The sequence below is a fragment of the Ammospiza nelsoni genome, chromosome 6 (genome assembly GCF_027579445.1).
Source record: "Ammospiza nelsoni isolate bAmmNel1 chromosome 6, bAmmNel1.pri, whole genome shotgun sequence".
In the NCBI taxonomy this organism is placed as follows: Eukaryota; Metazoa; Chordata; class Aves; order Passeriformes; family Passerellidae; genus Ammospiza; species Ammospiza nelsoni.
In genome coordinates, this window is record NC_080638.1 from 7,747,100 (window position 1) to 7,891,278 (window position 144,179).

General features: G+C 37.8%; 2 protein-coding genes across 4 annotated transcripts; one reads left to right on the forward strand and one right to left on the reverse strand.

Annotated features, from left to right (window-relative positions):
- Nucleotides 1–396: 396 nt before the first annotated feature.
- On the reverse strand, nt 397–74,591 carry GAS2 (growth arrest specific 2). 3 transcript variants are annotated; one of them, XM_059474360.1, is made up of 8 exons: nt 74,567–74,591; nt 63,693–63,851; nt 55,627–55,751; nt 43,772–43,913; nt 33,992–34,055; nt 28,578–28,722; nt 25,249–25,356; nt 397–1,671 (listed from the first exon to the last, which is right to left on the reverse strand). In XM_059474360.1, exons 2-8 carry the CDS (start codon nt 63,832–63,834, stop codon nt 1,453–1,455), a joined length of 945 nt encoding a protein of 314 aa, XP_059330343.1. In that variant the 5' UTR covers nt 63,835–63,851; nt 74,567–74,591; the 3' UTR covers nt 397–1,452. The 3 variants fall into 3 exon arrangements, with proteins under 3 accessions (XP_059330343.1, XP_059330344.1, XP_059330345.1); XM_059474361.1 differs by lacking the exon at nt 397–1,671 and adding an exon at nt 14,675–14,964; XM_059474362.1 differs by lacking the exon at nt 397–1,671 and adding an exon at nt 18,101–18,372.
- Nucleotides 74,592–91,742: 17,151 nt separating this feature from the next.
- On the forward strand, nt 91,743–93,155 carry FANCF (FA complementation group F). Its single transcript, XM_059474866.1, has one exon. It carries the CDS (start codon nt 91,743–91,745, stop codon nt 92,919–92,921), a length of 1,179 nt encoding a protein of 392 aa, XP_059330849.1. The 3' UTR covers nt 92,922–93,155.
- Nucleotides 93,156–144,179: the final 51,024 nt, after the last annotated feature.

Consider the following 144,179-nt stretch of genomic DNA (forward strand, 5'->3'; position numbering starts at 1 on the left):
GAGATTCACATTCTCTGAACCTCAGAGAAAGGAAAACACAATTCTCATCACTTGCTGTGCCTGTGTTTGTGCCAAATCGAATGCAATATGGAGATTGTTCACCCACAGGGATGGTGTTCTGTTCCCTTGGCCTGTCAGGGCCAGGTGTGTGTGTGTGTGTGGGGACTGTGGGTGACAGCCACGGGATTCTGGGCACTGTGAGCAGGTGAGCATTGGCAGATTCAGCTTAGATGAAATGTATATAGTACAGTATAATAAAATTATTAATCAGCCTTCTGATAACCATGGAATCCTCCTCATCATTCTCTTCCCTTCATCGAAGTTGCCTTTGATTTACAATAGCAAAGTAGAGACGAGTGATCACAAATAATAAGAGATTCAAAATGTGTGGGTATTTTAAAAATTTTATTTCGTTTAAAAATTTATACAGTCAGTGAAACAATCCTATAAAATGATTTTTCTAGGATGTTACAAGGCACATAAATTACCAAATATAAACATAGAAAAGTAGCCAAAATAATGAACTAAGCCCACATACACCTTTAGCTATATTAGAGGTGTGTGAATGATTTTTGAGAATGTGAATCGCTCTATTTACAGGGTAATGAATATTTCACATTTAACAATAACCAACAACATTAAAAAGAAGGGGGGGGAAAAAGTTCATATCCAAGAGGAGAGCCATGTTTTGTGACTCCAGAGGGACTCCTTGGGTCTGAGGCTGTGCAGCTGTCACTGCTCCCCTCATGGCTGCAGAACATCCCTGCTATGACCAACCAATGACAATGCTTCCACATTGGGCAGCTTTGTCAAAACCAGAAAGGATCTACACATAGATCAAACACTCAGCACTGTCTCCAGCTTTAAATAGTAAAATGGTGTGAAGGGGTTTCTTGGCTTTTTCTTTTAAGTAATGGCTTTGAGAAGTTGTTTGGCATGCAATAAGCCATTATATTCTGCTAATTAAGAAAAGATTGCAAAACATACAAATAGTCAATTTTTATTTCATTTCAAGAGACATTACCAAATAATTTCTCCAAGTACCCAATTTCCACCTGCATTATATATTTCAACTAGACTAACAGTCAGGGATTCAAAGTAATAAGATTTGGTACAAATATATTTCATTGTGTATTTTCTTCTATTAACAGGATCCACTCCTTTATGTAGCTCTAAGTATACATTCACATAATAAAGAGTAATAATTTGGCTAAAAAGATATGTCTATTTATTATCCGATTGTAGTAATTTGCCTATCAAGGGTAATTTGCTATAGAAGATACAGTACTAGAAATAAATAGTTCTAAATTCAAAGATCTTCAAAATGGGGTGTCATTTCCAGTCTGTGTTAAATTTTCCAAAGTCCTTTTAAAGCATAAACTAAATTCACTACACTTAGGAGAATAATTTGGACTTACATACATGAAGTCCCACTCACATGAGAAGCTTATTTCACTTAATTTCCTTCTTGGTTTTGTAATGGGCAGAAACAACCAGATAATTGTCTGGATTCATGTCCCTGATGTTTGGAGACTTGCTCTGGACTGGGGATGTTTTCCCATCCACTCTGGAGATCTGAAGCATTCTGCATGGGTCGTGCTTCAGCAGGTAACCTGCAAACGTCTCCCAGCCTCCTCCCACACGAACCATCACGTGTTTGTTGTGCAGCATCTGCAATTACACAGCAGGGAAAGCACAAACACTCTTCAGAGGCAGCCATTCACAAAGAAATCACACTTCTACTGCTGTAACAACCTGCTTACTTTAATTGAAAGCCAAAAACATATGACGGGAGTACATAAAAGGAAAGGAAATAGTAGAGTGGGTTTTATTTGCATTTTTGTTGGGAAGGATGAAAGTTTGACAAGGAAGTCTCACAGATGCTTGGCAGGGAGACTTTTAACTGTAGAGTCTGATGAAGGAATAGAGATGGAAGCAAGTTTTGATACAGAAGAACAGAATTGCTGAGCCAGTCTTATTGGATAACCAAGGAGGCAAAGGGTGTGTTAGTTAGAAGGGTATTTATGGCTTATAGCAAAGGATAAACCCACCCCAAACAAGAAAATGTTTTTACCAAGCAGGAAGACAGCACAGACAAACAAGTCAGCAAATGTGGCAAGTAGAAAAAAGGTCTCAGAATTTTCCACTGCAAGAAAACTGAAAAACAACTTCTGGCTTAAACTGTAATGTACTGGCTTTTAGTGACTGGAGAGCAGTGACATGAATATGGTAATTACAGCAGTTATGATGGGCTAGAGCTAAAAGTTAAGGTGTAGATTGGTTCTACTGTGTTAAGATGCTCAGCAAAGGGAAGTCTATAATGCAATGTAACCAAAAGATGCGATGTAACCAAAAGAAAAGTATAGAATGCATCTGTAACCTAAACCAAGGGTGCAGCTGGAGCTGACAGCTGTGGGCACAGCTCTGTCACCCACCACCCTGGACTGCTGTAACATATAATAAATTACATTTTGGAGATACAATAAACTGCATTTTGGAGAGCTGCTGGAGTCCCACATCTCTCATTCAGGCTCTTACACATTTTAAAAGTAAATTAAAAAAAAAAGTAAGAAAATGAGATGTTATTTCAAACTAAAGATTTTCATATTTTATGTAAATAAATGCCACATGTTCTTCTAGTCCTATAGCATAGAGTCTTTCTGTTCTTCATGGGTTTAGTAGAAATATGTCAGGGAACATTAATACTTAAAGAATATTTTTTTAAAATATATTAGTAAAGACACTGTTTTATATTGAATTGAAACTGGCTTTTCCTTACAGGAGTAGCGAAGGGCAAACAACCAAAACAATTTCCTCTATCTCTGAAAAATTTAAGAAAAAAAAATTAAGAAAATGAAGTTACATTTATTTTAACAATTAAGTCTTGCTGACAGTACATTCCAATACATAATCCAATGAGGTACATCAGAAGTATTTTATTTGGGTTTGGAAGCACCTGAGTTTTCTGTCTATTTTATTTAATTAAAATAAAATGTTAATTAATTTATTTAAATTAAATATTAATAAAGTTATTAAAATGTTATTGATAATATTAAAATAATATTAAATAATAATAATTATAAATTTATTAAAATTTATTTAATTAAAATAAAATTTTTCTCCAAATACCAGTATATCTTTTCCCTTGCCTACCCTTGAATTCAGTTGGTGATTTTACTAATTTCTCCCTGTTGTTTCTCCATGCAGAACAGAAAAATAAATTCCAGTGAGGTATAATAAAACAGCACATTCTATATTTTATTGGTTTATTTTATAACCAACGTGAATGCCAAAATTAGAAGATTTCTAAATTCATTCAAACGGGGATGCAAATTTTCAGAAATTTATAGGTAGCTGTTTATTGCTACATGAAGTTTTTCTGCTTCTCTGAGAATTCAGTGACCTGAAAGCACCAGAGTCTGTGACAGGCTCCTGATTATTTGCTTGCAAGCCAAATGTAGACATTAAAAATATCTCATTAGCAAAGATTATGCAACTCCATCACTAGAATTCCTCATAAAACTTATAGCAAAATCCTGAAGTATGATCTGATTTAATCACCAGCCAGGTTCTATTTAGATACAGTCCTATATTAAAAAGTTTATAGACACTGTAACATACGATTATAAAAGGCAGTAGTGCTGTTACACACAGGGGACTCCCTTACACACAAGGAATAATTCCCAGCAGAATATGGAAGAAAATCAGCTTCCAGTGGGAAAGCTGGAAAGCTTCCCTCCAACTACACTCTCTGGGCTTTCATTCCCCTTTTGTCACAGAATTTGTGTCTTCTTAGAGAAATGTTTTAGTCCAATAAAACAATAAAGCTTATTTTAGACTTTAAAGGAGTCACTTATGTGCCTGAGTGCACGTCCAAGAGATTAAAACTAAACCTCACCTCTACAAATCTGAAAAAGTGCAAATTATGTAGCCAATTCCAGGTACTAATTATTCATCCCTACTGAAGTGATCTATTTGCAGTCTATTAATGTATATTTTGGCAGATGATAATTTATTAGCCCCTTCCAACTTATATTACCCTAAAAATAAGTAAAAATAAGTAAAAATAAGTCTTTTTCCACCTGAAAACCAGGAAATATGCACTCCTCATTTTCCCTTATCATCCCTCATTAAGTCACATTTTGCCCAGCTCCCCCCTTTATATAGGATTATACAAAAATGTTTTGGATAAAAATGTCTTCTAGTTTTAAAAGTTCCAGCAGATGCAACCTCAGCCATCACATATGGATTTGTTTAAGGAGCAGCTCTGATTTTCTGTGTTGTCATTCTAAAGCCCCAATAAAATAGCCTGCACTTCCTCTCTCTTCAGACACCATGATAATGACTCGGAAAATCGATGGCACTCTGGATTAACATCTCCCTCTCATTTTTGGGGAGTTATACGTTGTAAATCACACAAAACAAATCTCACTTAGTTGGAAAAAACGTCATAAAAAAGCTCAGACTGAAAAAAATATGTCAAGAACATATGTTAATTGCTTGTCACAGTATTTCTAGCTATGCTACAGTTTGGTTTAAAAGTTAACATACTTTCTGAATTGTAAAGAATTTTATTTTAATGTTATATCTGCATCAAACACATCAACAGGTACCCACTTAATTCATTGAAACAACCTCTGTTTCAGATCAAAAGGACAAACAGACTTTGTTTACACAAACACATAGCAGACAGCTTTGGAATAGGAAGTGAATTGCTTCCACCCAACTCATCTTTACTTAATTGATTAGTCACTTTGCTTGTGTGTTGATTTCTTCTTTTTCTAGACTGGTATTACTGTCCATTTGGCAACTGACTCCATTTCCAAAGCCACTCCTTTCTGTGAAAAACTTAAGCAAACAAGGGTAAGCAAAGTGGAGTTAAAATGAGACTGCCTTTGTCCTTTGGGATTCAGTTTCTTTTCAGGCCTTTTACATTACATTTGTTAGTGCCTTAGAGATTAGGACCTCCTTTGAGATTTCTACCTCATGACTTCCAATTTATTTTTGCAATAATTTCCCAAGTTGTTAAACTACCTTATCAGTCAAAAATCTTGTTTTTTACAGTGCTTATGGAATATATATATATATATAATGCTACTATAAGATGCCATGTTTTCGGCGCAGCACTGGTAACACAACTGGGAATAGAAAACGTGAAAACATCTGTGCTGAAGACAGGCAGAAAAGTTAGTGGCTAGTAATTCCAGTGAAATCACTGCTGGAGCTCAAAAACAAACACTTCATATATTACTATACCTTCTTGGTATGACCTATATTATGTTAAAACACTGCTTAAGCAACTTATAATTCATACACGATTGCAAATTACTCCTAGCAGGAAGGCAAGTGGAACCTGTGAAATGGTTTAAAATCTGGGAACAGGGCTCCCAAGTATCTCAACCCTGTGCCTTTCACCATTACACAGAGCTAAATCCTGCTCCACTCTTTTGGTTTGTGCAGAAAGCAGATCTCCACCAAGCCCCACAGCAATATGAAATGAAAACAAAAATTGACTTATATTTAGTCACAGCTCAGGAAACTAGCCTGTAATCAGGTCAGAAACCCAATACCACGGGGAAAAAGTTTGTAAATTGTTCCTAGAGAGTTCCCCTAGAAGAGGTACAGATGTGGAAAAGGTGATGGCTTACTTACATCTGGGTTTATAAAGGTCTGAAAGAAGCAAGGAAACACATACTTGATCATGAAGACACAGCGTGTCTAAAAATGAATAGAATGCTAAATTATTAAAGCCCTGTGTGATCTAAGAGAAATAAGTAGTTTCACAAGCCCCCATTTATAGCAGAGAGCAGGTAAACGGCATGTTTGCAGGGTATCAGGAACAATGCACCAGAAAAATCATTCTGCTGATACAGGACAGCACCACAGCAATTGCTGAAAACAGCGCTCTGATAAATCTAACAGAGTATCACTGAAGATCAGCCAGTTGTGGGTTGTGAGAAGTACATCAACAGCAGGCTGGTGACAGAATAAGGAAGCAGAAAACAAGATGTGGGGATGAGCAAAATGATAACAGACAGGTGTCCTGGGCTGATTCATACTGGTGTTGTACTCCATATCTGGGCCAAAAACTCTTTCTTGAGAAGGCTGACATAGAACAGAGTCTAGACAGAGTCAAAGTGTAAAGTAGGGATTTATTAAAAGGCCTTAATGGATCCACCTGGGGCAGCACAAGAGCCCAGCCAGGGTTACACCCAAAAGGAACCAGAATGGTCACAAAATGCGCGACAAGTCACAAGGTCTGTCACTTTTATAAGTTCTGCTCCATTTGCATATTGGAGATAATTGTCCAATTATAGCTTTAGGTTATGAAGTCCCATCCTTCTTCTTTTCTCTCTTCCCATGCTCTTGGGCCTGGAACTTGTAACAGCTGTCCTTGGTCCCAAGCTAGAAAATGAACCTTGTATGGCACAGATAGCTATTGACCTCTGGAACTAACATTGTGTTAAACATTTCTACAAAGGGAAGACATTGGGACTGACGGTAGCAAAGATATTGCACTTAATGAAGCTGCTTATTTCTGCTTCCAGACAATAGCAGGCTCATTGAAATAATTATTCCAAGTCTTCCTGCCTAACTAACTGAAATTGAAATACATTTTTGTACTGATAAAAATAATATGACAGTTTGGACATTTGAAATTCTTATTCTTGATTTCGTTTTCCCTCAAACCTTACATTTGGCTTCTGTCTGAAACTATTTTATAGAATTTGGAAACAGCATGTGTTTAATGTCTAACACTAGATCTTGCTTTACTGTTTGAAAACAGCATCCAGCATAGGTGAGCACTGTGTTCAAGAAATAACACAGAGGCAGAAGTAATCACAATTCCTGTTCATTAAAAACAAGTGTATTTCTGACAAGTGAAGGCATTTATGCCTTGGACAAAGATTAATCATGTCAAGGAAAATTATTTCTATGGGATTCATGTTCAGAATGGCATTTGCAAGTAAAGGGACTGTGCATTTCCAAGCACTTTGGGTGACATCTGGCGCATTGAGCTCTGAGGGCAATTAAGGTGACACTTTTTTGTTTCTCACTCTCAGGACACATTTGTCTGGGCCAGCCACAAGGAGGACCTCGTCCCTATCAACTGAAATGTGTGATATTGAGCAGAAATCTAGTTGCTCTTAGCTGCAACACTGACTCATAAGAAATATTTTATGCAACACTCAGCAGAAGAGATGATATGGCAAACAGATGAAATACATAAAAAGAAATCAGACAGAGTTTATGAGAGCAAGTGAAAGTGTCAACTTGCAAATGGTATGTCTGGATGAAGTTATGGAAAACCATATGTACTAAAATCAAATAATAGAGGTAGGGGAAGACTGTATTTAAGAAAAAAAATTAAAAAACATTAGCATGAGGCTGCTAAAATAAATTTATGAGAGATTTCTTAAAAACAAGAAAAAGACTTTACTCTTACCTTTGAATAAAAACCCAAACAAACAACTAATTTTCTTAATTGCAATGATTAATCTTTCTATTAGCATTTGGGGCCCTGAAAAGTTTCTCTTAAAGAAACCCAAATAGCTTGAGGCAATTCTCTCTCACTTTCTAAAGTCAACTAAGTTTTTACCCCCCAAGAAATACCTCTAAAATAACGTATTAGAGCAATGAGGTACTATTCAGAATAAGTTAGAGGCAGAACTTAACAAGAAGTAAAAACATGAGTTCCATCTATAAATTGTGCACAAATGTAAAGCAGAAACACCACTGAATACAAAAAGGAATTAATTTTACCCAGACTATCAAGATTCTCCTAAGTTACACTCCTTTAAGGATGTTGAGTCACTTACAGAGTGTATCCATGCAGACTGATCATCTGTTCAGATTTTGCCACAGAATTCAGCTGATCTAGGGTTTCATCATGCCAATGTGAGTGGGCTGCATGTGAACATGCTCGTGTTACAGGATTGCAGAATACATGAAAATGTTCTTATGAATCCTGAAGTGCCATCTGTTCTCCAGCTATTCTATCAAGACTCATTCTGCCTCTTCGAATTTTCTGCCTCAAAACAGCCAAATAAAAGAAAGTACCTCCTGCAACTAAACAAAAACCTGCACATCTTCCTCTACAGATTTATTCCCACTGCCTGCCTCTGGAAGCAATGTCTCCATGTGGTGACAGATGTTTTAGGTCCAGCACAGACTGATTTCAGTTACCACATACACCCAACTGCAGCAATCTGTGTGTTTCCCTGTCTGGATATTTTTTTTTATTTTTTTTTAACCTTCCAAATTGCTTCAAACAGCTACTTTCAAGTGTATGCAAGATTAATGCAGAAGCTGGAGTTAAAATGCTTACTTGTTTCTTTTATTATGCATCCCCATCCTCTGGGATACCAGTACAGTAAACCCAACAATTCCTTCCCTGTAGTCGTGATCTTTGTAATATTTGTCACAAAAGTGATTGTTGGCCATTTTCCCCACATCACTGACTTTTGCCCCCTGTTGAAATAAAGATGCTGCCAGTCCTTTAGTGGTTAAAATCATGACACATAAACTTTAAAATTATTTTTAAGGTATATTCAAAATTAAGTTTAGTTGAGAGACATCCTCAAATTGACCAAAGCGTTTCAGTTTAACATGTGAAGCCTAAAACAAACAAACAAACAATCAATCAATCAATCAAACCAACAAACAAATAGCATGTCTAGTACCATCACAATTCAATTCAGTAGCTGAGTATAGCCTATCAAAAAACCCAACCCCTAACTAAACCAACCAACCAATAAAAAAAATCAAAAAACCCCCACAAAGCCAAAACCATTGAAGATGTCAAGTCAGGACTGCAGTAATAAGGAAAATCACAAGGAGGCAGGCAAACATCACTATCAATTGAAAGCATGAGAAATAGGAAAAAAAAGTATACTCCAGTGAAATTAAGATCTCAAAAAGGATAGGCAGCACTTTTTCATTTCCTCATGCAATAAAAATGAATAAAATTGAAACATTTCTGGATACCTTAACAAGGAACTGAATGCCATGTATTTTATGCCTGCAGATTTATCTTTGGGAAGAACTAAAAAATATATCAGACTGTAGAGGTCTTCTGCACTACTAGTCAGGGTGACAAATACTTTGAATTTTGGATGGTTTTCTGCCTTCTCTGAATTTATTCAGGATTAGCAGCTGCCTCATTTGGTCTGGCACCATCAAGTAAGCAAACGGAAATACAGTAGTTTTAAAGTGAGGGTCCCAACAAAAAGAATACCAGGAAGATCTGAATTTTTCTGGACATTCTCAGAATTGTTTTTACACTTTCAGAAGCAGAAACTACCTGCATATTTTTCCATGAAAAGTTCAATAATGCCTTTGCTATTCAGGCTTTTTACTCCTTCATGGTATCACTTTTCAGGAGTGGCAAGTGCTGAAGTGTCTGATCCAACCCATAAGAGAAAATAATATGTAACAGCTAGAATACTATTTCATTTCCTCAAATTTATGAGATGTAGGTTTAATTATAAGCTCTACAGACATATTTTTCACACGTCCTTCAGCAAGTAAATATATTGTAATTCTATACTTCAAGTCTCTAGGCTTGGCATAACAGGATTTACTTGTTCCAGTGCATCTGTGTAAAGGCTTGCTGGCTAGTCAAAGGTAGGAACTGTGAATATGTGTGGGTAAAATATCAACATTAAAAAGTACAATTTCTGCTGACTGAGATGAAATCAGTCAGAGGGTAGATATAGTTGAAATTAGGAGTTTTTAAGATTTAACATATGCATAACATAACTCCTCACTGAATGCTTGCAAATGAAATTGGTCTGTGGTCAAAATTATTGAGCTGTCTGTATGTTCCTGAGGATGAAGAACCTATAGTGCACAACTTCAATATGCACTAACCCCTGCCTTACTGTGACTGCAACTTATTAAAATAAACACATAAAAATAAAGAAACAAACAAGAAAGAATGCCACCAACATGATGCATGGCGATGATGGCAGTTATGAAGTTTAATTAAAGTGAGATATGTAAAACTGCGGAAGTTTCATTCCTATGACTACACTGGCCTGCGGAGATCATGTACTAAAATCCAGAAATTATCCAAGAGAAGCTATAATCAGGCTTACAATCAATTTATCCCTGTGCCAAAGAATGAATGTCCTTTAAAAAAGCTTTTTAAATCAATACAATATACTAGCCACACATAAAGCCATTTGTCCTTGGTTGCTTAGCAATCCTAGAATAGAGATGCAAATAAATTCATCCAGCCTTTATTTCTGACTAATTCAAAATTACATTCTATTGTCTAATCATCTTAAATATATTTAACAATATGGTCCTTTAGAAGGAAACTATTATTTATACTATCCTCTACAAAAAGACTCATTAAAATGTGGCTATATTGAGGATATTGCTTACAAGAATCTTTTTTAATAGTATCACCAATTAAATAAATAAAATGAGATCCATCTATTGTTTTCAAGCATGGGTTATACTTCAGTCATTTAAGCCACCTACTTGTCCTCCATCTTTCCTCTACAGGATGTTTATTTCCTGTACTTTCCATAACCTAACCCACAAGCTCCACTGAAGTCTGGATTACATGTGAGAGAAAATGAAAACCTCCTAGGGAATGGAAGCACAAAGGAATGAGCATTGGAACAGAGAGGAGTGCAAACCTTACGTTTACAAGTGCCCCACAGCAATCCAGCACCCCAGAATGGCAAGGAGAAACCAGGGAGCTGCTGTTCTTCCAACCTCCTAGCTGTATTCTGAGGCCAGAATATTCCTCAAAGAGCTGCAGTACAATTTTAGTGGCAGTCCAGTAGGAGCTACTGCTGAACATTTACATTAAGGTGAAACACTGCATATGGACATTTGTTGTGGAGCAGTAGTAGCTGCTAACTCACATTCCTAAAATCAATTTGGTTAATTTGCCCGAAAACCTAGGTTACAGTCTAGTTCTAAAGAAATGTAAATTAATTCCCAATATACTGGAAGAGATTTTCTAGCCTGACTCTCTTCCAGAAAGTTCTGGAGCACGGTGTGAAGGCTTGGCCTTCAGTTGCTTCTCCACCTCCTGCCCTCGATGAGCTGCACCTACCACCCTTCCACTTGTAACAAGCAGTGAGGAACTCTGGATGCTGGACCAATGCCACTCTTTCTTTATCCTGGATTGTATCATGTATACTTTTAAAGAAGGAAGAGTACATGGATGGAAGAACAAAAAAGGGGCAGAAGACTTCAGAAAAGAAAAATAATTCCCCCCTGCCTCATATTTATACAATTACACTTCTACAGCTTCATTCAACTTGATGTCCTTTTCTTCTTTTGAAAAATGCTCTCCTAGATTTGTAACCCTGTACTTTCATAAGCCTGTAGGTGGACCATGGTAAGGTTAAAAACATGAGCTGACCAACATTTAAGATTAAAGGTAATAAAGTGTGTAAGTCTGTATTTGCTCCGTTATTTGTTGTATGTCTTGTGAACAGACAGTAATTAACAATTATTTTTTTACTTTTAGAGCAGTTATCTTCGAAAAATGCATCACTTGTATATTATATTTCACTCTTTTTCCCATTATCTCCTCATCATAGTCCTGAGCACCAGCAAGTCTCTGCTAACATTGTCCTTTGGCCTCACTCTAATGTCAATTTACAAAAAAAACCCCAAAAACCCAAACCAATCAACCAAACAAAAAAACAACAAAAAAAACCCCCTATATCTTTTAACAACACTATGTTCTCATTATGGCAAATTTCCAGCTCAATTTGCCTTTACATAGAGGACACATTATAAACAGGAGAAATCTTTATAGTTTCATGTAAATTGAAGGAAATATCTGAGAAACCCAAGGTCCCAGGAAGTGAGGACACTGCCAGCCAACTCTGCCCTGCAGTGTCACTGCTTCCATTGACCCATTACTGGAAGAGGAGAAGCTTTCATGGGAAGATTTTTCAGAGAAAAATATCAGTGAAAATATTCAATTACCTGGCAATATTCAGATAATGTTCCTTCACCCAATACCAATTATATTCATAAGAAGTGTCAGGACTCTGTAAGATACTTCAGAAAACCTATGCAAAGCCCAGATAACCCATGATTCTGGTTGGCTGCCTACAGAGTGCCTCAGATTCCTTCTGTTTTATGATTCCTAGTTATGCTGGAAACTCTAGTCCATGTGCTTTTAGATAAAATATAACAGGCAAAGAACAAAGTCTCAAGGTATGTTTTCCAGCCTTATATATGAACAGTTAAAGGCAACACCAAAATGATGAAAACAGTTACACTGAAATCTGGAAACTGTCTCCTACCTCCATGCCCTGGTTTTTAAATCAACAGAGCTACATGCAAAAGCAAGAAAATTACATTTGGAAAGTATCTAGAGGCAGATTGTTTCATTAGATCTTGCTTGAATTTAGACTAGAAGTTATTCTTTTAAATGAACAGGCCTGCAATAAATTTATTTAACTCCATGGGTTTCATTAAACACCTTCTAATTGACACTGGGTTATGAGGGGAGAACAGGGGTGGCATAATTTCAATAATGTTTATCCTTAGGCTTAATTTTCTTTAAATAGTACAAAGCATTCTCTCAAAGTTTTCAAAATGATGTCAGTGTGAGTCTGTGGGGCATGATGTTACAAAGTTGGAATGAAATTATGTCACTGCAAATCCATGAAACCAGCATTGTCAGAAATGAACCAAAGCTACACTAATGTGCTTTTAAAAAGTGAAAATCATCTGAATGGAATGAAAAACTTTAAATAAAATTAAGATTTTGCAGATTGCAAACTATTTATCCAAGAGTGCAGTCATTGGTTTTGACTATGGATCCAAATACACATAAATATTTGGCTAGAGAGTCACATCTAGTCCAATGCCATCTGTGGTATTTTACATATTTCAACTCTACCAGATCTCAAGTGACTTGACTAGCATGGAAGTCTTTGGGCCAAATTGACCAGAGTGTAAGTAATACTGGGAATTACGTACCAAGTACATCAACAGGAGAAGAGTGAAAATGGCTGGAAAGTTTAAACTAGCATACCAAGTGGACAAAATTTACTCTTGCTGCAGTGTGAAAGCAGCAAATCCACACCTGTCACTCTCCCAGCTTCTAAAAACAGCCATCCCAATGCAAGTCAGAGGTGAATCAGTGCATTTATGAGGAGAGCATGAGCAGAAGTTAACATATGACAACGTGGCTGCAGGCTGTTTCACTGACACCACCTTTTCTTGCTACACCTCTTTCTTCTCTTTCTGGGCCCAGATTAGCACTTGCCATCATCTTGAAGCACATTTCTAACAGATTTGAACTTAAAATGGGTTTGCTCTGCAATTGTATTGCCATAGAGAAATTAAGGATTGGCATTTCAGCTTTAAAAATGTATGACTCTCAGGTATGGAAGTTAACTATTTCATTTCATACACATCACTACTTCCCCACAGTCATTACACCCATTTTTTGAATCTCCTTGCCACATCTACATGTATATCCTTACACTATTACTCCATTAATACTGAATATAACTAAACATACAAATTAGAAGTATTTTATTTCTCAGCCACATTAATCTTCCTATTGTCGTAAACTGTGCACATATAAATCACTTCTTCAGATGGTGAAGTGATTCAGGCTTTTTTTTTAATTCAGGCTTTTATTCTAAACAGCTTAGCACAAAATAAATTTCAGCTGAAATCAGTCTCATCTAGTTTGGTGTGTTAATGCTGAATTTTTAAGTGCTTTGACCCAAGACAAGATATTTTACATGGACATGAAACTGCCAGAATTCACCAGTTTGGTAAATTTGGGCAATAAAAGACAAAATACTGATTTTCTTGTTCTCCACAGCCCTACTTTGACAGCACATCTGATACTAACTTTGTTCATAATCCTCACTTTTCCATGAGACAGATCCAGGAAAAATCATGGTAATACTATCACTTTTGTTCTGTGGAATTCCAAGTTTATCTTTGGAATGCTTTCCAGGAGTTTACTGTACTTTCATGACACTTGTGAGTGGCTGACCAGGTGCCAAGCCCTGAAATCCATTTGAAGTGCAGTAAATGTTACCAAAAAAACACACTTCCTTGGCATGAAATTTTAAAGATAAAAAATTGATGAGGTTAAAAGGAGAAGCAATCAGGCTTAAAAAAATGCACAGATTTTTCATATTGGGCTATTTTTCTGTGGGCTATTTAATAATTTTAGGACTCTGGTAACTCTCTTGACACAGGAATGAATTATTTCAAGTTAGTATTAGTAATTCAGTTTAGTTTTGATAGCTGCTAGCTGTAACCTGACAGCACTTCAATTCAGTCCCATGGAAATTCCCTGCTGTATATATTCTAGCAGGCTGGATCTCTTTGCACTCATCAGTTTTATATCTTTCTGCAAATACCAGAAGAAACATCGTTCTAGGTTCTGGCAGAGATCTTGGAAAGGGAGAAGGTGCTAGCTGCCAAAAAGACACTGATTACTCTAACAGAGTAGCCCAGAGTGTCCGTCCTTTCCCTTTTAATATGCAAACTTGTTTCTGATTTAGAACGGATTCCTGGCAAAGGTGTTTTCCTCAGAGCTCATTTGTGGATAGCTGGGCTCTATGTCGACTCTCATCTCAGAGAACACAAACCACTTTTCACTTACTCAGAAGCATGAATAAATTTTATAACATTTAGTCCTGCATTTCAGGGCAGGAAGGCAGTGAGCACACATAATAGGAACAGAAGCAGTGCTTCTATTGCATGTATGCTTTTAAATCATGATTGCAATAGCAAGAATTATGTAAAACTAATTTTAAAAAATGTAACCAAAAGAAGAGCTGTGTTTAGACAAATCCAGTGTGTACACATGAAGTATGCAAGTATCCTTGCATCCTTCAATACTTCATCCTTAGTTTTAACTTCTTTCAGAGATGTACTTTTTCATTACTGCCAGAATAATATATTTTCCTTTGATAAGGTGGTCAGGTGATGCTTTGGTAAAGCCTGGAAAAGCAATGGAAACATTCTTGAGCGAAATGCCTTCTCAAATACTGTCTGTTGTTCATTGCTGCTACACCTGAACTGTGCAGCAGACAGTGCTTCCTGTGTTCCACACCTGGATGGTGTGCCCTGGCCATATCCTAATCCATGAGAAGGCAAGATTTTTTTTAACCTTACCTCTCCTCCTATTTTCAGGTTATCACAGAAGAGGCTCCATGCTCCATCTGAACATTTAAGAACCCCTGTGTGTCCAAAATTATATCTACTTCATATTCTAAACACAGACCTGACTAGGATCAACTGTTGCAGTTTCTAAAAATTTCACTTGTCTGTCTACAGGTCTGTTAAATCTTTAAAGCTTTATTCAATTTTTATTGAGGAACCAGTTTCCCAACTGGCACTGAGGAAAGTAATTTCTACAGAATCTTTGTGCACTGATGTCTTCACAGTGTCTCTCCCTATATGCAGTTTAATAGATACTTTTTATTATAGTGCATTTCTTCTGCAAAACAGTTTGACTAGATTCAAAATTAGCAGACATGAATATTTCAAACTCAGGGCCAAAACAGAGACGGTTAAATCAACATTTTCTTCTTGCATTTGCCATACTTAAAGGGTAACAGTTCTCACTTTTAATTCACCTGGATGTCTAAAAATTTACCCAGTTAACATATCAATCCTCCTTGATGTATTTTGAGTTGACATCACCTAAATTTTTAATTTTTAGTCAAAGGACTATGGTTTCACAGATAGTAGTGTGGCACATGTGCACTTGTATGCACCCATGAATAACTGTGTTCACACATAAACACACTCATAAAATACATGAAGTACCCTGTGCACAGGTAAGATGGGGTATAAAGCACACAAGAGTTCCTAAATGCAAACATATGTGTTAAGTTGGTAGATCATAATAGATCTTCATAACATTTTTCCACTTCTATAATATGAATAAAGCAAAATGAATGTGTGATGTAAAACAAACTTTCTTCAGACTGGAGAATCGATTAAGTTAGTATTAGCTTTTGTTCTAAAATTACTTTGCTTTTTAAAGTTTTTGTTATTATGTTAATCTTGAAAGTAAAAACTAATTGTTAGTTAACTAATTATTAACTTTTAGCTCTATTTGCATCATGGATAGCCCCAAGCAGTAGCTCTAAACAGAGATAAAACTCCAGAGATCTTTCCCTTAGACAAGCTTTGCTAATGCTAAGCACCAGTGCTGAGAAATTCTTTCCATGTTACTTTCCTCTCAAAGTGTCTCCTAAGCAGTTATTATGAATTTTGAACAGTTAAAGAAACATGAATGTGAAGATCACAGAGTAAAATGTAATTATGTCTATTTTCATATCAATATAATCTTTCTTCATCAAGATACTTAGTTTTTGGATTGGACTCTTTACTTCAGTATTAACAAAAAGGGAATATTACATAAAAATTCCTGAAGTATTAAATGTCAATATATTCATATTCACTAGAATCTGCAAAAAATTACTTGATGGCTTGAAGTCAAATACAGCCAGAGTCTTGGCTTCAAGAACTCCTCACTGCTGACCCTTTTAGATATACATTTATACACAGTGCCAGACCTGAATCAAACACCTGATCTCCATATTTCCTACAGCAAAGATTTCATGACACCATGGTACACAGCATAAAGCTTTGAGCTGTAAGGCATCTCCTCTGGCTCAAACCTCAGGCCAGTTTTGGGACTAAATGGAAAGAACAGAGGAGAGCAGACAGAGATAGAGAAGCACCATCAGCAGCCTGGTCAGTGTGTCACAGACACATTGCTGTTCTGAAACAAGGGATGGGGATGCCTTGCACATTTAACAAAAAGCCTCTGCCCCACTATTCCATATATACTGGGATACTCCAAAAGCACTGTTTGCTTACTTGTCCTCAACACATTTTTGTACTGATGGAATTTCCTGAAGCACTGAGAAGCAGCTTTACTTCTCAGAGATTTGATTTTTTTTTGGTGCTGTTTGCAAGGGACTCAGGGCTAGGTCAAGACTGAATACTAAAATGATAATAGCTGATAAAAAAACCTGAACAAACCCCCATCCCCTTTGCTATTACTTTTCCCAAGTTGGAAATGTGTTCTAAAAATTAGTGTAAAATTACTGTAACCCTTAGTAAGTTAGCTACATTATGCCTGAATCTGCGACAAAATTATACACAATTATCAATACAGGCAGACCAGGTTGTCATGGCCTCCTTCAAAATCTGATTTACGTCCAGAATTGCTACAAATTGTTAAGTAGGAGTTTCTATAGTATCTTTTGCAAACACTATATTAAATTTAAAAACAAAACAGAAAAAAAAATCCCACCACTCTAGCAAAGACTAAAGAGAAGGAGAGAGATAAGAACAATGTACACTTTCAGCATGAAATCGCCATGATATCATTCTTTGGCTTGCCAATACTTGGAGAAACTGGGGTGGAGAGGAGAGAATGAAACAGAAACACAGTTCTTTGTACCCTTATGAAATGCTAAATTTTCCTTCTCCTTCTTGCCTGTCAGTAAATCATGAGGAAGTTGTTACATAAAAGAAATTTGCATGAGCACTACTGAAATATCTGAAAAACTGAGTTTTTTGCAGCCTACCATTTTACTTGATTTACATGAGCTGGGTTTGAAAGTTCTACATTGAGTTCTGAATACTACTATAGTTCTACACCTTAGATGCAGGAGAAATACATTTAAAAAGAAAAATTAAAAATATCTAAAATACACTTAAAATACATACATTTTGACTGAGAAACATTTTAGGTTAGGAATTTTTAAACCTTATCATATAAAGAATTCAATTTATTGTTCAAAACAATATTTAAGTATTCTCTTCAACTACAGTGTCTGAAAACAAGTGAGCTATATTAGTTTAACTGAGTTTATAATAGGCTAGCTAATGGTAACAGGTTTCTCAGGTCTGATATGGGAAGCAAAACCTGAGCTATAAAAGCAATAACTGCTTCAACAATTTTTTATGTGTTCCTTTGATGGAAAGCAGGAGGTATGTTGGATCCTAAAGCAATACCAGTTTAGTCGAGCTCAAACATCTTCTAGGGAAAGCAACATGCTGAATGTTATCAAAAGGTTAAATAAATATCTGTGCCAGTTAAAAAGAAATAAATTCTAATAGAAAGTCATTTTGTGACTTAGCTGGGCTACCTTTAAGTGGCCTGTTGATATGCTCCATGTAAAATCACACCAGCAGAACAGGCCAGGAAGCCATCAGTTGGTTGCCAAGCCCAAAGGCCCTGGCTACACCTGTCTTTGGATCTCCCTGCCACACCAGAACCTCCTGCACAGCCCAGATCCATCGTTATTCTCTTGGAAAGAGCCAAAATTGTGTCTGGACTCCAGATCGAAATTCAGCGTGGAGAGATCAAATATTCCTTGATATCTTCATTCAAAAGGAAAAATAAAAATTAAAAATTCAGGAAAAGGAAGGATTTAAGATGGGGGGTTGCAGGGGCAGAACAAAGATGAGGTAGAAATCAGTTCCTGTACAGGTAGTCTAACATATGAAAAACTTTGACACAGAAGCAGGAACCCATTTCCCTCATATTTAAAAAATCTTTGAGATTATTAAAACTTACTTAAAATGAGACAGAAAGTTATCATGGTTATGCATTTGCCATAGAGATGTTATAAACATCTCCCCACATAAATAAATAATTACTCTCAAATACACTAAAGTTCATGTTAAACTAACATGGTGTTATGTTAAAGGCTGAGAAAAGCAAGACTGTCAAAGGCAGTAACCACAGCAGAGGAAGCAGCAATTTTCCTTCTGCTGTGACATAAAAACTCCTTATGTGACAAGACAGGGCAAGGGGTAATGGTTTTAAACTGATGGGAGAGTTGATTTAGATTAGATATAAGGAAGAAGTGTTTTACAACAAGGGTGGTGAGGTCATGGCACAGGTTTCCCAGAGAGATTGTGGATGTACCGTCACATTCATATTTTCTGAAAATTTTTCTCCTGGGAAGCTGAGAAGCCTCAAAGAAAAAGGAAAACAATAATTATCTCATTTGCTTCTCCTGTGTTTTGCTCATGTGGAATGTGTTTGGAGATTGTTTACCCACAGGTGATTGTTTCATTGGATTCTGCTGTGAGTTGTTTTCACTCTTTGGCCAATATGGGCCAAGCTTTGTCAGGACCCTGGAAAGAGTCACAAGCTTTCATTATTATCTTTTTAGCCTTCTGTAAGTATCCTTTCTGTACTCTTTAGTATAGTTTAGTATAGTATTCTTTAATATAATATAGTATATTATTATTATTTTTTTTAAATTATAAAATAATAAATTAGCCTTCTGAGGACATGGAGTCAGATTCATCACTCCTGCCTTCATCTGAGGGCAACCCAAATACAATAATGTCCCATCCCTGGAAACATCCAAGGCCAGGCTGGATGGGTGAGCAACCTGGTCTAGTTGAAGATAACCCTGTTGGACTGGATGACCTCTAAGGGTCCCTTCCAAACCAAACCATTCTATGATTCCATGGATGATAAAACCTTAATGCAAATATAAAAATTACTTAACATCATTTCAGTATTATTTACAAAAGCTAAGGAAATCAGATTAATTTTAGGGTGATACTTCTAGACACAAAGCTTCAGAATACTCTGTCCTAGCCTCCTCCTGAGAAGAATTCTCTTTCTACTAATTTTAGGTAATGTAATATTGTTATAACTTCAGTTCTAAAAGCCTAAATTATAAATACTATGGCAGAAAATGACCACAGGTGTATGAGTAATTTCAAGAACTAGAATGTTACTCTTCTTGAAGATGCATCACACCCTAAAAAAGCACAATATGATTTGCTGAAAATGTTTCTTATCTCCAAATGGAGTTTTCACTGTGCAATAACGCATAGAGGGAGACACTTGGAATTAAAGAAGACACAGTATTTGATCATCCACAGAAGGAGATCACTGAGGCAAACCAATCTAAACTGGTGAGGAAAACTGCAGAGCTATTGCACAGCCTGTCAGTTCCACTGAATCTGAATATTGCATCAAAGATATATTCTATGAAAAAATTCCACCAAGTCTAACAAGAACTTCATTGGGGGAAAGTAAAAAGGAGGAATTTCAACAGTCTACCATTAAATTAGGACCTAATAATTTGATTTACAAAGAGTTTTTTGTAAAGAAGTTTCTGATGAACCCTTTCAAAGTTCTAGACACTAAATTAACACGAATGGCTGCAAAAATGCACCATGTCAGTGGAAAAAGGTAGAAAATTAAATCAAGAGGAGCAAAAAAACCAAGAAGTATTTAATTTCTCATATTTTATGGGTTTGGATAACTCTCAGTGAGAATCAGTCAACTATTTAACTAAAGATGTCAGTTCTCCAAGGGACCAGATAGTGGAGCTGTAGCTGCTTTTTATTGAGTGCAAAACCAGCACCATCAGGTACAAAGTGAAAAGTCCATGGGCTTCTGGCTCCATGGAGGCATCCAGGCCTAAACAAGAAAAGCTGCAGGCAGGAAGGGGAAAAAATAAAGAATAAAGGGAGAGGCAGGAGAGAAAGGGTAACTAAAAGAACAAGCAAGCTGCAACTTAAGCAGGGGCAGGGCAGAGGTCTGCCTAATCTCAATAGATTAATGATAGACTACAGAACAAAATGGATTTCCTGACAGTTCTACAGGCAGCACTCAATGGCAGCCACCCCACTGACACTCCAGGATCACTGTTTGTTCAAGAGCTTCTGAGTCTTGTGGAGTGAATTTTACTGGCCCTTTAAGGACTTTTTTTTCCTTTTTGTTAACAATAAATGAAACGTGAGAAGGCTGAGAAGAATTCCACCTTCAGTAGCACAAGTGAGACTGAAATGTCATCTTTTCTGTGACTGTAAAGCTGTTGGAGAGGAATTGGCACAGAGTGAAGAAGTGTCCAGCTGAAAGGCCCCCAAAACCACCTTGTATCTGGGCATGCACTGGGGCTGCACTTCAGACATGCCTTTCCCCAGCTCTCTTGCAGTCTCCAGTTGGGAATTACTGCAGCTGGCTACAAACACAAAGACTGAGATGAGAAGCCCAGAGACCAATGATTGTTGCTGTCCTGAGGCGCAAGAGGTGTTTCCAGAATTCACTCACAAGACCCCAGGCATCCCACTGTATCTCCTTTGGAGTTAGGGTAATTAAAACTCCTGATGTGCCCATGATTGTGACATTTTAAACACCCTGGAAAGTTATTTCTTATGGATAAAGCTCAGGAAAGGATTTTCACTACTAAAAACATAAACTCTTTCACAGGTTGGAAATGAATAGGCCTGGGAAAGGCAGAACAACTGTGAAAATCTTTGGAATAAGGAAGACAAAAAAGCTAGGAGAATTATGCTGAAGGAAAAACAAAAGACAGAAACACAAAAGCTATGAGTACAACTGATGCATTTGAACTGGAAAGGCAGAGCAAAGCATCTGAGTCTTGAGATCTGTATAATCAATCTGCTTTCTATTTCTTCTTCTTTCCAGTTCCTCTATGGTATATGATACATCATCCCTACCTGGATGGTTTTGAGTAAAATGCACTTCTATATTTATACAAAAATACATTTTTCTCACCAGGAAGAGGCAATAGTGCATACTAGACTGACTGATACATATATATATATATATATATATATATATACACATATATATATATACACATATATATATACACAAAAACATATATATTATACATATATTAGTGAATCTGAAAATAAAGTTTCTACATAGATGCTGTAGCAGGTAAATAACACCTCCCCTTTCCTGGGATTTAGAAGAAGAAAGTATTAAATAAACATTTTATTATTACTACAGCAAAACAATGTTACATGATATTAATTATTAAGGATACAAGGTCAAATATTTAAGAGCAATCACATTCTTATCAACTGGTCTGCAAGATAAAGAACATCTAAATGTCACAGGAAAAATCAGAAGCTTTAAAACCAGGAGCCATTACATCATCTAGTGGGACTCCAGCTGCACTAGAGACAATTTCCCAACAATCTGAATGTCACAGAGGTATGGACCAAAATACAGATCTTTCTGAGAGGAGCTGGTCAGCTTGTGGGAATTTTCATACTAATGCATATCCAATGCAGCATGAGAGCACTGAAACCAGATTTCTTGTCACTGAACCTGTATAAGAAGTCCCTTTTGTAAAGGTGTGACTGACATTTCTGACTACAAAAATCTCTACTTTGCTGCCTTCTGCAAGAAGCAAGCACTTCAAGTCTGTGACTCTCTTTCCCAATTTATAAACCAAATATTTGTAGAAGTTTTCATGACTTGTTATTCCTTATTTTTAAAAACAGGTTTATTCATTCAGTTCCATTCTGAAAGATTAAGGCAGAATGGTAGGATGGTAGGAGAGTGGAAAAGCAAATGATTAATTGTATTTTGCACACATACAGAGATCCTGCTAACTCTAAACCAATGGTTCAATTTTAAATTGAAAATTAAAAATTTTCAATTTAACATTGAAACTGGTTGCATTTTAAGCTGGTAATTTATTTCAACTTATTAAATATAATCCATTAATTTAAAACATATCTTTCATATTTTGTGTGGAAGTGGAACTTAGAATTGTTCCTACTTGGAAGGAAGGAAAAAGAATCTACAAGCAGGTAAATTTTTATTGAAAATAAATTTTTAACATCTAAGCCATCACAGCATTATTTTAATCGCATTCAGTTTATGCATTATGGAAATACTTCATGCATAAAAAAACTGCAATGTTATCAGGAGATTTAAGTATCTTCATGTTTTTATGAAGTTTTGTAATTTCCCTTAATTAATGGATTTAAAACTTCTATTAGGAATTTAAATATTTTCCCATGTTAAAAGAAAAAAAATACTCTAATTTTAATGGGACCATTTTTTGCTACATATTCCAAAGGATTTCCTTTCCTCAGAATTACTTTAAATTGACACATGTACATTGTTTCTGTGAGTTTTTTGCATGAAATCTATGCTCTGCCACGTTTATTTTGCTTTGCTTGTTCACTTATGTGATATATAGATATGAATTAATAAAAAGAACAACTTGGGATACTTTCTCTTCTGGTTGGAATGCTGGTTTTGTTTTTTTTCGTAACAGGACTTGCAGAATTAGAAAAAAAAATTACAGATGTTATTAAATAATTTCTGAAAAATTAATCTTGGCCATCAATTAATACGAGTTAACCCCTATCACATGGCATTACTGAAATGACAGAGGTTTTAAATTCTATAGAGGTTACTGGATAAAGCTAATAGGCTAATGCAGCAGTGGATGTACTAAGCCATCTTAAAACAATGAAAGTGTTGACCTCAATCCAACTAGAGCCCATTGGGCTGGAAACAAATGGCATTTATTTGGTTTATTTATTTGTGTCATGCTGTGTAAAGAACATACAGCCCAGGAGGAGCTACCTCATGGCATCAAATAGGGAGGATGCCAAATACCATCAAAATTAAAAATCAGCTCCCCACCCTCAATGTGCTTTTTCACAACTGCCCAAAGGATTCCAAAGAAAGGCTAACACATCTAGTTATGTGCTCAAGAACATGTAGAGTGAAGAGCAAAAACTTACTGTGATCCAGTGAAGTGTTCCAAAATGAACCAAACCAACCAGAACCAAAAGACAACTGCCTTTTAAAACCTAGGAAAATGAACTTGTTCCCACTGAAATGCATGGCAAGTTTCCATTGATGTAAGTTTTGTAGGAATGATCTTTAACACTGCTGTTTAATACCTAATCTATATTACTGTTATTTTTTTGCACAATTCAACTTGGAATGCAGCAGTGTGATATGAAAAGGGATTTTTGTTTGCAAACTTGGAATGAAATCTGGCTTGGACTAGATTGCATAATAAAGAAGCCAGCAAAAGGGAATTTGACACTCACCATTCTGGCAGAACTCAAGTTTCTCAAAACAAAAATATTAAAAATACTTTGATAATGTTTTTAAAATGAAAACCAAAAGGAAGAAAATGTAAATGTTAAACTATGCCAGATACTTAGGTCTTTGGTTAACAATCATTACCTTCTTCAATGTGGTATGAAAATAGTAATAAAGCTATTACCTAAATATACTGCAGAATTAAAAAAAGTCTCTTACTGGCTAAAAACCAGAAAAGCTATTAATCCTTTATACTGGCATGTTGAATCTCAAACTATCTGAGATTTAATAAATCCATTATTTCTTCTTCTTTATGACCTATTACTGAATTAATCAGGAGTTCTCAGTACTTATTCAGCACAATACTTTACATGTTCCCAACTTCACACTCCTGAGAAAACCCAAACCCTTATCTGGCTTCACTGACTTCATTGTAAGCTATGTTAAGCAGAAGTTTCTGCCTGAATAATAGCTCTGGTATTTTGTTGAACCAGGAACTTGACTTCTGCAGATAAGAAGGGATCCCTCTGACTTCTTCTGTTTACAAGTGCTCAGTTTTATCAGGTCACAGTTATGTGCCTTTAGCACAACAGGGATAACAGTTATTGGAGAGCAAGACCTATCATTTTGTCATGACTCAAGAATAGTGCATGTGGAGAGGAAGATGGGAAGAAGTGTAGTAGGAATCAGATTAACATACAACTACAGAATAACAAGATTAGCATATTTTCAATTATTATTACCATAGACATATATAGAGAAGATTAAGTGGATCAGAAGAATTAATCTTTGAAAGTATAGATGTGCTAAATTCAGCCATATAATAATGCTGGCAAATATTGATACTGATTAACTTTGTGCTGTGAAAGTTAATAATCTGCATACAAAGTCTAAAATACAGCTCTGGGTTTGGAAATACCTGTTAATCAAATGACATCTATGGATTTTAATGGTTTGCTCGTGCTGCTTCAGCAATGTATCTTAGTCAGGCAATTCAATGATCATGAAGCCTTTGATCTGTTTCCTGGACTGTTAAACAGTATCAGTCAAAACAGACTGGGAGAAAGGCTGTTTTAAGGCAGTGGATATTCTTTCAAGCCAAACTGAGAAGTCACCAGGTCTATTTCTGAAGACTTTTCATTTGGCTGCAACTGATTAAAGAGAGAGCAAATTCAATGACCTAAAGTCAGAAGGATATTTATCACATTAATAATCCCTTGGGCCAGTTAACACCCTGTAGGTTATTTATTCTACAACAGTGTCATAAAAATGAGCCAGTGCTGGTTAACCAGAAAATATTTTTTCCTGTTAATCAGTGATGTAATTTTCAAAGTGGAAGGTAGCAGTAAAGTCAAAGCAAATTAAAAATAAAGAAGTGAAAATAAAATCTTTACCCTTATAAAAAGGATCTTCTCTCCAACTCTGTATCTTCCCTGTGAAAGACGCTCCACACAGAACTTAGTAGGGCATTTACAAGGTGGATCTTCAGAAATGTGTTTCACCTATAAAACAAGAAGTCATTAATAGGAACTGTTTAAAATAGCCTGGATAGCAAAATATTCAATAAGACACTTGTCATAATATATCATTTTATGTAGTCTTAATTGATGATATTTTTCTTGGTTTTGCTTAACATTTCTGTAACCCCAGAAAGCACCCTGTGGTGTTTCCAATAGCAATGATTTAGTAGCTGAGCTAAAAAAGTTACACAGGCCAGCATCAAATTTGCACTCTTTATCTGAAGTCAAGCAGTTTGTTTCATGGAGTTTAGCACAAACTTTTGTAAGTGTATTCTCAGTATTTTTTGACGAATCAGCTCAAAGTGCTAATACAGCTAACAGGCAAAATGAAGATGTCATAAGATGCATCCTGCCTCCTAAATATATAAAAAACTGAGAAATCTTCCTTACCATTAAGAGGCTCTGCCTCTTTAAAATTGTGCTCAAACACCTTAGGGAAAAAGCATACAGAAAACCCCGTGACATGATTAAAAATTAATGCCAAGACACTCCCCAGTAGTTCCAAGTGCCATTTGATGATCTCCTTGTTAGGGCTGGTTCAATCAAAGTTAATTTAAAGGGCCCTCAAGAACACATTGCCAAACTTAACTCCATAACCCCAAAAAATAAGGGCTGAGAAAAACAGATGAAAACCTCCTTCCTGCATGTTATTAGCTGCATCAGCTTGACTTTGGCCTCCTTGCTCTGGCACGTGCTACCAAAGACAGTGACATTCAGTAAAAGCACATTTTGTACCCTTCAATGATGGCAAAGCAGCAAAGGCATCAATACCAAAAGAGCAGGTCTGGCTGTGGAACTCTTCCTTGACATTCAAATTGCATTTGTGCATAGGAACAGCAGGAATTAGTGCTGCATTTCCATATTCTGTGACAAAATACACACCTAGAATGTCAGCATGAAACAATGCAAAATGCCAGAGGAACTTGTAGATGTCTGTCCATTTCAAACAATATTCCAAAGACATTTTCATATCCAGTTTGTAAACCAAGGCCTGTAAAATGGTCTGTGGCCCAGGAAAGGATATTTTCAGAATAGCTAACAAATTAAAGGCTTAAATTGTTTAATGAAAAGAAAAAAATGCTTGGCCAAAGCTGTAGCACTCTAATGAGTGTTTTGTTTATCATGAATAGATAAGGCTTCTGAAGTACAAATGTTTTTCAGATTTGTTTTAAGAATTAAATTATAATATGTTAAATAAGCCAAAAAGAACTTAAAAGGCAACCAATTATTGTTTCTATACTTTTGAAACTAACCCTGTTGAGTGATTTAAATACTTTCCAATTATTTTTTAAATGGTTCAATGCCTTTATCTGAATAATTTTATTACCCTGTGGAGGCTAAGCGTAAGTACTTTATATAAGTATTCTTAAGACTTATTTATCTTTAATCAGGGCATAATATTTTTATGAAGAAAAATAACTAAAATAACACTTAACAGTGGAATTCTACATGTATTTTACACACAAGAAGTATTTCTCAAGTATCAGATGAGTTGTCCTCAGTTTGAATGAATCAAGTTTTGAATTTTAAGATCAGTTACTCAAATTATTTTTTTCAACATGGATGAGACTTAGCCTCCATTTCTGGAGAATTAGAAACTATTAGAAACTATTTACATAGTTAATGTACAATAGGAATAATTTACATGAAATCAGTGGCTGATGACTTAAATCCAAGTGCAGCTTGCTGGGGATGAAAAAGGTGTATTCCTGTATTTCTAGGAAGGTGGAACCAAGACTGGAATCATGCTTAGGGAGCTTTTTGGCCATGGCCCTCTGAATGCTGTTCAATAATGAGGGATTCCTGACACAATAAATATCCTTTGGCATTACCACCCTAACACCTGAAAATGGGCAGCAGGAATTTAATGCTTCATCCACCAGAGCTCATATAAGGAATAAAAAACCCAGAGTCACTGGGCCCAAACAAGATCAAGGTTGTTTTGTACAATATAAGACCAAAACAGACCCATCTTCTGCCTGTGGAGAGTGAAAGCCACAAACCTACTCTGGTGTAAAACAGAGGATAATAAGATCTTCACTGCTGATCCTGCTGTTGCAGGTTCCATTGCCTTACTGTCCCAAAGGACACAGAAGTATTGAGTGGAATTTGGAAATCAAATAAGGAAGCAGAGGGAGGAATTATATTCTATTTTATTTTAAGTCTGGACTATATGAGAAACTGCTGCTATTTTATGGTGTGAGTGTCTGGGGCAGTGCAGGTCAGGACTCTAGCTGGATGAATTCCATTCTGTTTCTATCCATACTGCTTTCTAAATTAAAGGAGGTGGTTAGAGAAAACCTACATTCTCTCTGTTCAATTTCTACATGATATGCAGTCACCAGCCTCCTTCTACACATAACTGTTCTTTCTCAATTCTGCTGAAACACAAGTGCTTTTGCAAAGTTAAGGAAGAAATACAAACCAGAGAATTTTAAATGTAATTATAGTCATCAAATTTTAAAAAAAGTGTTTCAATAAAATGAAGGAACATTATATTCCATCTGCTCTTTGTAACAGGAAAGTGGCACATGGATTTTTCAAGAAGTGCTTTGTAACTCCCAGGTGGCACATCTACCTTGCAATGTAGTAGTTACTATGGTAACTGCTTCTTTTTACAGGCTAGGTTTTACTTTTCCAGTTTAACCTCTTCATGGGCTCAAAATGTGTCCTTTTCATCTGATTCCAGCTATTTCAAATGAACCCCTTGGGTTTGCACCAGAAACATGAACACACAATATGCTGCGACAATTTAATGAAATTCAAAGCAAGATTCTAACAATGAGGAAAACAATGCTTGTGTTTTACTATGTGAGAATCATGCAGAACAGCATAAAAATTAGGCTGAAATATCTCAGAAGTGTTTGTTAACATTCAGTACAAGTCAGTATGAGCCAAATCTTGTCCTGACTCAGTCCTTGCTCAGACAAAGCACCAAGTGGGAGTTGGTGAATAAGGAGTAAAGCAGTAATAAGAAGGGAATGTGGCCCTAAGCACAAAGCTAAGCTAAGCTGCAGGGCTCCTGCACAGTGTGACTTTTTCTTCTAAGCTTCAGACATAAATAATTGTGGTCAAAAAGCAAATAACTCTGTAAGTCTACAAATGTTTAAAATAGAGTGAGATGATAAGCTCAGGCTTGTGTTTTGCAAGTGAGCGCACATCAGAACCAATAAGGCAGGAAGAAGATTCCCCCCACAACTTACAGCATCATCCAACAGCTTCCCTGTGCTCTTTTTCCCAGGAGACTTTGTGGGTGATGGTGAAGGAGATGGAAGGGGAGCTGAAAGTGTTTCCTCTTGTTCAATCTCTTTTTCCAATTTTATTAATCCAGGAGGTTCCACCCCACACCTTTTGGAAAGATGCAAATAATAAATTACTAGTCCATATAAAGTATTACATATTTTAAAACAAAACAGTGGAAAGAATTTCTACTTTGTATACAATAACTAGTAGACATGTTTGAAATACACCAACCCATACTGCCATAATTTCAAATTAACAGAAAAAAAATTTAGATGCAGTCTCTCAGTTAATCAAATTTACAGGAAATAAAGGTACTTTTTCAGCTTCTTTCTCTGTCTGATATATGTTGGTGAATAATTTATGAACAAAACAAGACCTCAAAAATTGCAATACCATGCAATGTATGGTCAAGTTCAGTACATTTGCACTTTTTTTCTATCTTATTTTTTTCTTTCCAAACAGCATCTTTTCAAATTACTTAACAACTTACATTTTGTGTTAGTATTTTCTGAAGAACCACAAATGCAAAGGGATTAAGGGCTTTCCTGGTTTCAGCTATTGCACTGAATTTACAGATAAGTAAACTGAGACATGGCCACTACTCTTCAGAAGTGGTGAGTGTTTCTACTAATTGATTTTTGACAGACAGCCTTCAGATCTCTGGTTGCAGTGGCAACACACTTGTAGCTCCAGCTAGAACAAAATACAAACCAGAGCACTTGAAGAGCGAGGTTCCTTTTGAAAGATCTTCTGAAAGCTTCATGGCAAGTGACTGAGTCAGTATCTCACAGCAAGCAGCAGAGCTTGGACAGAAGTCAAAAGTCTAAAAATGCATCCCATTTTTCTAATTACCAATAATCCCCTTCTGGTTTTGGGGGTTTTTTAATCTGCCAACACTGAACAAACCCCAGAAAAACACCCAGAGTGTCACTGTCGTATTTTCTGAAAAATCCCTTTGCCAGGATTTCTTCTCCTGGGACGCTGAGAAGCCTCAGAGAAAAATGAAAACAATAATTTTCTGATTCGCTTCTCCCTGTTTTGCTGCTTTGGAAGGTGGTTGGAGATTGTTTATCCAACAGGTGAATGTTTGATTGGTTTCATGTGAATTGTTTTTACTTAATGACCAACCACAGTCGTGGTGCGTTGAGACTCTGATGAGTCAGTCATGAGTTTTAATTAGTATCTCATTAAGCTTTCTGTATCCTTTCTCTATTCTTTGGTAGAGTTTTAGTACAGCATTCTTTAATGTAAGTACATAAAATAATAAATTAACCTTCTAAAAACATAGAGTCAAATTCTCAATTCCTCCTTCATCCTGGAGACCCAGCAAATACCACACCAGAGTTCCTTTTTCAGAGAATGACTTCAGCTTGGAAAAGTTATCACACCAGGTGGACTTCTCATAGCAAACTACTTGTACAAATGAAATTCTGTTTTTATCTGCAGCAGAAAAGTCCACAGTCCAAATGCGGAACTACACTGACTAATCTAGATAAAGACCTGGACACTAAAATATTGAGCATTAACAAATACATACCATGAAAATTAAAGCTAAATGCCATAATGATCTTAGAAGTGTACAGAGAAAAGATATAAGCACACATACTAGCTTTTGCATTTTTCTGATAGTTTAATTTAGTCATACTAATGCCTAGTAAATTAATAGAAAGCAAAGCAAGAACCAAATCTGTGCTTGTATTGGTTTCTGACTGGTGCAGTGTGTGTAATGAAAAGTCAGCCAACATTGAGGCAAGCACTTATATACAATCTATTTACTTCCTGTCTGTCTGCAGATGCTGACAGGCTGTAAATCATGGAATTCCCACTGGGCTCTAAGCCTACTTCTGCACACAGCCTTACTCATCAAATAAAACTCTTCCACTGTAAGAAATGTTCCCTCTTTGCTTCTACTACTTTTCATAGTTTCTAGATTTTGTCTTAGTGACAGATTTTTAAAGTTTCCTGTACTTCCAATATTCTGAATTCCTCTGATGAACAGTTGAAAAATAAAATCAATGATCAAACAAACACACACACACTTTTTCCCCCCACATGCTGTATGAACCTGAAGCAAAGTTGCTGGAAAGCTGAAATTGTAAAAAGCCACATCTTTTCTGAGAGGGGTAGAGGTGCAAATGCCAGGAAGGTATGCTGAGCATTTCCTTTTCTGCTCCTTTCTGGCCTGGCTTCTCACAACTCCACATGAAGCAGCAGTGCACTGTAACATGATCTCTGTTAGGCTTCTTAGAGCACCACTTCCCATTTTTATCAAGGAAAAATTGTATACAATAGCAGAAAGACCTTGAAATTGCTCAACAGTAATTCCAAAAGACCTGTGAGGGTTGTTTAACCCTGCAGAGTTTAACAGTAACCAAAGAACTTCATCCTTTGTGCAGAAAAAATAATTTAGCTCTTTTCCAGTGTATGACCTCTGCCTTTCAAATACTTAGGAGAATGTTGGACCTGTGCAACCCACTGCAATAGTCTGTGGATTTTCAGAGGTCAAATCCACCCTGTAGGACACTTCCCTCCCTCATAAATCTCACTATATCCACATAACATCTGCCAGCGACACAAGACCTCATTTTATCTATTGAAGCTTTGCAGACGATCTCGGAACTTTGTTTTCATAACAAGCTGAAATTCAGGATAATTTATCAGGCAACTGTATCTTTATTAATATCTTTGAACTGCCACTCTTTGAGCCAAGTGGTCACACCAGTTTCCCACTCACTGTGCAGTCCATCCATCAAGACCATCTGTCCCTGATCTGTCTAAGGGGACACTATGGGATAACGTGGCATTGCTAAAGCAAAGGTAAATTATCACCTGGCTCCCCTCCTCCAGAGACTATCTTTTGAATACAAGTTCAAGCTCAGCAGAACAGAGCTCAATGTAACTCCTCCTCACGCAATCCTCATTCTTCCCCACTTGTGCCTCAATCACAAGTCCTTTTGCATTAAATAAAAAAGCTTAGGCTGACTTTGGGGAGTTACACACCTGAGGACTAACAGTGATCTAGCTGGGCAAAGCATGCCAAAAAAGCTGAGTCTTTGTGATGAGTAAGGCACTTTGAACACATCTCTCTGCTTCTAAAATTACTCAGTGTCTCTGACACTTTTTGTTCTTTAAAAACAGACTGAGGCACTTTTTTCAAAGATTTCCGGAGCTCCTGTTCTGGAAAGCAGATCCCTAAGACTGCCAACGGTCACAGATATATTTTATGAAAAATCTTTTTGCTAGGATTTTTCTCCTGAGAAGCTGAGAGGCCTCAGAAAAGAAATGTAAACAATAATTATCTGTTGCTGTGGAATGCAACAGGTGCATCTTTGATTAGCTTCATGTGGTTGTTTCTAATTAATGGCCAATCACAGTCCAGCCACCTCAGACTTTCTGAGCAGTCACAAGATTTTATCATGCCATTCTTTTCTATTATTTTCAAGCCTTCTGATGAAATCTTTTCTTCTATTCTTTAGTATAGTTCTAATATATCATTTTCTTTTAATATAATACATATTATAAAATAATAAATCACCCTTCTGAAACATGGAGGGAAGATTCTCATCTCTTCCCTTATCCTGGGACCCCTGTGAACACCACCACAGCCAAAAGACCCAGCTTGCTCTACAAAGCATCCATCTGACTTCTGTCTTGTTTAAAGCAGCACAGAAACCTCCCTTTAATGTGCTCTTTCCTACACTTTAAGAAGGCAATTATCAATTCTTCTTTCCCACACAGTTCTAGTTTACCACAGCTCAGGCAAAACAGGCCTCATATATTTGGTTTTAAATTGTATTAATCTGACATTCCAGTTCAGTTTCTGTGTACCTTGGAAGTGTAAAAGATTATAAATGGGGATTAGTTTGGTTTTGAAGAGATAGTAGAAGAGGGAAAAGTAGACAGACACGTTATTTGACACCTAAGCTATAAATTAAATGAAAATAAAGAAACACAAATACAGAAATGGAAACACAATATATAAAATAATAATTAATGATATATGGCAATATTCTTGCATTATAAATAAAAAATACAATACAAATATTTTAAAGGTAAAGGGATATATATGCATAATAAATGAAAGCATGGCTTATTTTTTTTCAGTACTTCTTTCCATGTCTGGAACAGAAAGCATCCAAGACATGGAAGCTTAAGACAAATATAAAGGATAAGATTCTATTTTCATTCCCTTGTAGATCTATTGAGACATCAAATCTCACTGCAAAAGGAGATTAACTCAAGCAAGTTTAGCAGAATCCAACACTGCCCATCTGAGTAAGGTGGGTACTATGAAGTAACCAGCAGGGGCAGAGAGCCCTGACAGCTCTGCCCCAGGCACAGGGGCTTTGGGTGCTGCCAGGTCTATCTCCAAGCTGGTCTTGAAAGCACAGTTTGTTTGCTCAGGTAAATTAAGATTCACTAATTTTCATTTCATTATGCACCTGCATACTTTCTTCTTTTTGGGTAGTTAAAAAAATTTGCCATTTGAACACAAGTTCTGGATATAACAAAATAACTGAAAACCTGAAATCACTATTTTTTTGATCCTTGCTGTTCCTATGCAAGCTTCCACTGACAGCAAGGGTTTTTCTGAAACTGGACCATGAGACAAATTTCTAGTTTTCCATGTGAGTTCCTTCACAAAATATGAATACACATGATGCAATTTTAATACAGCCAATACTAGTTCTTAAACTAGGAATAAACAGGTGTCTCCCTCACTTTGATTGTTACCACAAGGAATTCTTTCAAAATTTATGAAAGTATCTGAATAGCAAGGTACTGCAACTTTACACACATCAGTGAATGCAACTTCAATTTACATGCAAGCATGGGCAGCAGTGCTGCTGCTCATGGATTTTTCAGTAAATCTTATGCACTATGCTGGTTAAATCTACATCTGCAAAAAGGGGGAAAAATCACATTCTAGTTACTGTAATTTTGATTGCTTAGCAAAAGTCTTTGTTTTGATGTCAAAGATGACAATACAATGTACTGAAGGTCCAGCACAGCTAAAATCATCTTGGTCAGATTTAGATCTAGTAAAGATCACCTTATTACCAGTAAACCTCATTAAATTGCAGTTGTTTATAGAGAGATCTGACTTTATAAGGAGAAATGGCTCAAAGCTTTATAGAAAAAAAATCCCTTCCTCTCCTAATAGAAGGGTAGCCTACAAACATCTTAATTGAGGTACAGATATTTTGAAATATTTGCTAACAACTGCCCTCAAGAGTGACATCAAGACAAACATTCTGTTTGAACCTAATGAGCACAAAAGTCATCTTGAGATGTGCTGATTTAATATGTCTGTCAATAGCCCCTGCTGTCAAGAATGCAAATATTTCAACAGTCTCTGAATATTTTCACCTACCTTGCTGCAATTCTTCCAAGTTCCAGCAAACAAAGGCACACTTCTCTTGGCTGCTTGTGGAGAACTAGAAAAGCAAAATGAACATGGAAGACATTGATGAATAAAAGCTATTTTAAAGATCTTAGTGATGGAATGGAACCTAATCATCAGCATCTGTTACTCTTGACTCTGATAAACGTTTGTTTTCTTTGGCTTGCAGTAGAGTTTTATTGGAATAAAAAGGATGGGATTCATGAGTGGCTCTCAGAGTTCAGAAGCTCCATTTAATTATCTAAATCACTGAATAATTATTTGGGATAATAGGTAATCTGCAAGCAGTTCATTACTATTTAAAAATAATCAAGAGATCTGGCATATTGAAAACACTTTAATTAGTAGAAAGTCAAAAATAATAAAATTAGAGTGATACTTTTCTTTTGACAAACTAAGAGAATTCATATCCTTCAGTTCACTATTTTTCTTAGCCTATTTAATTTTAAAAAATAACAAAGTTGCATTAACAAAGACATACCTCACTATAAATTTGGTCCTGAATTTTTTTTTTCACATCTACTCTTACAGTAAATATGAAACTAGAATGCTTTAGGAATCAGTTCTTCACAGTATAAAAATCCCAAACAGACAAAAAAAGAGTTTCTTCTTTATGCATACATACATATAATGTAAGTCTGCATGCTGGATTCCACACAGAATAGTTTTTTATGACTCAGAAGTAGCTATGACACAGCATGATCTCATTTTTGTGGGAGATGGACATGTTAGGGGTTAATGTCCCAACCAGCCATTTGCAAGAGCAGCAGGTGCTGTGCTGAGGCCAGGTTTGCACTCCTGACTGGAAAGAGAGGGGGAGAGTTTCTGGGTGTGTGGGGGTGAAATATCTCAGCTGTGTAAGAGCAGTCCAGGCACAGAGGAGCTGTGCACCCACCACGACAAACCAACTTCCTTTAGCAACAAGCTGGGTTTTGAGCTAAATTAGGGAAAAGCCTCACAAGAAGCAGATTCTGCCAAGTGGAACAGTGCTTTTTATCATGGCAATGTCCTCCCTCACAGAACTGGCTCAGGTGGAAATCTCCCCTCCGTGGAAGGTACGGGGACACTCCCATGGGCCTGCAGGCGTCCATCCCTTCTGATGGGGCACAGCTGGGGCACAGCTGGCTCAGCCACGCTGGTGTGACGGGCACCTGCCCTGCTTCAGCTGTCACAAACCACCACAGTCCCCCAGAGAGTGCCCAGAATAATTCCTGGGGCTTTCCACCACAGTGCTGGACCACCCTCACCCCAGGAGTGGCACCCTGGGTGCTGTCACATGAACCTGACTCTGTTTTATCCCAATGAACCTGGTGTTCCATGGCCTTATCCACCCTCAACATCACTTTAAACAAGAGACACTGAAATTGCAACAATTAAGTCTCACTTCACTCTCTGCTCTTATCCTTTCTCTCTTTTCCCTCTACACTTTGTTAAGTGGTATCTTCATACTTTGCTGCATTTCTATAGATGATAACAGCCAAAATGGCTTCAGGCCTCCTTTCCATTGCAACCAAATTGATCTAAAATAAACCTGCCATATACATACATACATACATGTGTATATATATATATATATATCAATATCAACGCTAGTCACTCAGTGTGGTTTCACTCTCACCTGCCCAAAGGAATCTCTTAGCAAGAACCTCAGTCACCCTTGCCTTCAGGGGCAAGTTATAACAATTATGAAATATCCCCATAAACCAATACATTTTTTTCCCTCCACGATTCAGAACAGGTAATGCTCTGTAAAGAAGTTCAGCAAAGCATATAAGCAAAATCCAAAATCAATAAACCAAGAAAAGTCTGTGGCTGTTTGTATAATCAACTCCCCAAAACTTCAAGAAGAAAATAAAATCAGAAGAAAAGAGAAGATAGTAATTATGAGAACATTGTAATGTACTCTTTAGAAATACCTACTAGAGTAAAGCACTTATGTTGTTGTGAGTAAAAAATCAGGTTTTAAAAATTTCCACAATATTTAAAAAAATTGCACCTTACACTTCAGATTGCATTGAGACCAAAAAGTAATTGTGTGACTCTTTGTATAAATCAGGAAAAACCTGAACAGCATCAAAATAAACTTGTTTTTAATGAGTTACGGTCAAGACAACAGCTATATAAACTTTTGGTAATCTACAGACTCACCTAACTCAAATGCATGAAGAAAAAATACCATACCTGAAAAAGATATTTAATGTCTAGTTAAAGCTCTGAAAGCAATCACTTTGCTCTGTGCATGCATGAGAGCCAAAAGGGGACTCCAGAGCCTTGAACACCTCTGGGTAACCCCTGGGCAGACCTCCAGCCTCTGGGACTCCAGCTTGAGCTCCACTGACAGGATAATGTAAGTGGGGTGAGCTGAATGCTCATCCCAACATCTTCTCCTGGTGCCTGTGCAGCCCTTTGAGAGGAATGCATTTATCCTCTAATCTCATCCAAATGTATTTCCAGAAGTGAAACTAAAAAGCAGGAAAACTAAACAGGCACTGCACTAGGAAAAATAGATTTATTCTTCAGCCATCTGTTACTAAGAATATAAATGATGAACAGTTGGACATTCAGCTATTTTCAATATTCTTCATTCCCACAGCATAGTAATTACATTAAATATTTACCTTTACTAGTAATCAGTATTTTTAAAGTGTTACATTCATGACCCTTGGAAGTCTGTTCTGCTATTTTGGTTTTAAACTGGTTGCGACAGCCCCAAAATAAAGCTTGATTTTAAAAAGTAAGGCATACCCCAAAATATAAATAGAATAAACTGGGTTTGGAATAGTCAAACCAAGTAAAATGCAATATGTATGTACATCTGAATGACTTTGGAATGGAAGAAAAAGAGAGGTTCAACCACCACTATTTGCAAAAAGATCCATAAATATAGCTAGAAGAAAATTTGATTTAAAAAGTTTAAAAATTATGTACCCAAACAAAATTCACAGTCCTTTAGCAAGTCTGAATCGACATAATCTAGACACATTTCATGCATTTCACACTGAATAATGTGGCACAGTGACATCATTGTTAGAGGATGAAGACGTGTGCAGGCAATAACCAACCACAAAAACAAACATCAGGGCATCTCATAAGACAGTGCTTCTAAGGAGAAAATAACACATTCCTGAGGACTATACAGCATACATATTTGGGGACTTCAAACACCAATAAATGTCATTTTTTGCAGATCCCCTGCATAAAGTGAATGGAAATATCCATCTTGCTAGAGAATCTCACTGATGGCATTTGCTTGACAAGAACGCAATGGGAAGATAGAGAAATAGTGCAAACAATCTGGCTTATTTTAGGTGTCCTGCCTTTTTGCTTTTCATCTCATCTCTTTAAAGGCTTCTTATTTGCTGTCCTCATTGCCTCCATCTTTACATGCTACCTCCAGCCACTCTTTGCTAACAATAATTCCTTTTCAGTTCCTGGAAGTTTTTATCCTTGCTTCCCTCTGGCAATAACATTTCTTCACACTGCTCCCATCTTGTTGCTGTCCCATTTTCCTTTTACAGGTATTCCTCTTTTGTTCACTCAACCTTTGTGCTTCCCCAGAGGTCCTTACCTTCTCAGGTTTCTTTTCCTGAAATGGCTCCCAAGGTATTAAAAACTCTCTTTTTTTCCCAGCCCCATGACCGAAGAAGTCAGGATTCCTCAGCTCTGTTTTTCAAGGTTGTTTATTTTTCTCTTATCTATCCCATTCCTTCTCTGACCTGCTGAGGTCTGTCCAGTAGGTTGGGTTGTGGCACAGTCTGTGCCCTTGGGGTGGTGTTGGCTTTTTATACTAAGAACTACCTGTACTTTATTTACAATAATTTTCCAATACCCATCACCTATGTCAGACAGTCTGTCTCTACCCTAAACCAACCCAGAAGTGTCACCGTCACAGCAGAAGATGGAGGACAAGAAGAAGGAGAAGAAGGACAGGACATGCCCAGATTCTTCCATCCTGCCTCTTGAATCCCCATTCTAAAACCCCAAAATTCTACTTTTTCACCCTGTGACAAATTCACTATCATTCTACTCAAACCCTTGTGCCTTGTAACTCCTCACACAAAGTTGGTAATTGTTTCCATGGGCTAAAATCAAAGGCACAGGTGTTTGTGACTCTGTGCCAAGGTCTCTGAGCCCCTGCCAGGGTCTGGAATCTCCCAGGGTACCCACAGGAATGTCCTGGGCTCTGACAGAGCCTGGATGCCACCAGGAGAGGCAGAGGAGGAGCAGCCTCTGCTTCCAGCATTCTCAGAACCTGTGACTGTGAGGAGACAGAACACACAAAGCACATGGAGTCCATGTCTTTACTGAGCAGGTTTAAACTCAAAGTTTGCAATAACATTCAGGGGTTTTGTTTTGTTTGTGGTTTTGTGTTTGTTTTAAATTAGTAGAATATCCAATCACAGAAATAAATACAGAATATCCAATACAGAAATAAACTTCTCACAACTTCCAGCCAAGTTTCAAATCTTGGCTCCTAACACTTTTAAAAACCATTTTTAATGAAGTCAGTCTTTCTTCTAACATAAAATTTCTTTTGTTTTAGAGATTAAGATATCAGGCATAGCTGAATCATAAAAAGTAAATATGATTTGTGTTTCTAATGCATTCCTTTTCCCACTAGAAGCAAAGAGCTTTACCAAATGCCTTGGTATTTATTATCACAGGATTCCAATTGCCATCAGAACTCACACAAGTTCAGGGAAAGTTTTCCAAAAGGATGGTCCTTTGGTCCTTCTTCCTATTGTCTCTCACATTTTCCTTTAATTTTTACTCTGATCCTACAGAAGGCTTTTTGTTTTTTTTTTAAAAAAAACCTCCAATACTGTTTTGTCACACTCTGTTAAATTATAACAAACTAACCCTTGCTTCTGCAGAGTTATGCTCTGACACACTTGTGCTTCCCCTACACTCCCTGCCCCTTTCAGCTCAATCACTCATGGAAATCTCAAAACAATTCAGGTGTCAAACACACTAGAGCTAAGGACAGTAAAGAATTAATGTAGAAGGGATATACAGATCATCTGAACACTGATGATTTACTGAAATTCATTAGTTTAACATGCAAATCCAGTGGTAACAACAAAGAGTCTAGGATGCTCCTATAGTCCTCAAAATGAGACAAATTCAGTAATATTACGAGTAGTTTAGTAAAGAGTTGTGAAAGATGGGACAAAATCTTATTCTGATGCAACTTCAAGTAAATTTTAACATGGTGTTACAATATGTAGATGTTTCAGTATAAAAGAACAGAAAAAACTTCCATCTTGAAATCAGATAAATTACATTAATAATTTAAAAAATAATCTTCCTCATGTATAAAATAATTTTAAGCTAGCAATATTTGAGTATTTTTAAAAATAATCTTTAAAGCATCAATGTTAGAAGAGAGATCAGAGGTGTTTGTGCTTCAGTTTACTATTTCCACTAAAATACTAAATACATTTATTAAGGAAACCTGTCCATGAAACTCAAACCAATCAGTTGCATCAAAAGAAGTCCATGTCACATCCTGTGTGTACATATGCATAGAATATACAAGCACAAAACATTAACATCAACAGCATCCAACACCCCCCAAAACAGATGACACATCAGCATGCTGGCACACTCAGTGGCAAACCCTTTTCTTGCTGGGTATTCTTTATCATGGAAGAGATGCAGAATATTCACTGGTTCCAAATCCTACAATCATCCAACAACACTCCATTACCACAAAGAGTTCAGAACTTAAAGCAATCATAGAAAACCTTACCATTCTTATTTGTCCAAGAGGAGTTTTCTTTGAGTATTATACTCTTCAGGCGTGAGCAAAATTACCAATATCTCCACCTAGTATGCTTCCATAAAGAAAATTACCAGAGCTGTGGGGATCTGCTGCCCTAAAGCCTACAGGAGCTGAGCTATTCCCTACAGAGGAATTTACGAAGAGTATTTATGGGAACAGAGGAATTAAAGGCAGTATTAATATCCTTACACTGCATGAGAGAGTCACCACATCATATTCAGAGTCCCACATAGTCTGATACATCTAAGAAGACCATTCAAGGACACTGTACCTCAAGATTTGCACAGATGATCAAAATTTGGATTTTGGATCATAATTTCTGGTATCAACAAAGCTAATTCCTTCTCTTTTAAATACACTAACTTTAAAAGTAAAAAATATGACACGCATGCTAAATTTGGCAATGAGTGCAGGGAGCACACATGGTGTCCCTCTATTTTGCAGCACTCCAGATTATCCCTATGTACACTGTTGCTATTTTTAGCAATTTTTAAATTTTTTTTTTTATTATCCCTACATACAGTGTTGCTATTTTTAGCAATTTTTAAAAATTTATTTACTTTTATTATCCCTACGTACAGTGTTACTATTTTTACCAATTTTCGAAATTTATTTATTTTTATTATCCCTACATACTGTGCTGCTATTTTTAGCAATTTTAAAAATTTATTTAATTTTATTATCCCTACCTACTGTGTTGCTATAATTTTTACAGATGTGTGAGCTGCAGCTCATACATCAGCTACCCCAGCTGCCTTTTTTTTGCAAAGGCATTAACTTGGAGACTTTCCTGCCATGTCTCTGCACTTAGGGATAAATTGCTACCAGTCAGCTCTGGCTGTGTTACAAATCTTAACAGGAAACTGTTTCCAATTTGTTTGCATTTTAACCTGTGTTAAAGCATGATAACATTCAGCAAGACAAACTACATCATATTATAGATTACTAACAAATTAGCAGTACAAGTCTTCAAACTTTTGAGCTTTCTTCTGTTCTCTTCCAATGACATTTAAAGTAACTAGTGATTAGACAGCATAACCATATCTACTAGCATATCAAGCACCTCTGCTTTTCATTCTATTTACTTTTCCTTCTATTTATTTTCAAGACTTCAATCTTGTTTCCTTGTTTAGCTCAGTTGAACAGCCCAAATCGAACAAAGCATTTGAAAATGTGCTTAACTTTAAATAATTACATAAATTGCTAAATTAGCCCACAAGTGAAGGAGAGGAGTAACATGACACCAATAGGTCTGCTCAGCTGCTTGTGTGGATCAGCCCTGCAATTAACCCTTTGCAGATCAGCCTCTAGGAACACTCAAGATTCCCACTAACATCACTTACCTGCAGGCTCATTGGGACTGCCCCTATCTGCTCTGGTCTCTGTCTGAGACAGCTCCATCCCAGTGAGAAATGCCTTTGTGCCACTCCAGCCTCAGCGCTAAAAAGTCAGGAGTGATGGCTGCATTTGTGTGCAGTTATACTGGCATGATTTCAGAGACTTCTTCAGAATTTATAACATTGACATATAGAATTTTTAAGTAATGAGAAATAATAGCAATTAACAATTTCTTCGTTCGTTTTGCCGATCTCTAACACACTTGGTACTTTATTTTTTTAAGTCAGTGCCATAAATCCATCATTCAAGTATTTCAGTGCACTAGATCTTCAAAATCACTCTTGTAATTCTAGAATACATATTTGCCAGAAAAAAACCTCAGGAATGTTTTGCATGATACAGTAGCATGATGAAAATATTACTATGTGCCTTTAATTAAATAACACAGTATTTGCATACCATAAAGCACACAGAATAAGAGTAAAAAATGAGGATAAAAATCCACTCAATTGAGAAAATTGATACAATAAGGTTCTCCAATAGAGACAGAAAAAAGCTGGATTATCACTATCAATTTACACACCAGTTTACTGAGCTTATTAGGTATGGGAGAAAAATATACAAAACCAGTTACCTCTGTAACCATAATTTCACCACAATTAATAGCAAAATAATGCAGAATTCAATGAGGCAGTGCAAAGATAGATGTCATTCACACACATTTCTCACTACTTTGAAAAGAACCTTTGATATTACTTACCTTTGCTGAATTTTTGCTTCCTATGCATTGGTGAAGTGATTTGTGGGAGAGAGAGGAACATAAAAGCTTTAGATTGGCAACTGTTAAGATTTATCATTATTTCTAATGCATTAGGAAAATCTCAAAAAAGCAAAACTTTGAATTAAGGACTAACTGAAGGAGAATAATAGCTACTGGTTTTATCTTTTTTTTTCTTTAAAGGCATGATTACCACCTCCTTCTCAAGTTCAGAAAAAAGGGTCAAAATTGTTATCAGGGCCTAATCCTATTTCAAGCAACATAAATCTTTTCTAGCAGTACATTATTCAATAAGGGAATAAACCTCAGAACCTAGTTTTTAATCAGTGAAGAAAATCAGTCAATAATCAAGCAAAATAGAGCACAGGTTTGTGCACTCAGCTGTATTTCACTTCTGTTTTCTGAGAGAGGATGTCCTCTGGAACACACCTGGAAAACACCTCTGCAGGTGGACTGGCACTCTGTTTTACTATGGCAGGCAAGACACTGTGCATGTGTAAAAATTAATTATCAGGAAATATTTGCATTCCAGCTATGACATCTCTGAACAAGATCTTGTTTCTTAAAAACGCACAACAGATTTGTGGAACAATGGCAAATGGCTGTGCTTGCCATAGCAACACAAACTTCAAATACCTTGAAGTATTCATTAACCAGAGGTTCCTCTGCCTGCCTCAGGCATTGGAGGGCTGCATCTCCTGGTGCTTCTTGGTCCTAGGTAAATGTCCAACTTCTCCACCATTTCAAATCATTGAAACTACAATTATTGTTCATCTCCCACATGATTTACCATATCAAATAAGAATTTCATCTTAATGATTTAATTAACAAAACAGAGTCAATACATATATTCAACATACTATTTGTCACCTTTGAGATACTAACCTGTCCTCTGCCAAGCATTTTCTCCCAGACATATAAAATAATGTAATTAAAAGAACTTCCCAGGATAAAAGAAATGACAAATGAAAAACTCTCAGAAATATCTGTGCTAGACTACAGAAAGGGAACAAGGCTGTGAAAGAATGGGATCAGATCAGTCACAACACATGTAAGAGCTTCAACAGGGCAAAGGCTTTTTGAGCAACAGAACAAAGAAGCTTCAGCACAGTGTGTTCATTTGTCTTCCAGAGAAATTGATCTGTCACCATGACTGTTTTACACTTTTATCTGATTTCAGATAACAAACATTGGACTCTCTTCATTTCATGAGATTTGGCTGAAAAGCTGTGAAGTCAAGATTCATAAGATTTCCTTTGAAGAGGAAGAGTTAAACCAATGAAGACTATGTAGTATTAGAGCAGTGATTTCCTGAGCAGTACAATTCTTTTCATGAAGCAGTAGTACTGGATAATTTTTGTCCAGAACTGCAAAAGGGAGCCAGCTGGGGAAAATGGTCAGCATGGGAAACGGAAAAGTTTTGTATCTTCTCGCCTCCTGTGCAATTCATTAAATCTCCACAACCAGCCAAATGTCTGCAGACAGAACTGAACATGCACTTGTATCCTGCTCTACCAAAACAGAAAAGCACCATCTTATACACAGAACTAAGGAACAGCTTTCCATGCTCACAAAAGTATGTGTGGGGTGAAAAATCATTTGTGTGCAAGAAAACATGGCAAGAGTTTCTTCTCATTTAAGTTCCTCTTAAAATTGACTTAAATGAGCAGCATGTGATGTGTACTTCATTTGTTCATTCTACAGACACGCAGCAGAATTAACACATTCAAACAAAGGTCAGATTTAGAGTCAGGACCTATTAAAAGCCTTTCTGTCTTTCAAGGCTAAACACAAAGGAAAAGTTATTTTAAATTACCAACTACTACATAAAGAATAAAGAAATACATACCCAAACCTTCTGACTCAAACAGGCAGGTATCATCCACGCCTACATCTCTGCACCAAGATAAGAAATTTGCTGTGTTGTCCCGTGCAAAGAAAGACCCTGAAGGAGCATTGGCTTTGCATGGAATTTTCCGAACTGGTAAGGTCTGAAAAACAGGAATTCTTTATTTAGCTAAATGATACATGCTATCATAACACTTAAGTATTATGGAATCACTATGCAAATTTTACATAGATGGGTAACTCCCACCAACTAATTTCCTTGGCCATTAAAGAATTCCAAGCAGAGAGGCATGAGAAGTGAATTTAACAGCATGAAGTTCTCAACCAAAAAGTCTTTCCAAAAGTCCACACAATGAAGTTGAACTAACATTAGCTACTTCTTAGGAATATTAGTAACTACAGGCTTTGGATTTAGTGTCTGGTCCAGTTCACTGAATTAAAAAAAAAATAAAATATATATTATAAAGACAGATTTTAAACTAGGAGCTGAACTTTCTCACAGTTAAGGGTGAATTACTTTCAGTTCTATGTTAGGAGGTAATCATAGTGTGAAGGAATGGGTCTTGAGGCCCAAAGACTACAAACACTTCAGAAAGGTCACTGTCTCCTGTTTAACAGCACCCAGCAGTGCCCAGGGCACAACACAGGGCTGTAAATCCAGCAGGTACAAAGTCAAGGTCTGTAGAGACAGGCCCTCACTGCACCAGAGCAGTTCCATTCACATGATTTCAGTATCAGAAAGGATGCCGCTGATAGAGCATCAGTATCTGCACCAAACAGATTTACTGACCCAGCCATGAAACCAGGCTGGGTTCCACTGACCCAGCCACGAAACCAGGCTGGGTTCCACTGACCCAGCCACGAAACCAGGCTGGGTTCCACTGACCCAGCCACGAAACCAGGCTGGGTTCCACTGACCCAGCCCTGAAACCAGGCTGGGTTCCACTGACCCAGCCCTGAAACCAGGCTGGGTTCCACTGACCCAGCCACGAAAGCCAGCAAGCAGGCTGGAGATGATCTGCTCACAACACAGCTCTGGCAAGAAGAGGGGTTGAGCCAAAAGGGAGGTTCTGGGCCATGGGCAGAGAGGGCAGGTCAGGGTCCCAGGGGAGGCTGGTCACAGTTATAAAGGTATTTTGATTCCCTCAAGTCTTGACAATTAATGTCTGGTTTATAGTGCTTCAGTGGAATCAGAAACACTCAGTACTTCATAATTAACTCCATCTTGTCAGTAGGTGCAAAGAGGTGACATTTCACAGCCCTCCATCAATCCAGTTACATAAAACATCCACTGCACATACATCACACTTGATCGCATTCTCACTGAATCAAATTATCAGCAGCTCTAAATTGGTTTAACAACAAGAAAATCAAACAGAATGAAATTCTTTTCCCATATAATCTCCGCTTGGACCAGATTATCTGAAGTGATACATGGATATTGAATTGACTGAGTTAACAGGCAACATAAGGGGACCAAATAAATGATATCTGACACTACTTTTTGTAATTTTTGATTTTTTACGTCAAAATAAAAGCACAAATTCTGGATGATCTATTATGGATGAACAGCACTGTGACAGGTACAAGATGCCAAGAAGCCAGCTCCAGTATTCCTGGCACTTGCAGAGCTGTGCATGGGAACTTCAGAGAGAATGGAAAGGAGATAAGGATAGTACTTCATCTGTAAGAGCAGACCTGCACCTCTCAACCTCTCATGTCACCTCTCAACTCCCTCCTCAGTTCTCATCTCTGGATTTTTCCACAGTGTCCATGTTCTCAGGCTTGCCTTTGAAGAAAACTAGTGAGTCTTCACTAGTTTTTCTTTTCTAGAAAAAAAACTTCTGTTTCTAATGCCAGGAACAGCTCAGAAGAGCTAGTGACATACTGGGTTTGTTTGCTTCCACACAGCTCTAGACAGTTCTGTACCTTTATCTGCATTGTGCTGAGACAACCATAATAAACAGCCTATATTCTTTGAAACCCTGCTAAGGATACTGAACACTGCTCTGGAAGTCTGTAATAAACCACTTAGATTACCTTAGAACTATTGAACAACAACCAAAACAAAAAAAAATCAAAACAACAACAGAAAAAAACCCAAACCAAACAATACAACAAAGAAAATCTTGTGTGTGTGACTGGTGGCTGCCATCTGGCATCCAGTGGGGATTCAGGCTCAGTGTGGGCACAGCCCATCTGCTCTCCTTGGCCCTGAGCCTGCAGTATGGTCCTGGAGAGCAGGAGCTGCTGTGGCACAGAGCCCTCAGCAGGAGCAGAGCAGGCAGGAGTGGGGAGACAGCCAGGAGTGAGGAGACAGCCAGGAGAAGGAGTGAGGAGATAGCCAGGAGAAGGAGTGAGGAGACAGCCAGGAGAAGGAGTGAGGAGACAGCCAGGAGAACCTGCACTGCCTCCCTCTCCAGGAGCCATTGGGAAGGCATTAAATTCCTGGCAGGAATGCAGAAACCCCCTAGAGACCCTTGGGTCACTGCTGCTCCCCAGTACTAACACATTGATAAATCTGGTTCTAAATGTTTGGTATCTTTTGATTGATGTATATTGCAGTGGCTGAACGTAGAATTTCTCTCAAGAAGAGCAATTCAGAACAGATGGTTTGGGTGTCAGTAATCACCTGAAATTTCATACACGTAAATTACAATTCTATGCCTTGACAACTAAGACTTTTAAACACATCATTTAACCTAGCTTCACTATGAGGCTTAGACATTCAGGGAACTCACAGCATTCCTTCACAAAAGCACATTTCTGGTAGTAAGAGCTACTTACAGCAAATAGTAGGAGTCTAGGTACAGAATATCACACTTAACTAAGCAAATTTGAGATATTCTTAATTTCATAGTGACAGAAAAAAATGTTTGATTAACAGATGTCCTGAACAGCTCAGAAGTGACAACCAACCACATATAAAAACAAGATATTGTTGTGAACAACAGCTACATAAGACCACAAAAGCTTTGAGTCATTTTCTGGAGCAAATACTACACAGCAATACTGGCATGGCATGATTTCACTGAAATATATAAAAGTTTCATCCCATTTCCCAGAGTATTAGGGTCTTGCTGAAGAGAACAGCAAAAACTCCACCCACTTTTCTATTCAGTAATAGCCCTACCAGGTTTATCACACAAATTAAAGGGAAATACTCATATTTTCTAATCACCTACTAAATTTTCCTACCACCTCTTAAAGAAAAGTCTACTTTTTTAGTATTTCCAAAACTGTCACTGTACTGCTCAAACTATAACACATGAAAGCTTTTATTCAAGAAAGGTTTCATGCACAAATATTTTTCACTGAGTTGTATAAATGGCCTGACTATTTCAAAAGTGCTTTCTAACAGATCATTCTGAAATAATTAGGTTTCCACATGGCAAAACTGACTTTTGTTGACATAGTATAGTATGACCACAGTTGCTTTGAAGCAGCAGTGGCTGCAATTATTCCTATCAAGTATCAGGAAAACAATTCCCCAGTCACACTCCTTTTACAATCTTGTCTTGTTGACGTGCACGCATGTGGTTTAATACAGGATGTGAAAGTGCGAGTGAAACAGATGATGCAATCCTGGAAAAATGCTGTCAGGTTCACTTCTAATCCAAAAGGGACTCTCTTACATGGATGCTCTGAAATCACATGGAAAAATGGATTTTTTGTACTGCTTTCTCAAAACGAGTTCACCAACACTTGCTAAAATCCCCATTTATTTATGGCTGACAGACTTGACCCATATTTTGAAGATTGTTCATAATATTTCCCTCTTTGAAAAGATGATTTCAGGACATTTTGAACTATCACTTATACTTGAATAAAAAGAAAATGATGAGCCATTTGTCTGCTATGAAAGAGGGTTACAGTTACTAGGTACTCACAGGAAAAATTTGCTTTTATCTCCTGGTGACCTACATTAACCAAAATGGGGGTTTGGGGGGAAATTAGGCTATGCAGCACCTAACTGCTGTGCTGTCTTGCTAGGCCATTTAGTGTTATGTGAGCATAAATTCCTACTGAACTGTGATTATATCAGCTAGGTAGAACATGCATCTATTTCAAAACTTTCTACCATCTGCCTTTTCACTTAGCTCTGTGGCCAGTACCAATCCTTTTCCTCCTTCAATTCTTTCCTCATCTTGCTCAAGTGTTCTTAAACAACTGGACCAATGGTCAAAAGAATGTGTTAAATGCACATGTAAAACACAATATGGAAATGTATACATAGAATTTAAAATTAAGCATTTCCCACTGGGGAAAAAAAAAAAAAAAATAAGAAAAGAAATATAACCCCCTCAGCCCTCCTAAAGCTGCAAGAGATTTTATACCCCAGGGCAAATTTAGAATACGAAAACTCAACAAGGAAGTTCTGAAGGCTTAGGAGACAAAAAAAAAAAGCCAAACTTTTCCACAGACACAGAACTAAGAACAACTCCTAGACTGATGAAAAATAACACTGAACATACAACAAAGCAAGCACCCCTAAGCAATTCACTTAACAAGCAGCAAAACATTGTCCTTCAGTGAAACACAGTCTTTACATTGTCATATCACATCATTTTAATGGAATAGGAAATTGGATTTCAACTTTACAGATCACGTGCTGATTATTACCCTATATAATAACCACAGAGATCATCAAAAGCCAAAAATCACTCATTATCAACTTTCTAGAGTCTAAGAAAACATTTGTGAACACTTTGGAATCCCAAATATAATTACAATATGTCATAAAAAGTAATTAACATCATCAAGGCTTTATAGAAATATACAGACTACAACATTCAAATAACCGCAGGACTAAATTAATGCTTTAACCACGTTATTAGATGTCAAAGTAGAACACATTCTTCTACGTGGCATTAGCATTAGCTTCTTAAGCATATATGGAAAATAAAATTAATTTAACAATATAATTTTCAAAGCATTTTTTCTTGTCTTTTTTCTTCTAAATTCTCTGTCCAAGACACAGCTTACTCATCACACAGCAGAAGATTGGTTATTCAAAAAAGGTAGTGTTAATAGTAGTGAAAAACTAGTTTCACAGAAACAATGCAGCTTCTACTACTAGCAGTGTGCCAGAAATCCAAGGAATACGAGAGAGTATTCAATCCACAGACAATGCACTGTGATATCCAGAAGTAAATCATGTCAGGAAGCAGCAAGGCAGAAGCTTCATTCACCAGCCACAGCACATTTCATTATTTGACTACTCAGTAATTTAAATGTAGCCTAAGGATATGTGCATTTCAACACATGGAGGCAAAATCCCAGTGTCTGTCAGAGCTGGAAGGCTCTCAGGGGCTGCTCAGCCAGGGGAACACACAGAGATCACAGCCAGGAGTCTGCACTGCAGAGCACAGCTCATGGAGCATCACAACACAGAGCCCAGGAGTCCTGCACTGCAGAGCACAGCTCATGGAGCATCACAACAGAGAACCCACCTCAACAGGTGTCAGCTCCTTCCCATTCCATCTGTGTAACTCAGGGTGGGATTGGGTCACTATGTTCCAAAGACTTGGGGAGTGCAGCATCCACATTCTCTGAAAAAATCCCTTCATCCAGGAGTTTCTCCTGGGAAGCTGAGAAGCCTCAGAGAAAAGGAAAACAATTCCTATCTCATTTGCTTCTCCTGTGTTTTGCTCATGCAGAATGTGTTTGGAGATTGTTTCGTTGGATTCTGCTGTGAGTTGTGTTCACTCATCGGCCAATTGGGGCCAAGCTGTGTTGGGACTCTGGAGAGAGAGTCACGAGTTTTTATTGTTATCTTTTTAACGTTCTGTCTGTATCCCTTCTGTTCTCTTTAGTATAGCATAGTATTCTTTAATATAACATAATATAAAATAATAAATTAGCCTTCTGAAGACACGGAGTCAGATCCATCATTCCTCCCTGCCACGGGGCAACCCACAAATACAATAGGGGAGGTCAATAAATTGTCTTTTAAAACTTCTAGACATCGACATCTGTAACACATCCATGCCTACTGACAAGTTCACTTTTATCGACACTCTTCCAAAAGCTTGAAGAAGTAATTTGCAAACTCCAGGCATGTATGAACCAAAAATTAAAAGCCATTATTGCTACTCTCTGAAAATGCTAGAAGGCCAAATGCAAAAATTAATGGTGGTTTGTTTTTTTCTAATGCTATAGTAGCATTAAATAGAGTGACTAAAATTAGATAGCATTGAAGAGAGAGACTTGAATTAATTTTTTTTAAGTGTATTAAGATTTTATAAACAGAGACAATAAGAGAGAGACACTAGGGTAAGCCATGGCAAAGACCTTCCTACAGTATCCATGCAAACAGGGGTTCAGTAGTTCATTCACATTCAATAAGTGGTCTGTGGTTTTTCCTCACATCTCTGGGTTTCAGAATTAACATTTAGCTAGGGATTTTTAAAATTGGCATTTCATAATGGGCTTCTTCAATAACATTTGATTAGAACACAATGTGGCACAGTTGCTCCTTCAGAGGGCAATTACACCCTATCCTTGGTAGATGATCCTGAGCTTTTCCCATCACAACCTCAGAGCTGAATTAGCAAAGAGTTAGTTGAAGAAGACAAAAAGAATCCTAGTTTCTTAATTTCCTTCATTTTTATTACAATTAAATGAGAAAAAAAAATTGGAGGATTGCTATTTACAGAAGAATTGCATTTCTTTGTGGCACTGTCACACAGCATGACTTGTGAAGGAACATGCCAATAAGCACCAATTATTCCATGAGATGTGAAAGTATTTCCATGGTATATAAATGGTGCAATCTGTAAATCATGTGGATTTTCATGGGACGTCTTTATGTATTACCAAATTATGTTTTATCAAATACCACATTCCTAAAGAGGACATGAGTCTCTCAAAATAAAGCATAAAAACCACTAAATTTTGGCAGAAGCAACTAATTTTAGTAATAGCAATTTCAAAATCACTTTACCCCTTAATTATTCCAAAAGAACCCAAGCTAAGAAAAATGCTTAAAAAAATTCTTACTAAATGGTTGAAGTTCATCAAAACACATTACAGGTTGTAAAATTTCTTATTGAAAAAAGTTTGCATAATTTCACTGACAGTGTGGTCAAATAACATAGTACTTTGATCCATGGAATTATAGTGAATAGCCTTTCACTGTCAGTCTAAATAACCAATGTAAGAAGCTATTCAAATTCCTTGATAATGGTGGACATACAGCTGTTTTATCATTATGCCTCCTCTTCCTCTTCCACCTGGTTTTCTCCCAATGAGCAATCTCACATTTTATGACATTCTGAAGTGCAAGCAAGGTGAGGGTTTTCCAGCCCTTTTCTCTATGATTAGCTCCAAATAGTGCATTACCTCCCATGAGACAAGTGTCAAGGAAGACTGAAATATCTAGACAGTCCAAAGAAATACAGAATTTTTTTGAGATGCTTTATCTGTTTACTTTCTGAATTTTCAGATGTTTAACAAAGACGAAATTTTGATGCAGATGCTGAAAACATTCAGGAAGAACTTAGCATGAACCTCATTGCAGGTAAATCTGATGGTCCAAAGCCCTGATAGTAATTTTTGAGAAAAAAATGCATCTGTGTCTTTACAATAAAGAATCTGAATTTCTGTAAGTTTTCCAATTAAAAACCACAAGGAAACTGCTACAGCCCAGGGAATTCTAAACAGGTGTGGAACTTAAAAACTTCCATGATTTGAAAAACATGGTGGAGTGTTTATCTATACAACAAAATTTCTAAATCAGCCTTAAATCAGCCTCAGGTTAAGAGCAAAGCTTTACTTGAAGCCTTTGGGGCTGATTGACATAAAGAAACACAAATTTGAATATTTATTTAAATAAACAAACATAATTATGGGAGCTATAAATTGATCTCTATGCCTCAAAAGGAATTTGTTTTCTTCGTCTGCATTGTAGTCATTACTTATGTTCACCATTTGTATTGCTTCAGGAATTTTGGCTTATCTTGGTTCAGGAGTCACTACTGGTAATTGCATCAAATTCTGTAGTTCTTCCTTATTCATTATTCCCAGAGAACTGCTACCACTAACTTAGACCTAAGAACTGCACCATAAATTGAAGACAGTTGGTCTAAATTATGTTGTTTTCTCAAGTTATAAGGTAATTTCCATGCAAGTCTGTTACATTTCTGTTCCAGACTATTCCTAGTAGTCTAAATAAAAATCCAAATAGAAAGATCTGCTACAATGATGTCTATAGTTTGCTTTAAATACTTTACAAAACAAGTAATAGGAACATAACAATACATTTCACATAAGAGGCAAAATCCAGCAAATCTAAAACTGCTTTTTATAAATTTCTCTCAGAAAATATGCCATCCCTATCTTTGATACATGTATTGAAGTAATGGCAAAAATGTTATAAAAACATCCAGATTTAACATAAATTTTATGAAGTGTTTAAGTATTAGCATTCCATACAAAGTCAATGTTAATTAAAAATCTCTGAAAAAAGACTTGGTGTTCCCTTGTTAAATTATATTATTAGAAATCAAAATTTGGTCCTCATGACCTGATTTGCATTCTGAATCATTATGTTTTCCAAAGCTGGACTACCAAGTAGTTAAATACTTAAATCTGCCCTGCTTTTTCCCTGATAATTAGCTTGTGATGCAAATTCTTGTTATTTCTGCAATGCTCAACAGGAGCAGAGAGAGAGGTGTGCAGGAAAATCACTGAAAAGAGCAAACCAGGGAACAAACCAGTTTGTTCCCTTCAAACCAGGGAACAAACCATGCCTTCCCAAGGACGAATATCAATGAGAGGAACAATCCAGAGACACATGATGTCTTGGTGCTGCCTCAGGATTGTGTAGCTCTGCTTCCAACACAGTGCATGGCCTGAAGTGCATTTAAAACCTTTCTAAGTAGCTCAATGTATTCACCTGGAACATGCCAAGCAAACACATAATATCCTGGAATTGTTCAGAAATCTGCTTTCACAGTCTGATGGGCAACACCACTCTATTGTGCCATGCAATCCTCCTGCAAGCATAAACTTTAGTTGTAGGACTATTTGCTGAGGCACAGAAGGTTTGTGCACGGGACCTACTGCAGACAAATCCTACAATATCTGCAAGAAACACTTTTAAAATTATTCAACTTAAACACTCCTTGATGTGGTGTTTGTGAGGGTTCCCAGGATGAGGTGAGAGATGAGAATTTTGACTCCATGTTCTCAGAAGGCTGATTTATTATTTGATGATATTATATTAATGAATGCTACACTAAAACTATACTAAAGAAAGGATACATCAGAAGTCTAGAAAAGAATAATAAAAACTCATGACAGACTCAGAGTCTGACACAGCTGGACCACGATTGGTCATTAATTAAAAACAATTCACATGGAACCAGTCAAACATTCACCTGTTGGTAAACAATGCCCAAGCCACATTCCAAAGCAGCAAACACAGGAGCAGCAATCAGATAATTATTGTTTTCATTCCTCTCTGAGGCTCCTCAGCTTCCCAGGAGAAAAAATCCTGGCGAAGGGATTTTTCAGAAAATATCATGGTGACACCTTGACAGCATTTTCCAATTTGTATGTAAACAAGGTCTCCCTTTTTTTTGTTTGGCTTCCACCAGCTTCATTCATGTCCCATAGTTTTTGTATAGAAACTGACCATTTACCACACCATTCCTGATTTTGCCAGCTCCATCACATGCCCCTTTTTCCACACTCAAGCATCCTAACCTATGCAATCACTCATAAAAAACAACTCCATTATTTCGTTCATGAATAAAAAGTTATGCTTTTTTTGCCTGCCTCTGACTCTTAAGGAAAGAAGACGACTTCTTCATCACAATCCTTTTAATCTCCTTTTCAGTCTCTTACAGCTCTATCCCCAAAGTCACATTACCACTAATTTCCTATGTATTTTGAAACTGTCCCCAGTATCCACAAGTGCTTCCACATGACAAAAAAAGGAACTGTTGATGTCAACATGACAATCTTCCTTCCAGATCTGGAAAACACACTATTTTGGGAACTTTTTTGACGTCTGTTTTCCCAATTTACTTCACACTCAAAATAGCTGATGCTGGCCTAGGGGATTCCTGAAATCTGAAGGAAAGTCAGTGCTCACTAATAAGAAAGGGAACGATACAGTTTAGTTAACAAACCAACTGCAAAACTGACATGGAATTGAAACTTATTGCACAAGCTATTAAACCAGAAGCAACAGGATTTAACCTCTGCTATTTTGTAGAGTACTGCAATATGAATTTAGGGAATTATGGCAAAAAGCTGATGAATCAGTGCATGTAATATTAGCTTTTAATGCCTTCTTAAATCTGTTGCTATTGTTGCTAAACTGGCCAGACAGTCCCAAAGAGCTTCACAATGAATTCATGATCAGCAGTAAGTATCAATCAGAGCAAGATATATCATCTTCCTTTAAGACAAAGTCAGATTTCTCACCGTGAATACTCGTCCTATTGCCCAAGAGTGCTATACAGGGAATTGAAATCTGAAAGGATGAATAACTCCCTAATAGTATACAATGATACAAATCTATTATTCTGCCATTTCTTTGAATTGTTACTAAGTATGAGATAACATACATTGAGAAAATAGCAGTGAGGTAGATTTTTTTCCTTTTAAATGCATTGTCAGTTGTACCAGCCTGATAAATAAAGACCAACAAATCTAAATAATCACCACATATGGGACTGCAAATGTCTAATTGCCTTCTAATGTAAGTTACAACACAAAAACCAGTACCTCTTCCTTCTGCCTAGCTAGTCCCTAGGCTCAATCAAAAAGACTGCCTTGTGTGTTTTCTCATTTGAAAACTACCATGACACTTAGGTGAAGGCAAGCCAGACCATATTATGAAGAGGAACTTCAAAGCCACCCAATACTTCTGCTAAAGAAGACCTGATTATATTTTAAACTAGGAAATATGACAGGCAATTTCTTCTACATCAACAATTATGAACTTGGAACCAAGCAAAACAACTTACACAGGTGCAACTGACACAAGACTGTCAGTTCTCAGACTAGCTGATAAAATTTATGCCATGTAATTTCTGCTATAGACAAGTTATGAAACATCAAGAGCAGAAAATGCATTATGTGATTTCTGTTCTTGGCCTCTTTTCTACCTGTTCTTTATTTGCCTGTTTTAGCTTTCAAGGAAGATGTACCTGAATGCAACCAAAAATATAAGAACAGTTTCATATTGAATGTGTTAATGTGTCAACCATTTAATTCTACTTCTCCAAGAAATGAACTTGCTGCACTCTTGAATGTTTCCCAGTAAGACTGTCCCTTGAGAATAGTTTAAATTAAAGCAAGGTTGTGTTCAAACAAGTCCTTAAGCAGATCCTTCCAAAACTCCTAAGTATCTTCTAAGTTTCACATTTTCCATATAATTCCTTCAACTCTTTACTGAAACCCTTCCTGGTACACCAATAGGATCTTTAAACTCAAGGCACCAAAACTAACTATGGAGTTTTATTATTGGTCTCCCTAGAGCTGTTCTTAGAGGAGAATACACCTCCCACAGCTACTTAATACTCCCCCTGAAAATAAATACAAGGATCATATTTTCACTGTTGCCTACCACATCCCACTGCCAGATCTGTTTTACTCTTATTCTCCACATATTACAAGTATTTTTGAGTAACTGCTTTGCATAGATACTTAAATACCAAATAAACATTATTTCCATCAATTTCATATTGCAATTTTTCTACACAGAGCAATTTCCTCCCCACCCATTTGGAGAATCTCCACATATAAAACCTCTTAACTGTTAAAAAAACCCCTCAGGACCAAAACGGTGGGATACATCAGATACTGATATTACATGCTAGAGTGCAGACCAACACTTACTTTGGCAGGCTTGTTTGCATCAAAGCTGTTTTCTTTAAATTTCTCCTGCAGGGTCTCAGCTAGCCGGCAAAGCAAGGCACCATTATCCAATTTCTCCATAAAGGTTTCTGCTGTTATTTCTCTACCTGAACATCAAACAGAAAGTTAACATGGCAGAAAGCACGCAGTGGTATAGACTGCATCTGTGTAAAAAGATAAATTAAAAACAAACAAACAAACAAAAAAAAAAAAAAAAAAAACAAAGTGATAAAAGCTTTAACTGAAAAACTTGCATTACTTTGAATATTTTATGAATAACCTCAATACTACTTTACTGGTAGATATACAGCAAATTATTAAAAAAACCCCATGATTTCTTTGGGAAGGCATATGATATTTGAAAAATAGTTCTAGCATATCCAACCCTGTTTACTTCACTTTACTTATGAAGATGCAGTGCTTTGACCATAATGTTTTAAAAGAGAGAGTACAGCAGGAAAATGGTTTACACCAGTGTGCATGGGCAGTTATAGCACGGATGGCTAAGAGTTGATTTGTAACAGAAGTAGAAAACCATGTCAAAAAGGAAAGGGTGGCATATTTTTAGTAGACTTAAATCTTGATCCTGCAAGAAGCAGAGAAGGCTGTGACTGCAATGCTCCTATGAATGCTCTTTTCCAGAAGTGAAATTAGGGACATAACAAAATAACAGAGAGTAAAATTTTATGTTATACATCTACTTGCCACACAGATCAAAATTTTCACTAAAAGAACACACCTAAAATACCCTGCTTTAAAACTATATCAATTCTCATATCAGGCTATATGGCATTACAGCTGCCAGGAACTGTCCCCTCTTCTACAGCAGGCCAGACAAGCTTAAATAAAAATGAAATCACATCCCCCTGGAAGAGGGGATCACATGTGCCATGAGGAGATTGCATGCTGACCCCAGATGAGAAGGGAATTATTTACCATCCCAGACTCACTTCCAGGATCTCAACATAATCTTCACTAAAAATATTCCTATTTCCTATTGAAGGTTTTTCATTTTCACATTTCTACCAAAATATTTCCCTTTACTTTGTACACTATGTTGGTGAGCTGCTGTATTTTTCAGCCCTTTTAACTTCCACTCTTATCAAGGGAACATCAAGGAATAATTCTTGTTCTTCCAATTACGACAGCATTTTTTCCATCCAGTATGTAAATATGCCATTTAGGAAATAACACTACTAACTCATTTTTCATAGGCTGTTACACAGCATGCATTAGCAACAACAGTCTAATGTGTCAAAAAAGAAAAAATAAGAATATTTAAAAACTGAAGTGAGACTGGTTTCTCATCCCATCCACACCCACTCCTGCTTCCATGAGATGTCTGGAAAGTGAAAATATTAATCTGTTTAGAACATGTTCACTGCAATTTCTTGTCAAGCAAAATAGGAAAAGTGAATCTTTCCCATATCTTTTTCACTAAGAAGAGAGGGGAAAAAAATAACATTCAAAAGTAACAAAAATGTGAAGTATACGCATTAGTACTGAACTTCTTGCTTATACATTGTAACCTGATACTCCATGTCACAATACTGAACAGAGCAGCATTATAAAGCAGTAAGATTTAAAAAATGCTGATTAAAAAGATTTAAAAAGATTTTAGGAAAGCTGACTTCTCTACGCCTTTGTCTGAAAACTTTGAGATACTTTAGCAACTTTTGGGCAAAACCCAAAATGTGATTCCTTTCAGTTTGGTAGGTTAAGATAAAAACAATAAAGATTGTTGCAGCAAACCATCTTCAGATACAGCACACTTCTGTTATTCATTGAAGCTAAACTTGTTTTTTTCTATCACATTTTACTTCAGAAATACCTTTTTAACATGAAGACTTTCTCTGTTATATTCCCACTTGATTCTGTTTGCCATGTCGCCCACTTTATAGCTCCTGTATGCATAAATGACTTCTCCAGGCAAAGGAGCAGCAGCAGCACTGCAGACAGGCAGAGTTAGCTTATGCCTAACTGATAATATTTTTGCCATATCTCCAGATTAAATGAAGCCAGGAATGAAACTATAATAGCCCAGACATAAAAAAAACTCAACAGCTCAGCATCTGAAAATATTTTGCCACCATTCCAGCCTACATATTTTTCCATTTGCCCCATTAGCATTTTTATAAAATGATCTAAAGCCACTAGAAAGCTAAATTTTAAAAATAACTATGCTTCAGGAACTGCTTGAGTATTACTTTTTATAATACACTCCTCTTCTAAAAAATTTATTTCAAGTATCTTTAACAGTCTAAGAATTTTTATTTTGTTTTGCAACACAATTTTCTTACAAACACAAAAAACCCCTCCCACATTCTATATATCTCTTCTGTCCTATGATATATAGATGCATCATTTCATAATAATAGAATGTTATAAAACCCTTAAAACTTATTTAACGATATTTTCTTTTTACAGAGATATAAAAAAATTTGCTTATCTTCTTCTGCTATTGAACAATATATTTATATTATTTTAAGTGCTGAATTGCATTAGCAGTTTGGTCACTGCATATTGTACACTAAACTGGATTGAGTTCTATTTGCCTTTATGAAATCTGAAAGAATGAGTTTTGCATTGAACATCTGTCTCCAATGAAAAGTATATTAGGTGTCAGCTTTCAGTTTCAGTATTTTATGGCTTCATAAGGTGGCATTTCTTTGCTGAAACAGACATGCTGACATATTTAACAGTAGAAATGTATTGATTCAAGTAAGAGTAATGTTCATAACCTGAGGAAAAAAACTGCTCCATGTATTTGTATGGAAAAAACATCAAACTCCATTAAAAATGCACAACTCCCCCTATAATTACCAGAAAGCAGTTGCGATGTTTTTATAGAATGGTAATAACATTAAATATAATAAAAAAACAACACTGCAAGTATGAGAAGAAAATCCAGGAATATGAAGGCTTTCAGATAACTCTCAAGGGCTGCCTACCCTCTCTTTTACCACAACCACCAGAAAAAGTCCCCTCAAAAAAGTCAAACAGCTGCACCTGAACACCCACCACCTGCAAACTGTGAGCAATTGTCTGTAAGGTCACCCAGTGCTGGGGGACCTCATAAAACCAGACTGGAGGTCCATGAAAATATAATGGGAGAGTTCATGCCTTGGGTGTGTGCCCAAGAGGTTGAAGATAAAGTTTTCATTACAAGTCTCAGACATGCAGAGTCTTCAGAAGAAGAGATGGACCTAAAGATCCAGGTATCCAAATCTACCCAATTCCTCTATCACACTTGGGGTAATCACTACAGGGCAAGACTGACTCCAGCCTCACAACTTGCTGATGGACTATTTCATTTGTATATTTTGTGTAGTAACACAAAAACAGTAGTTTACAAAGATAAATATTTCACTCAAGGGAATCTCTGAAACATCTACAATACTGAGGCCCCACTGAAACAATTGCTCCTGACCCTCTCAATTCAAATGGCATATAAATTCAGGAACACAAAATGTAATAAAAATAAAGAAAACCAAGGCCAGTGACTATGCAGATACAAAACTGGTTCTTTTCTGACAGGACTGCTCTCTTCCCCACAATAGTTGACAGTAGGAGAAATAATTTTGAAAGCATTGAGACATTATTACTTACCTTAAACGGGACATACAAAAAATTCCAAAGGCGTGCGGATAATAAAGAAAATTATAAAGCAACTCAACTAAGTAAGAAAATACATCAGTGCCAGTAGAATCACTGGAGGTATCAGTACTGTGAATGTCCTCATACTCAGACAATTAAAACTTGTATTTCCCACTGGATGGATCTGAACAAACTCATGTTGAAAATACACATTCTGTCACAGAATGCTCTTAGGCAACAAGGTGAGCAAGAACACTAAGCTGACACAGATTTAATTCAGAATCAAAGGAAGACAGTTTTTTTGCAGAAGACTCACCATTCTCCAGCTTCAAACTGTACACCTCCTTCAGCTTCATAAATACTTAGCCTTGTCTTCAACTTGCTGCCTCTCCTAACATCCTCACCTCTGTTCCTCTCCTCCAAGCCTCCTTCACTTTTGCACCCAAGAAACTGTAACATGCATCAAACAATGTTCAATGTTTACATGTCCAGTTTCTCAGCATCTTGCATTCCCTGGCCCCTCAGCTATGAGCTTCTGAAGCCCTCTTCTGTTAAGAGGGCTCAGGACTGAAACCTTGGAACCCAACATATGCCTGAGGTGCAGTCAGTCCCACATGCTAAATGAAGCTGGATGGAACAAAAAGACATTATAACCCTCTGCAACCTGTAAATAAACTCTGGGAATGGGGAAAAAGATTAGAGGTTCACAAAACTGCCCAAGAGGAAACAGGAAAACCATCTCTGTGTACCTGTCCTAAGCTACAGGGTGGTGAGGAGGCCCTCTCCTCCTCTTGTCAGCCATTCTGCTTCTGCAGACACACAAAAGAAAATAAGACAATACTAGAGAGTAAAGCAGGCAAGCAAATCTTTCAAATTGCCATTTTGCCTCTACTAGAAGAGTTCAGTGGCCCAAGTGTGCCAATTCCCATATGCAGCTTGCTCAGGGTGGAACAGAACTTTTCAGTGTCCACGAGAACATTCTACTAAAGTAACTACATGTACAATCTACCAAATTTGGAGTTTGTCAGAAGTGAAAGCATTCCCAAATGCTTCATCACCTCTGTACCTAATAGAAACAAGGCTCAGAGATCATTATGATTTGTACATCAGCTAGACTAACACATCTTGTTAGCTTTGTCACTGCCACTCTTGACTGAGACACCAAAGCTCAACAGAGAGAAGCAAGGACAGGAGACAACATCCATGGCTGCAATCTTCCTTTCCAGCAGACAAACCACAACACTGACATGTCCCACTTTGAAAATGCTCTGAGGTACAATATCATATGAGTTAATCCTATCTGACACATGGATTTCATCTGCAATGTCCTTTATCCATCCCCCAGAGTACAGACAGCTAAAATCTATTCAGCAATGGAGCTGTAAAGATGAACTGTCCTCTCAGAAGCTCTGAGTTTCTCTGACATGGTTCCAAAAAATAATTAGCAAAGTGCACACAAAAGTACTGGTGATTGCTAAACAAAAACCCCCACAACAATGTCCATGCTAAATTAAAAATGCAAAGTCTCAGGATTAAAAGTTCTTCCAATGTTATTTTCCAGCTGCACCATGTTTCTCACTCTTCTAGTTTATCAATTGGGTAAGGTAAAATTCTAACTATTCCTGCTTTCTGTCTGATATCAAAACTCTTCATTCATATTATACAGTGCAATATCCCAATCATGTTTTCCAGCTTGATTTTGAACCACATCAGGCTATGCTGCTGCAAAACCAACACCATGCCAACTTCCAGTAACACTGCATAGAACATAACTGTCTCTCCATAAAAATCTCCTAAAAAACCATCCCTTGATCAAACTATCTCAAAGAGTTTGAGCCCTGTATTTGCCTAAAATACTATTTTTTAATCTATATTTATTTGAAAAGATTATGTGTCCTTGTTGAGTCCTAGTACAGATGAATGACAAAATATAAATAAAACAAAACAGCAAAAATTAAATTATATGCATATTAATTTCCTTTATGAATTGAGGAATCTTATTGCATGAAAACTGCAATAAAACCACTTACAATGAAGCCACAGAAGATACAGGCAGAGCAAGCTAGGATGTGGATACACACAGTATTATCTGCTCCATGTTACTTGCACATCCATGCATGCAAAGATCTACTGACCATTAATTCAAAATACATTATTTCTTCCACATAGATAGGAAAAATCCCAAAACAAACAAAAAAAGCCTTCCATATTCTTCTATCCTTTTGGATGCTGAACAATGCATGCTGTACATTCATTCCTATTTTACTGTACAGCAGGATCCTCACACATACCTTCTCTATTTAAAGTTTATCCAAATTATGCAGTAATTAAACAAAATTTGAATTCTGAGTTAATATACTCTTATGAATAATAATTATTTTAATTCACACCTCATTTATTTTGAATGTGAATTTTAATTTGATTGAATTATTAATTTGAATAACAATGTCTACATAGGAATTCAAAGCACTCTAACAAAACACTATAATTTCAATTCATCAGCACAAACTCTGAGAAAAGGAGAGCTTGGGGCAAGAAGGTGTGGGGGGATGCATTAAGCAAATGAACTGTATACACTGCTTAATTAAAAGAAGGTTGTGCCCATTTAGTCCTGCAGTGCAGAACTTGGTGTCCATATGAAAAATCAGATATTTAATTACAGTTGGCATTTCAGAACCTCCTGCTGGTTGCTACTTTCTTGCTCAAAGAGTGACCTCATTCCTAAATTTATCACTGGGAGAACTCTGTTACAAACTGCAAGCAATCTTCTGTTTGTTTTTGAGTGGATCACTAAAACTTCATTGTTCAAAACATTAAACAATATATTGAATCCTTAATGGAATGTGCTGCTTCCAATTCAAAAATAGTCACTTGGATTACTGTCTTGTGATAATTGGAATGAAAAGTTCTGAATTTTGTTCTGGTTTTGCATAGACAATTTTATATTCAAAACACATTAATTTAAATGGAAGTACCATACAAATAAATAATTTAAAACACCTACCACTTTTGAAGTTGTAGATTCATAACTCAACTCAAAAGTAAGTATTGTCTACCTGCAAAATATTGTGTTCTGTTGACATTGTGCTTATGACATCTGTCATAACATAACTGATATTTCCTTTTCTTTCTCTTAAAAAAGAGGAAATGGAGCAATACAGAATGAGCTGATGAAAGACACTGGATATACTCTGTTACTGTATGATATCACTGAGATGGTTTAACTACAGCATTTGCCATGACAAGACACTGCCCATGTCTCAACAGAACAGATTTTCAGAATTATTTTTAAATTAAATAAATCCTCCAAAACCATGCACACCAAATTTTCTTCCAAAATCCCATCAACTAAAGTTTCATGTAAACATAGCTTCTGGAATATTTTTCCTCTTTATTTAATGAGAGGAATTACTGGCATGAGTCCTTTAGGATGAGGTATTCTCTAAGTCATCTATTTCTTTGGTAGTATCATATGTATTTACAGAGATCACATGAAAAATATTTTTCCCTGAGTGTTCTCAGCAAACAACATACTATTTCCTAGCTCATAATTTCTAAATTCCACCTTCTTGAATAATTTGCACATCTCAAAGTAAATTTCTAAATTCCACCTTCTTGAATAATTTGCACATCTCAAAGTAAATTTCTGAATTCCACCTTCTTGAATAAATTGCACATCTCAAAGTAAATTTCTAAATTCCAACTTCTTGAATAATTTGCGCATCTCAAAGTAAATTTCTAAATTCCAACTTCTTGAATAATTTGCACATCTCAAAGTAAATTTCTAAATTCCACCTTCTTGAATAATTTGCACATCTCTTTCCTTCCTGCCAGGGACAATCTCATTTGCTCTTTTTTATATGTACCTGATTTTTTCCCCTCAATTTTGGTTTGCATCCTCTTCTGACAACAGCAAGCTTTGTCTGCACACCAGTAAATCTCCAGGTCCCAGCTATGCTAGGTCAAACCCCTCTATGCACAGGCTACCACAAGTCTCAGCATGCCTTGCCTTGGGCAGAAATTATAATTATTTGACCACTTGGTCAGAGAAGAGCTATTAAATGGTTCCTCCTGCTCAAGACAGTCACTACACCATACTCTTCAGGAGGCCTATCAGTAAAAATGGAAGACATAGGTGAAGGCAGCAATTAGTATAATTCATCTTAGTGGTACAGGTACAGAAAATGCATGCAAAAAAAAAAATTACAAGGAAATTTGAAAGAAAATTAAACACAGAATGTATAATATTCAGTTATGCTACTCACAGAAACACAGTGGAGGCAAATGACTCATCAGCTTTTCTGACCTTGCTAATATTTGTGTTACATGATGCCAGCTACGTAATAGTAACTTTATTTTTGATACACAAGGAAATCTGAATCCCCAGCTAACAGGGCAAGGAGCTCTCACACTGCCCAGTATGTGCATTATTCCATCTTGTTGCACCTTACCCAGTAGGTTTGTGAGCCAGAGGGCCAAATCCTCCTTCATGGGCAGCAGGTTGGCCTCGTGTCTGCTGGCAAGCCACTGGCTGTACTGGTGCATGTCGGAGAGGCCAGGCCCTCGTGCCTTCGGGCTCAGGGCAGTGCACATGGCTTATCCGCTCGTCCCTGCTCACAAAAATATGTAAAAAGGAAAGAAAAAAGAAAAAAAGTTCTTCATTACACCAATTAAAGTCTCACGTGCGCCGTTTTTAGAATTGTAGACGATAATCCCAACCAGAATATAATCCCCATCTCTGGAATGGGGATCAAGGCCAGGCTGGACAGGTCCTTGAGCACCCTGGGCCAGTGGAAGGTGTCCCTGCCATGGTAGGGAAGGGAAGGGGCTGCAATGAGATGTCTTTAAGGTCCCTTCCAACCTGAACCATTCTGAGATTCAATCACGACAACAGTAATCATGTGCCTAAGAAATCAGGTATCAGACAAACAGAGGTGGATCTTACACATGGTCATACACACCAGTGACCAAAACTTTGTTTTGTTAATGGAATTTTTTTTTGTTAAGTGATTAAATCATACAGATAAATGTTAACCTCATTTGTACTCACCAAGCTACATGTTGCCAACACAACAAAATGATCTGCAAGGAATTATTAAAATCAAATGGAAATAAACATTTTGCTAACAACAAAGCTAACAACCACTATGATGCCTGACCCAACACCCAATACCAATTCAGGATAACTGGAGAGCTTCAGAGATGTTTGGATCATGGCCAGGAAAAACATGGCAACAACCAAATTGCACTCCTACAGCAAACTTATTAACAAGTACTAAATGCTGTAAGCAAATGGAAACAGCCTATCCTACAGCTTCAAAATTATTCAAGGAAAAACTACACTGAATATATTGACTCAAAAGCATTATTTCTTCAGGAAGCAGCAGAACAGCTAATCTTGGTCACTCACACTTGTCAAATTCTCCTCTGCTTCAGCGATGACTCACTGAAACTTTCCAGGTAAGACAACGAATCTCTAACACATGAGGTATTAAGCACTGTCAGTCACAGGAGCCACTGCTGTTAGAACCACTGGACCTATCTCTGCCTCAAGGGCTAGTTCTCCACCTGGGGCAGAAGTGTGCAAGGTTATTTTTCCCTCTCTGAAAGAATCTTGTAGCAGTTGTAGCAGTGAGCTGAAATACTTCCTTGCCTGGTAGGCTGTAGCCTACACCAACCAGCAGACACAAGCATGTCACTGACATGTTTTATGAAAATCCTTTTGCTAGGATTTTTCTCCTGAGAAGCTGAAAAGCCTCAGAAATAAAATGTAAACAATGATTATTTGATGGCTGTGGAATGTGGTCTGGATATGGTTTACCAACAGGTGCATGTGAATTGGTTTTAATTAATGGCCAATGACAGCCAGCTGTGTCGGACTCTCAATCTTTAACAAGATTTTATTATCCATTCCTTTCTAGCCTTCTGATGTCTCCTTTCTCTTTCCTTAGTATAGATTAATATATCATTTCCTTTTAATATAATATATATCACAAAATAATAAATCAGCCTTCTGAAACATGGAGTCAAGATTCTCATCTCTTCCCTCGTCCTGGGGACCTCAAACACCACCACACCAGGTCTTGTACAGGCGGCACCAGACAGACATTAAGTGACTGTGAGACCCACAAGGAAGAGTCCTTTGCCTGTTCTCCACACCAATTGTAGTAAGACATGTCAAGTGCCTTCAATTTATGAACCTGCAAACACTTTCTCTCTGTCCTTTACATGCCTTTCATACCAGGTAAGAGATATTTGTGACCTTAAAAACAATAGCAGAAAAAAAAGAAGAATTTGTTATACTATCCATTGTGGCCTAAATAACAAATACACTGAAACAAAATTCAATGTCAAAAAAGACAATATTTATTAAATGCAAAAGAAAAAAAAATTGCCTTTCCATAAAATTGTGCTGTAACTGAGTTTTCCTAATGTATGTAATGGTATTTGGGATACCTTAGTACTTGTATTAAAATACTTCAGCATTTTCAACCTACTCTGTGTAACAAAACTCCATGTTGGCAAAAAGGTCTGCATAAGCTCTTTTTGACAGTACCTCACCCCAAGTCCTGAAGTTTAGCTTGCCCTTGAGATAGGCACAGCTTTCACTACAAATATACTTCTTATTGAAATTAGACAACTTTTTTCACTGGGGGAGAAGCAAAAACATACATTAAAAAGATTTATTCTCTTCTATAAACACATATTTCTGAATTATGAGTAGATTTTACATTTTTCTAACAAAAAAAAATTCTTATGTATCAAAGTTTCTTTGAAGGCAGAGCATTTTAAAGCAGACTAAAGTACTTAACTCATGCACAGCTCTGTTATGAAACTGACTTTGTAAAAATGTCAGCTTGGATTTATAGCTTCCTGGTTAATTAAATTCAAATCATACCTGTTCATTTAGGGCAGGCTGAAAGGAAGGGGAGGGAAAAGACTTGGACTGTTAGCTCTGCAGAAAATCAGTCTGGACTGTCACACTCAAAATGGATGGATTCACACTAGAAGCTACCAACAGCTAAGGAATTTCAATTACAGTATATTTAAAGTTTTTCTATGTTAGTCAGAACCACATAAATTACTCTTTCAAATCATTTTGGATAGAAACAGAGGGAAGACAGATAACTGACACCAGTTGTCATCAAAGATTATAGGGGAAATATCAATGATCTATCACATACTTGCTTTCCAGAAAGAACCTTCAAATAATTTTGACTATTTTCTGGGGTCTATAACCTCCAATGATACAGTGAGAGCCACAAGTGAAGTAAATTTTTTCTCTTGAATTACCATTGCAATGACAGTGGTAAAATGCAAAAACTGCAAAAAAAAAAAATAAAAAAAATAAAAAAAAAAAAAAAAAAGAGAGAGAATTCTTATTCCTGAGTGTATGTATCTAAATATTTGGGAAAATCCTGCAATTTGTTTCTCTTTACATACAAATTGGAAAAATACAACAGAAAAAGCAGAACTGTTTCACTAAAGGAACCACTTATACCCTGCACCACTTCATTGGGAATAATTTCACATTTCATACATGCTTTGTGGAGGGAGTTAGACTGGATGACACTTGGAGGTGCCTTCCAACCCAAATGTATTGTTATTTTATATTTCAGGGATGCTCAGAGCAATATTAATCAGGAAACTCCATGCAGGGTCTGCTCTAATAGAAGGGTAAAAATTGGCAAACACACACTGAGCTGGGTTGTGAAGAAGAAAACAACAGGCAATCCCCTTTTCTTTCACCCCACTTCATCACTTCCAGGACCATGGATATGAAGTGCTCTACATGGGAACCTTGGGCTAATTATGGCTTAATTAATCCCCAACATTATGAGATGGCTGACAGTCATCCAGACACAACACTGGCTGCTGACACTGGTGGGGCTGAAGACTTCCATGGTCTCAAAGACACATCTCTTTAAGACAAGATAAAACAGAAGGAAGGCTTCTCAAACAGCTACATGGAAGCAGCCTGGGTTTCCACAAGTGTCTGTGGAAGAAGCACTGCAGTATATTTACATTTCAGGCTTGTTTTGGTGGAAGTGCAGAGTAGAGAATTGGGGGGATAGGGATGTTATTTCAGTTCCTCTAAAATACAGCATTGTCTTTAAGTATATTTCATATTGACCTAACTCAGCAATCAGGCTGTGTAAAGTCCCAGGAAACTTTTGAGACACATTCAGGGAAGAAAAGTGTGAGAACAAAGATGTTGGAGGATGCAAGGGTGCTTCAGTCTCATAGTAACCCTGGTAAGTAAGAAGAAAAAAGAAAGACAGGAAGGGTATTCTGAGTTTAAGGTGGTTTTCATAAGACCCATCCTCGGAATGAGAAACTGGAAAGATAACAAAAGTCAGACAGACAGGCGACAAAATAAAGGTGAAAATGAGACAGAAATATAGAGATGCATTGATCATTTTCACTCTAGAAGGTGAAATTGATTAATGCATCTCTATACTGGGACTAGGTCTGCTTGAAATAAAGCCCTGAATGAAGATAATGTATGCACTAATTTGTGAAGTAGGCATGCAAGGTGAGGACTGAGGAATGACAAAGTTAATACTGATGAAGAGCCTGAAAAATCACAGATAAATCACATACAAGCCAACCTTACCTCTGTGTAAATTTTCTTTGATTTCATTTCCAAAATAAACCCAAAATTTTTCACTTCTCCACTACTTTTCTGAAAAACTGCCCTACACTTCAGTAAAATCCACAAAATTCCTACCTTGGACTTTTAAAATTAATTATTAAAAAATTAAGACTCAGCTTCCAAGGAGCAGAGTATCTCCTGTCACAAACTCTACAAGTTATACTGGAGACCAGTTATCAACCTGCAAGCATCAGAAACTTTCCAGCTCTGAATTATCCTTCATGCAAACACTGATTGCTACTGAACCTGTTAAATTCAACTTAAGCCTTCACAATACTTCAGTACTGAAGTACCCAAGTTTCAATAAATGGTTCAGCTACTTCATCAATTGTATTTATTAGATACTTATCAGAACTTCATCAGACAGTAGCTGGGATCCACGAAGAAGCCAAAATGTGAGAGTTCTGTGAAGGTGACAGCAATGGATACCGAGCTCCTTCAAGATCTGCATGAAGATTCTCCCTGTGGTGAAGGCCAGGCCCCTTTTTCATCACTCAGATACCTTCAAATCTCTTCATATATTTCATTTTTAGTGAACTGAAGAAAAGTTTGTTGACAATTTCTCAGTGAGGTCAGAGGGATGGACCAACTTGCATCAGAGGTGGACAGCAGCTTTTAAGGATACATCACCACAGCTGAGGCAAGTCTCTGGCCCAAATAAATATTTCATCCTTTTCCTTTTGGCAGACAAAGTATGAACCAAGGAGCCAAAAAATATTGGGTTTCCTAATCTCACTATTTTCTAACAGCAACATCAAGTCACCACATATACAGCTGTTTAAAACCAGCCAACACAAACATGACAAATATTTTACAGAATGTTACACTTCTCTGTAAACTGCTGAGGCTGACGTGATATGCAGAAGCATTTCAAAACTTACCTCTAAATGCTTTAAAGCAACTGCTTCCCCTACTATTCAGAATGTAGATGAGGAACAGTCTTTGACTACTTTTCATCCTGTTTTGTTACAGTTCATATTTATGTAGCACAACCCTTTTTTCAGCCTCTCTCAGTGAGAGGATGATGTCTCAAATTCTTAGCCTCATTGTCTAGATGAAGAATTCAGTGTGGGATGGTTTACAGTACACCCAGAAATGTGTATCAGATTCAACACACTAAAAGGTCCTGTTTCTCTCTGCTTGCTCCTACTGAACAGTGAAGTTTCTATTTTGCTCTACAGTAGTGCATTTAGTTATCTGTTTATTGCAGTTCATTGCTTGTATTTTGCCAGCAGAGTAACTTTACACTATCTCATGATTGTTATCAGTGATCATCAGGTGAAAGCAATGAGAATCAAACAAATGATCTTCTGTGCTTCTACTGGCTTTTGTTGGGGTTAGCAGGTAGGAAAAAAGGAATCAAGAATGATACACTGTACTCAAAACACACAGGAGGCAAAGACTGTTTAATCCAGAAAGTAAAACTGGATGCACAATGAAGCACTCAGCTGCAGACCCCCAGATTCAATTCCCTTTCCTATTCCAACCACCCTCCTTACCTGTAAAATTGTGATTATTTTCTTGAACCAAGTATAAAAAGGGAGGAAAAACTGTATACATATAAAAGCTTGCATGTATGCATAGATATACATACATAGAAAATACATGTGCTGCAGACTGCTAGATTATCATGTGAACCAATAAGTTTTTTCTCCAATTTACCCATCCAGTCCCAGCATATATGCATAACAGCTTACACTGAGTAGCTGCTGCTATGCAGGGCTCTCTGCACCACATGAGTTTCACTGTCACTTCAACCTGGTTCCCAATTAAATGTGCATTAATTCTCAAACAAAAAGGGGCCTGAACCATTTCCTGCAGCTTGCTCCCACATACAATCCTTCCAGGTCAGGAATGAAGAAGTCTTGCTGAGTCACTTGATCTTCATGACTTAAGAATTAGCATAGAAGTGAAGTATCCGGTGAAACAAGCATTTTTCTTTGTTTTCACTTAGAAAACAATAAAAACAAGTTAAAAGTGTCTATGGAGGGGGGAAATGTTTCACAAAGCAAATGTCTGCACTTGCAGCAGTGACCAATCAAATCACCTCTGATGCAAAGGTGCCACATGACATGCCCTTAGCAGAAGAGCTGACATAGCAGCTGAAGGGACACTGTGACAGACATCAGGGTTGGCCCCAAACTGGGCACTGCTGCCCAGCAGGCAGGGTCAGTGACTGGCTCTGTGCAGCTGGCAGCCAAACCAGAGCCACCCAGGACACCTGCACATATGCCAGCTCAGTGCTCTGCAAAGCTGAGCTGCTGGAACAGAAGGTGTCGTAACTCTGCCTCAGACCCTGGGTCCAAAGACTCTTTTCCATAAATCTGATCAGGATTTGAGCTCGTGCAATGAAATCTGTTATAACGTGAGTGAAGAAGCACATTAGCCACCAGAAGGAACTAAACATCACACACACAACCGTGCAACTGCTTCACTGTGAGTGACAGAGGAAACAGACACAACTCAGACAAGGTCAGCAAGGCTTTCTCTGAAGGAGCTGGAACCTGAGCACTGGCCTGTACACTGGCTTTGACAGAGGGGTATCAGCCATAAATACAGACAATCTCCTGCTGTCTCAGGGAGAAGGTAATGCTACTGGAAAGCAGCCAGCCTGGAAGGAGAGAGGAGACACAGGATCAAAAGCCAGAACAGAGCTCACGAGTGTATCTGGCAAGGGTCTCTGCTGGATCTCCCTGCTAGCTCTGATCACCTCAAGCAGATGGAAAAGAACAGAACTTTTGAATTTTTACTGCAGCTTAAATGGACTGCATGCATCATTCCCTAACTGCAACAGCAAGCTGAGTGCAAAAAAGGGCTGAGATTCAGTGTTCATAAACAGAGTGAGCTGCAGAACAAAATGCATAATTGTGCAAGCAGAAATGAAGCTGCCCACAATTTGGGACCCATATTGCAATCACCACCTTCACATCATCAAGTGCCAGTTTTATAGACATGGCAGAAACAAGGATAAATACATTCACATTTTAAAACTTACTTCAGTTTTCCTGTCTCAGAGTTGATATATTTTTCAGATTTGGAGAGTATAACATCAGTTCACAGACTAAAGGTTGCTCTTGTTTTTCCACATATATACACATATGTGTATATACACACATACATGCAGAAAGAGGGGGAAAAAAAAGATATATGAATGCTTTCCTTTGAGAGCCACAAAAATAACTAAAAACTTTTCATTCTTTAATGTCAGGAAACTGTTCCCCATGGTGAGATCTGCTACACAGTGGAATGACTTTCCCAAATGAAACTGTGAAAGCTCCTTTTCTTCAAACGCTAAAAATGGACTAAAAGAAACAGTAAGAAAAAACCCAAGACTTGCCACTCACTGTTAGATGTTACCTAGTCAGTTTTTACCACCTTCTATTTCCAGTTTGCTACAGAAGAGTAATCACTCTCCTTTTGCCCTTTTACATACATAAACACAAACACAATAATTTTTAAAGGCATTCTGCTACTACCTTGCATATTTCCTCTTCAAGAGCTATTTGCAGAGCTTTCCCTTCTATAAGAAACAACATTCTTATCTGCATTATCACACAGGTATCTTACATGTAATCTTTACTTTTCCCACTACTATAAACAAGCAGATAAAACACAAGCTGACAAATGCAGCAGCATATCCTTATGAGGAAATTTAATTTTTCTAGATATTTTATTATCCTTATAAAAGATACCACAACCAATTTAGCCCGAGGTTTCCGAGTTTTCCCAGATTAACTTGGAACACACTGTACATTAGGAGCAGGGGGAGGGGCACTGAAGGGGAACCACCATCTGAAACTCATTAATCAATTAGAATTTTTCATGGCTTGCATCAAAATGTGATCTACACTGATAGAGTAAGTTTGAATCACAAGAAGCCTTTGTCCTTTACATTATGAATACCCACTACAAGTGTGTGCAGCACTTTGGGGGGAGGATGGAGAGCCTGGCACAAGAGCTTACCAATACTTTATACCTGTAAGGCCCTTGGTCTGAGGCCAGAGCAAAACAAAGTTAACTGCACTGTAAAATCTGCTCTAATCATTGAAGCCTAGACATTCTCAGGACTATGCCCACTAGAAACAATTTCATTGCCTTGATAATGTCTCCCTTACCAAAAGGAAAGCACAAAGTCTTTCTCACACAGACAAACTGAATGCTCCTGAAGCAAAACTTTAGGAACATTCAATGTCTACTCGCTCATAAAATTATAACTTCTGGAAACTGAGCCTGGTTCCTAACACTGTCCAAAACCTCTGAAGTTGATTCCTCTTTGCATGGTCCTCACTATATGTTCTTCTGATTGTCTAAGCAAAATAGTCATTAAAAATTAGTACAAAAGTTTCAACCTCCACCAGTTAGAAAACAAAATACATATTTAAACTGACATATCACATCTCTCAAGGAGCAAAAGTGTCTCTTGTGGTAAGGACACTAAGCAGTACTACAAGCTGACTTCAATCATCAGCTTTGCTTTTAATTATGATGTTCTATTTCTAAATCCTGTCCTGAAATTAGTGTTAAGTTTAGCTGAGAGGTGTAAAGTGGAGTTGAAGAGGTACTGTGCATAGTGAGTGTGCCAATTTAAATAAGACTGTAGGTAAAATAAATAAAGCGACCAAATAAGCCAGCAGGATAAAGTAAGTGGCAGCTAGAACTCGAGGATAGTATTGACTCTTCAGCACTTCACCACCTTCATATAAATTTGACCATGGTTCCAACAAGGGCAGTATAATCCTGACAGATGGCTCATGGCACCATACAGAATGAATTCAGGAATGTCCTACTTAGAAACTTCATATTAAATCACAATCCACGTCACGAAACCCTCATCAAACTGTTACACTTGGCACAGCATCCACTTTGCAACGAAACAAAAAATACATCATGCACGTGGAAAACCAATAATAATTCATTCATTTTTCACTGCAGAGTAATGTCAGAAGTATGCTGAAAGTGCACTGGGGAGCCTGCAATGCATCCGTCCGGCTGTCCCAAGAGCTGCAGTCCCCCAGGAGTGCGCAGAGCCAGCAGGCTCAGATGACGCTGAGCCAGGATGCGCACAGCAATCCTGGATAACAGCAACCTTCATTCCCTACACCCAGAACCTTAATGAAGAAATAGAGCGTGCAGATAACACCACTGCACCAGGATGTGCACAGCAATCCCAGATAACAGCAACCTTCATTCCCTACACCCAGAACCTTAATGAAGAAACAGAGCGTGCAGAGCCAGCAGGCTCAGATGTCACCATTGCACTGGGATGCACACAGCAATCCTGGATAACAGCAACCTTCATTCCTCACACCTACAACGTTAGTGAAGAAACAGAGCCTTCTTAAAAGCGAAACTCTGTCCCCGGAGATTTGAATCTAGAGCCTGAAGAGGACACGCAGAGCCCTGGGCTAGCTAAGAGCGGTTTCTGGCACAAGAAGGGTCCGGTTCTCGCTCTCGGGGGGCGGCGGAGGGGCCGGGGGCGCCCGGGGAGCTCGGCCGCCTCCGCCCGCCGCTGCCGCAGCCCCGCACGAACCCGCCCTCCGGCTCTCGCACCAGCAGCACCCCAGGGCTGCCTCGAGAAGCCATAAAGATAAACCAGAGGTTGGGGCCAGGGGTGAGCGCACAGTGAGTAAGAGCCACCCCCCGTCCCTCCTTGCCCGCCCCGCTCTCACCCGCCGCGGAGTCCGATGCGTTTGTCCTGCTCGGGGCCCCTCCGCAGCCGGGCTGAGCTAATGGCTTTGCCATGAGCGCTGGAAGCGCTGCTCCCAGGTCTGCCCCTCGGGGGCAGGACCAAGCAAACCCGCCGCAGCCCCGGCCCCCCGGGGGATGCCCGGGGCAGCCCGCCAGCAGCCCGCATCCTCACGGCGGCCAGCCCCGGGAGAGCCTCGCGTGGATCTCCGCCACACACCCACGCACGCTCTCATTCCGCCTCCGCCATGCTTCCAAACTCCCACGGCAAGGAGCGGGAGGGAAAAACCCTCACCAAAGCCCCGCGACCCCCACCAGCAGCCAGCGGTGCCCGCCGAGCCGAGCCCAGCTCGGCTGCTGCCCCACGTACCCCCGCGGCCTCCCCGGGACGGGGAACAAAGAAACAAAAGCACCTACTCCCCACCGCAGAGCCGCCGGGCAAAGATCACCTTCCCGCTTCGCTCCGGCCCCTTTCTCTTTAAACCCGAGAGCAGCCGGCGAGACACACGAAACGCCCTCAATTTAAAGGAGCCCGCGCGGAGAGCCCCGCCGCAAGGCTGACAGCGAGCCCGCCGCAGGGCAGGGCACGGCACACAGGCAGGGCTCCCACCGCGGCCGGGGCGGGCAGGGAGGCAGGCAGAGATCCCACCTTGGCAGGGAGGCAGGGCAGGCAGAGATCCCACCTTGGCAGGCAGGCAGGGAGGGAGGGAGGGGAGAGCCGGCAGGCAGGGCTCCCGCTTAGGCTGGGGCGGGCAGGAAGGCAGGGCTCCCACCTCGGCTGGGAGGAAGCAGGCAGGGTTTCCCCCTTGGCCCGGCAGGCAGACAGGGCTCCCACCTTGACAGGGGAGGAACGGGCAGGGCTCCTGCCTCGGCTGGGGGAGAACAGGCAGGGCTCCCACCTTGGCCCAGGCAGGCAGGGCTCCTGCCTCGGCTGGGGGAGAACAGGCAGGGCTCCCACCTTGGCCCGGCAGGCAGGGCTCCTACCTCGGCTAAGGGGAAGCAGGCCGGGCTCCCTGCCCTGGCCTGGGCAGGCGGGCAGAGCTCCACCTTGGCCCGGGGGAACAGCCAGGGCTCCCCCCTCGGCTGAAGGGAAGCAGCAGGGCTCCCCTCGGCCCGGGGGAGCAGGCCTGGCTCCCCCTTAGCTCGGGTGGGCAGCCAGGGCTCCCCCCCGGCCCGGGCAGGGCTCCGGGGCCGCACTCGCCGCCCCGCTCGCCCCCGCAGCCGCCGCCGTGGCCCGAGCGCAGCGGAGCGCGCTGGGAGCAGCCGCGCTGCCTCTCCCCATCCGCTCAGCTCGGTGCTCTCTTCGGGAAACCCGGCTTTGGGTTTGTTTGTTTGGGTTGGGGTTTTGTCTGTTTTGTTGTTGCTATTTTAGTTGGTTGGGTTTTTTTGTTTGTTTGTTTGTTTTGTTTTTTTTGTTTTTTTTTTTTTTTTTTTACATTTCCCCTTCCCCCCCTCATTTATCCCCCCTCTTTTTATTTTTTTTTTCCCCCTGTCTGACACCGATTTCCTACCCTTGAGCAGCCCGCATTGACTGAACGGAAGTTTAATACTTCGTTTTTTCAGAGGGACGGCAAACGCAGTTCACACTGATTTACCCTTGAAATGCTGAGGTATTGTATTACAGCCCTTGGCAGCGAGTTGATTCTTGCTTCCATTTATCTTTTATTATTGCTCCCTTTCCAAGACTCGTAGTTGTGGAAATGGAAAGAAAAGAAGAAAAGAAAATGTCACATCCAAGATAAAAACTCTGTTTTTTCTTTAGTTTGACTGTTATGTCTGGAATTTTTTAACACTTACAGACACATCTTTTAATTGTCACCTTTTTTTTAATGGCTAGAGAAATATTTGGTGAAACTTTATTGCGTATTTCTCTAAAACCATTTCATGCCACCTTGTACATCTTGAATAAAAAAGTGTGCTGTTCATAAACTGATCCTTCATTGTACACATTTTAGAGAGTGATGGGCAGAGGTTTGGCTTGTTCTTGTTATCTGTGCTTCATTTCCCAAGCTAACTTTTAGCACACCATTATTTCAAACATTTCATTCTCACGTTATGTCATTTTTGTGATACTTCAACATTTCGTTAAATGTCAGAGATAACCTTCTCCAACTATTGTTTGTTCACTTCTACCCTGCCCATGAAGCTCCTTTTGTGAATTCAATAGCGGGAAACAGATGTTCAGACTTCTTCTTCTCTTAATGCATGAATGTAGAGTGTCTTGTTGAGTTTCCTAATGGCATCATGCTATCACTTTCAATAAGTGTTCCAGATGAACACTGCACTTATTTTTCAGTGTAGAATCACTTAATTCAATTGTTCCAGCCAAAACACATGTATAATTATACTGAAAGAATTATTTTAACTTGATTGCTGAAACAGTCATCAAACTGACCCTTATTTTTTATTTACATTCATTTCTTTGTACACCGATCTGCTGGGAAAACTGAATTTGTGTAATTAGTGCTGGGCTTTTTCTCAACAATTGCACTATAAGCAAATTCCTATTCTCTGAATAGCAGATATTCATTCCTGGCCAATCAAATGCACTCTTGTTATTTCTTGTATTCCTATACTATTATTATGCTTTTTGGTGCACTATTAACTGCTGTGATGAGTGCAGCATGCCGATATAGTTAACTATGGGGAGCTCTAGCCATCTACTCTGTGAGTAACAGCACAGAATTAAATTACCTCCTCGTTTCGATCCAGTTAGCAAAATTTTAATGCCTCTGGGCATGACTGTTTTCATTGGCTCATCCAATTTTTTTTTTTTTGCTCAGGGAAAAAAAAAAAGAGAAAAAAAGCCCTAAAATCTATACTAAGAATGCACTGGGTTGGAACTGATGGTGAGCTGATGAGCAGATTCCTGCATCCACTTGATTATCCTACAATTTTTTACCTGACCTTGAGAAAGATTTTATTTGTTACTTAATAAGGAGCAGCAATTCAAATCCAATTTATGTCGATTCAATATAAAAACCACCTTGAGATGAGAAATTTTGTTAAAACATCCCTTGTACTTAAAATCCTGCCAATTTCTAGAGAAGTTGAAAAACATTCTCCTAAGCAACAGTTACGTCTTGACCAGAAGCTTTTCATGGTTCATGTTCTCTTGAAGTTCCAAGATTCCTACTATGTTTAGGAGGAGTTCTGCACAGGGAATTGAGCTGAGGCTCTTCCAGATCCCAGTAAAGGATCTGGGGATCTGAAAAAATTCTTTTCATGATTCCAGTAAATCTTGTGTGAGCATTTGCACAGGTACCAGTAGGAAGGACTGGAAAGGCAGCTGTAAGATTTTGAAGGTGAGGGTGGTTGTGTGCTCCTTTACATGGTCAGTTTGTACCACAGGATATTCTAATAGCATGAGAGTATTCATAGACACTTCATGTATCTCTTTGTATTGAGGACTGACAGGAGACAAGCAGTATGTAACATCCAGTACAAGAGTTAAGAAAAACAAAAAGCTGAGGGTTAGATCAAATCTTACTCAAGCAAAAGGGACGGAAACACAGTGCCAAGCATGCATGTGAAATGTCCATTATGAGAATGCTGTGGAAGCTTCAGTAGCGCCATCACAATTAGGAATGAACTGAGATTCACACTTCTTCCACCCTTTAACGTTAGAATTCGGCTTTCCAATTCGACACAGTAACTTTGGAGCCCCAGCAGAAACACATTTTCTGCATAAGGTTATTTCAATAACAGCATTGCTTACCTTTGCAGAGGAAATATACAAAACTTCCCTAGTCAAATGCTAGCAGTTTCATTAATTGATCTTAGGTCCTCACACTTTCAACCTCCTGTGTCCACGTGTTCTGATAATACTTTTGACAGTCTACTTCCAAACAAATAAGAGGATGAATGGTATGAGAATAAACAATGATTGGAAGACAGACATAGGAAAGGAGAGGGAGAAAGATAAACCATATTTGGAAGTCATGTGTGCATGTAGGAAAGCTGAACGATATTTATACCACAATAGAATGGTTCTATATCTTGTCACCTAGATAAAATTCCTTAGCTACTCTTAAAATTAATTCTCATAATAAATGTGTGTACGTGGCTGAGATGCAACAAATTCTATCTAAAGATGTCATATGCTTCCTATGATTTAGGACAAAAATTCAGGATTAAAGATTCTGAAAGGTTTACTTTGTTGCATGTCTAAACCTTGATGCATAGATATTTGGAGATTAAATTCTAGAGCACAGAAGTCAGCAAGGATCACCACAATGGCCCATTTTATCTGTGTAATTCCACAATCCTTTCCTAAAAAATGTCTTACAATCACCTCCTCTGGTGACCTGTGAGTGCTGTATCATGCTGTGACATGATCAGGATTTTCTCATGAAGGTACCTTGCAGCTCATTTACAAACGGGAGAGGAAAATTATCTAAATCAAAGGTTTCTCAATGCCCAGGGAGCTGAAGCAGCAGTCACTGAGTGGGGGGAGGAAAAGAGACCACGAGAAAGACAGTGGAGGATGTAGAATAAAAAGTAAAATTAGAGTGGAGGATGAAGTTCTCAGCAGGCAGAGATACAGACATCTGTCTTGTCATATCTGTTGATCCCACTTTCCTGATAATTTTCCAAATTTCCCAAACACTCCTCCTTCCATATGTAATTAGTGTCACAACTGACCAGAAAAAATCAGTCAAATATAACAGATACATTGAAATTGATCACTGGAAGCCCAGTTCCGTATCAACTCCTAAAGCAAATACATTAAACAGGACATACCTTGGTCAACTAAGAGAAAAGAGATGGGAGAGAACAACTGAGTTGTGTAGCAGAAATGCTGCATAAAGTGTATATTGGGGTGAGAATATCACACCTGTTCATTTTCTTGCTTTTTTGCCATTAAAGGGACCATATTAAATGAAAATTAAATAAGTTTGGAATGCACAAATAGATTTGCTTTGTTCTTTCTTTCAGTAAGTGCCACAGAAGTTAAAATCCAACAAATAGAGTTCAGAGGTGACTAAAAATTCCTGGTACTTGAGTCAGTTTGTTAGAATGTGAGCAGCCACAATGAGTGCAGAACGTGTTTCATAAATCATCCAGTATTGCTACAATATTTTAGCACTTACTTTGCCACAAATTTCCATGTCTTCCTTGACTTTTAATAAAGGGAGAGTTGTCAATAGCTTTGCAGGCTTGAGATCAGTAAATACAACCTTATGGAACTCACTGAAATATATTGCACTAACTGATGTCAGATACATCTTATTTTAATTTTTTTTCTAAAACAGTTGGAATATAAAGTAAAAATCTCAGTTAAAATGTGTCCTTTGTATGGCAACTTTAAGACTAGTGGAAAAAATGAAATAGGTAGAATTTAAAATTGTTTCAGTTAGGCATCATTTACTGTTTTCATTACCATGAAAATAAGCTGTAAGTTAATTCCATCCTCTTATAATTCTGTTCAACACACACAGTGACTTCACAGTCAGCTGAACTTTTATCCAACCTGCAGTGAAATGCTCACGTTAAAGCTCTATGAACAAACTTCAAACTACTACTTTACCATAATAGTATGTTTTGTCCTTCCATCTTGTAAACTTACTATGCAAGAATTGTACTTTCTATCTATATAATTATACATAACTAAAAATAATTACCATTTTAATGAAACTTTGGTTTTAATCTTAAATATGACACTGAGTGCTGTAATCTAAGAGAATCCAGTTTTCATCATTGCAATGCAAGTCCAAATGCAAGTTAGCTGTTTCCTCTGCATCATATTTACTGAAAGATACCTACTTCTAATCTTTTGGAGTAATCTTCATTAGTGTCACAGAAAACACCTGGATGAAATTTGGTGCAATAAATAAGATTTCTGTGAAATTTGATGCAATAAATAAGATTTCTGTGATGCTTGGATTGATGTACTGTGCAACAGCATACACAGACTGCTCAGAAGATCCAGGTGTGTGCATCACTGGGAAAAATGTTATAGGATAAGTGCTCACAATTCTGATTTATATAGAATGGTATTATTTAGCTGAGTGTCATTTATCCATGGACACAGAGCGTGCAGTTGATATGCACAACTGAACAATAATTACCAGGCCAAAAATGTTCTGTCTGACAAAGCACAATCATCTGTCCCTAAACAAACAGTGCCTTAAACATAAATAAAGCAGACAGTTATTATAATTTTTTCTTACACCCTCAGTTACTACATTGGTAAAGGTGATTTAAATCCCCACATATATTGTATAGGCTCATAACTCATAACTCCTTCCTTCTAAGAGTGAAATCAATGATACCCTCACACACAGAACTCTAAACTTTTCTAACTACAGCTGATACTACACTGTGTTCCTCACAAGGCAGTGTAGCAATTGAAAGCGATTAAGACATATAGCAACTTAGGCTGAGATGTGTCAGATCTAGCCCAAATGTAAATGAAGTGATGAGCTCTCTTGCTGTTCCTTATGTTTTACAAGAGATCTAGATTTTGTGGCTGGTCTCTACTTGGAATGGACAAATCATTCCAATAGGGCGCTAGCTGAGGTCACATAGAAACACTGCGATTTAACTGCTAACAGCACAAGAGGAGCAGTGAGAAAAAGAGGATCTAACCAGCTATCACTGCCACATTGTCTTCTTGTAAGTGTTTTGGAAAAGTTTTATCACCTTCTTCTTTTATAGCAGCTGAATCAAAATACATAAACTAATTTTCATAGGAATTAACAGATGAATGCTGTGCTTGAGAGGCAATTTACAAAGAATTCTGATACCCATATTGCAGTTTCTTGAAACTTACAAAGTTTCCAGACCAAGAACAGCAGAAGACCAATCAGTTTTTTAAGAACTCAACAATTATTTTAAACAGAAAATGTTCTAAGAGAGTAATAATGCTTGCCCACCCACTTCCCCCATGGCTGGTCAGATTCCTGCCTTCCTTCCTTTTCTTTTTGTTTTGGATGTCTTCCTTCTCTTGACACAGATCTACGTTTCCCTTTAATCATCAAGATTCATTGTTTCAATTTTGCTTCCCTTTAACTTATTCCCTTTGTTATTGGGCTTTGTAGGAAAATAGCTTGTTGAGTTTATAGTTAAAACAGGTCACAGTTCTATCCCTTACAGTGAAACTGCCATTAATAAAATCAGATGAGGTGGTTTGTTTTTTTTGAGCCTAGTTCCTAAGAACAAAATTATCAGGAGTTATTCCAAATTTGAAAGAACTGCAGATAACTATAGACATAGTTTTAAATCTCTTCTTACAGAGAAGTACATGGACTGAATCCAAAGTCTTCCTAACTTCATCATAACCACACTGGTATTTTCCCAGACCACTTCAGTCTATACTTGTCAGAGACATAATTGTAATTTTTTACTGAATGGGGAAAAATGTATTTCAGTAGGAGAGGTACTGATCTGATACCTCTTAATGAAAAAGCTAAGGTCAATCCCAAAGAAAATAGGTGGCACACACAGGTATTTTATGTGAGACAAACATGTCTTTCTTCCCTTTTGACTACCCAATGAAAACAATTTCATCAAACTCCACTATCCTAGTCACTGCAACAACTTCTGCAGTCCATTTTAGGATCCTGTTTCCATATCAAAACCCCTTAAATCAGAAGATACTTTGGCTATATCACAAGTTCAGTTCTATTTTTCCCATATTCCCACATTTGCTTCATCTGTGAAGCAAAAAATTCTACCCTATTCAAAGTGATAAAGCACAGTCACAAAATGTGTAATTTGTAATGAACAAATTGTTTCCTTGTTCCTTTGCAACAAGGAAATTAAAAATTCATTGCCTGGCTAGCAATGTAAAGGAAGAGAGGCAGGATGGTCCTTACAGGTGAAGGTCAGGTACATATTTAGGTTTTTGCAAGTCTGAGTTCCTTCCCACGCTGCCTCCACAGCTCTCCCAATCTTTTTCCTGGTGCTTCTGACATTGCTGTTCAGCATTTATCCCTTAACCCTACTGTTTCCCCATCAACATTCCAAATGAAGTTTCCTCAGAAGCTATTGTTGAGATACCACCTCTACTGCTATTTTTTTCCAGGACCTTTTTTCCAACTCTCAGTTCCAGCAGCCAGTCCTATACCTTAAGGAATGCTTCAGGTCCAGCATTCCTTTTCATTCTTCTGTTCCAGTGTCATCATCAAAGCATTCCTAATGGAAAGAACACCATTCCCTCTGCACCATACTGTTCTGCCAAGTGAAACAGGGTGAATGCCTGTAAGGTTTTCTGTGAGCTGTTTAGGTGGCCTGGAAAGGCCCAGGGATGGCCTTGAAGAGCCGACGCTTCAAAGGACGAGGAGAGACTTCTGATCTTGTCTCGGTCTTGGTGTTTATTAATTGTTTATCTAAAAGATTTTCCTTCAGCCCGACAGAGGTCTGCACAGCAAGTCAGCCATGGGCACACTGCGAGCCCCCAGGGCGGTCACTTATCTTTATACCCGAAGTTACGTGTACAATATTTATCATTTTTCCCCAATACCTTCTACCCTTATTAACCGGTGCACTTTTAGTAATAACCAATCCCAAAGTGCCACCACCACCACAGAAGATGGAGGCCAAGAAGAAGAAGAAGAAGGACAGGACACGCCCCAATTCCTCCATCTTACTTCTTTAGACCCCCCTGTACCAAAATCCTAAACCCTGTGTTTTACACTTTAACTAACTTATCCCTTCACCATTCACCCAGTGAATTCCTCCCAGTCCTCATACAGGTCTCATCTCCTGTGTAGGATCAAAATCCTGCCACCAGACACTTCTGGCAACATTCCAGGATTCCCAACCCCCCAAGGGTGGTCTCGGCCTCTCTGCACCTCCATCCTGAGGTGCTGAGATCCCACAAATGCCAGCTCATTTAATAAGTTATTCCTGACTTGTGGGGTTGGGCGATCCAGTTCCTTTTCCCACCTCTGCAAATATATCTGTTCTATCAGTTTTGCTAAACCACATATTATTTAATTTTTAAAAAGACATTTATTATTATCTATATATTATTTTAAAATAGACATTCATAAAACATAATCTCATAAAGTAGTCTGAATCCAGTGGACACCAAAAATTGTATACAGATAGCCTTGATTTATTGAGTTGATTTATAGAAACACCCTGCACTTATTTCTCTTCTCTGTCTTTCCTTCTTCCTTATCCTGCAAGCCACAAATCTGGTAAAATGCTAATAGATAAGGGAAATAAGGGGGTTTGGGAATAATCCTGGCTCTGGTTATCACTTGCTGTCATACCAAAACAAGAAATCTGTGTGTGATCTCCAAGTATTTCAGTTATTAAGGGAAAGTTATTTAATCTTCCAGATGCTTCAGAGTTATAATCTATAACATAATTATCAAGTATATCTCATGAGGGTTGTGAGGCAATATTATACATTTTGATGTCACAGACTGAAGAGTTAACAAATGAAAAATATTGCTTTTTTAGTGTATTACATCTTTTAGAAGTATTCATGTTGTTAGGAGGTTGATCAATAGCAGAATCATCTCTATGACTGTACTTCATGTAAGGACACTTTTCCTTCAGGAGAGAATTCCCAGTTCACAGTGTTACAATCTGAAAGATGAAAAGGGAATAGCTAATTGCTGACAAAAGACTAATGTTTATATTTTTAGGGTGTAACTTCAGCACCTGCAATCCACAGATCATCCTTTGCCAGTTTATCCTTTCCTTCACTGGGAACGATTCTTTATTCTTTTAACCATATCAATATCAAAATAAGGAGTTGGTTTTGTTCAACAGTGTACACATTTAGTTTTCCTCTTGGGAGAGCCTGATGCATTTCTTTTTTATGCTATAGCCAAATGCCTTGGGCATGTTTTTCTAATTGAGGTTGGCTGAAACTTTTCTACTTTCCTGCTGCCTGTGATAGGCTGAATTACAAACAATGATGGGACTGGTTACCCAGCTCCCCACATTAATGACATATGTTGCTGAAATGCATTGACAAACATTTAGTAAGATCAAATTGCATAAGAACATCAAAATCAAATGCCCCAAAACAACAATGAGGAAAGAAACAGAAAGCTATTTTTTTTTAACTTTGTGAACATTGTAGGCATGCTTACAAGTAAGATCAGAGTCATAATTCCAGTATTAAAACTTATTCTGTGTGATCTTTAAATTTAGGACATTTCTATTTCTTCATCTGCCACAATTCCATGCAAGAGCCCACAAATTAACTAAATAAACAATTCAACAAATTATTAGTAAATAATTCAACAAATTATTAGTAAAAAAAAATACTTGCACAAAATATTGTGGGTCTGACAAGTGAAAATAAATAGGAACCAAATAGACCAAATAACTACGACTACATATTTAGAATGGTTATCAGAATGATATGACAGTCTGAGATTTCAGACTAGTGATTCCATATGGATATGGCTACCAAATATAGTACTGTGCATTTGTGGCCCTCAGGCTTCATACAACAACAACAACAGGAAAAACAGGAATCTGAAATACTGCAGTGTTGTGATAAACACAAGTGCTAAGGTCTAAATCCATCATCAGAACCTCTATTTCCACCCTCACAGCTACGGATGTGAAATATTCATCTGTAGAAAAAATGTATGGTAAACAAAATGATGCAGTGTTCTATCATGGCATAACTGGTAATATGAATCTGCTACAGAGATAAAAATTATAATGTTCTTAGGCTTACTTTAATTTTTATTACTTCAATAATAAAAACTAGATTGTTAACCTAATAATAAATAGGTTGCCTTCTACCTTGATCCATGGGTGGTGACTATGTATCTTTCTTACACTTTCCTTTTCTCCCTTTATAGGTTTTGAAGTGTTATCTTTATATTGCTATATTACAATAGACAATAATAGCCAATACAGCTACATACCTCCTTTCAAATTGTTCTAAAATAAAACCTACACACATACACAAATATATATATATATATATATAAACCTGATCATTCAGGGTGCTTTCACTCTAATCCACCCCAAGGGATATATTAACAAGAACATTGGCTGCCCTTGTCTTCTAGGGCAGGTCATAACAAATTTAAAAATGTGAATGAAACCAAGAGGTTGGACTTCTGTGAAAGTACAAAGAATTGCACTCCTTAGCAGGTACAAAGAATGCCAGACCCATAACACGTAAATTTTTGAGAAAGAGGGTCTGGAATTGGTTTCAAAGAAAAGATACTTTAAAAAATCAATAAAAGGCTAAAGAGTCTCCCAGTTATCCTCCCCTTGGATATGGTACAATGCCACTAATTTTGCTGAATGTGGCAGACCAGTCACAACTCACTGGGTACGTTCAGTGAGCTGTTAAGAACTGGGCTGCTGAATGACTTTGGAGACAAATTTAGTGGGAAATCCATGACCAAACCTTGTGGATTAAATGTGTGTTTATGTCCATTAATATAATAACTGAGACATGCTTGGAAGAAGACTGAAGTTATTATTTGTAATTTAGTAAAAAAATTAAAAATGAAGTAAGATCCATATTGTTATTTTGCACCAATATCTTTGTCAGTACTTCCCAAGTATTGGTTAATTCAAGTTACCTGAGACACTGATGCATTGGTATAGCAGCAAGTCAGGCAAAAGGCATCTACTCACAGCACAAATTACCTAGAAACAATAATTTTTATATAAAATTTGAACTTTACATGCTTGCTATGAAGCCTAAATACACACATTGTAAAGTTTTCCCATGGGAATGATTTCAAAAACTGTAAAAGCAAAGATTTGGAAACTAGGAAGAACAAAATGCTATTAGAAATCCAGAAAAATAAACAAAACACCCCGAATATATGGTAAGCAAAAGGAGAAATAAACATTTTCTATTCTGAATATCAGCCTATTCCCTAAGGATTCACTGCATCCTAGCAGGCAGTCTCTACATTTCCAGTTCCATGGCTTCTCTGGTCCTCTGCACACCAGCAAGAGAAATGGTAGTTTTGAACCAGGACATGGATCTCAATTTTGTCAATGGGACAGGGACTGACATGACCTTTTTTTCCTTCCCAAGTCCTTTAAATAGAATAGATAAACCATACTGATTTTATGTAAATGAACATTTTGGTCTCAGCCCGAGTAATTTTATTTCATAATTTCATTTAGTAGAAAATTCCAACCTCTCATTTGTGGTGAACTCACTGTTTTGATAGCAAAGACCAAAGCAAATAGAACCAAACCGCATTCCGAGATTAAAGAATTACTCAGATTACTGCTATGGAAATGTTCTGGACTATTTCCTTGGATAAATCACTTCTGTACTATAGTTCATAGCAGCTATGCACTGCAGTATTTAGGCAAGCTACACCCAGATTACAAACTGTTGGGTTTCCCATACAAATCCTGACTGCTGCCAGATGCACAGGATGCTTCCCCTACGTGAATGAGGATCCCCAACTTGGACACAATCATCTCTCTTAATGCAGAAATGTTCAAGGGCTCTCAAGGCCCTCATGCATCTGGTTCCCATTGACTCGCTATTGTGGCAAGGTGCCTAAATCCCTTAGGTGCTTCAGAGCAGTTCATCATCAGCAAGTTGTGTCTGGAAGATTTGATCCATATTGTCCATTTTCTAAGAATTATTAGATCCAATTCTTTCTACAAAAAGCAAGGGAACCAATTCCAGCCCCCAAGGGTTGTGAGTTGTCAGTTAACAGAACTTCACACTCTTTCAAATGCTGATGAGCATCAGCATTTCACAGAGAGAAAATCAGACACAATAATTTTTCATTGTTTCATGTAATTATTTCTCTGCACAGAATACAAGTATATTTCTGAGAGAGTAATTATTCTTCGATGAAGTTACCAATATATTTTTCTCAAAATAAAAATACCAAGAGATATGATGATACTTTCAACAGTAGTTTCTACTAAGAGTAGTGTTTTTTCTCTTTTTGTTATAACAAATGGAATTAATATTAATTTTATTATTTCCAGGTTTAATACTGCTACTTTTTTATACCAAAAAACCCAGAAAAACCCACAAAACGACAGAAAAAAACACCTTTACTAAATCAGACTTTTCTTTTAGACTTTTTCTTTAGTTCTAGGAATTCATCTTCACCCATCACCCCATCCACAGGTACAAACTGCACAAGAATTCTCTTTTGCTGGCTCTCAGTTTTATGCACATATCCTTTGTGCTAGATCTCATCTCTGCTGCCCTTTTTTAGCCCATGGTTATTCTTTCCTGCAAGCACAAGGGAACTCTGGTAATTGGGGAAGGCAATAGCAACATTTCAAGAGCAGCTATGAACCAGCATATTGTGCTACATGTGTCACCTATATTGTCATGATTTTGGGATGTACAAAAGCTCCAATCTTTGCCATTACACATACCCTTAAGTGCAATGGACCAGGGGTCAAGTAAGCCAAAATAATCTGCAAGTGACATGAAATACAGCAACCCAACTGCTAGAGAAACCACAACACCAAAACATTTTGGGTTTTGGGCCTTTTTACTAATTAAGTACCTTTGTTTTCAGTAAAAACATGGGGAAAAAACCTTCTTAAAGAACACCATTAAGTTAAAAACTCTGGAGTTAGGGAAAAAAACTTTAACTGCTAGAAGCATTTTTGAGACAGGTACACAACTTGCTATGAGCAAGCAGCTCTCAATAGAAACCAAAATTGTTTTACTGAACGATTGATCCTAGAAGTGGCTGTATGAGTTTTAATGATCTGCTTTTAGAGGACAATATGAGTGTGGATAACAGAATCCAATATTCCTTTGTATGTGTTTACATAAATAAACCAACAAATAAAAAAACCCTTACAATTTTCTTAAAGAGGGAGAAAAATCCCTTCAAAGCTTTGCATTAACGTTTGCATGATTCACACATTTATATGATTTTTTCAATGAGAGATTCTTCTTGATATGCTAGGATGGAGAAAAGTAAAATCTTTTAACCTTAATGAGATTCACATATAAGCTCCTCCTCGCTTCAAGAAAGTTTCTTACCATCCCAGTCTCCCACATTTGCCTCACAGTGAAAAGGATGTTAAAATGGAAAATCAGATTCGTTTGTAAACATTAACCAATGAGCTTCTCAGCAAAGACTGAAAAAAAATTACATATACATTCTGTGGTTTCCATTTCCTTGGTTTTATTGTCTTTATGTAAATTCTCCCAGGACTTTTCAGGTTATATGTCTGGAAGCTGCAGCCATTCAGTAGAGTAAAAGTTGAGAGAATAATGAGAAATGTGCTGGAAAAATTCACATAAAAGCTTTGGAGACATGAAAATGGAAACAACAGATACGTAAAAGCCTTAACACTCAAAAAAAGAAATGTCTTCCCAGCATGTGCATACATGTGTTTTAGTGTAGCTCACAGACATATTAATTGTAAGGACATGGTATAGAGCAGCAAAGGAGTGGTATATGACAATTTTGAGATGTTTTCAGGATATTAAGGCAATGAAAGTGAATAATCCAAATGATTTCTGTTAATAGGACCTGGACATACATATAAATAGCTCTATACATAGTTGTCTTGCATAGAGTTTTATATATCTTTTTATGCGAAAGAAATAACCAAATATTACATGAAAATGTGTTTATGAGATCTCCCTGAAGTCTTGTGCATGACAGCAACTTCAGTGTCATGGAAATATGCAGAATCTACAAGCAGGAAAGAATCTTCTGTTGTTATTATTAAACATTCTTTTTTTTTTCTTCCAATACTCTTACAGAGACTTTGACTAAACCTGTGATGATAAGCTTAGTCTGAGTATGCTTCACTTTATACAAGTATTAAAGTATTACACATGAAAACTCCAAACCTTTAGCCATAACCAGCCTTTATGACTCAAGTTTTATGGAATATTATTTTCAGAGGACTCTGATAAGATAATCTCTAAAACAGACAGCTCTTTAAGACAGTTCTTAACATGTACCCAAAAAAGGGGGGTTGGGGTCAAGCTGGAAGAATGGATGAATTTGTGCACCTGATCCTATTAGAAAAGTACCTGAGATAAGTAGATAAGAGTGTTCTTGGCATGCTCTGACCTACCAAGCCCACCACCACAACAGGCAGCAAATTAAATCCCTCTAAATGGCACCACAAAGGCAAGTGACCAAAGCACACAGCTCTGCTTTACCATTCATCAGCTGAGCAACGTGAATGATGCTCTTATCCCACAGCAAATATAAGTTAAAAATGTATTAACTCAAACAACCTCAGGCAAAACTACTTGTAGCTTGTGGCATTTGCTGGGTCCCCAGGATGAAGGAGGAATTGAGACTCTGACTCCATGTTCTCAGAAAGCGAATTTATTATTTTATGATATTATATTATATAAAAGAATACTATACTAAAGAATACAGAAAGGATACAGACAGAAAGCTTAACTAGATACCAATTAAAAATTTGTGACTGACTCGTCTGAGTCCCAACACAGCTGGATGGTGATTGGTCATTAAGTTAAAACAATTCACATCTTGGATAAACAATTACAACCACGTTCCAAAGCAGCAAAACACAGGACAGAAAAATGAGATAATATTGTTTTTCCTTTTTCTCTGAGGCTTCCCAGCTTCCCAGGAGAAGAATCCTGGGCAAGGGGATTTTTCAGAAGATATGACAGTGACAGCAGCTAATACACACATAGCAACTGCAACTGGTTTTGGAGTGCATACATGATCATTTAACGAGGCTCATGTGGTGCAAGGGAACTTAGAATGTCTGTACTAACTTCACTTTTAATTGATTATTCACATAGAAAAAGGTGACTTAATTTGCCACCCAACTACATTTATGTTTATGATACTGAAGAGCTATACCCCTAGTTTAGTAGTTTTGCTAGTTTGGTTCTGACTCATAGTATCAAAATGAGAAATAGAGCTAGATAGCAAAATCTGCCTTTTTATACAAAAAATTTCACTTTTTGTATAGCCAGACATAGGTAAATTAGAGCGAGGTTTAGGCTGTCTCAGTGATATGTTATGTATATTATATATAAAATAATATATATAATTATATATTAAAATTTAATATATTAATATATATTTTAATATTTTAACATTTTATATATTATAATATATCATATACTATATATATTATGTTATTATATATATTATATATAATTATTTTTTTTAGATACTGAGAGATTACATTGACACACAAAAAAATAAATCTAAGTACCAAGTACTCAACAGAAGATATGGAAGGTGCGATACAGTCTGCCAGGTAGTGGCTTGACTAATAACCTCAGTTTTCCACAGAGTTTGTTGCAGAAATAGAAAGAAATTCTACAAGAATGGTTCACAAGTTTAAAGTCTTCACTACATGAGAGATAATAAAGTATGGCAAACCTGTGCCTGACACACAATTTGAGGCAGCAAAACAAATCTCCTTACAGTTAGAAAGTGAATATTAGTGGCAGAAATATAGAAGATGATTATACATCCCTCTCTCAATGTATTAATTTTTATAATTTAGAATAACACCCCCTTATCTAAGGAAAGATAATTTTGGAGTTTTATAATGCCAGTTGGAACAAGTAAACAATGTCCTGAATTTCTGTTCAGGAGAAATAGTATAACCATGTTATAGCCAGCATGACTTCTGAGAGGAAGGAAAATATAGCAATGAAATCCAGACTTCTGGCTACCTTGACCAATTTTGCTTCAAAACTGATATTTCCTGCCAGGGTGAATTTTACTGGCTCCATAAGCAGAGTGAAGAAACTCACTAGTTCCATAAAACTTCCTATGAATCTTTTACTTGACTTCTCAGCTTAGATAAAACAGCACAGTAATTCATATTAAATGCAAGGCTTGTGAAACTGCTTTGGAGTGCTTCACTGAAAAGTGAGCTTGTTTTCAGGGAGCTGAGAAAGTGACTGCCCAGATTTTTGTATCTAGCAGACACATCTCTTACTTCCTCATCAACCTTCTTTGCCATTTATGTTATCAATCAAAAGCTGCAATGGAGGAACATTTACTATAGCTTAGCACAACCATAGATGAATACCCTCAAAATACTTATTTTAATGCTCGTTTTAGAGATTAAATAAAAAATTACACAATAGACTTTATTGGGGAAAACCAAATAGAACAACAAAACAGAAACAAAAGCTACCACACAAGAAACACTGACCACCCCTGTTCATACTATCACATCTACTCAGAAGAAGAATACAGCAGACATCTGAGCAATGCAATATGGTGTGATTGTAAATCTGTGCTCTGGCCTAGCATTTAAGATAGACTGTTCTCTCTTCTATTTTCTTCTTTGTGTTTAAATAAGACATAACAAAGGTTATTTTTTCAGACTGTAATAAAGTGATCATTCTTCTGTATGATTTTCTTTAAGGTATCATTGTGAGTTTCACTTCTTGTTAGGTAAAAATAGACTCTATAGTTTACATAACACGAAATACACATCCAAACACACCATGAAACAGTATGAGAGACTCCTACAAGCATCATTAGTAGAGGAAGCAGGTTGATATCAAGCAACCAAAGACCTTTGTGAAGCCTAAAAATAAACTTTGGGGTCCTTTTTAAAAAAGTAATCAAGCAGGAAAGCACAGTGCACACAGTGCTATCTGAAAATCCACTCACCACTCTGCCTGCCCCATCTCTGTGTTCTTACTGTATCTCTTAACATGAACTTTGCCTTTCCTAGCCCTTTCCCCAATACTAACTCTCTGCCTCACACGAATTGCTGTCTCAAGTGCCTTCAGTCCAGACCCAGAGAAACCCACAACTGGTACTCCCACAGGGGATGGTCAGGAATATAGGAATACCATGGTACATATCATTCTGTGCCTCTCAGCACAAACAGGGTTAGGGTTAGCGATTGTCCTGCTCTGCTCTGCTCTGCTGTGCCCTCACCTCGCATCCTGTGTGTGGTTTGGGCGACACGATATAATAAAGAAATAAAGCTACTGCAGAGTAGCTTTAGGAGGGCAGCGAAGATGGCGAAGGGTATAGAGCAAAATGATCTACTTAAAAAAAAAAAAAAAAAAAAGGAAAGAAACAAAAGTCGCGGTCGGTTTTTATAATTTTAATTCAATTTCCCGCTCCGGGTTGGGTAATCGGCCGGAAGTCGAGTGACGGCTCCGCTGCCAGCAGCGATCCGCACCGACTGACACCCCGCCCGGCCAATCGAGCTGCACACGCCGGCCCTCGGGCCGGGCTCGGCCCCGCGCTCAAACCGGCAGCGCCAAGCCTGTTCCATGGAGGCCGTACTGGGGCAGGTGGAGCAGCTGCCCGCGCTCCTGGCCGTGTCCCGCTCCGCGCTGGTGCGGGACTGGGACGGCCTCACGCTGGACAGGGCTCTGGAGTGGGCCCGCTATTTCCAGCACCTCCATGACCGGTTCCGTGCCCGTCCACAGCTCCGGGAGGCCCTCGGGCGGCGGCTGCGCCGCTCCCAGCCGTGCCCTCTGCTCGGCTTCCCCGCGCTGGGCCGCTCCCCGCAGCTGCTGGGGCTGGCGCTGCTGGAGAACCGCGCTCTGCCGCCCGCCGCCTGCCGCCGCCTGCTCCGCAGCCTGCTGCAGCCTCCCGCCGCGGGGCCTGCCTCCGACCCCCGCGGGCTGGGGCTGCTGGCCCGCCGCAAGGCCGCTGCCCGCCTGCTGGCCTTGCCCCGCCGCGGCCCCGGGCCCGAGCCGCAGCTGCAGGTGGAGGCGCGGCTGCTGCTGAGCCGGCTGCGGCAGGAGGCTGGGGAGGCCGCGGGGCGGCTCTGCGGGGCTCAGGGGGGGCTGCGGGCCGGGGAGGCCGCGGGGCGGCTCTGCGGGGCTCAGGAGGGGCAGCTGCCCTGGTTGTGCGGGGCTCTGGAGCTGCTGCCCCAGCCCCGCGCCTTCGGGGTGGTGGCGGCGGCGCTGGTTCTGCTCAAGCAAGGCCATGGCGCTGAGCAGGCCGGGGATGGGGATGGGAGCAGCAGCCCAGGGGGGTACCAGGAGAGTGCTGCAGGAGAGGAATGCACTGCCGGGCTCCTGCTTTCCTGGCTGCTGGGCAACCAGGAACGATTTTCTGCCTTTTGCCTTTGCATGCCTTGTTCCCATCTCGCCTTCCTGGCTGGTCACTACTCCGAGTTATGTAGATCTTATTTGGACCTCTTAACAGGCTGGGGAAGGTGCTTGCACTATGACCCCTTGCAGGGACAGTGGGTCAAAAGTTGCCTTGAGAAAGCTGAATTGTCCTGGGAGGAATTAAGGGAGCACTTCATCTGCCTCTGTCAGGGATCCACGCCGCTCAAAGAACAGACCCAAGCTGCCTTGGAACTCCTGAGGACACAAGATGGAGACTTCAGAGTCTGTGGCCTAAGTGTGTGGACTGACTTACTGATGGAAATAGGCTACTCATGCATGGACACAAAAGCAACGAAGAAACTTAAAAAATCAAGTAAATCTGGTTAACTTTATTTGGTGTGAAAGGCCAGACAGCTACTCCTCACTTCGTTGAAAACCAAATGTTACTGTGACTGCTGATCACAATGATTCTGACTGCATCTGGTTCTGAAATCTTTCAGGGAGGCCTGGTGTTTTCTTGTGGTTGTGCTGTCATTTCTGGTCAACACAGAAAATGTCTTCCTTTTCCGTACTTGCTGATTAATTATCTAATAAAATGAAGAAAATCCATTCTGTTTCAAATATGGAGTAGTTTTGTGTTTAAAAAATATGACAATTCTGATATGGTCACGGTAGTAATTTTTCTAAATGTTGGAGGCTGAGCAAAAGTTCAAAGGGAGGGTGGAGCTTCAAATGTGAAAACCACAAATTCAGGGTTCCTTTAGTAGTGATTGTCTCCATTGGGCTGTCTGCTCTGGTGGCCACGCCATGTCAATGCTTCCACAGCTCTTGCACGTGACTTAGCCCCAGGGTCAGTGAAGAAAGTGAGAGGAGGCCAACTGGAAAGCTTCTTGAAAAGTTCTAAAATAAAGGTCTTTATTAGTTGCTATATTATTTGATAATATCCAGGTATTTCCTAAGAAAAGTGAGGTAAAGTGTAGGATGTTCTGTGTGGTTTTCTTCCCATTTCCATTCCTTGCTTTGTGAAGCAGAAAAGTGAGTGAACAGTAAACTTTTTCATTACATGTATATATATAATATGTATTTTATATATATATATATATAAAACTATGTCTATATATTTATACAAAATATTAAATAATTATATGTGTAAAATATACAGTATATATAATATTTCCCCCCTTCGTTATTTGTCTTACCTGTTTCTATTAGGAGCAGGGTAGTTTCTACCTTTCCACTTTCATTGGAATGAGTACTGTAATGCAGAAGCAATGTGTATATTCAGCTCTGTGAACTAGTATTACCAAAAGTGAGCACTGTAAAAAGAGAATAGTCAAGGAAGATGAGGCAAATGTATGGAACTACTGCCAAAAGAGTTACTCATTAATCTTTTGTATGGAGGACCTGTCAGAGTTCCTGTAGACCATGTTCCTACAGTTTCAAGATCAATTGAGACATCTCTTTCTTTTGTTGCAAAAGCTTTGTAGGAGGGGTTAGAAGATTCTTCACTTTTGCTTATCAGCTTAAAGACAGCAAACAAGTTATTAAATGTATAAACTGCATTGAAGTGAATTAGAGTAGTAGCCTGTCTTATGACAGGAAATAGTCTATATAACTATGGCAGATATTTCTGAATGGCAGAACTAAGGTGGGAAGGATAAACTGGTTTTTGAAATGGAAGCAGTTAGTGCAAGGATTGAATATTGTTTATCTGAGGAAAGAAGTGATGCTTATTTGAACTTGTATGGAAGTAATTACAGACATAAATAAGTTCTTATTCTTCACCTATTCTGAAACAGAAGAGATACTTAGGGGTTAGAAGCCTTTATGTAGTTAGGAGGACATGCTACTAATCTATCCAAAATACAACTTTTCTTTGCATTCCTTGCTATGTGACATCAGTGAGACAAGTTATGGAGATGTGTGGATGAACATACTCTAAAACTGTGGCACTTGTCTGGCTCTTGTCTTTCATGGAGTTGTTGCCCCTTCTGGAACTTGTGGTCAGTCTTAAAAGGCACCAATGTCAGTGGACCTGATGACTGAGTCAGTATTCCTGTGGTATCAAAAAAAGAGAAATCTGTCTAAAAAATGGTCTGAAATCTGTCAGTGCTTAAAACTGCTTAGAAGTGTAAAGCATGAAGTTTGAATTTATGTTGTCTAGCCACAGTTCCCTGTGTTATGTAGTTTTGGCATTTGGTGTGGAAACTCTGCACTTGAGCTTGCTCTTAAAGCTTTTAACAGGCATAAGATTTTGTGTCTGCTAGAATACTTTCTGCTATCAGAGGCTCCTGATGAATAATATACCCAAAGATGCTGGACAAAGTTATTTGCTTCTCCCCTGATATACATTAAGGGTGATTAAAAAATACTGCAATAACCTTGCAAATGTTGTACCATCAAACCAAACTTCAGCTATTAAAACCTACTGTTCCCAGGTATCTGAATCTCTGGGACAAATTTCAATGAGGGTTCAGTCTTAGTTTTGCTAAGTTAAGTCAGGTTAGATATGTTTCCTAATTATTCTAAGAATGTTCACTATAAATTTTAACTATTTCTAGAATAAATCAGATCCTTGTAGGAAATTTCTTCTTGCAGTATTTCAAATCTTCCTTTTGATAAACAAGCTTTGTGTAATAAAATTCAGTTCATGAAGGCATATGTCTTTCTTTCAAGTAATGTTTATTACACCTAACTAAGTGCAACTACAGAATCTTTTACTGGCATAGCTAGGAAGTAATAGGCTCATCAGTGACTTTATTTAGAAAGTAAATAAATAATCATGGGCATGGACAGGCAAGAGCCAGGCCAGTATAAACCTTATACACTGATTTCCAATTCTGTCTTCCTTAAGAAACAGGGATAGTAAAAGGTACTTTAACCTCAGTGAGACAAAAGCACCTGGTTTTATAGCAATTACACAGAAATGTTCCAGTCTGTCCCAAATACATTATAAAGAGAGGCCAGATCTCTGATTACCAAATTCCAAAATCCATATGGTATTCATTGCACAAACACACTGGTGCGCTTTCCCTGTTATTTCAGCGTGCTTGTGGAGTTCTCCAGGTAGCTGTGGGAATGATGAATTTTTTCTGGAACTCCATTTTTAATAAAAGTATAAACAGGAAAGGAACCTCCTCCTTTTATATATTTGCAGCTGATGTGTGCAAAGTCTTGACAATCTCAACTATCATGAGAAGCAAGATACTGTCAATAACAGGCTAAGGCCTCTTCCACAATCACCTTCCTCCTTTTTCTTTTTTTTTCCCTTAATAAGGAGAAGCAGATCTCTGCTCTTTATTAAATGATGATTGAAGAAACTGCTATGCTTGTGTTTTAGAGGATTGGTAAGGATTGTGGAAGGTATCAAGAGGATCTTGCTTGCCCAATTAACAGCTAAGACATTTTCCTGCTATTGATATTTGATTTTTCTTCCCTCAAGAAAGAAAAAACAATTTACCCCTTGACAAACAGAATTGCAGCTGCACAAGTGACATACTATGAGATGTCTGGATACAAAGTTGCCTCTTTTTCTTATTTTTCTTGTGAAGTGTCTGTTCCCTTGTAATAAGCAAAATCTAGAAGAAAGCAAATTATATATTCTAGTATTTTGCAGTATGTATGCAGATACTAGAATAAAGATAAATAATGTAGAATAAATGGTTAATTTATGAAAACAATGTTAGCAAATAGTTATTATTCAGGTGAATATACAAGCCTGATGGTCACAATGCATGGGCAGGAATTTTATTTTTTGCACACAAGGTTTCTTTCCCCCAGCCCTTTCCCAAACAGGTGAATAAGGGTCTAATGTTCTTTTCAGTGAGCATAAAGGATGATTTTTTTTTCTTTTCATGTGTAAGAAAATATTTATTAGGTCATGAAGGCAGACTAATATTTTAATCACATGGAAGTAACATTGTCAGATACCTTTTAACTAGAAAGTTGAAGTTGTGTGGCTAATTTTAGTTCTGCTGTTTCTGAAAAACAGAAGGTTTAAAGCTGAATTCTATTCCCGGTGAAGAGTTTGAGGAGTGACCCATTGCAGAGCGCCAGCAAAGGCACATCATTGCCATTCAGAATACAACAAACAGCAGTAGCATAGGCACCCTGTACTTGAGTAGCTTATTTATTTATTTATTGGGCAGCATTGCAGAAAAGTAAATAAAATGCAAGTGGAAAGGGTGAGGAGAAAAGGTGGAAGGCTGCTGATTTTTGAGGACCCATTGAGAAAGGGTAGATTTGCATTTCACCAGAACTGAATGGCCTTGCTACTGCTGGAAACAGCATTAGTTTTGTGATAAAAAAGTCAGAAGGGCTTTGATTTAATATTGGCAGTTGTTCTAAAGCACTCATCCTCAGTGTGCCCAAATGACCACATTGATCAGTGGTGTAACTGGAATAATGTCAAGGTACTGAATGAGAAATGCTGTGCAGGGTAGGCAAATGTTTATTTAAATAGGGGCTGGTCTCAGAGGTGAGACCAAAGGAACAGCATTATATCTGCCCTGGTATAAAATAGAGTTGCATAATCACAAGTATGGTCTGGAAAACTAGCCTTTATCAGGTAATAATTAATAGAAATCCTTCTCACAGCCAGTTTGCTCTCAGTGTTGTATCTGTCTCATGAGGAATTAATCAAACATATCCTTCTTTATTAATTTATGCCCCTTAGTGATGGATTCCAGGTTAAGAGGTGCTGGACAACCTGGAAAAAATTGCATGTTTGTTCTCCCCTATGTATTTCTTTTTAAAAAGTTCCAGGATAAAAAAATTATTGTATCAATGAGCTAGACCAGAGATAAACACACAGTTAAGGTGCATTCTCTTTGATAATTTCTCAGAGGTAGCCTACAAAGATAATTTAATTTATCCTTTAATTCCTTGTGTGCCAGTACCTTAGAGTTACTGATTTATTATAAATATTTTATTATATGCCAGTAATTTCCCATTGTGTCAGTTCTTTCACAACTGGATATTTGTGTCCCTAGATATTTAGAGTGGTTGGCATTTTATTTATAGTAAGTATTTTGATTCATCTCAGATACCACAGAGGGTGGCAGCAGAGCCTCTCTACACAGATATGCTTGGACTTGTGATCCAGTGAGAGAATCCAAGCTCAAGGGTCATTGCTAGAAGCAGAAGAGATGCAGGGAGTAAACACCCACTGTTCTCAGAAGTTAAGCAGTCAGAAGTTTCCAAATGAAAAGTCCTATTGAAAGTTCATTTTGTCCTTGCAATTCTCATTTTACTGGCTCTTTAATGTAGTCTAGGAGCAGGTAATAATATAAACCATATCCTCTGTCTCTATCCACAAGCCCACTTTATTAATAATATTAGGTATGCAGCTCTTAAATTCCTTTTCTATTACATGATAAATTCCATAGTATTATGTGATCAATTTACTGTAACACTTAACTAGTGCATTTTTCCAGAAATCATAGCAGTGTGCACTGAACAGAAAATGCAGCAATCAAATTCTGAATCTTGTCTTGAGCTGCACCTTCCTATTATATTTCTTCCTTTGGGAGGGATGTTCAGGATGATTGCTCAGACATGGGCTATTCATAGCATGGAGCTCGCAAACACGCTAGTCCCAGCATCTGATAAAGCTCTATCTAGACTTTTGGCAATTGTCATGAGTTTTAAATCCCACCACAAAGATTGTCTGAATGTTTTCCTAAGGATAATTTCCAGTAATGAAATATGTACTGCTTTTACCTGCACATTTGTATCGTTGTTCCTCTCATGGCGTGTTGGACTCAGAACAGGAAATCATAATTATGGTCTTGAGTTCCTGTGCATAGTTCTTCTCTCAAAATAAAGTTAGCAATGGAAGAAAATTATCATGTGCTTTCTATCATGCATAATAAATATTGGACCCATACAAATAAGCCAACAATGCAACACTATTTGCTACATGATTAAATTAGTTAAATACCTAGATAAATACTTGGTTTAAATGCTGAATGACTGGGGGAAAAAAATTCTATTTGCTTTGCTCTCACAGGAGGAGATAATGAATCCTCTTTAAAGAGCAGTAGGCTGAAATGTGAATGCAGCCTCTCTTTCCAATACTTATAGGCAGTGGAGTCATTAATATTTTCTTATTAATGTAAATGAGCTAGGTAAGAACAATTGATTTCTTCTAGGAATTAATTGGGCATGATAAATCCCTAAAACACGTGTGACAACAAGGTCATTCATCAGCTGCTTAACACTGCAATAGCCTCAGCTTGCCCTTTCAGCTGGGAAAAGATGCCATGCCCTGGAGAAAAGGCTTTTAATCATTGTGCTATTGACAAAAAATTGTGTACTGTTGTTTCTCACAGGCTCATCATTCTTACTGTGGAGGTGAAAGTCGCTGACTTGAAGTATTTTATAATTTGCATTGTTCAAGCTTTGGTTTTAGGGCAAAAATATAAAGTGTACATAGGAAACTAAGGGTCTTCTCAGCCATGCAGGGATCTTCAGGCATTGGAAGTGATATGCAAGCAAATGTCATAATTTAATTAATGTCTAGATCTTCTACACATGTTTGATGGCATTTTTTTATTATAGCATTGAAATAATCTGACCCATCACTTATTTGCTTCAAATTAGTTTGAGCACTGAATTCACCTCCAATTTGCTGGTGTTTTGCTTTTTTTGAAGAGGTTTGCTTTCTCCCTAATGGAGCAAAAACAATTTCCCTTTTATTCTTCATAAATGTGTACAAAATCCTGTTCAACTTCAAAGATAATATGCATCAAGGGAACAGTAGGATGACCATAATGCAGAAAATAATTTCTAGAATGTAATGGAGGGAATTTCTTAGTACTGCTGAAGTAGACAAGAACTTTCCCCTATTTTTAAATGAGTCAAAATTCAGTAAGGAGACAACCCCCTCCACCTGCAAACAGTACCTCAAACTATGATTTAACCCAAAAAGAACAAATAAGATCCAGTAGCAGAAAATGAAAACTTGAAACAATTAAAAGAAAGATTCTGTTTTCTGTAATAAGATTGTCAAGTTAATGGAATAATTTATCAGTACCTTTTGTGGTTTTCATTGCTTACTTGCAATCCTTTGCAGAGACTTTGTGTGTTCCTAAAATGTGCTTTTTTATTTCATGCAAACGTTTTTTGACTAGTAGGACCAAACATATGGCCTGGGAAGGAAAAAACAAGGAAGAAAAAGGAAAGGGCAGGTGTGCACTTCCCCACAGTGAAATTTGGGTGTTGTTTCACAGCTCTGTGGCAGTGAGCATGGTGTAGAACACAGGAGTGTAGCGTGGAGCCCGTGGCTCATAATGACAAAACTGCGGTTGTAAGGTTTTGGTGTGGTCATTGCTCAATAAACCTATGAAAGGTTTCATCTGGATCACACTTAATGCTATTTCCTTTTGAGTGTGATTGGATTTGTGGCACTGGCTGTAGCTGAGCTGGGTAGGGCATGAATTTTGGTGTGAGGTGTAAGAGACAGTATCCCTGCTGAGAAGAAACACTTGACTTATTTTCTGAAGACCATACAAATGTGTAGGACCATCCATTCCTATGAAAGAAATTTGTTATGTGAAAAAAAATTGTTTAAGTGACTGAGGGGTGATTCCTATGGTGTTAATTCAGTAACATAAAATTCTCATCTTCACACCTTGCATCTATGTCAAGCCCTCTAAGATTTTATCTTTGTCCTATGACTTTCTACATATGACAGTTTTCATTCCTTTTCAATTGGGAAGGAGAAAAATTACTTAAATAATTCTTTTCTGTGTTCAGTGATGTCAAAATGTGTTGCTGACACTGCCAGCTCAAGACTTTTGGAAACATGAAATAAATGGTAAAGGACTAATAGGAGCAGTTTAAGAAGGTGCATTATCCAAAAGTCTGTATGTGCACACTCCACTAGTCACGGGACAGCTGGTTGAGACTGGGATTACTGCAGTAACTCTCAGGTAATGGTGAGCATGCACTTGCTACTAATTCCTCGAGGAGAATACTGGGCCCTGTGCATGGCACTGACAAATTGCTCCCAGTGGTGTCTAAGATATTTCACTGTTGTCATTACAGCCTCCAGCAAACTCGGGATATTTGAAAAGGGTATGGTGTCTGCAATGTATTAAAGATACCATATCCCTATTTATACTACAATTCCATGAATAGAAAATTCCAACAGAAAATGTTTACTATAGAAATTTAGGAATATGGAGCTTTTAAGGGCAGGTATGTTTATTTTAGGGGCCAGATATTTAGAAAAAAGCAATTAAAGCCACTTTGCTCATTAACCTTTCAGTTCCTCCTAGAGCACTTTAAGCACAAGAAGGTGATTGCATTTTGATTTGTAATGCTTCAGTGAGCTGGCCCTCTTCTCTGGGTATGTGTGCACTGTACTACAGCATGAGCTCTAAACACTTGCATGTGTTTTTATTTCACTGCAGTTTAACTGATGTGCTGATCTCAATTCTTTGAACTCATGGGTTGCTAATGCCTTTTACCATGAACTTTGTTCAGTCCTTTTCACATCTGCTTTGCAAAGCTCTATCACATGCCATAACTGCATTATCATGCTTATTGCTATTTGAGAAGACTCAACAAATTATAAGCAATATCAAATCAAGACAATGATTTATAGAAATATAGCTTGACTTTTGCAGTATAAATTGGAAGAAAAGACAGCCTATTATTTCTTCATCACTGAGTATGTGATGACCACAGCTGATGAATTCTTACTCCTTTTGGAAGGTATAGGAGGTGAGGAAAAATGCCAAACTACATCCCATGGAGTTGGCCTAAGAAATGGATTAGCTGAATCAGAAATCATATTTTAAAAATGTGTATGTATTAGCAAAAGAGACATCTTGAAAAGTATTTGGGTTCTCAGAAGCTAAGGAGAATGGCTTGCTGTGCTCATGAATATTAATTTGCTCTTATCCTAATTTTTAAATTTCCTTCCAACAGCGTTTTAAAATAATAGATAAAAAGAAACATGAAAGGTAAAAGATTTTTTCCCCTGTCTTATAATTACAGAGAAATAACCCATGTGTGGGATGAAGTTTTTTCCTTCAGCCTTCATAAAGGCATATCCAAATAAACCTCAAATACAGAGCTTCTTAAAATGCAAAGGTTTTTCATCATCTTGGCAGCTGTGACATGCAATGGTAACATCCTGATGCATCCTTGTGTCTGCAAGACTTCAGTCACAGTGGAATTTTGCTCTTTGTGTTGAAGTTTGTGTCTTCAGTGCTTAGAGAACATTGCACGTGTGCATGAGGTAAAATGTTCAGCTACTGATCAAGGTCTGGAAGGGACTTTTTCCCAAAAATATTAGAAAAGACCTTAGTTTTTCATTTCTCTTTGTATTTAACTTCATATTTAGTAGTGGGAATTGTCAGTACAAAGGTTGGAATAATTGATTCTTTTAGTCTTCCCTCTGAGCCTGTCGCATGCATGCAGCATGACCAGAATGGTTTGGTCCAACTAAAGCAACTGGTTGAGAGAAGAGAGATTATGATATGTAATGGTAAAAACAGGAATTTAGTGTTTCACGAATTGCCATGCTATTTGCATTATTTTTAGTACGTTTTACAAAATCTTAGTCTGTAGGCCTGCCTGTACTTCTCAGAAAGTGTATCTAAAATTATCACATTTTCTATTTCAAGCAGCTCAATTCTAAGTGAGTGTAACTTATCATAGCTCCGTGGGAATTCTATATTAGCTGAAAATTCAGTTATTGAACAATAGAAATTCATATTAGAGCAGAAGAGATAGACTCAAATTCCATATATGCCTGAGAACACTGTTGGGTAGTAACAGTGCTGGTTTTTAATGCTGCCTTTCATCAGTAAAGCTAAGGAGAAAAAAAACCCAAAAACAAAGAATGCCCCATGAAAAATTTTTTTAAGCAGTGTTTTTACTGCCAAAACATGGTTTTGGATTGTGGAATTCTTGATTTAAATGAAACCCACACTCAATTAAGAGTTATTGCCCAAAAATTGTATCTTTTAACTGACTTCTAAAGAAAGTAGATAATGTTGGTGTCAGTCTGCTGAGTGGAGCACAGAGAAATCAAATTGTGTAGAGTGATACAGGAAGTTTGTAGCAGTTGTGCTCTTGGTGCAGGTATTTATACTTCTGGCTCTGATTGCAAATCTGTCCTTGTTTAAATAGGAGACTAAGATGTTTGAAATGTTTTACAGTGGTTCAAAAGCAATGCTTAAGAAAAAGCAAGTAGACATTTTATATTAGCAACAAAATTGTTCATCACATGCACTGTTGTAGACTTCATCTTGGTGACTTGCTTATTCTTTTGGCACTCCTGTGGTAAAAGGTACTGAACTTGATATGAAAAAAATGGAAAATGGTAGCTTTTCCTCCACAATGAAATGCTGAAATCTGAATGAATGATGAAGCCTTTAGAATTAGTGGCAACACTACTGTAGTGAACTCAGAGAGTGACCTGCCCTGAAGGAACAGGGAAAAGCAATAATGTTCGTGTCCCATCTGTCAGGAAGGTGTAGGAGACATTTGTTACATAATGACTGTCCCATTCACTGAGATATTATGGGGATTAGAAAATACCTTGCATAATTTATATCCACCATCTCTGTTCTGGAACCATACATTATGCTTCCCACAGACAGATTAGGCTGACATTCTGAGCCATGTGCATGGTTTATGTGGGTAACATAATACTTTCAAATTATATCTGCTATGAGCCAATAAAATTAGTATGGGGCCGTTAGGCAATAGCCTAATAACAGCTAAACTAACAAAGGTTTATAAAATACTTCTCTCCTAATTTTTCATGGGGCATTCATTGTTTTTGGGTTTTTTTTCTCCTTAGCTTTACTGATGAAAGGCAGCATTAAAAACCAGCACAGTTACTACCCAACAGTGTTCTCAGGCATATATGGAATTTGAGTCTATCTCTTCTGCTCTAATATGAATTTCTATTGTTCAATAACTGAATTTTTAGCTAATATAGAATTCCCACGGAGCTATGATAAGTTACACTCACTTAGAATTGAGCTGCTTGAAATAGAAAATGTGATAATTTTAGATACACTTTCTGAGATGGCATTTTACATCAGTGTGGAAGCCCAGGGCACACAGGGAATATTTCCCTGTCTGCTCTGGGTGCCCTGATCCCCAGGGCAGCACTGACTCTGACCCTCATCCATGGAGAAAGTTTCCCAGATTTCAGGACAGACTGGAATCCACAAAAGTGTGAAATAGATTGTAGAGAGCAGTGTGGGTGTATCACTGGGTGAGAAATTCAGGTTTTGGGATTTTTAGTGTGTTGTGGATGGAAGCAAGATGGAGGGCACAGGGTGTCATCCTGGGTTTCTTCTTCATGCTTCTTCTTCCTCCTTCTCCATGGGTTTGGGTGGCATTTTGTGATTGGGCAGGAAAGTCCCCATTGCAGCTCTTTGGGATCAGTTATTGGGTTGAAAGGGAAAATAATCCAGGTGTCAGTTCTTAACTGGATAGTTTAGTCTTAAAAGCCCTTGTACCAAGAGATTGTTGGCCATTTTGTGCCTTCTAATGAAAAGCTGCTGAGCTCACAGCAGTGAGACTGTTTCACTGATAAGAAATAATAAACACCTGAGTGTGAACATGAATTACTGTCTCAGGTGCCTTCAGTCCAGACCTAGAGAAACTGATAAATACAGAGTAATTAATGCAGCCCTTTGAGGACACCTGGCACAGAGCCTTTGTGTGGAGTCAGACCCAAAGGTATTTCAGCTTGCTTCCAATAGCGAACATGGACATGACGGAGAAAAGATTTTTTAGCAAGGACAACTAAACCAAATAGAAATAAAACTGTCTTCTAAAAAAAAGAAAATAACTATTTTGCCTAACAATGCCTTTCTCAGCTGAAAGCTGGAATACTCTGCTTTCATTGACATATCATTTAGCTGAAAGTCAAAAGAGGTGTCAAGAATAAAGCAACCTGTTTTGGCTCTTCTCATCTGAAAATTTGTAATTTTTCTTACACACTGAATGGAAACAAAATAGAATGTTTCAAAACATCTGTTTCCCAAGATTTTCATTTAAGAAATTCTGAGTTTTAGATACCTTTTCCCTAAATTGAACAGGAATAACTGTTGAAGTCTCCATTTTTCTACAGGCTGAATTTCCAGTTTTCTGTGTAGCATTCAGAGTGTTCCACCTGCTCAGAAAAGAACAACCATCTTTGGTCTACAGCCTCACGGGACTGGTGTGCTAAGAAGTAATTAAAAACCTGCTCATCTTCTGCCACAGAAGATTGTCACCCTGATTTTTTAAGTTTTTCTAAGCCTTCTATCTTTACATTCTTGTAAACACGAACTTTCTCTCCCACTTTATGTAAATAACTTATTTTTTTGCATTCTATTATGCAAACTTCTCCTCTTTTAAAATTTGCTTTCTGACCATTAGTGTGCTATAACAACTGAAAGGGAGCTCTTCCTACATTTACTACAGTTTTAAACTTGTAGCAGAATTTAATACCACTAGATGCATTTGCTGACAGACTGTATTAATTAAGCTTTCTCTCACACCTCAACAAGAGTTCTTAGGTAAAAAGAATCTGAAACATTTTCTTGCTGTAAGATCAGTAGGTGGTTAGTATCAGGAGCAGCACATTTTGTTTGTATTTTCCTGTGATAACTATCAGTTTAGAGGAAGAAAACCAACCGTAAATTCTACACAAACAGAATGGGAACAAGGCTCACATGGTGTGTGACCATACAGACACAGGTTTTGCCACCCTATTGTGCTACTTTGGGCTTAGGTGGGTTCATTTCTTCACAGTGGCTGGTATGATGGTGTGTTTTGGGTTAGTGCTGAATGCAGGGTTAACAAGGTGGAGGTGTTTTTGTAATTACTTGCCCTGAGCCTGCTCTGCTTCTCACACGGCCACGCTGGTGGGAGTGGGGGACACAGCCGGGACAGGGGACCCCACTGACCAAAGGGGTATTCCAGACCATGGGGCATCAGGCTCAGGGTATGAGAGGGGGGAAGGAGGAGGTATATATATAAATAAATAAGAGAGTTTAAGTAGAATAATAGTTTGTCACAGGGTGAAAAATAGATTTTTGGGGTTTTTAGAATGGGGGCTTGGGGTCCCAAGATGGAGGAATTTGGGCATGGTCTGTCCTTCTTTCTTCTTCCTAGCCTCCGTCTTCTGGGTGATGCTGGCACTTTTGGCTCGGTTTAGAGAAGAAGCTCACTGTCTAACATAGGTGATAGGTGTTGGGAAGTTATGGTAAATAGTGTACTTGTAGTTCTTAGTGTAAAAAGGTAACACTGCCCCAAGGGTGGTCAGTGTGCCTCTGCCTGACCTGCTGGACAGGCCTCAGCAGGTCAGAGAAAGAATTTTATCGATAAGAATTAATAAACAACCTTGAAAACCACAGCCAAGGAATCCTGACTGCTTCTTCAATTGCAGGGCTGGGAAAAGAGACTTGTGCATACCTCAGGGTCACTGTGACCAGCAGAAATCCCCAGATCCCTATTAAGCTGTCTTTATCTCAATCCATGTATTTTCTAGTTTTTACCCTCCTGATTCTCCTGCTGCTCTCATTGGTGGGGCTGTGTGGCGCTTGGCTGGGTTAAACCATAACACCTATTGTAGGTTTTATTAGAACAAAGAATTGTTGGTGATGGAGATCTAAGGAGAATAAAGCTATAGAAATACAGTGCCATTTCACTGATGTACTTGAAAATCCTCATGGAAGCTTAGTGGTCTTTTCACTGATTTCTCGAGTGTTCCTTCATGAAAATGGCCTCAGGTCTTTCATTCTGTTTGACTGCTGCCTGTTTGTGTGCTGCCCTGAGTGCTTTGTAAGTCAGCAAGCAGGCTTGTCAGTTCCTCTTGTACTGTAGATCTTTATTGATAGGGAACACATAATAATATCTGTTCTGAAATTGCCATTTGTAAAATAACTGAGGCTTCAGAGAAAAGAAATATTAAGTATGAACCCTGTTTCTTCTGCTGGAAGTGGTATAGACCAGCATGGAAAGCAATTTATAGTTTGGAGTCTGCCTCCCAACCCTCTGCCCATAACTGCTTTCATTACATTTTGTTATTGTTTGCCAGGAAACAATAATATGTGGGCCTAAATAAGCAGTGGAATCCTGACACTGTTGAGTCACGTTAATCTATCTATTGACTGCCCTGACCTGCAGAATGGAGCAAAACTGCACAGTTTAAGGCAATGTCTAGGGATTTTGGGGTAGCAGAGCTGCAGCAGGTCCTTGAGCCAGAACCCATTAGTCAGAACCCCATGGCACACAAGGATGGTGGATATACAAGCAGGAAAATGAGACTTTTATTCAAAAGTTATTTCAAGTCAACATACCTACTGTTAAGGAATCAAAATTTACTAGGAGATTCATTATATTGCTTTTACCAGATACCATGGAAATCTTTAGGACATTTAATTATTATTCTAGTATTCATTATTTCAAAGATAAATGAAAATTGAGCTCTGTTAAATATTGTTTATTTTATGTCCTTGGGGTCTTAACTAAGAACAGTAATTTTGCTGGGTTTTTCCCCACTTTTCTGCAAAGATCTCTGATGAATTTGAATATTCAAGTTCTTTAATTAAAATGTTTCCTTCTGTGCTTGTTTTAACATGGCACACAGAGTTGATTAACTTTTCCTGATTATATTTTGGAAGATTGGTGACTAAGTTTTTCTAAATTTAGCTTTTATAAGGATCTTACCTGAAATTATTTCTGTGACAAAGTCTTGCTCCTAAGGTATCATACTGCTTGAATCATAATAATGAATCTAAAACCAAAGACTTTGTGCTTGGGTTCTGCTCTTTGTAATGTAAATAGAAGGTGAAGCAGAAAAAAAATTCTGTTTCCAAACAGAATCTGTAACAGATGAAGAAGGGAAAAGCTGTATAATAGTGAGGTGCTTTGCAGAAGAGATGTAGTAGCAGTGAGGAGCACTGTTACTCCTTTAAAACCTGCTGCTTTACTGGAGTGCCCATGTGAATACAGGAGCCCTTTACAAATCTCTCCCCGTGTGGAAATGTGAAAATTTTATTTATCCTGAAAAATGTATGTCTGAAAAATTTGCATGTTTCTTTTTCAAATAGCAATGCAAACATTCTTACACTTCTTTGTACTCATGAAGACCCATCTCCTAATTCAGAGAGCCTGGTTACTTTAAAAAGAAACTGCTTTCCCTGGCTATGAAAAACAAAGAGGTATTCAGCAGTGGTTGAGAGGCAGGAGGGCCAAGGCTTTTGGAATGCTGTTTGTAACATGAGAATCCCTCAAGCAGAATGGAGGGAGCATGCAGCCAGTGCTGCAATTCCTACCTGCCTACAGGGATACAGCTATGCAGAATTAAATGCTCTTTTTATGGAACTCATAACATTTTCCTTATTGATTCTGTAATCTTCCAAAGAATATTTTTGCGCTTATTAGGATGGTGAAGTGTATACAATTTTATTCTTAAATTTGTGTTAAGCATTATATACCTGAAAAATATTTTTCGAATCCAAAACTGAAGAGTATTTAACTATTAGATGTGCAAATATAATGGGACTGCATCTTGAAACCAAGTTAACAAAAAGTCAGGAGCAAACAGCTTTTTGTAGGTGCTGTCCCAGGTAACATCCAAGCTGGAATGCTGAGCAGTTTGGGTGCTGGGAAGGTTGTGCTGCTCTGCATGGGGAGTGGAGGAGAGCAGCAGCTTAGTTTGGGTGCTGAGCAGGGATTCAGTGCCGCCAGGGCTGTAGCCTGGGTGAGGTTTTGAGGGAGATGTTTTGCTTTGATAAAAGAGTGTGTCTTTGCTCAGTTTTTGATGAAGCCAGCCCGCCTGTTGGTGAGCTTCAGAAATGGCGTCTGCACTTTTTCATAATTTTATGGCATTCTTTGAGCCAACTCCTGAGCAAAGTGAGAACCAGAGAGGCTAATTCCTCTTACTCACACCAGAGGAATCCTATGCATTTTTATGCCACCTGTGTTTGCTTTCCATGTTCTAAGAGATCTCTAAATGTACATTTTGTTGGGTTTTCTTTTCCCCCCTGTAATTCAGCATAGGTTTGTGTAAATGCTGGATCATTATGGATTCTCTTCTGGTGGATTTTGCCCATTGGGCATGGGTGGGACTGGTGGGTAGTAGTCATATTTATTAGTTACAAATAAATAAATAAATAATTTTTATAATTTATTTATAAATTATTATAAATAATAATTTATAATAAAATAAAACAATTCTTATCTCATTTGCTTCTCCTGTGTTGTGCTCATGTGGAATGTGTTTGGAGATTGTTTACCCACAGGAGATTGTTTCATTGGATTCATGTGAGTTGTTTTCACTCTTTGACCAATCAGGGCCAAGCTGTGTCAGGGCTCTAGAAAGAGTCACAAGTTTTCATTATTATCTTTTTAACCTTCTGTAAGTATCCTTTCTGTATTCTTTAGTATAGTCTAGTTTAGTATTCTTTAATATAGTATCATAAAATAATAAATTAGCCATCTGATAACATGGGTTCAGATTCATCATTCCTTCCTGCCACAGGGCACCCCACAAATCCAATATTTAGACCCATCACTTCTGGAAGTAATATTTCTCTTTCAGTTGTTCTGTTCTAATAAAATTTAATGGTATCAAAATATGTGGTTAAATGTAGACTGGCAATTTAAAACTGTTTCGACTGCCGCATAGAGTAACCTGTCTGTTAATAGGATGTTTGAATTGTGTGATGGTAACCTGAAAGAGCTAACACAATCATAAAAGATAGTTTTTTATACATCAAGGCATACTAATGGGTTGCTGTGATGTAATATCTGAAGATGCTTTAGTATATTTCTTGTTTAATGCCAGTTTGCAGAGGTACATCTCATCTTTATAGGACACTTTCAAATATAGCCCAGCCTATTGGGTTTCACCTTAGGTGGACATTGCCCCAAAGTCTGTGTCCTATCATCCCTTCCAAAAGATCTTTTTGGTGAGAGAAACTCTGGGCTAGGGCCAGTCAGATCTGGTGTAGAGCCAACATGGGAGTCCTGCAGTGGACAGGCATTGAGATTTTTAGTGAATATCAGAAAAGTGACAACTCTGTCCTGTGAAGAGCAACTTTAGTAAATGGAAGAGAGCTCAATATCTATTGAAAATAAAGTAAAATTGAAAGATAAGCCCTTGATATTCTGAGTGAGGAATAATGCTGGGCAAGCCACCTCTGCTACTTCTACCATAATATCATCAATGAAGACAGAAAGAAAGAGGTGGACCACAAGCATCTGTGTATTTATCCTACCAAAGATTTTACTCAATAGAAAGTTCACAGCAGTTTTCATCAGAAAAATAAGCTGCATTTATCTAAGACAATTTACCAGACCAGCCAGACACTATTAGCCCATCTGGAAAGTCATTTTATATATTGATAGCTGCTAACTGCAAGCACCCATAACAAGAAAATGTGGTACAAACAAGAAAATGTGGTACACTTGTCTCTGTATCTTGGTTAACACCCTGCAGATAAATTCACAGTCCAAAGCTCTTCAACAACAAGAAATGCATTTTTATCACTGTGGTGTGTTACTGTCCATATGTGTTTTGGTGGTTTTTTACTTATCAGTTCTGTTGATAAGTTATGATTGGTCTTACAATTGATGAACACATATGGGAAAAGGTTTTGATGAATTTTGGGTGCCTGAGGTTTTGAAAGGCTCTGATTTTATGTCAGCTATATTCAGGGGTTTTATTTTGAGGTTCTGGCATTTATGTGCTACACAGTAGACCTCTCTCTCTTTCACAAAAAAACGCCAAATTGAAAATCTGTATAGTATTTATTCTGTAGCAGTTTGGCACTTGGAAGTGCAAAATGAAAGGACTTGCCGAGCTGGATCCCTGGGAGATGTGTGGGAGGAGAATTACCAGAGCATGTTGTAACTGCAGTCCCTGTCAAACCCAACCATCTTGCATTTTTACCCGCCCTGGCTTTCCCCATTTCCAGGAAATCATTGTTTATCTTTCTAGCTCAGACTTTTGGGCCATTTTTTAGAGACCGGAAGAAAAAACTTGTAGTAATTTATGTCAGAAATTACATATCCCACAATTAGTCTATTAGAAATAAGTATTAAGACGTACTGTGCTTAGTATTCCATGTAATTCAGTGCCCTTTTTTAGTAGTTTCTCTAAATAAAATGAAATTATTTGCTGAATTACTAGAGATTCAGTATGTATCTGTCAGGCATAAATGTGTTCCATTCACAATTCAATTCCAAGCAATATTTTTATATTAGAAACCAGCAAGGCAGTGCATGGCAGGAAGTTCTTTGTGTAGACTATTGTAACATTTGTTTTACTACTCTGCTGAAGTCTGCTGGGCAAACTCAGTCCTAATATGAGTCAATGAAGTTTTAAAAAACCCTAACTTTTTTTTTTTTTTTTTTTTTTGAGGTTGGTTTGAATAAAATCATGAACAAAAATTAATTTAAAAAACAGTTGCCTTAAATGCTTTTAAGCTTCTAGACATCACTGTAGAGCAATTTTTAGTTATGAGTCTTTCCAAAAGAGATGAATAACCTCTTTTATCTTCCAGATGTCGAACATTACTATTGTTCCTTTTGCCACTGGGCTAGTATGCAGCCACTGAGGGATATTTGCCTGGCATCTCTCTGCTTAGGCTGCAGCTTTAAAACAACTGTTCATAACTTCTCATCTCTCAGCTGCATTATAAATACTTTAAGGTTCCCAGCTGCACTGTGTTTTTACAAACATCTTAAAATTATGAGCTTACTGGCAATGCAGTTGGGTGAATGCAGTTACCAATGGTTTATACTCGAGGAAAATTTCTGAATAGCGTTGGAATTCTTTACTTGTTGGAGTAACCTAGTGTCAGGAAAGTAGGGCCTGCAGATATGTTTTTTTTCCCCACCATATTTTTCCTTTCGTAGCTGGTGGTCTGACATCTGTGAAACTATCTTGTGTCATCATCTAGTCTGAGCTGTAAAGAGCAGCCATCTAAAATGCATATATCTGCAGTGGCTTTGGAGCAGGAGGTGATGAAGGAACGAGAAAACGATAGCTGTGGGCTTATTTATAGCACAGAGTACTTTCCAGTTTTTGTTCATTTGAATTTTTAGGATGGCTGCCTCTTAGGGAGTATGCCTCAATAAATCATTTCTCTCCTTACTGGATGGCCTAGTGAAGTTTTCAGGGGGAAGACTCTAAATGGGGAGTACAGACTGTTGTTTCTAGAAGGTCTGTGTACACTGAGATCATGGCTTCTTGCACAGCTAGAAAAGCCAAACAGGATGAGTATCTTGAAAGCAGCTGTGAGATAACCTTGCATAGCTGAAATCAATAGCAATTGCATGTATCACTCCCTTGGAGTTGCCTCCCGGCATGTTTCTACATCACAGAATATTTAGAAACCTAATAGCTCGCAGATTTCTTCATTTTTGCAGATTTAAGATCCCTGATAATTTAGTGCTTAGCTTGAATATCAAATTACAACTTTTTAAATACATCTATGTCTTAAAATATGGCGTGTTATTTTTGAACTTCATTGTCTACCTGACTTGCTTTTTGTTAATTTTAACGATCAAGTCCTTGGGGCAGTGGGGTTGTTCTAAGGTTTCACAGCACGGAGTGCAGTGATAGAGATTAAGTATGTGGAGCTGTGATGAACTGCATCCTCTCTGGCATGGAGTCAAGAGCGTTCAGTTTCTGGTTTAGCAGTTCATGAACTGGCTTTTTGCTGTGACTGATGATGTATTCTTTCTTTTCAGACATCTGGGAGACTCAGGGTATCTGCTAGCAAACTGTGCTTCCCTGTGTCCCTCAAATGGTGTTCCTTCCCCTCGCGTTCATCCCTGGGCTCAACACTACTTCATGGCTCTTGCTATTGCTCATACATCATTGCAGAATTACAGAAGTGAATTGTGGGCAATGTAGATGTGAAAAACCATCTTCTATCAGCCAGCCAGAGTCAGTCACCTGATACAGGCAGAATTTCATTTTGTTTTTCCTGTATTGGGCTCATTTTCCTACAGAAACTTACACATCACATTGCTTTTCTAATAGACATCCAGTCTTTTGGCAAATAGCCATTTTTTCTCTTCTGGCTTTATCGCCAGGCCTGTCTCTCTTACTTATATGGCACCTAATGACTAAAGACAATGCAAATAGGCAGGTCTCATAACACATAATTTGTGCTTATTTTCATTCTTTATTTTATTTTCTTCAGTTAAGCAAAACCAGTTGTTTTTTTTTTTTTCTTTATTGCTAGTTAAAGGACTGAGGTAGATATTATCTTTACAGGACATTTTCAAACATAGCCCAGCCACAAGGTTTTACCTCGTGTAGACATTGCTCCACCTCCTGTCCTCCCTTCCAAAACCTCTTACAGGTGACACAAACTATGCTAGCACCGAGATCAAGAGCAGAGCCAAAAATATTCATTCACATTTGGCTTTTGTTTTTAGTTTTTAGGCTAAAAAATCTTTATTCATTAAATAAATACTTCAAATGTATATATCCATAATTTATAATCAGATGTAGGGATTTATTGATGCATTCATTAATTTGTAGGTCCACTAATAGATATAATGGTTTTTTATTAATAGTTTAATGATAAATAGTATAATTTATTATATTGATAAGTTTACTTTATTAGACTGAAGCAAACAGGAAAGAGTAATGGTTCATGCTTGCAGCATAATAATGATTGCCTTAGGCCTGCCATCGGTTATACAGATGACAAGCATTATAAAGTAAATAATCAAAATTTTTACTACTCTTGGCACAGGTACTTGGAAAATACATTCAGTATTCTGACTTTTCCCTCACTTTCCATGCTGTTTTCTCTATAAACATTCTGCCAAATGTAGAGAAAATTCCACTCACCACTTGTTTGATTCTCCTCCTGTGCTAGGATCTGTTCCACACCTGTACATTTTTGGTTCATGCTGTGCCCTTATTGGTTTCAGGCAATTTATTAACTGTGATTGTTCAGAGACATTTTATACAGACAGCTCTTTCTTGATGGGGGACTTGGGTCTTCCATAGCTGTGGACACACGGCAAAAAACTGCTTTGTGTGGCAAGCAAGCCTTTTTGGGGAGCAGCAGAGATGCTGAGTTAAGGCTTGCACGAGCATGGGTGGTGCCACCAGCCCTTCTCTGAAAGTGTCATAATTATGCTCTGAAAATCAAGTTTTCAATACAGATGAAGTTTGCATTTTCTGCTGTTGTAGGAACTAGTTGTGTGTAGTAACACAGTATTTAATGTCTGTTGGTTTGTTGTCTTCTTAACCGATAAAAGTTTGGTGATATGTTCTGTGTTCCCTAGAGAGCTGCGAATCCAAATTAATTTACTACAACATGCTTTGGAATCCTGAGATGTTACAAAACTACTGATTAATGAAACAATCCTTTTTGCTAAAATATTGGGGAAAATAGTAAGCTTGGGTGTATCTTGGGTCAGATTCAGTATACATTCATAGTAATGTATGGAAATCTACAAAAACCCATTTATTAGTGTTTGTGTTTGTAGTTTTTTGGATTTATTAATTAAGATCTGTTAAGCATAAAAAAATTCTTATTTTCAGTATTACTATTCTGAATTGTCTTGTGTGTTGGTTAAACTAAAGGTGTACTTTATTCTTTCACAATAGTGAAATGTACAGGTAACTAAAAATTCAATAATATAACTTTTTCAGAGGAAAGAATAAGGAAAATTATATTAAGAATGGAACTGTAGATCATGGCTTCAGCTTGATCTGGGAAAAGGTTGAGGATATATGAAGTAGTTCACATACGTTTTCACTAAAGAAAAAATGAAATTAAAATTTTGGTTCAAGATTCTTGAGGTTTTCAGTGCCATATATTATTGAATTGATAAATAAATATGGTATTGAAAATTGGATTGAATCTGTATTTTATCACTCTAACATTCATAACCAGCTTCATTGATAAATAGGCCATTTTGAGGGAATATGAGATATCCAATAGAGTTACCAGATAGAAGCTGAGTCCTTTGTCATAGACCTTATGCTTGGAGTGAACAGACTAAATGATCTCTTCATGCAGGTTTCTATTCCAGGAGGCAGAGAACAGAACTCATGTCATTTCAGGTCTTTGCCACTGAGAACTGTCTTAGACAGCATGCACTCATGCAACTGCTTTTGAAAGAAAAGAATTAATGCAGAAACCCAGGAAGCAGAAAAGGTTCCTTTTCCCTAAGCAATACAAAGTTATTTATCTTTAATTCTTCTTCCAGGAGACACTCTAATATTGTTAAATTCTTTAGTGTGAATTTTTGGAACTTCTGCAATAGTAGGGTAGTGAAGCACATTCTTAGATATCTTTATTTTCCAGCCTTTCCCGTTGTGGTAGCATTACCCATGAAATGCAGAACCAACAGGTTTTTATAGTTGGGAAAAAAAATCCCAACAAGGTGTAAAAGAATTCAAGAATCCTTTACATTTTGAAGAAGAAAGAGGAAAAACAAAATTTATTGCAAAAGCTCTGTTTGTAGCCTCAGGAGTTCAGTATATTAGAGTGGAGGTATTTAAATAACAGGAAAAATAAACCTGTTATAATATTACCCAAGAAAAAATAGATAATTGCAATACCTTTAATAATTGAAAGTCTTCTCTGAGTGCCTGAGATGTAGAAAATTAGATAAAATACTACGGTAATATCTTTGTTGTTGTAATTTTAATATCATTAGAAGCAGGACTATGTTCTCCCGTATTGGAAGGAAATGGGAGTCCCTGGGAGCCAAAATTCTTCGATGTAGTTCCTGCATTAAAGCCTTAAATTGTTTGTACATTTTGTGTCATGCTTCCTCTTACTTGCTAAGTCATATAATCAGATTTGGGGTGCTGCAAGCCTGGCCCATCTCTATCCTATTTCATCCCCCTCTTTCTCGAAAAACTGCTGTTCAGGAGGCAGCAGCCACGTTGCCTTTATGTTCTTTCCAATTCTGCTAGATACAAAAATTTTTAACTGGTTGGTTGGAGGGGTTCTTGTGTTGTTGTAGGGTTTTTTGGGGGATTTTATTTAAAGCTTCCATTTATATGATTTTTCTCAAATTTTCCTAATGTGATGGGGAATATTCTGCAGCTGCATCTTAGAGGATTTTAAAGGCTGATGGTGCTGAAGAGCAATAACCTATTCAGAATTGTAGAACAGGCAGTGATAAGTTTTTTAACTCTGTTGTAATGCTGATGGAGGTTGGGAAGTGTGCTTGAAAGGGAGGGATGCAGAGGAGCAGAGCTTTCAGAGCTACTGGGCACTTTGGAACCCACAAGCACATGGAAGAGCACGAGAACATTTGAATTCATCATATATCTGCATGGTATAATACATATTTTTGGATGAACTAAATGCTTTTTATTATTAAGATAGTTTTAAATACGAAAGGTGGTGTCTTTAAAGAGCTTTTCTGAAAACTATCCTATAAAATTGAGTATGTGTGTGTAATTTAATGAGTCAAGTTAGTAGTAATAAAATAAAGCAGTTATTTGAATCTGAAAATGTTCTGCTACAGTTTCCACTACAGCAGGTGATCAATAACACAATGGAGTGGAAAAACTTGAATTGATTCCACCCTCTTTGAGCATAGGCTTGCATTTCTGGGGCTACATCAGGATCTACTGCTTCAATGTCTGACAGCGTTTTAAATCCCTTTCATTCACATTGAAAAGCAAAACGTGTTGCCCTTTCTGATGTGGGGTGGCAGCATCAAGCAAGCTTAGTGTGTACAGCTGAAAAATGATGGATAAATTTCACAGAGGTGTTTCCTCCCTTTGAAGGTGGGTGCGGGGAGTTTGGGTTTCCTGTTAACACAGTAAGGGTTAAATGAAACACCCACCGTAAATGAAAGTGGCCTCAATGCCCTTGTGTCCTTGTGAAAAGGAACATGAGACCTATGGAGCTCGTGGATATTGCAGCAGGGACGTTGTGGGCTGCTGAAAAGAAAATGACAGCTGAGACATTTGGAATCCTTAATGTAAGAGGGAAATGCCCAATGTTTTTATAAGTGTTCTTCCTCACTCAAACCTTTACAACACAAGCACAATTTGTTGGCCTATTTTGTCAATAACTGAAGCTCAGAGGAGCAAAGATATTGCTAGCATACTAATTTTGTTTTGGGTGATGCTAGACCCTGTGCTGGAAAAAAACATCCAATTATAACACATTCATTTTGGGGATTCCCTCTTCCATGTTAGTAGAATGATTGTAGAATAGCACATAAACTGCATTAAATGCCCAGCATAAACAAAAAGTCCTGTTCCAATTGTATTTGTTACAATGCTCAATAGTTGAAGCTCTAGGATTTACAGTTATAATCCAAACTCCTAGTCATAAATTTGGCCTAAACACCTGGGTATTTTAAATGGATGCATTTTCTTTTTTTTCAACTTCCCTTTCAATGCTAGAGCCTTAAGGCTTCTGCTCTTTCGATATAGTTCCCTACACTCTAAGGTTGAGGTCTTTTAAAAAAACCAAATTTTCTCACTTGATATAACTATATGAATTGGTGTTTCTTAAAAAAAAAAAAAAAAAGAGTAATAAATCATGAAATAATTAAGGCTTTTTCTGTTAAAATCACAGGACTTGACAATACTGATTTCCAGTTAAATCAATGGACATTAAATTAACCCTTCTTTATATGACATTGCAAAAAAACCCTAATATGCTGTTCAAAATTTAATTCGTGGAAAACCAGGTTGGAGGAGGACCTCAAGGATCATCTGGTCCAATCTTTTTGGCAAAAACACTGTCCAGACAAGATAGCACAACACCCTGTCCAGCTGAATCTTAAGTGTCTGATGTTGGGGAACTCATCACTTCCCTGAGGAAATTATTCCAATGTCTGATTGTTCTTATTCTAAAAATTGCACCCTTGTGCGTAATCAGAATCTCCCAGGAGAAACTTGGGCCCATTGCCCTGGAACAGAGGGAGGCTGCATCTCCTTTGTAGCCTCTCTTGAAATTCTGGAACATGGTGATGGATCTCTAAGCCCTCTTTTCCAAAGTCTGGACAAAACCAGGTCTCTGATCCACCTCTCAAATGGCAGAATCACAGTTCTTTGATACTTTGTGTTCCTCCACTGTACCCTTTTCAGCCTTTCTGCATCTTCTTTGTAATTCTGACTTCTGGTCTATGAAATCACCTCATTTTATCATGGTATTCTTAGCTTTTTACTCCCTAAGTACAGCTGATTCTCTTTTATAGTTTACTGCATACATTTTTAGGAGTCAGATTTGTTGCTGTATCAGCAGAACCAGTATGGATATTGTTCTTAAATTCCACTTGGTACGTGCCACTTCATTACTTTGGTTACCTTTCCTTTTTCATTCAATGAATGCCATTGCCTTTGCAAATGCTGATCCCTGAAAGAAAGAAAAGATTTTTCAGTTTTAAAATCAGACCATTGCTATTCACAGAAACAAATTTTCAGCCAATAAATGCTATAGAAGCCTGGATTGAAAGGTCACTGCTGGGATAGGCAGTCAGGCTCTGTTTTATTAATGGAAGTGGGTATTATGTGTCTTTGTTGCATAATGTGTTTTGCTGGAAGGTGAAGCTGTACAGCAGTGAGCTTTCTCTAGAGGCCTATTCTCTTGGCTTTATGTCCAAGACAGGCTTCAGCAGTAAATGGCTTTAAGCTTGTCAAAGAAAGGTTATTAAAAATGTTCCTGCCTTTCAGTCTCCGTGCTCAATAGGCACAAAAATTCAATACTATAGGGATTTTTTTCTATTTAGTCATGTCATTTGGCATTTTGCCTATAGCTAAAAATGAGATACCATCTGGTTTAAGCTCACTAATGATTCTGCATTGTTACCTGAACTGGCTCACTAGTTTGTTGTTAGAAATTGGGAAATGAACTTGCTGTTGGCTAATTGCACTTTGGTTACTATGTTTTGTTAAGATTTTAAATCTCGGTGATTTCTTGAGATGGTGATTTGAAATCACAGTTCTTCTGTACTCACAGACTTCTGTACTGGTGCTCTGGGTGGTGTTGTTTTACACATTGACTCATTTCTTTAATCGCAAGGTATACTTATAATGATGTGGGACCTCATCTGCCTTAGGGCCTTTAGAAATTCCTGACCTGTGGTGTGAGGTGACTGGAGGAAGTCAAAGAGCAGGTGTGGGGACAGAGCTGCTGCCTTGCTGAGCACAGGCATCAGGTGAAATACAAGGTGAGGGATGATTTGGGGCTCCCTGCAATGGCAGTCATTGGCACAGGAGCTGCTGTGAGCACAATTGAATCTGTCAGGGCATACAGGGCACACGAGGCTTCCACAGACCTGGGCATAATGCCTGTAAAGGAATCATCCAGAATAAAGATGTCTCCAAGTAATAGACCTTGTGCTGACTGCTTAACTTCTTCATTTTATTGAACCTCAGAAGAGGGACAAATATACTGAAATGTGTTTTGAAACAGCTATTACCATAACACAAATACTCTGTTGAATAAGAAAAGTAGCATTCCTCATTTTTCAATGTACAAATGCAAAGCCTCTTCCTTCTTTAAACTTTCCTGATCCATTCTATGAACTAATTGCTTTTCAATACTCTGGGGTGAAGCCATACATTCCTTCTGAGCAGGAAATATTCCTGTGTCCTTGTAGCTGGCAGGTTGTCACAGTGCTCTCAGAGCCTGCAATGCAGCTTGGAAATGCATGTTCTAAACCAGCAAACTTTAGGTAAAATTGATATATTCATTCTCTGTGAATAAGGCACTTGTTGTTTGTGTCATACCAGCACTGGTAGAGCACCAGCCCTTGACTTCCTCCCACACCTCTGGATAGTTACCAACCTGTAGGCAATGTCCAGATGGCATGAAATGCTTTTTTGGAATTGGTATGTGAAGGAAGTTCAGCAAACAGCTTGTTCTGCTCCCCAGTTAAAAACCATATGGAAGATGGGGAACAACAGGGTACTGTAGGACAAAGATAAAGTCCTAAATGGCCACTGCTTCTTTTTGCTGTCTTTCCACAGCAAAAGAGACAATAGGTTTCATGGTCAGAAATTACATGAGTAGCAGAAGAACCTTGTATTTAGAAGGTTTTAAGTTACTGATGAATTTTTTTAAAAAAATATTTTAGAGTCCTCTCAAAATGATCTTGAAACTTTTTTGTCATTTCAGACATTCTGAGAACTTGGGGCAGGCAAACAATTGCAAACAACTGCAACTCCATAACATTTTCAAAAATAACCCAAGAGTGCAACTTTTATCTGACTGGCAGAACCAACTTCACTGATGAAGATTATTCCCTTTCCAAACTTGTATTGTGATGGAAGCATCAGGCCATGATGCTGTGAAGGAGCACCATGATAGCAAACTTGTGTCTTTAATTATCTGGGCAAAGAAGTTGAATTCCTTTGGTTGAACTGCAATTAAACAAGTTATTCTTTGCTCTGCCTTGTTTTTGAAGAATTCCTTTGGTTTCAGTGGATGCAATCGTGATCTTTTGGAGTACCTGAAAGGTTACTTTCAGGAGTCCTGAAACGAGTAGCTTTGCTGGGGAGGTGCAAGTTATTTTAAAACTGAAATTATATGAAACTCTGCCTATGTTTCAGTCCAAAGTTTTGACTGCACCTTGTATAGATATCCACAGTGTAATCTGGCTACTGAAAACACTTGCAGATGCTGTGCCTGGGCTTTCATTACAGAATACAGACCTCAGGAACCAGGCAGGAGCAAATGATGTTATTCTTATTATCCACATAAATACCTGGTTCAAAGCTGGTCTACATACATCAGCAGAAGTTCTGATCATGTTTTATACTACAAAGTAGACACAATCTTTCAAAGCAATTATCTGCAAGAGCCAATCTTTGTATTTACTCCTGGAAAATCAATTGCTGTGACTTTTGTGCATGCAAGTAGTCTTAAAGTTTATTCTGTCCTTCAAGCAGGGAACTTTTGTTTAATTCTTGTCCTATATTCTGACTGCTTTATTGTAAGCTCTAGGTTTTTAAGTTTCTGTGACTTCTCAGAATTTTCACAGACTTCATGAGGTTTAGTCTTCCTGACTTATGGCCTTAGTTCTAGGATATTTAAAGAGATCTGGAAGGTCAAAATTTTTTCTTATGATAAATAAGTAGCAGAGAGAAACCAGTATGCTCGAACAGTACCTAGAGTTCTGAGCTTAGCAAGTGACAAGAACATCAAGTCTATGTACTCAAAAAAAAAGAGACAAGCCATGTAATGTCTCAGGTTGGGCAACAGAGCTTATTTTGTCCTAGTGCAACCACTCTTCTGAGGAAATATATTAATACACATTCATCTAATATTCTCAAACACCATCGTGTGCCATGCAGGATTTCTAAACATGAATTTATCTCAGAAGCTTTTAGCAAAATACCCTGGGCTGGAGTGATTACTGTAAATATACTTTCCACATAAAGAAGCACCTTTCCATATGTTCTAAGATGTGTGCTTTCAATGGGAGGGATTCTTGGATAAGCACTGGAGAGGAATTCAGGAAAACTCAGATCTAATCCAACTTTGCCATTAGGCAGTGAAATTAATTTGGTCAAGTAACTTCATCTTCCTGCACCTCAGTTTTTATGTGTATGAACTAGGGGTCAAGTGCAATCCACGTGAGGCTCTGTTAGACAAGAAATTTTGTTCCTTTTTCCTTGCAGAGGTAGAACATCTCCTCTCCATCTTCTCAGAATATTTGAAAGTTCTTCCTAATGGCTCCACATTCAGCAATTAAAGATAAGTTAAGTAACTTTTTAGTAAAAAACATTTTATTCTGTTAACAATGGCTGTTTTGCACATAACAGTATTTTAGTGCAATTTTGTCCCTGCTTTTGAATTTTAAAGCTTCAGGATATCATAATTATGTTTTTGCCTTCTCTTTTTCATTCATGAGTTTTTCAGTGGTTTGATTTATGAATGTTTGGGCAACTGTTGGTCAGCATGCACTCACGCTTTCTTTTCCCTTCCTATCTTACAGTCCTTTGGCTGGATGAATGTTTTTAGATCCATTTACATGTGCATGGTTGAATGCAAGTGTGCATCCAGTTGTGCACATCTGTATGTGCCTGTTACATCAGCTATGCACTGGTAGCCATCAGTCATAAAACCTTGAGAATTAAAGCCCACAAGCTCCAAGGGGAGGCAGTTCTGGAGTATAAATCAGTGTGATTTAGGTGTCAGTGGTTCCTTGCCTGTGTTGGGATGAAGCCTTAAATCTGAAGTCTGTTGACTACAGGAGATCACTAGTCAAGCCTTATTTGTCTTTTATTGACACTTAGGAATGCTACACTTCCCCTGCATATGAGAACCAGGCCAATACAGTATAAGACACTTTACTTACCTGTACACTCAGAAAAAATAAAATTATTCTGTCTTTTGCAGGACTTTAAATAACAAATAAATAGCAAAGCTATTGTACATCTCAATGTTCTGCCACTAGAGAGCACCAAAATGTTTGGTTGTAATGGACTGATTGCATTAACTTCCCTCTCCTTAAAATAGTGTTCTTTTATGTTGTACGACTCTCTTCTAAAATGTCTGCATTGTCCCATTTTTAATATACATGTCTAATGAGAAAATACCTGCTTCTAGGTATATCACATCAAAAATACAATTTAGACTTTAGGCTTGCAATAGTTAAACCCCATTTCTTTCACAGTTCTTCCCACAAAAGCCAAATGAATTTGCTAATTCTGGCAACAGACATTTTGAGCACTTGACTTTGTGGTAATCAATTTTATTGAGCAAGTGTAAAGTGGAAAACACAAATTATGATTAGAGACAGAATTCTGACTGTTTTTGCTAGTTAGAATTGCAGTTAATGTGATTGTACCAGCGTTTGAGTTGAGAGATGAAAATCTGATCCTGACTTGCTGCCAAAAATGGGAGGTGCTCATGAAAAAGACACAAAGGTTGGGATTGGCAGGTTTCAGATTCAGACTTCCTGGCTTGCTTCTCTGTGTTGCAGTGCTGTCACTGCAACCCAAACTTGAATGCAAATGCTGATTCAGCTGTGCTCAAAAACAAGAGAACATTTAAGAAAATGAAATTTTTTTTCTGCTTTTAGGAATAGAAAAGCTTACATGATAAAGCCAGGATTTTATTCGCTGTGTTGGGGGAAGAAATATCTTTGGTGTGGGGAGTGCACTTACCATTCAAAAGGAGTTGTAGCTTTTCTGTACTGTTCAGAAGGGTTCTCCAGACCCTCATCCCATGAGGATCTGTGCTCCATTCCCAAGTTTGCCTTGATGGCCACAGCATTGAAATCTCCATTCTGTCACTTCTGACACACAAGAACTGGGGTAAGCTCAGCCCCTGGGGGTGTCTTTTTTAGTAACTAACCTAAGTCAAAGGATCTTAGAGAATGCCTTTGTCTAGTAGAAGATGCACAAGAGAGCAGATTGAGAATCCAAAAAAAAAAGTGTGATAATAATATGAAATGTGGTTGTTGTCCCAGTCTGAATTGTGAAACTTTAGTGATACTGAGTCTCTGAAGAAACATATATATTAAATATTCTGGACTAGAATGGCAGAAAAGAGATGCATGGGTTCTGCTGTCATAGCCAATAACCAGTATGTATAATTTAAAACATTAGGCTTTGGTTATTGTGGAAATAAAGACTTTATTAGTCTGCCAAGAATATGATTTCTGGAATTTAATTTCACCTTGGTATTTTTAAATGTACATCCACAAATAAGTAAGCGATAATATTTCAGTGCATTTATATCACAAGTCCAAGCAATAGAGAACTCTTCTTCTGGACAACACATCATTATGTGTTTTAAACATAAAGCCACCTTTCTAATTGTAAATATATCAATAAGATATGCTTTTTCCTGAAAAAGATCCCAACTCTCTAAATGCTGATCAATCCTGTGCTAAAAATGCTCATTTTAGCATTACAGGACCTAATTTATCTGTGAAAGGCCTACTGAGGCTTTACTAAAATCAAGTTATCTAAATACATAAAGGTCCAATATAATAGGTGGTGGTTGCACACACATCCCATAGATGATCCTATTGGATATTAGAATACCAAGCCTTGCTATTGAGAAAATAAATATCTTTCTTAAAACCCACAAAAAGAGGAATAAAAATTACAATCATAATCACCAGCTTGTACAAATCATGAGGATCTGCAAGACTTGATATTAATTTCAATACGTTTGATTCAACCAAGAATCAGTCCAGAAAATAAAGAGCAAAATATGCCAAAACCTCTGAGCATAAAAAATATAGTCAAATACATCTGCTTTAGCTAATCTCTTAACTATAGTTTTTGTATAAGTATCTCCTTAGGTCTCATTCAATAGCCAGGGTCTTCTTGTGTTCTTAAATTTAAGCACTTGGTGAAATACTGCAATGAACAGTCACAGCCTGGTGAATGTGGGCAATGCCTCATCCAGAACCATCCAGAGTTCAGAAAAAGATCAAATTCTCACATGCCAATTATCTATTAGGAGGAAAAACCAGTTTGGACTGTTCTTCTGGTGATACCACAGAAGCAAATCAGAGAACTGTTTAAGTGGGAAAAGAACTTAAAATTCATCAAGTCCAACATTTACCTGAGAACTGCCAGGCCCACTGCTAAGCCATGTCCTTCTAAGCCAATCTTTTCTCCAGGGATCCCACCCCTGCCCTGGGCAGACTGTTTCAATGTCTGACAGCTCTTTGGGTGAAAAACTTCTTCCTAATATTCAATCTAAGCCTCCTCTGGTGCAGCTTGAGGCCATTTCTTCTTGTCCTGTTATTTCTGCCCAGGAGAAGAGGCCACCTTGCTTCAATCTCCTTTTAGGGGTTTGTGGGGACAGAGGGTCCCCCCAAGCCTCCTTTTCTGCAGGCAGAGCACCCCAGCTCCCTTAGCTGCTCCTCATCACACTTGTGCTTCACAACTTTTACTAGTTTCATTGCCATTCTCTAGACACTCATAGTTTTCCAAGGTGACTAAATGAATTTTTTTTCAGAATTGCATTTTAATAGCACTGTTAAAAAATCAAAGTAATATTTCTATGTGATCAGAATGATGCACTTTTTGGTTCTTTTATTTTTTATACTGCTGATTTACTGCATGTGTTTACATTGGAATAGAGATTTAAAGGATCACTTTCATTTATGTTTTAAAGCAAATTATCCAACTGCTTCTCCCCAAATCACATTTTTCTGGCTGTACTTAACTCACACTGCATCTGTGGCAATAAATATCAAATGAAAGAAGAAAAAAAAAGGTGAAGGCAACTCCATTGTAGTAATTAGATTACTCTGGAAATAAAGCAGTGGATCACTAAAATCTAATTTGGAAGTGATGAAGTGCATGTGATTGCCAAGTAATTAGTTCTGCACAGTTGTTGTCCGTGGGGAGAACAGAATTATTGGACACTACACAATGTTAATGATGCCATGGTTTGACAACCTCATGAGCATGCAGAAACACTGGTCTTTCGAGGACATTTTGTGACAATTTGTATTCATCCAAAAGTCTGCATTAACATGAGCACCAAATCAGTCTGAGTTAGCAGAGCCCGTTGTTTATTTTTTGCAGAATAAAACTTGAATGTTGCCTTATGATCAGAATTTAACTTTATATGTTGACTCACTTGCAGAAGATGAAGAGATGTTGGGGGAGACATAGAAAGAGAAATGATGCAATTATGGAAGTATGGAACATTTAAATTTGGCTTGTAATATTATCTGAAGTTTTTTCTAGGCAATGGGAAATGTTGAGATTGCAACCATGGCTCCATGACTATTAAATGTGATTATATTGTAATAGCAACAATATTTTCATTCTATTTCTCACTTGTATTTCAGATGCAATTTTTACTAATCTAAAAGAATGAATTTTTCTTCAACAAGAATCACAATATCTCATTGCTGACTATCAGAAGAAATGGCAAAGAGAAAAAATTAAATTATAAACATACTAAGCCTATACCAAGAGTCTTGATTTCATAAATTTTGTAACAGCACCAGAAATTCAAATTTCATCTTAATTTAAAAAAACATAACTTGTTTAACACAGTCTTTTGTTTGCAAGCTCTGCTCATACATAATGCAGCAGATCAGCTGAGTGTTCAGAGCTTCCAGCAAAGTCCTGCCACTAGCTGGAAAGGAGCTCATGGTGAGGGTGAAGCACAATCCCTTTTTAATGTGAAGAACCAAACATGCCCTGTTCTGGGAACATTGCATTATTGATGCTGCTTGAGAAGGAATTAATTTTATGAAATTACTCTTACTTGGAGGCAATAGCACTGTAGCTGTCCCCAGTGTCCAGCTGCAATGGTACCACAGCACAAAGAGTGGGGAACCATTCTGCTGGCATTTGCTCACCTTCTACCAACTTGACTCACAGAACCACAGAAAACTTAAGTTGGTAAAGAACCTCTGGAGGCCATATTGATAGTAAAAGATTTTAAACTCATAGAAAATTCAGGGAGTTAGAAAGAAAGTTAGGCTTAGTAGGCCCTGGGAAAATGTTAAGGATAGGCCCTGGGAAATGTTAAGGGTAGGCCCTGGGAAATGTTAGGCCTTGTGTTTGCTAGTTCATGTGAAACTGCAGCTGTGAAATCAGGATATGATAAATGATATGATTGTTAGATGTGATGATTACTTAATTCTCAGAATCTCTGCTGCTCACAGTGACCCGAGATGGGTTAGAAAGTCTCTTTTTCCCAGCCTGGCTGTCGAAGAAGGAGTCAGAGCTCTTCTGGTCTCATTCTCAAGGTTGTTTATTGTTTCTTATCTATAAAATTCTTTCTCCTGTCCTGCCGAGGTCTGTCCAGCAGGTCAGACAGAGGCACACTGACCACCCTTGGAGGTGGTGTTATTTTTTATACTAAAAGCTACGTGTACATTATTTACCATAACTTCCCAACACCTATCACCTATGTTAGACAGTGAGCTTCTACTCTAAACCAATCTAAAAGTGCCAGCATCACCCGGAAGATGGAGGCCAAGAAGAAGAAAGAAGAAGGACAGGGCACATCCAAATTCCTCCATCTTGGGACCCCGAGCCCCCATTCTAAAACCTCAAAAATCTACTTTTCACCCCATGACAAACTAACTATTATTCTGCTTAAACTCTCCTGACTTGCAATTCTTCGTATAAAGGTGGCAATTTGCTCCATGGGTCAAGAACAAAGGCTCAGGGGTCCTGGGCTCTGTGACCCCTGGGCAGGGTCTCGAGTCCCTCAGGGCAGCCAGAGGAATGTCCTGGGTTCTGATACTTAATAATTAGATGCAATTATTGTTTAATTGTAAGAAGAATCATGAAAAACTATGTTCAGGGGTTTGAGGGGGATCACGAGAAATCCATGCTTGGATGAAATCAATGTATAAAATAGAACAATGAAAGTTTAATAATTAATGTATTAATTATATAACAATAGAATATAAAGCATGTTCGGCTCGAAACCATGGTAGATTAAAGACACATATTCTTCTAATAGTTATTTTTTCTAAGTTATTATAAGCTAATGGTTGCTCTGCTTTTACTTTAGAAGAGTTGGAAATTATTCTGGTGTGGTGGTGATGAACTCTTTGGAGCCTTTGTATGTTCCAATTGCATTTGAGGCTCCTCTGTTTAAGACTTGATGAGATTAGAGACAACTTTGTGGAACTGCTTCATGTCCGTTCCCACTTCTTCATCAATGATTTTAAATACTCAGCAGGTAGATTATAAATATTATAAGGTGTTATCTGGGAAAAAAAAAACTCTGATGAATCAACAGAGACTTCCTGAACTTCATTCCTATAGAAAATACTGACTCCAAAAGTAGCATCCTATCACTTGTACTCATTTCATTGTTTTATCAGTGGGCAAAATTCACCTGTAAAGTATACAAAGTTTTCCTGGTACTGTGGCATGAAACATTGCTGTATTTTTGTTTTCCAAATTAGTGACTTTTTGTAGAAGCTTTAACCTACTTTTTTACTCTAAGTGTTAGATTCATAGACCCTGGTGCTCATTTGCAGTCTAATCTCATGGAAATGTTTTATCAGCAAATTTACTTATCAGGGTTTTGCTCCAGGCAGGGGAGTCACCTCCACTCTTTTGTGATTCCAAAAGCATTTTCTGACAGGCTTGGAAAAATAATCTGGTTTAAAAGCCACAAAGTAAACTAGTTATTAGTAGTAATAAGAGTAGGAATTCAGATTGAGATTGACTAATCAAATATAATTTCTAATTTTTTCCCTGATCCTGCTTTGCTGAAGTCAGTGGGAGGAGATAGGATCAGGGCTTAAAATTTCCATTTTCTGAGCAATATTTGAAGTTGCAGCTAGCAAGATTTGCATGCAGTTTTTAATGCATGCACTTGCAGAACTGAATTTTAACCAAGATCTGCGAGATGTGGAGCAGAATTGAATCACTCGTATTGCATTTGGGCTATCCAGTAGCCCAAGTACTACTGAATAGTAGGACTTGGTTTAAGTATTGTGGGATACTATAGTACACAACTCAGTAAAAGAAGGTCATAGCTCTTACTCTGAAGTGCCATGCTGCTTCCTCTTATGGGATTTCAGAATTATCCCAGTGACCTGAATGATCAGCAAGGGTAGCAGTTTTTCCTTTAGAATACAAGTGATAATGAAAACAGTTGAAATACTTTTGGATTCTGAAGGAATTCTGAAAAAAATCACTGCTCCTCTTAGCTGTCTTGACCGAATAAGAGGCAGTGTCTATATTCCACAATTTTCACATATCAAGAGATTCTTACATAAATGTTGTGTGGTGGGAATAATTTTATTTCACTATGTCCTCCCAATCTTTGCCTCCTGCTGGACACCCAGTGTGTGATGATTCCAGTCTGTGACTGAGAGCAAGGTGCTCCAGGAGGTTGCTGGCCCCAGGAAAAATCTGGGGTAATTAATAGTACTCTGGCTACCAAATTTTTGGAAGTTTCATGCAGCTGTCATAGGTTGGAAGCACATCTTGCATCACACTGTATCCTACCAGTGAGGAAATGCGAACTTCTGAGTTGATTCATTTCCAAATTCAGTGTATATACTCTGATATAGGAGTAGAATGAATCGATTCTCCAAAACTAGGTGGTGTGAATGCTATTTAAATGACACGTCTCATCTAATTTCTCCTGTGGCTAGGAAAAAAAAAAACAAACCCTAAAGAGTCTTGTAAATTAAACCGTTTTGACTTCAATGTGTGAGTGGCTGGGACCAGATCCCTGTCATGCCTATCTACAGTCACTGAGAAAATAAGTTGGAAAGATAGCATGCTTTGCTGCTGGCATAACTGCTCTGAGGATTGAGTCAGTGAATAAAAAATGTGTGAGAAACAGAGAAATGTAACCTGAGCATGCACCTAAGATTTGTTACCCAGTTGCTGGCATAAGTGAGAAAGCAAAACCTTAGCCCTGAAAATGAGAGTTTTAGATGAAGTTCTGCAAGAAGACGTTCCTATGAAATAGATTTGCTGCTTTTCACTTATGAGAGATATTGAGGAGGTTAAAAATATGGTTCAGTTAATCTTGTCTCATTTGCTTATAGAAGAAATATCTAACAAAACAGCCTGCAAAGCCATTGTCCAAAATGAGGTACACCAGCATATTCCAACTGTCCTTTTCAGCTGAGGAAGGTAATTGGAAGTGTATTTTAACTTAAAATGTTTGTAAAAATAAATTATTTCATTCTATCCCTCTATATCTGAGTTAAATCCTGAAAGCAAGGTTTTTAACTGGCTTCAGTATGCTTTTTATCAGGACTGGGATTGTTTAAGCCAAGTCTGATCCCATCTGAGGAACTTGTCAGAGATGCTACCTTCTCTCTTTCACCTGCTTGTCCTCTCTTTTGTGATCCTTTCAGGGAAGAATGGCTCTTTCCCTGCATCTTGTGAAGCCTGCACTATTTGCAGGTCTTACTTCAACTAGTAAAAAGTAATCACTATTTTCAGTTTCACATGACAAAGTCATATCCTCATGAATAAGTAAAGAACAGAAAGACAGGATTTTTAAACTGTTTGGTGTTAGCTTATTCTCTTTCCACTTAGGATATAGGAAGAAACAAAGGCCAGGACTATATATTTTGGGAAATCTCAGCCTTGGCATGGCAGACTGGTCCCACATAGTATCTAGTCTGCCTTCCTCAACATAACCTCACAAGTGGAAAGTCCTGCTTTGGGATAATGGCAGCCATGTGGTAATTGCAGTGTTTAATTCAGTCTGCTGAGCTCCTTCCCCAGCCCAGGTACTTACACATCTCCATGGATTAAATTCAGCCCAAAAGGTTTTACATGTAGAAAAGAGAGATTCTGGGGTCACTAGGTGTTTCTGAATCATTTGTTGGCAAAGGTCTTACCTCATCTCAAGACTGTAAGAATGAGAACAACTTCAGTGTCATCATTTCCCCTACTGTGAAGAAATGCTGTTAATAGTGCTGGGGAGGAATCCCCACCTTTGTTTGCTCCAAATTATATGGTGGTGACACAAGAAATGCTACTATTTTGAACAACTGCAAATATTCATCAAATGTATCTTTGTAAGAAAAGCATAATTTACCAAATGATCAATAAAAATCCTGTGAGAGTCCATATTCGACAATCGCCGTATCCAAGCTACAAAGGACCTCCAGTGCTTGCATTTTTTCTTTGTTTCTGTGATTTCTATAATATAAATGTGTTTTAAACTGAAAAACCTAGATTGAGTGTTCTAACACTGCAAATTTACTCGTGTTTTATAGAATTACATTTACAGGCCTGGTGTACTTATGAATTGTACATTCTCAAGCCAGTTATGAGACAGTAATGGGTTAAATTAATCAGGCTGTATAAATGTGAGCTGAACATATGGTCAGGCCCTCTGAGAGTTTTAAAAAGCAAATGTCTGCTAAAACAAGTAAAGTCCAGCTTTTTGTGAGTATGTTGTCAGCATGAAAAGAGCCCTCCTCTTTGCCACAATGAAAAAAAAGGGGAATATCTGCAATGATTTCACTTCTCTAGCTGCACACAATGAAATGGGAGGAAAATTGATGTTTGAGTAGGGACAGAAAGGCAGACAGGTGGAAAATCCATTTTGGGAAACTGGTGTGAAAAGTTGTGAGAGAGAAGAAATATTTAATGGCTGGACTTGTAATAGGAAAGAGAACAGCTCTAAAATGCAGGTCCTCAAACTGCTGCAGAAGTTTTAATTTTTAAGCAAATTATTTTTGGTTTTGCCCCTCCGCCCCTCATTACAACACCCCAGACTAATGCAATGAATTTGCAAAAACTCCCAATCTTTTAAAATTAAATGTTTGTCTTAAGATCCTTACCAGGTTTTGGACTGCAAGTTTTAAAACTGATGAAAGATATCAGAGTTTCTTGTGCTATTTGACAGATAATAAAATAAATGCTTGAACTGTGACATCTGTATGATCTCTGAGTAAAAGATATTTTTATCTCCTCTTTCTTTCATTTTAAAGAAGTACTTTCAAGCAAAAAAAATGCTAGTGTGGAAACTTCTTTTATTAAAAAGACTTTTTAACCCAAAAGTTTATATTTTATTTTAAAAAACAGCCTCTATTGTTCTGCAAATCCATTTGAAAAAGAAGAAATTTTTTTTTTTCTGACGTCCTTGAGACGCTGTTCTCATCAGACATGAATTGAAAATTAGTTGGAGCTGATAGTGATTGAAGACTCCAGAAGTCATAGGTCTCCTAAACAATAGACAAGGAAGTCTATTTTTCCCTGTTGGATTTTCATCTACAAGAAAGAATTACTACATTTTATCTCTGGGTTGTCATTTTGAATGGAGCCTGGGACAAAGGAGTCAAGGACACCAGGGCCTGTTGAGAGTGAAGGATCCTTTCAGGGCCCTTCCTGCACATTCCCAATTCTCTCCCAGCAATGGCTGGGGCAGCAGGACAGGAAAATAGAACTCTTTTTATATTCTGCCTGATAAATAAAGGTTCATTGACCCTCGTCATCACATCAGTGTCTTTGTAGGGTGAATCAGAGCTAAATAATGTAAACAAAAGCATTTTCCTGCCTATAGGTAATGCTTAATGATATTATTTCTTTTTCCTACCACTGAAGTTTACTGAAAGTATTGACTTTAACTCATTGGCAAAGCTTGTGTGGGCCTGAGTATGTCCAGGATTTCTCTCTGTTTTCAAGACTATTGAAAAAAAATTAATTGATCTTTGAAATCTTTAATATCCATGTTTAATCCTTTCACTGTGCCAAAACAGTGTTTTAGGAACCAGTGAAGCAAATAAATATTTTGCAATTAAAAGTTTAAAAGCCTTTTCCCTGCAAAGTTACTATATATATAGTATATATATATATATATATACTATATAAAAATAAATATAAATATATATACTAAAAATGAATACTAAATAAAAATAAATACTATATATATTGTGTATATATATATATACTATAGATATAGTATATATATATACACTATATATAGTGTGTATATATATATATATATATACACTATATCTATATATAGTATTTATTTTTATTTTTTTTATGGAATAAATAATTTGAGGCATGCATCAGTTTTCGAGTTCCATATATATCACTGAAACAAATCCTTGCATTATCTTATGATAAATTCAGAGCTTTCATGCAGCATATGTGAGAATCTTCATTACCTGGATTCAGCTTTGAGCTACATTAAGGCAGCAGGGACCTCAGAGGCAGAAGTGGCATTTATTAGTGGCACACAGAATGTATGTTTTTATTGAAATTAACAATGAGTTAGTGTTTTCAAATTACTATTGATCCATTCATGTCCATGGTAGTTACTAAGGTGACACAGCAGGGAGCATGGAATATCCTGAAAAATCACTTGTTGATAGTTGTCACAGAAGGGCAAACCTGCAAAGCAACCTCTTTAAAACCTAGAAACAGTCACAAACCAACCTGTTCTAGGTGCAGAGGGATGATACAACTCCCTGACTTGCAAATATGACAGTGCTAAATTGGCACTCACTTTTACTCATGTGCCATGACAACACTAATTGAAAATCTTTAAGGACAAACATAAAATTCTTCCTTTTGTAATAAATCATCCTAAAATCAGGGCCTTGTTCTGCATATCATCCTACTAACTGCCAATATTTAGCCTTTCAAGCATAAAAAAGTGTATTACTTACAACATAATTAACTAGCTGTAAGAAAACATTAATAGGATAGTAGTGACAAAGGAGTAAAATTTTCACCCTCAGCACCCAAAATGCATTCAGAGTATTAAATTACATATTCAGGTTGTCTTTTGTAAAAATCTTTGTGAAACAAACACAATGGCTTATCCTTTCTGTCTGCAAGGCACTGCATGCAGCTAATACAAATGTTAAAACGTGCACAGTGAGTCTCACTTTGCACTAATGAGATCTCAGAGCCCGTCCTGATTTGCTGCTGTTTGCACAGGGAAATGAAAGAATTGATTGGTGACTTCCTTGCCTGGGTCCCTGCACCTTGTCTGGCTGCTTGCCGTGAGGAGCAGGCCTTGGAGCAGCAGGGGCTCTGAGGAAAGGGGCTCTGGGATCAATTAACATGCCAGGCTTTTCCACGCTGCTTTCCAGAGCATCTGTGCATGATTCCACATACATTTAGGGAATTAAGGATCAGACAAAGGTAAACATTTCCGTGCTTTGCTTAGCATTGCATTGAAATGAGGGTATGAAATATGACGAGACCATCAGACTGAAGCTGTGTTTACAGTCTCCATATTATGTATTTACGTCCAATTCCTTTGTTATTGCAGGTATGTCATAACTATGGGCTGTTTGAGTTACTGTTTGGGTGCAGACTGTATTTGGAAGTTCAAATCAAACCACTCTAGCTATTGTGAAAAAGCATGAGAAAAAAATACACTATCTAATGTCACTATATACACTTTGTGTATATAGTGATATTAGTGTATTTAATATAGATATTATATATAATATATTATATACAATATATAACATATAATATACAATATATAGCATACAACATATAACATATAACATATAACATATTATATATTATATATTATATATTATATATTATATATTATATATTATATATTATATATTATATATTATATATTATATATATCACTAATCACAAAGAGATGGGTTTTTTACACATCATATCCCCATATCCCATATAATTTATAGTTTTCCAAGAGTTGCAGCGGATTGGAGGGTGACAGTGCCACCTCTCCAATGACACTGGACAGACCACCAGTCCATCAACTTTCTCCTCCTCCCTAAAGGAATGCAGAACAATGAGTTATTTACAGAAAGCGTGTGAGAAAGTTCACTACAAGAATGTCAGCATCAGAAGGCTTAGAAAATCTTAAAAAAACAGGGTGATATTCCTAAACTAAAGCCTGCTTTGCTCTATTTCTAGTCACATCTCGCAGCAAACAGTAAAGAAAATATATTTTCATGAAAGCACTAGCATTGCACCAATGTCAAACCATGACAGTGGGGCATGGGAGCAATGTCACAGGGAAGGGATGGGACACTGCCACTGGCTTGGGGAAAGCACTGCCAGCATGAATGAGCAATTGGGACTGAGGAGACAATACAGAAACAGATTTAAAATTAAGAAATTATGAAATGCCATGTAGAAATGATGGAGACAGCATTCCAGTTAAATCCAAAAGGGTTACATATTCATCACCTGCTGATCGATGCCAAACTCATCCCCCAGCCACAACCAGCCCCACTGCCAGGTAAGTCCCCAGTTTGTTCCCACACTTATCCCCGGTAAGTCCCCAGAAAAGTACAAAAAAAAAAAAAAAAAAGCATTTCAGGGACACACAAAAATGTTTGCCTTGAAATAATACCTAGTGAAGACTGTGTCTGTGGGTGTCTTATGTTACCAGATTCTGACATTTATCTCAGAATAATGTCATGCTTTAAATACTTTCAATATTCCTTTAAGGCATTGACTCCATCAGTCACTTTTCTAGGCTTATTCAAAATTTCAGCTGAAAGAGTTTTAGCATCATTCTACAACCAGAGACTATAAACCATAAAGGTTCCTCACTGAATTTGACCTGCTGAAGTGAGTTTGATGAGAATGTAGCAGTTCATGTTGCTCAGAAATATGTATGACACAGTGAAAGTTTTATTATTCTATATAATGAACTGTATTGTTCATTTTGTGAGATGGATTGAAAGGAGAGAGATGTACAAAGCCTGGGTACTGATTGCAGCAGCTGACAGGTTTCTGCTGTAAGAACCCAGAAAAGAAATGTTGTTCTGAGAGAAGGAAGAGTGATTTTTCCCAGATTGTGGTGGTTATTTTTGTACTGCTGCTGCCTTCTCAAGACTACATAGATCACATCTAGCACCAGCCAACTTCTGCTGCTTGAGAAAGGTGGTGTCTTTTTTTCGTTAAGTACAGATTTATGGCCTTTTGGAATCTGCAATATATCTTTACAGCAATTTATTTTTTAATATGATTATGTCAACCATTTTTTTCCCAGTAGTCCAGCTGTATGGAATTGCCAGCCATTGCTATATTCAGCCCTATCATCGAGATTTCCAGCTGCAATCCTGCCTTACAACATTAGAGAATTTGTGTTCTGAAGCTATAGGAAGGCAATACCTCTTGTTTTAGAGTCTTGAATAGATAATAGCAGAAGGTTTGTCAAGATCCATTACCTCATCTTCATGATGAGTTTTCAATGTCCTTCTACCTTACTTTTAGTTCTTAATCATTGTTAATTTAAAACCTGCCAAGAGCATAGAAACAAATTGCCTCATCTTTCAGAGGAATACATATGATTCCTTTGCATATATCATATGTTATACCATATCTTGCAAAGTATTTTATATATATATACACACTATATATAATACATACTGTATCAACAGTTATATAAAAATATATATAATTATATGAATATATTAAAATATATAATAGATAAATATATATAACTATATAAATATATAAAAACATATATAATATGTTTATATATTTATATAGTTATATATAAATATATATATTTTTATATATAAGAATTTTATATATTATATATTTATATATAAAAACATATTATATATATATTATAGCATATTGTGTCAACAGTTATGATGGATGAGTGAAAATAGGCAAATGTTTTAGCACTCTGTGATTGTATTACAAATGCAGACTTCAAAAATGTCGAACTACCTCATCTGTCTGCCTTGCTTTGTGTTAAGTTATATGGATTTAATCCAGGAATCACCACAGACAAAAAAAAAAGTCTTTGGAATATTTGATGGGTTGCAGAATTCAACTACTTTTTTTTTCAATATCAAATCTGTGGCCCTTGCAGATGACTGCCCCAGTAGCATTTGTTTTTCCCTTCCTTTTTAGAGGGGAAAAACAATTATTCTGCCTTTAGAGAGTGTTCGGAATCTCCTCAGTTTGGCTTTTTTTCTGAGATGAAAGATAATATAATTTATTTAGTCCGTCCTTCCATAAATCCAAAGACTAGTTGAGAAAATAGATTTTGTTCCACCCTCTTCTTCCAGGATAAAGTCTTGATTCATATCAAAAGGCAAAGCTGGAAAAAAGGGTACTGAATATTCTGCAGCTTCTTTAGAACCAGCTCACCATCTGCTGCTCCATTAGGTTTTGGTAATAAAAACAATTTCCTAAGCCTAGTAGACTCTTACACATATCCTAATCTATTTATAAAACCAACACCATCATGTGTACTGAGTGAAGTATGCAGTTGCTGTAGAGCAGTTTTACATAATTCTTTCGTTGATTATGATTAAAACAGAATTTTTCCTCCAAATGCTGGGTGAAAATTGCCTAGAGCAGCATCATTATGCATTTTAACAGTAATTAACACATTGAATTAGCACCTTGGAGAATGCAGAGGGAGCACCTCCCTTTTTCTGCAAACATAACTGTTGTCTGAATGTTTTACATAATGAGCACTTTTGTTTTCAAAAAAGCATAAAGGTATATTTCAAACATCTTTTATTTGATATTTAAAGTGGATTTCTACATCTTAAGAAGGCAAGTTATAATTCCAAACTGCAGAGTATGTATTTAATTATAGACTGAATGAATACCATTCCTATTGCTTTTATAATTGTTATAAATAAAGAATATTTTCTAATCCCTTTTATAGGAACAGTGCAAGATTTGACATTCCTTTTGCACGAAACATGCTCGTAATCAGGGAAGTCTGTGGATGTTGGGCAGGCACAGGGGTGACTCCGAGCTCGTGCTGTCTGCTGGTTTGCCATATGTGGTTTGCAGAGCTCGTGGTCCCTGCCCTGGTCCCTCTGCTTCCCTGGCTGCCTCTGCCTTTGTGGGATGAGGGATATTGGAGCTGACAGGGATTCTGTCAATGGGAGCCCCAAAGAGCACACATGAAATATATACTCCTGGTTTGGTGGTGGTGGGCCGTCCAGCTTGGAAAAGGATATTTTAATATGAGCTTAGACCTCTTCTCAGGCTTACAAACTGTGATGAAAATACCCTGAAACAAAAATCTGACCTTTTTTTTTTTTTTTTAAGGGAGAGAGCATATTTGAACACAGAAAAGGGAAAAGGATATCATGTTAATCTAAAATATACATTTGACCATTACAACTGGACCTTTCTGCTTTTGCAGTGCTTCAGTGATGCCAAAGGCCTCTGCCCCCCGTCACAGGAGCCTTTCCCTGGCTGGAGATGATCCTCAGGTGGCACAGTACCAGAGAATCCAAGTTCTCCCAGAACAGCTTTCAAACTGCCTTGACAATCTAGGGGAAAAAAAAATAAAAATCATACATTCCTGAGTGTTCAGAGGAAAAAAGCATATATTTGTTTCTCAAAGCACATTGCTCAGTTTAACACAGGCAGTTCTCAATAAAAGCAGTGGTGCACCTGGCCAAAAGCCTTAGCAGCTCTTTGAAAATTTGCCTCTAATGTGAATAACCATAAAGTGTATTTAAGTGCAGACGAGTATGCTTCTACTGCACAAGCAATTGTAAAAATAAAATGTCTCCCACTGCTGCCAATGCATTACCCTGAAAGATTACTACAACACGTGTGCTCACAAATGCAGCACAGTCTAAACTTGGCTTGCTGCAGCAAACCACAGTAACCCTTTCCAAGAAACGTTTCAATGGTGTTGGCCTTAAAGGTTATTCATGCTTTTGGCAGGTGGCCCAAATAACAGAGTGCCATGAACACACCAGGTCTCTGCTTGTGAGAAAATCAAGGTTCTGCTTTCTGTGCTGTCTCTGTGCCTCTCCCAGCACAGCGTCTCCTCCTGCCACGTGTGACTGCTCTGGGCACTGCCTGTACCACCCTTCCCCACAGATCTGTGTTTTCCAGGACATGATGGTGTGTACTGTGCTTGTGTTCTCCACAATCCGAACCTGTGAATGTGGATGCAAGAAGGAAAAATTGTACATTCCTTCTGATTGTTTTAAAGTTCACACACAGTCACAGAATCACCAGGTTGGAAGGGACCTTCAAGACCATCGAGTCCAACCCAGCCCCAACCCCTCAACTGAACCCTGGCACCCAGTGCCACATCCAGGCTTTGTTAAACACCCCCAGGGATGGGGACTGCACCACCTCCCTGGGCAGAACATTCCCGAACTTTATCACCCTTCTGTAAAAAACCTTTTCCTGATATCCAACCTGTATTTCCCTTGGTGCAGCTTGAGACTGTGTCCTCTCATCCTGTCAGTGCTGCTGGAGAAAGAGCCCTGTCACAGACATCTTTTATGAAAAATCTTTTCTTTAGGATTTTTTCCTCCTGAGAAGCTGAGAGGCCTCAGGAACAAAATGTAAACAATGGTTATCTGCTGCTGTGGAAGGCAATAAGTAGATCTTTGATTAGCCTATGTTAGGTGTTTGTAATTAATGGCCAATCACAGCCCAGATAGCTTGGACAGAGAGTCCGAGACAGCTGCTTTTGTTATCATTCTTTGCTACTCTATTCTTAGCCAGCCTTCTGATGAAATCCTTTCTTCTATTCTTTTAGTATAGTTTTAATATAATATATATCATAAAATAATAAATCAGCCTTCTGAAACATGGAGTCAGATCCTCGTCTCTTCCCTCACCCAAGGGAACACTGAACACGGAACACTGTCACAGAGCCCAGCCCCACCTGAGCACAGGCACCCTTCAGGGAGTTGTAGAGAGTGATAAGCTCACCTCTGAGTCTCCTTTTCTCCAGGCTGAGCACCCCCAGCTCCCCCAGTGGTTCCTCACAAAGCACCTGAGGGCACTGTACACGTGGCATTTTGAGTGAGCAGCTTCTCTGCTGGAACGTGTCAAATAGGAGAAGCAAAAGCGCGTTTTCCGTTCTTTATCAAAGAACTACAAGAACTTTCAAAACTCTATTATTTCTTTGTACTTTAGCAAAACACATTTTGTTTTGTTGGGTTTTTTTGGGGGGGGCTTTTTGTTTGTTTGTTTGTCATTGAAATGAGAGAACTTGATGCAATTTGGGAGAGAAACACAAGCAAGGAAGCCTGTGAACACCACCACAATTTTTCATATAGTGTCCAATAAAAGCATAAGATTGTGGCGGTGTTAACAGGGGTCTTCGGATGAGGGAAGAGATGAGAATCTTGACTCCATGTTTCAGAAGGCTGATTTATTATATTATTATATATATTATATTAAAATTATACTAAAAGAATAGAAGAAAGGATTTCATCAGAAGGCTGGCTAAGAATAGAAAAAGAAAGAATGATAACAAAGGCTTGTGTCTCAGACAGAGAGTCCGAGCCAGCTGACTGTGATTGGCCATTAATTAGCAACGACCACATGAGCCAATCCCAGATGCACCTGTTGCATTTCACAGCAGCAGATAACCATTGTTTGCATTTTGTTCCTGAGGCCTCTCAGCTTCTCAGGAGGAAAAATCCCAAGGAAAGGATTTTTCATAAAAGATGTCTGTGACATAAGATCTTGTGTTAGAGTGACAAAATGCATGTATTGCTTCTGAATTTTCACATTTCTTGAATGTGAAAATTCAAGAAATGTGAATTTTCTGCAGGCAGCATCTGGTGATTTGAGTCCCTAAACATTTAGTCATTTTACTTTCATGTCACTGTTACATCTTTTTGTGATACCTTAGAGAAAATCTGTACCATATGTTATACTTTCAAATTATACATATTAGTTATCTCTGTATTTTAAAAATGAATCACAGAATTATAGAATAGTTTGGGGTGGAAGAGATCTTAGAGATCACCTAGTTCCAACCCCTCCTGACATGGACAAGGACACTGTTCACTGTCCCAGGTTGCTCTGGTCCAACCTGGTCTTGAGCACTTCCAGGGATGGGGCATCCACAGCTTCTATGGGCAAAGTGTGATCCTTACAGGGAGGATTTCTTACTTCTAACCTAAACCTCCTTTTGCTCAGTTTGAAGCCATTCCCCCTGGTCCCATGCCCTTGTCCCTCTCCATCTCTCTTGTACCCTTTTAGGGACTAGGAGGCTTCCAGTGTCTCCCCAGAGCACTCTCAAGGCTGAGCAACCCCAAATCTCTCATTGTTTTCATGGGAGAGGGGATCCATCTCTCTGGACTTGCTCCAACAGATACATGTTTGTAAGCAAAGATAAAAAGATGGTATAGAATATTAACATGCTGAGGATGATTTTCTCTTTTATTCCAAGAGCCATTCCCTTCTTCCAGTCCTCTCCCCACCAGTCCCTCTCCACAGGACCTTTCCCCCCATGCTAGGGCCCATAAGTAGTGCTAAGGCTCTCCTGTCCCTATCTTCAGGATATTTATTTCTTTCCTGTTGCATGAGAGCTGACATGGGTGCTTGCCAAGCTGATCTGCCCTTTTCTGGTGAACAACAACAACAACAACACCACAAGGCCAATCTTTAACAGCCCATGAGCTAATTTACACTGCACTCACTGTCTGCCATTCCTGCTCACAGAAAAGATAGTGTAGCTCTTGTCAAACCTGCAAACCAAAATGCAAAGCTTACACATCCACTGATGATTGAGTTCAAACAGGCAATACCTTCAGAATGTGAAATCTTTTTTATAAGCTTCTGCTGTCCCTATCAGATAGAGGTTGAGAGTTTATGCACATACACAGCTAAAAATAATGTTTTGGACCAAAGATCTCTTTATTATAGTGTTTTCTAATTATTTTGTGGAGCCCTTTGTAAGAATAATTATATTAATTGCACTAGTGACCTTTTCTGCTACACTAGTCATGCAAAAGAACTATAAATTCCTAGAGAATGAGTCAATGCCAGCTCCCACAGACTGTCTGAGGCAGGAAAGGCAGGGGGAACCACAGAAAATTTGCCTTCTATTTAAGTTTTTATTTTACCATCCGAAATCAAGCTCATAAGGAAGTGTGAAAAGTTACTCACACTCTCTACCCTCTTTAGTCTCACAAAGCACTTGTGTTCCTCTGACTAAGAGCATGCTTCCATGACAATCAACAATTTTAGATGGCTGAGCACCATGCACACAGCCAAACTTGGGCTGATCACCTCTTTACGCAGAGCTGGGAGGTATTTTGTGTTCAGCACTTCCCCTACCACATTTAAATGTGTGCTTAGAACAAACAGGTCAAAGGTAGCACAAATCTGTCTGCAAAGTCCTTGACCACCCATCGGACATCAGCGTATATCCAGGTAAAGCTGCACAGGCTGTTGCATTCTTGTCTGAATTCTCAAGTTATGCACATCTACCTGAGGAATAGGAATGATTTCTTTTGATGAATAGATGTAGTTACCCCTAACAGTCTCAGAAATTGTTTATTTTTCAATGTACTTTCAGATCATCATAGCAAAAGTGCTCCAAACAGTGTGTACCTTCAAATAATGAGCACACACACGTTTGTAAACAAATTTGCTGCAAAAAGGTAAATTTATGCACCAGTTCTACTGTGTGCTCCTGAAAGACACACCCTTGTGCCCTTGTGTAGGTTCTGTATCCATTGCCTAAATCTGTCGAGTTACTCACCATGAATCATATCTTGACTGCAAAATGTTACAAAAGAAGAAAAGGCTATACCAGGGTAGAATGCATCTCATCCCAGAGACCTGCCATGTACCAACTGCTTGCCACACCGTTTTCATTACATTTAATTTGATTGCAACACAATACAAGCAGGTTGTGTCCCATGGAATGTGCCCTGCAAAACCTCAGAACAGGATAGGTTAGCTGTAATTTTACCTTCTCTCTGATGGTTATGACACATTTCACCTGAGACAGCTTGCAAGTGATTCCCTGAGATAACGTGTGGGTTGGATGTGACTCGGGCAAAGCTGCATATCTGACAGTAACAAATGTACATCTTTAAATTAAGTTGTTGGCCTGTCATTCATCACATTGATTCTACTCTTTCAGCTAAAAGTTGTGTCTGTCCTTTGGGAGAGAATTTTAGAAAGAAACGCCGTTCACACTAAGGTTTCTCCTAACAACATTCATTTGGCTGTACAGAAACCCTGAGATCAACACATTCATTTCAGGTGGTTTTTTATGTTTCAGTTATAAATGCCCACTGAATATCTTGTGATGTGCTTCAAAGTAAATTGTGGGGGAAGGAAAATGCCACTCTGTAACTGATAATGTCATTATGGCAAACTGTTGAGTCAAGTACAGAGCAGGCTGCATCGATCATCAGTGGGAAATTACAGCCATTCTCACTTTATTATACAGCATGAATGTCAGAGTAAATTATGTGTTTCAGTGACTGAAGGGGAAAAGATGTGAGCTACCTAATGGATGCACCTTTTTTTACTTAATTGACTTAATTTTTTTACTTATTTTTTTATATTAATTTACTTAGTTGTAGGAACGTCCTTCTTTGGAAGGTGTGGCTGCAGTGCATCCATTTGGCAGTCAGCATGTTATAAATAAAGCTGATTATTAGGAAAATTAATAATAAGCTATGCTTTCCTCCCTTCTCTTCTTCCACTGAAAATAATAATCATTTGCAAAGTGATAAAAGCTTTTTGCAAATGGGAAAATAAATATAACATCCCCAACTATTTGAATGTTTTACCTGACTTTTCCAAAGACTTACTATTATGTCTCCTAGTTTCAAATAATTAATTATTTTTAATCTATGGCTCAATGTTTAAGTGTGTGAGGACTTCTTTATCATTTGAGAATCTCATCTTTTATTTTTAATTTTAATTTTAATTTTTATTTTTATTTTTATTTTTATTTTTATTTTTATTTTTATTTTTATTTTTATTTTTATTTTTATTTTTATTTTATTTTTATTTTATTTTTTATTTTTTATTTTAATTTTAATTTTATTTTATTTTTATTTTTATTTTTATTTTATTATTGTATTTGTATTTTATTTTTTATTTTATCTTATTTTATTTTTATTACTATTTTCTATTTCTATTTCTATTTCTATTTTTTATTTTATTACTATTTTTATTTTTAAGACTTAATTCTTTCTAATAAACCAGAAACTCAATTAATTGTACAGATCTAGTTTTACTGTACAGGGGAATAATACATGATTCTGCAACAGAAGTTTTGTCTATGACTAAGGTGCTTTCAGCCTGAGAAATCTGTGTTTTCCAGCAGTTTGCCTGTCAGCATTGCATCATATTCAGATGAAAGGAGTATGTACAAATATCTTTAAAGAGCTTCATCTATTCATAAATCCCATTTATTTTGGAGGAACAATAAAGCAGAAAGGGTTTTGTTTTTGTTTGTTTGTGCCCAAGCTGGGCTCTGTGTTGCCTACACTGATGAAGAAAGGATGGCAGGGTGGGATGAGGCTGTTTTGCTTTGAAGAGAGAAGGAGTCTTAAAGATTATATATTGTTGCTTGGATACAGCCCTTGTTTTTCATCTCTCCTAGGGGTAAGCTGTGATGTTAGGGAAGACAAAAAGAGGCTTTTTTCCACAGAAAACTCTTTACATCCAGAGCTCTAGATGGGGTTCTTAAGAGCTCCTTCTCTTAAGCATGTATGTGCTGAGGTGCATTTCATTGTTTTGCTCTGATGCTGTACCTCTGTGTAAGGATGGCAGATGTCTGCTCTGAGTACCCTCTTGTACATATGTGCAGCCATCACTCCAATCTGCTGCCAGAATTCAGTGAATTCACATATTATGGTCCAAAAAATTGTCCTGCATGTCTGCTGAAACCAATACACACCTGTGCTCTCTGCACTAAACAGATGTGATATTTATAACCTTATTTTGATATGAAATACACAAGAGGGAAGCCAGCCTTTAGAAAGATATATGAAACAAATAATTTAAAAATTATAATCTAATATATTGTAAATAAAAATCAGTGGCAAATCTTTTCTGTATTAAATGAAATTAAATTTGTTCATGTGCCTCCTGGGTCTTCTAGAGAGATGCTAACTTTGGGAAATGTGTCACTGATGTTCCTCTGCAAATAACTCCTGACCATTTTACTCAATCCAGCTTTCTTTTGTGCTCTTTTAATATCCTCTCCATCTAGTTAAAGAGCAGACACCTTTTTACATGTGATGATAGATTCTGGACCTGAGGTCATCTAAATTCAGGAGATGGTGTGAGCACAGTGTGGTGCGTGACATTAGGAAGCCCGGACCTCCTCCCTGTAAGAACAATTATACACAAAGGTGGTTGTAAACTCAGCCTACAAAACCACAAAGTCACAGAATGTTGTTTTGAGAAATGTTGTAAATCCTCTAGGTCAGCTCGTTCTACAGCAGAAACTTGTTCAGCTGGATTTTAATATCTGCAGCATTGAAGGCTCCACAATCTTCTAGAGAAACCTCTTACACTGTTTGACAACTCTTACC

Excerpts from the sequence above, each read along its gene's own strand:
- GAS2 (XM_059474360.1), bottom strand. The coding sequence starts at position 63,834 with ATGTGCACTGCCCTGAGCCCGAAGGCACGAGGGCCTGGCCTCTCCGAC. Across the intron at positions 55,752-63,692 it reads CTGGCTCACAAACCTACTGG|GTAGAGAAATAACAGCAGAA; the intron begins GTAAGGTGCAAC and ends TTTGATGTTCAG. Across the intron at positions 25,357-28,577 it reads GGAAGCTGTTGGATGATGCT|GTGAAACACATTTCTGAAGA; the intron begins GTAAGTTGTGGG and ends CTTGTTTTATAG.
- FANCF (XM_059474866.1), top strand. The coding sequence starts at position 91,743 with ATGGAGGCCGTACTGGGGCAGGTGGAGCAGCTGCCCGCGCTCCTGGCC.